We start from the raw sequence: 114,801 nt of genomic DNA on the forward strand, positions 1-114,801 counted from the left end.
CTACTCTCACTCCCCTCTGATGCCCTTGCATCTTACTTCCTCCCATCCTCCTCACATGTGTTCCCAGCATGATCCACCTCCTCCAGCCTCAGAGCACCTCTGGAAGGCCACAACCCGCAGGGCTGGTTCCCTCTGTGGACAGGAACCAGGGCACAGATTTGGAAGGAGACTCACAATTCACTGTTAACTTATTAGCTCTCATTGGAATTTTGAACACATGTGTACATTACTTTAATAACGGTGAAACTTTATTGCATCCTACCTACCATGTGCCAGGCACTGAGCTAAGTAATTCACCTGCGCTATAGAGGCATAAAGAGGGTACATCAACTGCCCAAGATCGTGGAGTTACAGTCAGCAGAGCCAGGACTTGAATGAAGCTGTCTGGTTGCAAAATCCATAGACTTCACCACTGTGCTCTACTGTCTCCTCTTCACAGAAAATGTCTTGAAGGGGTCTCTATATTTGCTGTTGCCACTCATTTTCCATTCACTTTATAACTCAGAGCAGGTTGTCTTCTGCCCTGATTAATCCATGAACTGGGTTCTCCCCAAGGTCACAAATGACCTCCTTCTTATTAAATCTATTGGACACATTTTAGTCCTGTGGTTTGGCTTCTGGACAGCATTAGACTTTGTTAATCCTTTGTCTTACAACATGCTGTGCCTTTGGATTCGTGAAATCACACCTTCCACATCTCCTCCTGTGTCTATCACCTTTGAAAACTCACCCCCCTCCTTTTCCTGCTTCCCATTGTCCTCACAAAGATCTCTCATAGGCCATTTCTCCCTCCAGTTCACACGTCCTGGGCAATCTAATTCATTCTCATGACATCAATCACCCATTACTTCCCAACATTCATCTCCATCCTTAGTCTCACATTGCACATGCTACGGCCTGCCATGTCTCTAGTTGGATGCCCCAGAGACCTCAAAAAGTCTAGAATTACACCCTGTCCACCACCGTTAAAACCTACTTTCCTTCCTTCATGTTCCAACCCAGTAAAACAGACCAGAAAACACAAAGATTAGCTTTTCTGGAGTGAGCTCAGCAGAGGGGTGGGCAGATGAGCAGTTGCAGATACCTCCTGAAGGGGGCAGCCTCCACCCAGCCACAACGCAGACCAACGCCAGGCACAAAGGTGGCCCCTCATTGCCAATGTCCATTTAGAGGAAATTCAGAAACAGCACTGTTACGTGAGATGTCCTGATTTTTAAATGTAGGCTACTAATTCAAATATTTTGAAAGCGTTTGTAGGCCAATTTAAACCTTTTGCTGGCCAGATGCAATATACAGGTGGCCAAGTCACACCTCTACCTGCCCACTCTCCTAGGGTGAGGGTACCCTCTCTCACGGGTGAAAGAACCATTTCTGGGCCAACTCCTATGTCTCCAGCCTGACCTCTCTCTTTGGTTCTAGACCCACGAACTCATCCTCCTCTACAGGCACCTCAAGCTCAACAGGGTCCATACCATGGCACTGAATGACCATATCCCTCTGCAGTTCAAAAAAAGCCAGGAATCTGGATGTGCATGCAAAATCACCAATTTTTAAATTTCACATTAAAATTTTATCAGACAAAAAGTACTTTTTCTTGGGTCAGATTTGACATCATGGCCACCAAGCTGCCACCCTTAGTGCGAGCTGACTGTCCCCCAGGTGTGTGGTGGGTGCCCCATAGACATGTTCTCAACTGATCTTGGCCAAGGTCTGGGGGGAGGGAGGGGTGTGTGTGTTTATATTCCCCTGTGTCAGGAAAGGAGGCAGGTCAGCCAGGTACAGTGACTCTCTGGAAAGTTATATAGCTAGTTGGTGGAGCATATTTTTGAGTCTTAGGTATTTTGGCTCAATTTTCTTTTCCCCCGAGTTTGATGTGCAAAATCTTGCTTCTTCTCTGTCGTTCACTTTAAATATCATCTCCATTTCCAAGCTCTCCTTCTTTCCCACAACAACGCTAAAATTGTTGATAGAAACTCATGGTTACCTTACTCACCAGTATCTGAGCATGATCTATTCTCAAACCTCAGAGCATCTCTGGAAGGCCGCACAAGAACACTTGTGGAGGGCTGAAAGATGCCACTTTTGCTTGAATTGCCATCCTGTCTTTTCATCCTGGGTGGTAGGGACGGATCCTGCCCACCAGCACTTTTATTGCAGATCACCATGCCTAGAGTAATCCTGACTAGAGGAACTGGGACTGAGGTCAGTACGGGTCCCCAGGCCGGCAGGGACCACTGAAGTACATAGCCAAACTCCTGCATCTGCAAGGGCAGAGGGGATGTGCTTGTCCTTACTACTCTTGCTAAGTACAGCTAACAGCCCTGGACATTATATATAAAACAAACGTAAGGAGACTCTGAAAGTTAGAGAGAGAAGGCAGACCAGTCTGAGACCTTCGGACCCAAGAAATGACGTGGTGGTGAGTTCCCTGGGTTTTGTTTTGCCTCATATATTCCAGACTTGAAGCTGAAGAAGCCAGCAACCCAGAAATGCCAGAACAGACAATGCCCAACAAAAGCCCACTCTTTCCAGCCGAAGTACCAGGAGAGGGAAAGCTGAATAAGACAGAAAGCTTTCAGATATTACCCTTTCTACACTAGTCAGCATCATATGGCCCACACCCACATAGGTTGAATGGGAGATTTAGGCTTCTACCTCCACCTGGAAGCAATGAGGCAGCCCTTCCTTTCTGTCCCCCAACTCCAGGCCTGGAGCAGCAGAGGCCAGCTAAAGCAGGAGGTTTAAATAAGATCTGGAGTCCCACAACACAAAAATGTCCAGATTTCAACAGAAAATCACACCTCTTACCAAGAACCAGGGAGATCTAAAATTGAATTAAAAAAATGAATAGATGCCAACAGAAAGAACAGAGATTTTAAAGCAGCCATGATAAAAATGCTTCAATGAGCAATTATGAACATGTTGGAAACTAAGGAAAAATAGGAAGTCTCAGGCAAGGAATAGAAAAGCTAAAGATGACCCAAATGGAAACTTTAGAACTGAAAAATACAACTGAATTGAAAGTTCACTGGATGGGTTCAAAGGCAGAATGATGGGGACAGAGGAAAGAATCAGTAAACTGGATGATAGGACAGTAGAAATTACACAATTTGGACAACAGAGAGAAAATATACTGAGAAAAATTTGAACAAAGCCTCAGGGACCTACGGGACTATAGTGAAAGAACCAATATTCATATCATTAGAGTGCAAAGGGAGAAGGAAAAAGATGGTGGGGCTAAAAAAGTACTTGAAGAAATAATGCCTGAAATGTTCTAGGCTGCTTTTCAAAAGCTATTGCTTTATTTCTTAAGTGAGATCGCAGGCTCTAAGCCTGGTCCTCCCCACACAGTGTGATATTGAGACAGCATCTGGCCAGTTTCGGAAGGACAGTTCTTTTCAACACTGCTATGGTGTAAAGTGTTTTTGTGGAAGAAGGAAGGATACAACGCCTGCTGAGGTCAGTGTGAGCAAGGGACGTGTGACACTTCTTGGGGACATAGGTAGTGTCACTCCTGAGTTTCAGGTGAAAAGATCAACCTAAGTCCAGTGCTCCTTTGTGTACCCTCTCAACCCACATTGCCAGCAGTCCTGGGCAGCTTACAGACCTTCCCCTGGCCTGTGTAGATGCACCGGAGATTTTTTGGGGGGGTTTGGGGGGTCTGACTCCTGGGGCAGGGGAGAGTTGCTGTGGATGGGGGTGGAGGGGGAAGGCCTGCACTAGTCTATCTTTGTCCTACTTCCTGGGGATCTGTGCACCGCCAACACCCCCCCCCCCCCCGCTTTTATTTGTGTGTCTGTGTGTGACTCTGTGTGCGTGTGACATGAGTGTGTCTGCCCTTATGTGGATGACATGTGTGTATGCCTATGTGTGTCTCTGTGTATCTGTGTGGGTTGTTTCTATCTGTCTCTCTGGGTCCATGTTCCCCTCTATGTGTATCTATGTGGGTTTGTGCGTCTCTGCAGAGGTCATGTGTCTTTCCTTGGGTATTGAGTGTGTATGTGTTGTGTGTGTGTGGTGAGTTCTGTGTCTGTATGTGTATAGTGTATACGTTTGTTTATCTGTGGGGAGGTCTGTGTGCATGCATGCGTGAGGTGCATCTGTGTGCATTTGATATGTGTCCCAGTGCACGTTAGTGTGTGTATCTGTGTTTCAGTGTGTTGTCTATGCCTATACTTGTGGTCTCTGTGTGTGGGTCTGTGTGCACCTGCAGGTGTGTTATCTGTGTGTGTGGTGTACTTGTGTCGCTATGTGTGCGGGCCTGTGGGTCCGCCTGGTGTGTATGCCCGCATGGGTGTGGCGTGTCCTCCAGAGTCTCACCTCTGGAGAGTCTAGTTCTGTTCAGGGCCCCGTGACAGTCCCCCCGCGGCTACCCTGGGGCGCCGAAGCCCACGAGGCAGGCGCGAGGAGCGCGTGGCCGAGTCCACGAATGCGCCCCCGCTCCTCCCGGCAGGCAGGCCAGGCACACGTGGGCCCTGGGCGCCGCCTCCCCGCGCGCCTCCCGTCATCTCCCTCGTCCCCACCCACCGCGGGCCGCCCCCACCGCGAGCGGCCCGGGGATAAAGTGGCGGCTCACACGCCGCACCCCGTCGCCCGGAGCTGAGCCACCCAGCCCGCCCGACCCTGGCCCGCGGCAGACTAGGACCCGCAGCGCTCGGGAACGCGACGGCGGCGCTCGAGCCCCGGTAACTGCCTCCTGGTCCCCGCCCAGCCTGCCGGTGCCGTCACCAGGGGTGGGGAACAGCGTCGGGGTCCCTGGCCGGCTGGGCGTGGGCTCCCGCACCCTCCTGAGCGCGCGTGTGTGTGCACCGCTGTGCGCGCGCGTGTCAGTGTGTGCGGGCGCGCGCCCTCCCCGCGCCTCGCACCAGCCCCCAAACCAACTTGTCCGCAGCAACTCCATCTTCCCAGCTCCGCCGACCGCGCCGAGACGCGGGCGCAGTGGCCAGGTTTCCCCGTGGCATTTGCCGTGACAGCTGCCGGGCTCCATTCCCTGGGCTGTCGGAGGCCGGCAGGAAGCAAAGTTTGCCAGGAGCCGCGGGGTGACTTTCCTCGGGGACCCGCATTCGTGCGTGTGCGAGCCGCCTCGGTGTGCGCAGAGCGTCCCCCAGGTTCTCGGGCAGTGGGTGCTGGGCTCCCAGCCCCTCCCTTCCCCAGCCCCATTCGGCGCTTTCTTTAGGAAAAGTGATGACACGAACTAGTAGTGGAGGATCGCCGGCTCCTGCTCCCCGCCCTGGGAAGGGAGGGGAGCCTTGGAGAACTTGTCAGTGAGAGCTGGAAGCAGGCTGCCGCGCTCAGCACCCCGAAAGGCGAAAGGCAGGATTTAGGGGCAGGGCGCGGGGGAGCGGACGGGGCCCCAGCTGCTGGATGCCGCGCTCTGACCTCGGCGATGAGGGAACAGCCCTTATCTGCCCGGCCCTCCTCTGCCCGGCTCTAATTCTCCAGGCTGTCGTGGCGGTGGAATGCCCAAACCAGGACATGATGGAAACAGGTTCGTCCAGCCGGCATCTTTGGAATTTCAGGCAGGAGGAATTAAAGGGAGCGCCATCACCTCCTTACTGTGCCCCCCTTGAAACTTCCTGGGAAATTTGAAGAGGGCTGGGTCTTCCTGCAGCTGGTTCTTTATTCCCACAGAGCTAACTATAATTTCCACTTGATTATAGCTAAAATAGTCTTTAAGACGAAGTTTCCTGAAATGATTTAAAATAAACACAGATGGGAAGGGAGGGGGTGTGGGGGGAGGGAGCTGTAATGAGGCACTTAAAAAATAAGTCAGCTTTTCTTAAGAACAAATGGGGCTTTTCAGTGTTGGAGAGATTGCAAGAGATGTATGGCTTTTTTTTTTTTAAATCTTTGAAATGGAGTTTTTAAAAACTGCTTTTTTAAAAAAAAATGTTACGGACAAGGCTTTTCTCCCCTAGTTCTCTGCTTTTGCCATGTTTCTGACTTTGGAATGTGTCCTCCTTTCTTCCAAGGACTTGGAGATCCTTTCAGAATGCCGGAGGAAAGTTCTCCCAGGCGGACCCCGCAAAACGTTCCGTACCAGGACCTCCCTCATTTGGTCAACGCTGATGGGCAGTACCTCTTCTGTAGGTACTGGAAACCCGCCGGGTCTCCCAAGTAAGTCTTCCCCTGCTGCTCAGATACCTTCATACCTGCCTCTCTCCTCTCGCTTCATGTGGTGTCACCTGTGGGGCCACTCGCTCCATCATCTGCTTCACCTGCCCCTTGAACATTAGGCTCAGCCATGCTAGCAAGGTTGAGATTCATACCTTATGTTCATTGTGACAACGAGGCTAGGGAGTCTACCGTATGGCGGTTTTCAAAAATTCCACTTGACTTTCGTTTTTGTACTGGAGTTGCTTTCCTGTGGTACAGGCATGTCTGTAACATCAAGCCCAACACTTACAGAAAACCACCTCATCAGATAAGAAAATCAAAATTGTATTTATATTTAGTAACCTTTGTTCTCTTTTCCTGTTTGGTTGTGAGCCTTAGAAGGTGTCAGGCCTTTACTTGGAAGGAAGGGTTCCGGGTATTTCCTCTGGTGTCTTGCCAGCTCAGTTGCTTTTATATTTACCCACCCAGGACTGTCTTGCTATGAGAAACAGGACTTGCGACTGTACATAATACGACAGCTGGTCTCCTGCTGCTCTTCTCTTGTATGAAACAGGGACAACCCTTCTTGTTTGTGTTGTGCAGGGAAAGAAATTATCTGTGGTAACCAACTGGCCTAGTGACGAATGAATAGTTTCTGATCCATGGACATTTTACCTGCTTCTTCCTAGGCCTCTTGTCTCCTAGGGGACATGGTGTGGTGTGATTATGTCTCCCTTTGGGTTTCAGTAATCACTTAACCCTAGCACAGCTACACAGTGTCTCCGATATCTTTAACAGGTGTATCTGTAACAGGTAGCTGACATTAAAAAACCCGAGAGACGGACTTTTTAAAGATCTAGCTTAACCTCGTAGCTTCAATGCAGCTGTACAAAGTAGCGGTCGTAGTAGGCTGTTAATAGTTCCTAACAGCTCTGGCAAGGTCTTTCTTAAAGATTCCCTCCAGAGGAGGGAATGCCTGTGTGTCGGTACACGCATACCTGTCAGATGGAGGGAGGGTTGTCAAGCATTATCTTTGTGCTCCATTCTGACTTACTCTCCACTCCGACTTAACTGGCTGTAGAAGTACATATTCTTGGTTGAATTTCTAACAACTTAATGGTAGATGGCGAGTTATTTTTCAATATAAAAAAAGAGGACAAATAAGTAAAAGTAGAAGTTTTTCATGTCCGAACCTCAGACTTTAGGGGCTTTCTCTGTTGAAGTGGGAGGTTGTCCTAGTTTGAGGTCAGTGAAAGAAAGAGGGCCTACAGTCCTCAAATGGGGGCAGGGTGTGGGTGAGCAGGTCACAGTACTCAAATGGGGGCAGGGTGTGGGTGAGCGGGTTGGGAAAGGCTGGCTTCAGTGTCTCACAGTCCCCAGGCTGGTGCTGCATTGTGGGGAGCTCTCTGCTGTTTCGCCTTTGCTCTGGTCAGAGACAGCAACCCAGGAGTTTAATCAGAGCTGTCACTTGGGAGTCAGTGTTTGCATCTTAGCGGATGTGGGTGGAAATAAAGGATGGGGTGGATGGTTGAGGCAAGAGGGCCCTGGGTTTTGGAAGAAAATAGTGGCTGGGAGGTCAGGTGAACGCCAAGGTCACAGAGGCAGCATCTTTAACCCAGGTGGCCTGACCTCAGCTCCAAAGCCCACCTGTAGCCCATTCCCTTAGGGCAGCCGTGGGCAAACTACGGCCCGAGGGCCGGATCCGGCCCGTTTGAAATGAATAAAACTAAAAAAAAAGACCGTACCCTTTTATGTAATGATGTTTCCTTTGAATTTATATTAGTTCACACAAACACTCCATCCATGCTTTTGTTCCGTCCCTCTGGTCCAGTTTAAGAACCCATTGTGGCCCTCGAGTCAAAAAGTTTGCCCACCCCTCCCCTAGGGACTCTGCCTCTACCTGCTGGAGATGGTGCAGATCAATGAACTCCTATTTGGGGTTGAGGGTCCCCCTCTGTCAGGGATCTTTACAACATTCACAACCAGCTCAGACCCCCTTCGATGACACATGTTAACCCTGTGCTTGCTGCATCGTGGGGAAGGCGAGGCAGCACTGGAGGAGGGATCATGGCAGCTAGAGTGGTGGGGAGGCAGTGGGGGCCTCGGGGCAGAGGGTTATGAAAACTGGTACAAAGCATCTCCGTATCTTAGTAACTGAGAGCAGCTGCTGGGTAGGTTGCCCTCTTGCATGGCCTGGGACATCTCTGCTGTTGCATTTCAGCATTGCTGCCTGCTGCTTTTAGGGTCGGAGAGAGGATCATAGGCCACCATTGGCTGCAGCCTGTCCCCTCCAGGGACCCTCCTTCAGGCCTTTCCCCCCAGTTCAGCTCAGGGGTCTCCCTACTCTACCATGCGCGGGGGGGGGGGGGGTGGAGCAGGCAAACACCGCCGTCTCTCCACTTGTTCACTTTGCTCCTTTAAAAAAAATCCTTCTCATAGCGGCCCTTGGGACCTCAGAAGACCCCACGGGCCATCTTACATAGAGGGGTGTGAGCCTGCCTTCCTTAACTGGCACAAGTTTGGGTTGGCTTTCTGGTCAACCCCGCTCCCTGCGCCTGCCCAGGGCTCCTGACCGAACATTCTGCCCTCAGGGGACTTACTGGGCGCCAAGGCCAGCCCCGAAGTTGGCTCAGAGCAACACTGGGTCACAGGTAAAAGCCATAGCTGGGAAACTGGCTTAGCTTGCTTTTGGAAACAAATTATGTCCTCATACCAGGTCCTGAGAAAGAAGCAAGTTTTCCTTAAGATAGTCATTACAATGTGTGTCCAGAACAAAGCTGTTCTAAGTGTAGCAGGCTAGGATTTAGTCATTAGGAACCAGAGATTTTAAACCTACATCTGGCAATACCAAGGCAAATTTATGCTCAACTAGTAGTATTTATTTATGGTAATAACAAATGTTAGACTTAATAGCAGAATTATCTCATATTAATTGGGTATTAAGTATGTTCTGAGGTCTGGACTAGACTCAGTACAGACATATTTTATCTTTGCGTCAACATGTGAGACAAATATTATCATTATTATTCCTATTTTACAGATGAGTAACAGAGGCCCAAATGACCAAGGCAGCAGTCAGCTGTTCTTCTTAAAATTATTTCATAAGTAGCACCTTCTTTATAAATTCTTACATCTTTGTTAGTGAAGCGTAACAGAATAATTCATTCTCCTTACTCATTTGCTCATAATATATGAAAAGTGGGAACTAGACTAAAATTGTGTATTCAATCTGAAACAAAGAAATCTTACGATGCCCTGGGGGACTGGCTGCCCTGTAGAGAATTCTTCAGTACTTTGGATTTTGAAATGCTGGTTCTTCAACAGTTTCACTGGTGGTATCGGCAGAGTAGTGGAGACTGGCTCAGGTGGGGGTGTATTGCTTTGTGGGCTCTTGTGGGTGATATTTAGTTCCTTTAAATTCAGTCTGCCAGTGTCCCTAGTCCATTTAAGGGACAACTTTCAATTAACGCCTGACGATTACTTAGTCATTTTCAGGACACTGAAGGTGTTTCTGCACCAAATGTTGGATGACTAACTGCATAACATTGTTGGTGCGATGCTGGGGGTAGTCTGAAACCACACTCACTTTGATGACTCGATTCCCCAGAAGTCCTGCTTTGATTCTGTCTGACCGGGAAGGCTGAAGAGCACGCTATCATTGTGATTATACAGCTGCAACCCCTGGCACGGCCAGTTCCAGGCGTGGCCCAGATCATGTTCCTCTGTTCATCATGAAGGCCTGGCATGACGGAAATGCATGTTGAATAAACGCTTCGGTGCTCTTCACCTATCTTTAAGGCTAATGCCTCTCTCCTGCCATGTGCACTTTGTATCTGGGTAGCCTTTCAACTCCAAGGAGCTGTTAAGCTTTCCTTTTTGTAGCTTCTGTTTGGGTGAATAGCTGGTGCACTGAGGGAGCTATTTAAATATGCAGTCCCCCCTCTGCTTACAGATGTCCTGATGCAAACCCCTAGGGAGGGGAGCCCTCCTACCCTGCCTGCAGAATCGCAAGTGACTCATCTTTGAAAGTTCCATTTAGCATTTTGTTCCAAGCTCCCCTACATTTTCAGAGATCTTCCAGAACAGAAGCCCGGGACTTTCCTGGCTTCACCTTCTTTTCCTTTCTTGCTTCCAACTTCAGTAACCTGACTTTCCCCTCCAGTAACTCTGCAGCCACACCCTCACCATGGATACCTCTTCTTATCTCCCCAGCTCCACCAATCTGACCTGCTTCCAAAATAGTCTGCTGCTGGCGTGGTTTTCCAGATTTGGAGTTAGGGCTGGGAGTGGCGCATGTGGCTATCAAGAGTAGTGTGGCATTGGTTCTGGTGGTCATTGTCGGTGGATCTAGAATCAGTAAGCCCAGGGCCCTGCTCCCACTGCTCCTGTCCTCATTCCCCCTGACTGGGGCTCAGCGGACATCCCTACCTTTGCCCTGTCTTTTCCTGGGCCACATTGAGCCCTTTCTCCACGAAGCCTTCCCAATCTGTGTCTGGAGTTTGGGGCCATGCCCTCATAGGACACTTCCTCCCACCTATACACATTTACCTGGAGGAACAATTCCCCGAAGCTGGAATATATTTGAAGGCTAAAAAATATTCTCCCTTCCTGCCACCCTTATACTGTCCTCCTCACATCAGCCCCCAGCCACTTGGGGGCGGCACCTGTGGCTCCGGAAGATAAGGGCCCCTCCCAGCCAACTGGATCCAGACCAGGGAGATGCAGAGTCCTCACCATCTGGCTGGGTATCATTTCTATCCCCACTGCCTTCTGGAAGTTTTGTTCTCATAGATCAGATGGGTGTTTCCCTATTCTCCCCTCTCTCCTCGGCTTTCTAATCAGGTGGCAAGTCTGTGAAGTGGCGCCTTTCCTTCCCCCCAGCCTAAGGTTTGGCTCAGTGTTCTCAGCGAATGTGCTGCGGGTTCTGCTCACATCCTTGAGTGTCTGTGCCTCCTGTGCAGCCCCTGCTGACTCCTGTGTGACTCGGTGTGACTGCATCATTTACCTTTGGTTGTTACATCCCCAGGGTCCACGAAATCACATCCCTTATTTATCTCTAAAGGAAGCCATTTTGGTCTCCGTGAGTGTGAGAACAGTTGAATTCCTCCCAAGCCCAGCCCCTTGGCTCTTCCCCCTGATTGGGAGGAGCTAGGATAGCTTTTGGGCTCCCCAGAGCATCTTAACAAGACAGGCTCCTAGGGTTCCCCTCTGCCAATGTCCCTGCTCTTCCCTCCCATTCAACAAGTGAGTTCAGTGAACACTTATTTATGGGAGTCTACACATTCTAGGCATTCTGCTGGGCATCAGGTTGGGGAGAGAGTGTCAAAGACCACTTGCCTGACAAGAGGCAGGAGGGGAGATGAACACATGGGCAATTAACATATGATGTGATAAGTGTCTAGGGATAGGACCACCACTTAACCAGGAAGAGCTTCTGGGAAAATTAGAAAAGGGAGCCCATCTGGGTAGACACAGCCCCGCAGGTGTGTGGCTTGGTGAGCAGAGTGTCAGCTAGATTTCAGCTCCTACTCATCCTTCTAGCCAGTGCCCTTGAACGGTATTTCACCTGTGAGAAGGGCATGGCAGAGAGGGGAGCCAGGGCAGAAAAGCAGGAGCCACAGCAGCATGGCAGCACTGGAAGAAACTGAATGAAGCTAGAGAGGTGGGAGGGGGCCAGGCCTTGGAGTTCCTGCAGGCCGAGCTAGAGACATGGACTTGAACCTTCAGGGGTTGGAGGGAGTGCGAACTTGTTACTTGGACAGTCATTTTCTTGGAGGTGTTTGCAGTAATCCAGAGGACAGGTGAAGAGGGCGGTGTCACAGCACAGAGTGGGCATTGCAGGGTAATAGGGGGAGGGGAGGTGAAAGTTGATTATATTGTGATGACGGGCAGTGGAGGGAGGGAAGGAAAGCTCTCACATGTCTTCGTGAGTGATGGGTGCACGTGGGCCATGGGCTCCTCCTTGCCAGCACACACCTTTAGATTGTCCTCTGCTCCGAAGATGCCAGGGCTGCTCTCTGACAGTGAGTTCAGGTGGGGCACCCAGTGCTGTAGGACACGTCATTGGAGCAGGCCTGGAATACACCAGTAGGAGAGATGGAGGAGAGGGGGCGTGGCCAAGCAACTGAATTACATTTCAGACATCAGCAATAAAATATTAATGGCAAGGGCAAGTTCATTTTAGTGAAGGGGAGAAAGGAATCATGTCTTACGTTGGCTCCCCACAATGAGGAATCAAGACTCAAGTGCCTTGGACTTTAAGTGTTATTTCATGAAATTTGCACCTAACCTCTAAGAAAATGGACCTTACTGTGCATCTTATACCAGTCACAATATTTTTGATCAGATTACCGCCTTCCAGTCATGCCTCAATTTTCTTTTGCCTATTTTAGGAATTTTCAAAAGTTTCTTCTCTTGTATGAAGCTGCTGTTTCTCCCTCTGATGCTTCCGCCTTTGTTGTAGCGCAGCGAGCTGCCTTGTTTTTAAATAGGGCATCTCTTCTGGGCTTTTTAAAACAGATTCTTTGAATAGCAAAGATCTTTTGATGGCAATAGGAAAGGCCGGCTGCTATTCTTGCAGTTGATTTTTCCAACAGCTTCGTTAAGGGATAATTTCTTCCAGTTGCTATAAGAATGTTCTGCAAATACAAATCTGCCTTTGTTTTGCAGTGGAGTCTAAGGAAAAAATAGCAAAATAAGCTGCTTCGTGAATAGCAGCCATTGTCCACTATTGTCTATTTATTGGCACCTTTTAGGTTTGGATCTTAATCCCAGATGCACTTTGTCCGTGAATGCAAACCCAACTACTGATATTGTCGAAACGGAGTAAACGGCCTTTAGTGGTGTGAATTCTTACAGCTGAGATTACAAGACGACCCTTGTCCAGTATTTTAGGGTCATCCAAGGTTCTTGTTGGTAGGAAGGAGGTTCTTTTCATTTCATGCAGCCTTGTTCGTTAGGGGTGGGTGCGGGGATGCTGATGGTGATCAGAGAAATTGCTCTCTATGTATTTGAAAGCCTGCCCTACTCCAGCAGAGGCTGTGCACAGCTAGGAGGGCTGCAGGAGAAGCTGTGCATGCGTTTCACTCCATTTGCAGCTGTCCGGTTTCATATCCATAGCCTTCCCCGAATGGGCCTCTCTCCCGTGCTCTGCTGACCGTTGGCTTCTTCTCTGGGTGCTCAACATACCCTCCTGTGCAGTGACGTTAAGGCTGCCTCCCGTTCTCAGAAAGGTTCCAACACTGATTTTCGTGGGGCCACAGCTCTATCAACGTTCTAGAAGACAGGACAGGAGAGGAGAAGAGAGAGAGGAGAGGAGGAGGAACGGGGAGAGGGAGGGAGGAGGGAGAGGCGAAGGGGGAAGAAAGAGGAGAAGGGAGGAACAGATGAAAAGAAAGAGGGTTTAAAAATATATATCCTGTTAATGTTAGGGTTAGGGAAATTTGACCTTCCTTTCCTTGAACAAGTTTTCAAAAGCAGAAGTATTTAGAAGGTTGCACGGGGCAGAATTAGTTGGTTCTCTTTGTGAAATTACACCTGTGCTACCTGTAAGGTATGTGTGCCTTTGTCATCTCATGTTACTACCTCCAGAGAGCAGGTGCTGGGGATGAACAACCCAGAGAAAGGCTTAGATTACTGAGATGGTAGTGTACTTGTCCCACCGAATTGCACGTTCTCCAGTGTTTTGTCTCTGTGCACATGTTGTGTGCTTGGTCTGGAACAGTGGCCAGCCCTCTGTGGGAGCTTAATAAATGTGTTGCATGAATGAATCTGCTCCAGCAAGAAGAAAGGGGCACGTGAGCATGTTACTGACGGAGTTAGATTGTTTTCTGGAGGAGACACTCAGACTTGAGCACTAAGGTATCCTTAGAATTCACCAACTCTCCCTAACTTTAGGGACTTCCTAAAGTTCCTGGTGGAGAGTTTTAGGGAGTTAGCGTCTGTGGACCTTGTGACATGGGTTTGTGGGTACATGCACTTTTCTGGATCACAGACTCCATGAGCCTCTCAAAGTAGGGGTGCTCCACAACTCCAGTGCTGGGCGCCAAACTTATTTTATAGACGGGAAGACAGGCTCAGAGGGTGAGCATGAGGTCACCTAGGGGCCTGGCGTGGGGCCGGGGCAATCTCCTGACCATGTGTTTCTTCTGCTCCACGCTGTCTCTCAGGAGTTGCTCCCCACATCTTCTTCTTATGGGTTCAAACCCCCACTTAGCCCTTCCTAGCAGGGATTGGAACAAAGGTCCAGTTTGGGGCAGGGATTGGAGGGGTCTTAATGTGCCAGCGCCCTCCCCCTGCCGGAAGCCGTCTGACACATCCCCATTTGGGTGGCTCTGTTTCAGTGGTTAGAAGTGTGTGGGTACTGGGTGATACCCAAGGAGCTGAGTGACGGGTGAATGGGCTTCAGAAAGACAGCAGGAGACTTACTGAGAGGACCACGAGACCGGGTAGGAGGAAGGGGATAAATTGCAGGAGGAAGAGAAGCCCAGTAGGCCTCTAGGAAAACAAGGGAAGAATGCGGCAGAGGAAACAAGGGGTCCCCAAATGAAAAGGTGGGGGGGGGGGGGGAGAAAATAATGGAAAGAGAAAGCTTGAAGTTGAGGAGAAAACGGCTGTTTAACTCTCAGCCAAAGCAGGTCAGTTTCTCCAGGATGTGTACAGCCTCCTGGGTTAGGCCCTGACGAGGAAATGGATGCCTTTAGACATTTAAAAAGTTTTGCTCTGTTTATCCTGTGCAGTTGATCTTGAGGAGACATGTTTTGGATAAAACTGTTCTCTTTGGGAAGCAAAGCAGAACGGTGCTGTGGAGAAACGCCCAGGCCCAGGGGCGGCCATCCAGGACCAGAGCAGGACCAGATGGATCAGGAGTGAGGCTGTGGATACCTTCCCTTTTTTTCCTTTATTGATTAAGGTATTAAATATGTGTCCTTATCCCTCCAATGCCCCCCACCACCACTCATGCCCTCACCCTCCTGGTGTCTGTGCCGCGTGGATACATTCCTTGACCAGTCTTGGCATCAGTTTTCTTATCTGGAGAATGGGGACTAATAGCACCTTTCCCCCAGGGTGATTGTGTAGGTTAGGGTCAGTGCTTGGCACAGTAAATGACATGTGCATGTTGGCTCTTATTACTTAGTGTGGCCTCTTTGGCTACTTCCATGGTATACAGATACTAACCGTATGTCCATATACTGGCAGTGAATAATCTGAGGATGAAATTTAAAAAATTCCATTTACAAGAGCATCAAAGAGAATAAAAAATACTTAGGAATATAATTTTAACAAAAGAAATGCAGAACTAATACTCTGAAAAGTGCAAGGCATTGCTAAGAGAAATTAAAGAAAATCTAGATGAGTGGAAAGACATTCCATGTTCATGGATTAGAAGACTTAATATTGTTAAGAGGGCAATACTCCCTAAATTGATCTACAGATTTAATGCAATCCCTGTCAGCATTCCAAATGGATTCTTTCTAGAAATTGACAGGCTGTGCCTAAAATTCATGTGGAAACTCAAGGGACCCAGAAAAGCCAAAACAATCTTAAAAAAGAAGAACAAAGTTGGAGGATTCACATTTTCTGATTTCAAAACTTACTAAAAAACAACAATAGTCAAGACAGTGTACTATTGTCATAAGAGTGGAAAAGAATTGAGAGTCTAGAAAACCCCATATATCTATGATCAGTTGATTTTGACAAGAATGCCAAGATAATTCAATAGAAAAATAAGAGTATTTTCAAGAAATGGTGCTGGGACAATTGGTTATCTACATGCAAGAAAGTAAATTGGATTTCTTTCTCACACCATATACAAAAGTAAAACTATAACACCTAAATGTAAGAGATAAAAGTAGAAAACTTAGAAAAAAACATAGGAGTAAATCCTCATGACTTTGCATTTGGCAGTGGTTTCTTAGATATGGCACCAATTTCACAAGTAAACAACAAATTGATAAATTGGACTTCATCAGAATTAAAAACTTGTGCTTCAAAGTACATAATGATGAAGAAAGTGAAAGACAATTCACAGAATATGTGCATATCATCTACATGATAAGGGAATAGTATCTAGACTATATAAGGAACACTTACAACTCAGTGATAAAAAGACAACCCATCAAAAAATGGGCAAAAGACTTGAATAGCATTTTTCCAAAGAGAATATATAATGGCCAATGAGTACATGAAAAGATGCTCAATACTGACTGTGTAAGGGAAATGCAAATCAAAACCACAATGAGATACCACTTCACACCCCTTAGGTTGGTTATAATAAAAAAAAAGATAGAGAATAACAAATGAGGACATGAAAAAATGGGAACTCTCATGCACTGCTGGAGGAATTTAAAATGGTACAGCCACTTTGGAAAACAGTCAGATAGTTTTTCAAAGGTTAAACACAGTTGCCATATGACCCAGCAATTCCACTCTTGGGTATAAAATAAGACAATTGAAAACATATGTCCACAGAAAAGCTTGTACATGAATGTTCATAGCAGCATTATTCATAATGGTGAAAAACATGGAAACAATCCAAATATTGATCAACTGATGAATGGATAAATAAAAAGTGCTATATACCTACAATCAAATATTATTTGGCCATAAGAAGGAATGGAGTACTGGTACATGACACAACATGGATGAACCTGAAACCACATGCTCAGTGAAAGAAGCCAGTGAAATATACAGCATAGACAAATCTATTGAGACAGAAAGTAGATTAATGGTTGCCTAGGGCTGGGATGGAGGTTGGGAAGTTGATTTTGGCAAATCATATTTACCAAAATAATCTAATGACACAGAAAGTTGTTTAGATTATAATGGTACATAGAAAACTACAGAATATAAAGCTTTGATCTCAACCACACTAAAAATATAATCATGGATAAAATACTAGAAATGAAAATAGTGGTCATTTCTAGGTTGTGAATTTGTGATGGGCAATTTTGATTTTGTTAGAGTTTTCTGTATTTTCCACATTTTCCTAAAAGAAGTGATTTGGGGGAGGATTGGAGGACTTTATACCTGAGCCAGGCCCTGAAGAGTGATGGGACTGAACAAAAAGGGAAGTACATTCCAGGCAGACAGACTGGGTAGCATCAGAAGGTATGGTGGGGACAGCGCAAATGGCTGGAGTACTGGAGGGTGAATCTGGGAAGGCACCTGGGTGTCTAGCTAGAAAGAACCTTGTGTACCTGTTTGGACTTTGATTGTGGTTAATGGGAGTCCTGTGAGACTCCTTTAGTGGGACTTGGGAGTTAAAACAGAGAGAAGAGACCCCATTGCTGAGATCAGCAGCAGATTTAGCATCAGGAAGTATGTAAAGGAGACCAAAAAATAGTACATGGAGCACTGGGAGAGAATATTGTCACAAAAGGAATGATGGGGCCACCAGAGCCAGGTCCTATAGATAAGGAGCTGCCCTAAGAGTCTCTTCTCTCTGACTTGGGTAGAGTCAGCTACAAAGCAACAGATTGCTGACAGGATAATTCCATCTCATCACTCCTTCCTAAAGTTTTTTTCAAAACAGTTCAGAAGAGAGAAGTGTGTTGGATGTCAATAATCCGTAAGCTTCCAGGTCCCAAGAAGAGAGGTCTGGATGTCCTGCAGCATCTGCAAAGGAAGAGACAAATTTGTAGCTATAACCACCTATCCATCTATCCATCTCCTCACTCATCCCCTCATCCATCCCTCCATCCATACATCAGTCCATCCATCTATCCATCTCCTCACTCATCCCCTCATCCATCCCTCCATCCATGCATCAGTCCATCCATCTATCCATCCATTCATCCACCCATTAGTTTCATTCAACAAATATTTACTGAACACCAACTCTATGCCGATCTTGTGCTAGGCCTTGAGAGGTAGAAAAATCATTGAGACCCAAAGGTCTCTGCCTTCCGGGGGCTCACAGTGCAGAGAGGAAGGCAGGCAGGCAAGCCACTTGTTCATGTGCCAGGGCCAGTGAAATCTGGGGTCTAGACCAGGTACTGTGCCTGGGGAGGCTGGAGAGCTTCACTGAGTGTCTCCTCCTTAGAATCCCATGCTCATACTGTGTCCAACCACTTAGTGCATTCATGCACCAGACCGAAGATGGGCATTGTCAGGGCGCTGTGTCCACTAAGGCACCAGCTGAGAGCTGGGAATGGAGCCTGTCTGATCTCTATGGCTGACCCTCAAAGAACTACAGCAAAGCCAGCTTTCCTTGAATACGTCCTTTTTTTTTCTCAGAAAACATTTAAAAAAAAATTATTTGATGTGCCATTTGCTTCTACATAGAAGTTTTTCAAGCTATTCTGAAGCTTTTGCTTGGTATTTTTAGTATCTGAACATACACACTGCTACTCAGATGGCTGGCTCTAGTGAAATAGATACAGTATTGAGCTCTTTTAAAAATATATATATTTTATTGATTTTTTTAGAGAGAGGAAGGGAGAGGGATAGAGAGTTAGAAACATCATTGAGAGAGAAACATCGATCAGCTGCCTCCTGCACACTCCCTACTGGGGTTGTGCCCGCAACCAAGGTACATGCCCTTGACCAAATCGAACCTGGGACCCTTCAGTCTGCAGGCCGACGCTCTATTCGCTGAGCCAAACCGGTTAGGGCTGAGCTGACTCTTTATGAATTTTCTGTCTGAAAAATGATCTATCCATTGATGTGAGTCGGGTACTAAAAACCCCTACTATTATTGTATTCCTGTGAATTTCTCCCATTATGTTCATTAATAATTGCTTTATATATTTAGGTGCTCCTATGTTGGGTGCATAGATGTTTACAGTTGTTATATATGTTTATGATTGTTACAATATAACAATGACTACATGTGTGTAAGCATGTATTGGAAAGGGGAAGGAACTGATCTTCAGAAGGCTCAAGCCTGAGTCTGGCACCTTGGTAGATATTCTTTGCTTTCCCTCCCTGAATTTCATAGTGCCGTAATGCTATGCTAATAAATGGCAGAGCCAGGATTTGAACCCAAATAGCTTTGCTTCAACTATTCCCTCTCCAACAACCAGTTGTACCTCATGAATACTTACAAAGCTGTTCCTATAACCCAGCTGGCACAGGTGCTATTTAATGCTCACAATAACATGTGGAGGTAGGATGATAACCCCATTTACAGATGACAAGACGAGCTCACAAAGGTACAGTGGCTCTGTGGAGACCCCACCGTAGGATGTCAGGTCTGTGGAGTGAGCCCATGGCCCATCGCCTGTCCAGCCTCCCCAGGTGTCTAACTCCAGCATTCACTCTGATTATGCTGGCCTGGCTGCACCTGCGGTTCAGGTCGTAACACAGCTCAGCGGCTGCACGGTGGCCATAAAATTGTGACTGTTTTCCTTAACTTCGTCACTGTATGATAGTCTCACCTCTCCCGCATTTTCAATAAGTTCCTGATTATTTATTGCCATCCATTTGGCATTTCACCACCCAGAAGAACTTAGAGCCATCTGCAGACTTGTAAAGTTCATGGTGTTCTCCTTTCGGGGAGGGAATAAAAGGCATGTTACATAAGATGGAACCCAGTACATTCTCATAGGAAGGTAAGGGAGCCACTCGTCTTACTAAAGAAAGCCCCTGTTCCCTCCTCCTGTCATTTCCTGTTTCATCCAGGTCAGAATTGCCTTGCAGCTATCTTTTTAAACATTTTCCTTTGCGAAGCCTTTCAGAAGAATCTAAATGTTATCCCCATGTCTACATGGGATTGCCCGCTCTTCAAGGTCTCCTTTGGGTTCTCTGAGGAGAGGTTTCTCCCAGAGAACTCAGGCAGTCTTCCTCGCAACAGTCTGTGTGAGTCACTTTGCCCTCTGGGCAGGCCTGGGGGTCATCTCCGGGGGCTGAGGGTCCCCTGTGAACCCTTGCCCACTTCCTTCTAGCCCCTCTCTGGGTTGCTCTCCTGGCCCAGCTGTTGCCATTTCTTCCATGGCACCGCAGATAGGGAAACTGAGGCACAAAAGAGTTAGACTCATTCATTCCCTGGAGCCAGGGAGTCTGAGCTGAGTGAGCCAAGGTCCCCTATCCTCGGGAAGCCAGAATTCAACAGGCAAGCAAGAAAACGGTTGAGGGATAGGTGACCAGTGGGGGAAGGTGGGACAGGTGGCAAATCAGCAGAGGGGATCAGCTGACTCTGACAAGGTGGCCTGGATGGCTTTGAGCTGAAGGGATGGTCATCTGACCTGGCTCTGGACAGAAAAGTGCTGGCCAGTGACAGAGGCAGGCCTGGAACTCTGTGTCTGCCTGCCACCCATGCTTCCTGGCTTGACACTCGATCTGGTGCTTCCCTCATTGGTAACGAGGCTTTCTGGTTTCTGATAACCCCATGGCCATTTCAGGAGGTTTGCCTCTTAATGGACCACCTCTCATTCAGGTCATTTCTGTCCCAGGCTTCACCCCATCTCTACTCGTAAGTGAGTCTTCAAATGCTTCCCAAGAGCCACAGGGACCAGCCTGATAGTGAGAGAGGGGCCTGGTGACCCTTACCAGTCCAAGTTTCATTGACCCATCACAGGGGAAGACCCACACCTCAGTTGTTCACATGCCATTTGAGTGATTTTCACTACAGCTATTTGAATTTAGTATGATCTCTTCAAGTTTTCTTGACTCAACTCACTTTTTCACTTCAAATCTATTTTAAGAGGAAACATTCTAATTCAAGAAATGGAAAGCCAGTATCAGATGTCATTGATAAAAAGTGGCCACAGGAGAAAACAAAACCATTCTAGCTCTATACTAGGCTTGCCCCAAACCCGAAGCCTGTGACTTCTCTCTCTGTCCTGAACATGGAGATTGGCTAGAGTTGAATAAGTGTGTAAGACAGATCAGCACCAACTGCCCCCCCGCCCCCCTCCCCCCCACACATACATACTCAGAGATGAGAATGGGATGGACTAGAGATTACGGGCTGTGCACTTCAATGTTATTTAATGTTGTGTACGGAACCTCCTTAATTCATCCTGAGCCCCACCAGCATGGGAATCTTACAGGTTGAGAACCTATAAGGTGGGAATTCTGTTCCCCTAGAGCAGGGGTGGGCAAACTTTTTGACTCGAGGGCCACAATGGGTTCTTAAACTGGACCGGAGGGCCGGAACAAAAGCATGGATGGAGTGTTTGTGTGAACTAATATAAATTCAAAGTAAACATCATTACATAAAAGGGTACGGTCTTTTTTTTTTTTTAGTTTTATTCATTTCAAACGGGCCGGATCCGGCCCTCGGGCCATAGTTTGCCCACGGCTGCCCTAGATTTATGTTAGTAAGTGCTGTGGATTTGTACTATCTCTTCGAGAATCTGATGGTCTAGCTCCCCCCTTCCCCAGTAAATATATACACATCTCCACTTAAAAGTCACCCTATAAGTGAGTGTGCCATTATCTTTCCCTATGGAACATGCCAGCACAGCACAAGCATCCAGATGGTGTGAGCTTGCATGCATCCGTAAGGTTGCTGCAAGTCTGGTTGGCACCTGGGAGGGGGCAGGGAAGCAGCCAGAGGCCAGGGCACTCCCCCAGGCACCCCACTGTTGGGAACGAGAGCAAACACAGGCCCTTTTCTGTGCTGTGAAAGAGACTGGGGCTTGGAAGACGGAGCTCTGAGCTCGTTCACACAGAAGCCGAGGCAGCCACACCGACGTCTGGCCCCTCGGCTTTCCGTTTCTGGAATCAGGACAGCTGTGAAATGCTTCATTAATGGGCCATCCTAAAAGTCACGCCATGTGTCTTCCGCAGACCATTAGTGATTTCCCAGAAGGCCAGTTCCAAATATTGATCTGGACAGTGGCCTCTGAGCAGCCCTTGGCGTGAGAACCTTTCCAGAGCTGGCCAGGCCGTGGCTGCCAGAGAGGCCTCGGAAGAGAGTATACATGTTAATGAGAGTTCTGAATCTCTTGGCTTCTTACAACACAGAGCAGCTCTGTGATGAGACATAAATCATTCCTGGAGGTTGCACACCCCCAGTGTGTAAGGAATTATGTTGAGGCTGAATAACTCCATAAAGTGCCTCTTAGTTTATGTAAGGCCGTTGTCCATCTCACTGGAACACACTAGGAGCGCACAGGAGGAAGGGGAAATGTGGGAGAGGCTTCGTGAGCCTACTTAGGGAATCCGGGATGTCACTGTTGCTTATCATTGCATTTTGGGCGATAGAACTTCCAGGCTACTATGTTCATTAGCAGGCCCCCCATATTTGGTCATTTTTGCGTTTTATTGGCAACAGTAAGGCATGCACTTAAGTTGTGAATTCCTCTCTGGTCAGTGCCTTCTCATTGTTGTTTTCCAGTTTTATTTAGATATAATTGATGTGCAGCACTGTATGAAGTTAAGGTCACATCACAGCATAATGATTTGACTTACATATGTTGTGATAAGATTGTCACAGTAAGTTTATTTTCTATCCATCATCTCACATAGATATACAAAAAAGCAGAAGAAAAAGGTTTTTTCTCTTGTAGTGAGAACTCATAAGATGTACTCTCTTTCCTTTATATATACAGTAGTGTTAGCTACAGTCAAACATTACATCCCTATTTATCTTACAACTGAAAGTTTGTACCTTTGACCATTTTCCTCCAATTCCTCCTCTTACCATCTCTTTGATTACAAGTTTGGTTTTTTTCTCTTGTTCCTTACGTTTTTATTCAAGAGTCCACAGATGAGTGAGATTATACAGTATTTGTCTTTGTCTGACTTATTTCACTTAGCATAAGAGCCTCGAGGTCCATCACGATGTCACAGACGGTTGTATTTCCTTCCTTTTATGGCTAAATAATTCCATTGTGTGTACATGTATTACAACTTCTATATCCTTTCATCCATCAAAGGACACTTAGGTTGTGTCCTTGTTTGGGCTATTGTAAATAATGCTGCTATGAACCCAGGGGTGTACATATCTCTTTGACATAGTTTTTTTGTTGTTTGTTTCCTTTGGATATATTCCCAGAAGTGGAATTGCTGGATCACATGATAGATTTTTTTATTTATTATTTGTTTTTATTAATCTCAACCTGTAAGATTCCCATGCTAGTGGGAGGAAATTTTTCCCCCATTGATTTTAGATAGAGTGAAAGGGAGGGTAGGAAGGAGGGAGAGAGGGAGGGGTGAGAAATGAGAGAGAGAGAGAGAGGAGAGAGAGAGAGAGAGAGAGAGAGAGAGAGAGAGAGAGAGAGAGAGAGAGAGGTTTCTTCCCGCACACGCTGGGATTGAACCTGCAACCCAGGAACATGTCCTTCACCGGGAATTGAACCCTCAAACCTTTGGTGCACGGGCTGATGCTCTAACCTCAGAGAAACACCCGCCAGGGCCATGTGGCAGTTTTATTTTTAGAGGAACCACCATCCTGTTTTCAAAGTGACTGTGCCAATTTCTATTCCCACCAACAGTTCATAGGGTTCCCTTTTCCACATCCTCACCAGCACTCATCATCACTTGTCTTTGGATGATAGCCACCTGACAGGTGTGAGGTGGTATCTCACTGTTGTTTGGATTTGCATTTTCCTAATGATTAGTGATATTGAGCATCTTTTCATGTTCCCGTTGGCCATTTGTCTGTCTTGTTTGGAAAAATATCTGACCGAAGTCTTAAAACTAGCATCTCTAGTATGTCTAGTACAGTAAGAAGCAATTCTGTGTTGTGAGGGATGGAGCAAAATACTCTCCTGTCCCCCAACCCTGACTATTTTTCTCCATAGTGCTAAACAAGACCTGGCATATGTTTATTTGCTACATATTCTGATTCTGGCACTAGACTGGAATCTCCATAAGAATAGGGAATTTATCTAATTCAGATGTGTCTGCAGAGCCTAACCTGGTGCCTGGCCCAGACAAAGTGCTCAAAAACTTTGTACTTTGTTAACGAAGAGCTGAAACTCTTTTAATGATGAGCATCAGACAAGTGACATGCAGTCCTGCTGTTCCTTCATAATATATGTTACGAGTGTGATCATAGTCTTCTGGCCTCTTTCATGGAGCTTCATTTTTTTCTGGAAAAAAAGAGAAATATGCATAAAATATAAATATGTATATTTCAAGGAAATAGATGCTTTGGGAGATATTCTAGAACTTTGCACACATCTGAACTTTACTCTGCAGTTCTTACCAGCATACTTGTTAGATATTTTGCATTAAAATGAATGTGAGAACAATAAAATCAGATGTGAGGGATCTTATTAATGCAAGTCTACATTTCTTAAGTTATAGGCTAGACGGAGCATTGTAAAAAAGAGAACTCCAAATTTAGTGGCTTATATAAGATAGAAGTCTATTTCTCTCTTTCTTACCAGTCTAGCCGTGAGAAGTCCAAGTTGGCAGGGCCACTCTGCTCCATGCAGTCATTCAGGGGCCCAGGTTCCTGCCATCTTGTTGCCCCACTACCACTTAGGATGTGGTGCAATGCTGTGTCATTGCCACTTTTATGTTGCAGACAGTGGAAAGAAGAGAGTAAGTGTAAGGCAAACAAATTGTTTCAAGTGGATCTTGTGGAAATCACATACATAACTTCTGCTCATATTCCATTGGCATAATTAGTCATGTGACCACAACTAGCTGCAAGGAAGTCTGGGGAATATGGTCTCTATCTGGGTAGCCATATGTCTAGGTAAAATTCTATTACTATGGAAGAAGGGGAGAATTGAGTTAGGGGTAGTCAATTTGCAGTCTGACATGAAGACCATCTCCTCTTTCATGAATGTTAATATGGTATAGCACATACCATATGATCTCACTTATATGTGGAATCTAATCAATAAAATAAACTAAGGAAAGTGCTATATGTGTTCATTATTATCATGCAGGCATATGGTCATTTATTCATTTAATAAAGAATATTAAGGCTTTCTTTGGTGGGCAGCGCTGTGGTGAGCAATTTGGGGGCTGCCAAGAAGCCCAATTAATTTACTGTCTGCCTGTGACATAGCTGGGAGATGAGACATTGACCATGCAGAAGTACCAAGTAAACAGGGCTGATTCATTATTTCATTTATTCGTTCACTCTCATTTATTTACACATGACTCATTCTAAGAAAGGACTTGAGGTAGTGTAATTATAGTAATATACAGTTGGTAAAGTGCTATTTACACATACAATCTCTTTCATCTTCCCTCCCATCCTGAGAGAGGCAGGGTAGGTGCAGAGAAGTTACATAAGCAACAGAAATTATACAGTTGGTGAGGGCTGGAGCCAGGATTAGGACCTAGATCTCTCAAGTAGTGTAGTGTAACAGGCAAAGCACAGATTCAAGGTCAGGTGGATCCAGAGTCTAGTTCTAACCCTTTTGCTGGTGAACAACGTCCCCTCTTGGAGCCTTAGTTGTCTCATCTGTAAAATTGGTGCTAAGGCTACGTATGTCAAAGAGCTATCAGGAAGAGTCTTTAGCTAAATGGATACTCCCTACATGTATGTTTCTTTTCTTCTGGCTTCCTTGGAGCTTTTGATCATGCATGTTCCATGATATCCCAGGAATGCAATGGAAGAACATTGAGGCCAGAGATTTAGGGAAGTGAGGTAGGCGGCCCTGCCTATTTCTTCAAGTTTTCACTTCCTTGTGGGAAATCTGCTGCTCTCTCGTCCTGACCCTTGTTATTCATGCCCTTCTTCGGTACTCTCCCACCCCTGCCTGTTCCACCCACGATGCTTTCAGTGCTCTCTTGCTTGGTCATGTCATCTGTTGCCTCAGCTCACCATGGACACCCTCACCACCCACACCCACGCCTGGGCCCCAGTGGCTGGAGCACTCTGGGAAGGCCTGAGAGCAGAGCCTCTTACAACAGGAAATTGTGGCACAGGTGAAGAGAATGGGCAGGATGCCTGAGGAAGGTGAAAGGGCCTGAGAATGAGTGAGAGGCAGGAGCCGAGCCGTGGGGGACTCTGGCTGTCAGCACAACGAAAGCAGGGCTGTGTCAGCACAGACTTGAGTGGGAGAGCCTGGAGGCAGGGTGTGGAATAGGAAACTGTTGTCATCATCCAAGTCTGTGTGATACAGGCCAGGGTGGCAATGGGGGAATGGAGAACAAATGCAAGAGGTGGTGGCAGGGGGAAGAGCTGGCTGAAGAGTCAGTCCTGGGACTCTGTCCAGTGGCGAGCTGTGGGAGCGGAAGGCATAGTCACAGAGGTGAGGATGAGGCAGAGTCTAAAACCACCACCAAGGAGCCAGATGAGACCCAGGACTTGGGGCTTAAAGAAAAGCAGAGGTGAAAGCCCAAAGAGGGAGCCCCAAGATGGACTGCCTGTGAAAGCACCCCAAGAATTTACCTGTGTGCTAGCCTGCGGTACACAGAGCTGGTAAGGAGTTCACACCTCTTTTTATCTGAATACAGATCCTCCCCCCACTCCCCATTCTGGACTGCTCTCTGCTGGAAAGAGCTTTTCTCTAAACCCAATGAAATTCATCAATAAACGTAATAAGCAGCCACTCTGTACCAGGTGCTGTTCTGAGCAGCGGAATCAAGGGAAATAAGGGAAACGTGGTTTACTGGCAGCATAACAAGGCAACAGATTTCTCCAGCCCAGGTGATCAGAGGCTGTGACACAGCCAAGCCCCGGGATGTGGAAACCCAGAGGGAAGCATGACTAATTCTGTCTGGGAGAACTGGAAGGACAGTTGGAACTGGGTAGTGCGCAATGGGCAGGAGCTCGCCAGGCAGAGAGGAGAGAAAGGGTACTCAAGCACATGCATGGCTGTGCGGTGCGAGACCGCATCACCTGGAAGGCTCGTAATGTAGCAGGAGGTGCTTAACCTCATTGATAATTAGGGAAATGGGAATGAAAACCACAGTGAGAGTCCATTTCACACCCATTCAATTGGCAAATCTGAAGTCAGGCATTTCCAAGTGTTGTGGAGGATGTGGGCAAAGGGATGTTCATCTGCTATAGGCAGGACTGTAAATTGATCCAGTCGCTTTGGAAACAATCTTTATGCTCTGTCCAGTGACTCTACCAGCAGATCTATATAACAGGGTCACTCTTGCCCATGAGCAGTAGGAGACATACTCAAGAATGTCCACAGCAGCAGGACTTGTGGCACATCAAAACTGGAAACAGTCCCAATGCCCATCCGTAGGAGGGTGGGTGAATATATTATAGAATATTCTCACAGTGGAATACGATACAGGAGTGAAAATGACACTGCTGCTACACGTATCCGTGTGATGAGTCCCCAGCGCCTACTGAATAAAAGAAACAAGACACAGAAGAACTATTAGGGTGGGTCTCTTTACGTGAAAGTTCAAACACAGGCAAAACTAAACAGATCATTGTTTGCCTATATACGTAGGTAGTGAAACCGTGAAGAAAAGCAAGGAAGTGATTAAACCAGGAGTCCTGATGTTCTTTACGTGGCTGTTCACTTTCTGTGATTAACCTGCACAGATACATTCGCAATGAGAGGTCACATTAGCCTTGGGGACCTGGGAACACTGGCCTTGGTGTGGTTGGCTGTAAGGCTGGGATGAGGCTGGAGACAAGGGCTGGGAACACATTGGGAAGGCTCCCCTGGGCTTTATAAAACTTTTGATTTCATGTTGTTTTCTAGTCTGGAATATTTTATACTATTAGTGAAATTCAGAATATTTAAAAATCCTTATTATAGACAAGCACAATCAAAGGATTGTGCTAGCTTCCTCTTTTTGCCCCAGGTTTTTCCTTTCAGAAGCTTTCCAGCTCAGAAAATAGGCTGTGTGCAGGGCAAGACTAAATTGAATCTTGAAAGGACGAGAGGAAACATTATGTAGGAGTCATGCACTCTTGTGCATCTTGGAGACATTTTTCATTGCCTGAAAAAAGTGAGCTGGGAGGAGGCTCAGCTTTGTTCCGCTGTGCCCAGTCTTTTTGGGGACAGCCACATGGAATGGAGGAGGGAACGCAGCCAGCAAAGGAGAGGCTGGCAGAGACCCAGGAAGGAATGTCCAGAAGCTGAGTGGAGAGCAGTCCCGGGACACGTCCTCTGCAGAGAAACAACAAAGACAGTAGGTGGGGGGCAATGTTGGCGTGGTCATGCGGCCCACAGCAACGGGCATGTGTGTGTGGCATGTGCCTGATGGCAGTGTGGCATCACATGCTTCTATCCTGCCAGCCTTGACTGCAGGCACACCATTCGGCCACAGGCTCCCATGAGTCCCTGCAGAGTGGGTCTGACATCGCCTTCCAGAACCTCTGGATATGGCAGGCATCCAGGTGGCCCAGGGGGAATGCAATAAATGCCCAAAGGAAGATGTTAGCATCAAACTGTCTACCCCTTTGTGTCAAGCTGGTTGAGGCTGGATTTGCTTTTGCACATTTATATGGAAATACATCTTTGCTGTGGCTTATAATTTTCTAGTTGAATAACTTCAGGGCAGGCCCACTTAGGAATCTGATTATCCTGACACCGGGCAGGCTTTACTGAGGTTTGGCGCTCAAAGGACGGGATGACTCCAGACATCTTGTGCCCTTACCATGGGGCACCATTGGCTTCAGCACATTGCTGTAGTGAGAGTTGTGTGATAGCAGTTTTTGATGGCACGGGAATCAAGATGGACGGGTCTCAAACTAAATTCTGCCCTGTCACTATTGTGCAGCACGGAGGTCTCTCATCGACTAGATTCCTAACTAAATTTTTTGAAGCCAGACCCTGATTTTGGCCACCTGAATGCACTGTTGCCTCCACAGTGCTCTTTAGTGAAGGCCCAAGCGAAACGAAATGTTAAAGGCCCAACTGCAGATTCATTGCGTGCAAGAAGCTCAATGCCACAAGAAGTGTACGCACTGTCCTATAAGAAAATTGGGAATCACAGCTTCTCAGAAGTAGCCTTTCCAAACCAGGGTCCAGTGCAGGAGTATATGTGGCTGTCGAGAGGGTGGTGCTGGAGAAGGCTCGGAGACCTCCTGGGTTTGGGCAGAACAGGGAGAAGTGATTGATTAGTGATGCCTGCTTCGAGTTCAGGAGTGGGGTGGTGGGCCGCATTTCACCATCGACCCATTTCCTAGACGCGTCCCGGTGCTGGGCCCTGTGCAGACATCCTCCCCATTCACCCGCACAGCAAGTCTGGAAGTAGGTGGCGGTGCTCTTCCCGTGGGAAATGTTCATGGAAAGATGTCAAGGAATCAAAAGCAGGAACCCAAATGAAGCGGAGGGTGTGATTACAATTACAAATTAGAATTATAATTAGAATCATAAGTTGTAATTATAATTTTTAATTAAACTATAAATAATTATAAATAAATTTTAATATATATATATGGAAGGGAAGAACCTGAAGGGAAATATACCATAATGTTTATAATGGTTATCACTGGGTGGTGAGATAATGGATGGATTTCAGTTTTCTTTATGCTCATCTGTATTTTTCCATTTTTCAAAATGACCCACATTCCTTTTTCAAACATACGTAAGTTATGTGTGTGGGCATGGCGGTGTGAATTTTTAAAATATTATGTACGTATGGAGAGTTGGTGGCATGCATTTTTTTACTTCATGAATTCACCAGGAGCATTTATTACTCCTCCTCAGTGTAATTCTTAGTAGCTACTTAGAGCAGTGCTAACCCTTCTGCCTCATCTGGGCTGAAAGATTTGGGCAGGCGCCTTCACAGTCACGGCCCAATTTCGAACACTGGGCAGATCTTGACCTTCTTCAGAAAAGATGAGAAAATTAGATGAAGGATCACTAGAAATCTAAAAGGCTCAGCAGCCCCAAAGCAGGGCATTCCTCTGAGGAGTCATACAACGTCTTCTGCGATAGCATTGCCACAAGATATTTACAAACTTTCCAATAGCTTCCGGCACAGTCCAGGAAGACTTGGCTCCTGTAAAGTAAGAAAGGGCACTTATGAAGAGGGGATAAACTGACATCTGGAGAGATCCCCTGGATCTAGACCTTTTCCAATGGGGAGGATGACGTTGTGCATATAGAGCGTTTAGCCCAGCACCTGGCCCAGAGGAACTCAAAATATGTTGTTAAAATTTAAAAAATAAGATTATATATACGTTATAACCTACGTACACACACATCACCTACTTTCCCAATGTTTTAAAAACTTTGGCTTATTAGGAGTTATGCTCAGTGGGGTTTTGAAACTGTCTGATTTGTGCAATTCTGCCAAACCCGGATCTCTCTCCTCCGTAAGCATGTGGGTTGCAGACTGAGACCCAACTGGGCCACTGAGAGCTGCTGAGCCAGCCGAGGTCCAGGGCAGCTGTCATCCTGCCACACACCTGGCTCCACTCTGCTCGCATGTTTCTCTGCTTGGAGCCGCCTCAGTTACCATGTTGGAGCTGGGAAGAGCTCCATTTGGCTCAGAGCCAGGGGGAGTGGAGCGTTCCTTCAGGCTAGGTAAGCTAGCAATCAAGCTAGCAATCATCATCCCTGCTCCCCGTAAAAATATTTCAAGCCATGACCCCTGGGTGGGATCAGGTCCAGTTCATTTTTGACACAGAACTATCTGCTTTACATGACTCAGATATATAAAAACCCAAATACACAGGCCAGAAGACCAGGAAGTGACCTGCCCTGTAAACAAATGGTTGTGCAAGCATCCTTTGTGTGTGCCCACACGGCTTGACTTATACAATCCTGACATGCACAGAAGGGTACAAAGCATGGCAGGTGTGAGAGTGGACACGGTGAGGATATTGTTGTAAAACACCTCTGCATGGCAGGGGTTACTTTTCCTCTTATACATGTGCCTACCTGAGGCTGTGAGTGACTTTCTCAACTGTCAAAGGTAGAGCTCAGACCCAGGCAGAGCTGATTTTTAAAGCTTGCCCCTTTTCCATTGCTCCAGGTTTTCTCGAACCGCTTTCCACCAAACCTTACAGACACACACGTATGGACTGTGGCCATGTTTCTCTGCTATATTACTGGTTTACGAGATAAAAATAAAGTGAACAGGTTGATTTAACACAACTATCTTTAAGCCAGATAGATCTCCATAGAGAGAGAGAGAGACAGACAGATTTGGACCTGGTGAGTGACTTCCAGGGCCTGGCATCATGCATGCGAAAGGAGAGGGGCCCGTACTCTTCCTTCCCATGTGGACAGAACAAAAGCAAAGAGAGCCTGTTGCAGCATAAAGAATTTCCATAAAAGGTGGGGAAGAAACTCTTGGCCTCAAGAGTTCAGCATTGGATAATTGACCCACCCTGGCATTTGAGTGTCCTGGTCCCGGTCCTGGTCGGGGTCCTGGGTGTGATAATCAAGGAGCTCATTCAATAGCATAACATAGGTAAAGTCCCTAGCTCAACAAATAAGAATTTCTCCCCATTTGCTAAGAAATAAATACAAAATTAACAAAAGGCAACCGTGTAGAATAATCAGGATGTAACATCTGAACTGTGGCTGGGCTGTGGTTTTCCTGGAGGCTGCAGATACTTCTGAGTATTTTAAAATGGGAGCGCTCACAGACAAAAAGGAACAGAAGGGAAGGGAGGGAGAATGGCTCTCTGGTGCCGGGGGCAGATGGGGCGTACAGGATGAGCCTTCAGACTCTTCTAGGACTCTGATCTTTCAAATGATCCGGAAACAAGCTCATAATTTGGGGATGGGGATGGGAATGGGGCATGTGCTTCATCGAAAGGAACAGGAAGTTGGGCCTCACCTGGTGCAGGCCTGCCACACCCTAAGCCTGCACTTTGGGGACGCAGCAGTGCTCTCCAGTGAGGAAGGGAATAAATATCTGGGGTTTGGAGGATCAGGGCCTCACCCTGCTGTGGCCGCTTAAACTCTGCGTCACATCAGAGCAGGGAGCCGTGTTCTCATTCCCACGGTGGGTCCTGGGAGTAAGTGGGGAGTAGTGGAGTACGTAGAGTCCACTACTAGACCAGGGTCTACAGGAAGCGGGCAGGCTGATGGGGGACTGAGTAGGGACACCGAACTAGAAGGACAGGCATTCAGAGGAATGGCAGGAGGCTGTAGGGAGGGGTGGAATGGGAAGTGGTGCTATGGGTTATTTATAGGATCCTTTCATGACCTGACACATAGTAAATCTAGTAAATAATGAATGAGTGACTCAGTATATTTACTTCAGGAATGTAGACTAGAAGCAGACGTTCAATAGGTAATCTCCAGCCAATTTGGGGGTGACTGTGCACCTTATGTAGAAGAACCACTCCCAAACAGAAGCCATGCGCAAACCATCACCCCACCCTCTTGCACCTCTGTGGAACACAAAGAGCTCCCCTATCTCCCTCTCCCAGAGCCCTTCTGAGGCAGAGGAGTCCACGAAAGGCATTCGGTGTACTGGCTAAGGCAAAGGGTCCTCAAACCAATTTTTCAAAGCTTGGCCTGTGTGTGATTCGGGCTAAATATTTAACATTGCTGTGTGCATTTTCTACATTTGTAAAATGGCATGTAATAGTAAATACTAGCTAACATGATAGAATACTCACTGGCTGAGTGTTCCCAATATTGACATAATCCTCAGGACTCCAGCAGGTGCTGCTACTGGTGCCCCATTTCACAGGTTAGGAAACTGAGTCCCTGAGAGGTTGAGTCACCTGTCTGGGCTTGCTGCTAGGAGAGGGTGGACCCAGGATTCCAGTCCAGAGAGTGACTCCAGGGCCCCATAGGGGGCTGCCTCTTAATACGTATCCGTCAGCACTGTTTTTGTTAATCAGGGTGACTGTCATTGTATCTACTTTTAACGATCTTAACTGAATGTCTTATCTTGGCCTAGCCAACGTCTTCTGTTTTATAATGTTCTTTGTGATAATAAAAATATACCATTTGGGGTGGACAGCAGCATTTAAAGGTACTGGACACAAAACTGTTCTGGGTTTTGGTTGTGCACATTCTGAAAGGTGCATTAAATGGAAGAATGCTTTCCCTGTGGCCTTTTAGAAATTATTATAATTTTGTTTTCTCCTTGGAAAATGCCTCTATTGACGATCTGCCTTTTAACAAGAAAACTAAGAGTGGGTTGGGTTTCAGAGATAATTAGTCTAATTTCCATTGTGTTCCTGAATCTTGAATTTTCCTTCCAGCCATAGATGTGTCTTTGCCTGTCACATCCTGGTCCAGAAGCCTTCAGCACCTCCGACCCCCTGGAGGATGTAACCAATCATTTTACGCCTGCATCTGGGGCCTCTTCCCCACTCAGCTGAGCTTTGCTCCCTCACATGTCAAGCCTTTTCCCAGCCACCTCATGAGTCCACATGGCATCTCTCAAACTCCCTCACCTTGACCATCAGTTTCAGAGCCTCCTCACCTGTCCTCATTCTCTTCTTTCTGTGGACCTAATGGCCACCTTCACCTCTCCATTGAAGCATCTGTATCAGTTGCAGACTATAGAAACCTCTCTAGCCAGGCGAAGTGACAGGGGATTTCATGGGAGAGTCAGGTGCCTTCAAAATAGTTGGAGGAGCTGCAGGAGAGGCCTCCAGGCCTCCAGGAATGCTTCCCTGACTGTTCTAGCCCATGGTTGTCTCTGTCTTCTCTGAGCCACATTCGTTCATCCAACATTCATGGAACAAAGGCCATTCCATCTGCTAGGGACAGGGTACCAGGATGGAAAAATAAAACATGGCCCTTGTTCCCAAAGAACTCACGGTCTACTTACACTAGATTTTGATGAGTCCTGATGTGAACAACGTGTTACCAGGCCCATCCGGGAGCAGCTAACTCAGCCTAGAGGCTGGGAAAGACTTCAGCATTCATAGAAAGGGTGGCTGGTACAGGAGGCCAGGGGACATGCTGGTCGGGGCAAGGGGGCTGTGGGACACCACCTGACCACTCACTGTGACATGCCTACATGGTACCTTAATTCCTCTTATTGTGTAAGCACATAGTGGTCAGAGTACAGCCTTGAGAGTCAGCTTAACTGGTTCCAATTCTGCTGGGTTCAAAACCTACTAGCTGTGTGACTGCAGGCAAGCTATTTAGCCTCCCTGGGCCTCACTTCTCTCATCCATAAAATGGGAGAAATAGCAGCACCCACTCAGTGGGGTGGTTGTGAGGGTTAAATGAGTTAGTGTATAACACACTTAGACCGGTATGTGGCCAAAGTAAATATCAGCTGCTAGCATGGGCCATTCAGTAGCGCCTGACTCTGCAGCAAGCATCCTGCTGGGTTCTTTTCCATAAATTCTCTCAATCGGTGCTCACAAAGAGCCTGGGAGATCAGCGTTATTGATCTGTTTTACAAATGAGAACTCTATTTCTAGTTCCCTCTATGAAATGTTAGACCCCTTTAGGAGTTTTGTTCTATTTCTGTCCCTGCCACATGCTACTCGTGCTGTGGGAGCCCTGCCAGAGAGGGCGGAACAGAGTCATCCCGGGACTCTGAACGAGGAGGGGAAACAGTTAAATCTGGATTCCAACAGAGCCTGCCATGCTCTGGCTTTAGTTATGGGAAAGGGGTTCAACTCAGCCTCCTGGTCCCACTCGTGCCCGGTGATTTTTTTTTTTTACCCTGTTAACATTTTAATTAAGGATAACAAACAATAATTAAACAGATGACACGTCAATTCATTTTCCCAACTGTAAATAGCCTAATGGAAATTATTGTTAAATCTGACTGAAATAGTTCTCCTTGAAAAAACCATGACCTCAAACTACCTATCATCAGGAACATCTCCTTTTTATGTATTTTTTTTAAAAAGAAAACCCATCTGGTACCCTCCATAGCTGTTACAATATTGGTGACTGTATTCCTTATGCTGTCCTTTACATCCCCGTGACTGTTCTGTAATTACTGATTTGTGCTTCTGAGTCCCTTCATCTTTTTCACCCAGCCCCCCAGACACCCTTCCATCTGGCTACCGTCAAAATGTTCCCTGTTTCTGTGAGCCTCTTTCTGTTCTTCTTGTTCGTTTGTTTTGTTTTTTAGATTCCATATAGAAGTGAAAGAATATGCCATTTGTCTTTCTCTGTCTGGCATTTCACTCAGCACAGTACCCTATAGGTCCCTCCATGTTGTTGCAGATGACAAGACTTCATTCTTTTTTATGGCCGAGTCATATTCTATTGTACACAGGCACTGCTTCTTTTCTATCCACTCACCTATTGACGGACACTTGGGTTGCTTCCATATCTTGGCTATTGTAAATAATGCTGCAATGTACACAAGGATGCACATATCTTTTCCAATTAGTGTTTTGGATTTCTTTGGATAAATACCCGGAAGTGGAATTGCTGGGTCTTTCTTTGTCTCTTGTTTTAGCCTTTGTTTTAAAGTCTATTTTGTCTGATATAAGTATTGATAGCTCAGCTTTTATTTTCATGAAATCGATTTTTCACCCCTTTACTTTCAGTCTGTGTGTGTCTTTCGATCTGAACTGAGTCTCTTGTAGACAGCATATATAAGGGTCTTGTTTTCTTATCCATTCAGTCACTGCATGTCTTTTGATTGGAGCATTCAATCTATTTGCATTTAAAGTAATTGTTGATAGATATGTATTTATTGCCATTTCATTTTTATTTTTTAAAATATATTTTATTGATTTCAGAGAGGAAGGGAGAGAGAGAGAGAGAGAGAGAGAGAGAGAGAGAGAGAGAGAGAGAGAGAGAAACATCAATGATGAGAATCATTGATCGGCTGCTTCCTGCATGCCCCCCCCCCCAGTCCCCCCCCCCCCCCCCGGGATCAAGCCTGCAACCTGAGCATGTGCCTTTGACTGGAATTGAACCCAGGACCCTTGAGTCCTCAGGCTGATGCTCTATCCACTGAGCTCAGCCAGCTAGGACATTGCCATTTTATTATACATGTTTTTTAATCATTTTTTCCCCTTTGTCTACTTAAAGAAGACTAACATTTCATGTAATGATTTGGTAGTGACTAACTCCTTTAGCTTTTTCTTGTCTAGGAAGCGCTTTACCTGTCCTTCTATTCTAAATGATACCTTTGCTGATAGTCTAATCTTGGTTGTAGGTACTTACTTTTCATCACTTTGAATTTTTCATGCCAATCCCTTCTGGTCTGTAAAGTTTCTGTTGAGAAGTCAGCTGGCCATGTAGGTAGTTCCCTTATAGATAACTAACAGCGTTTTTTTTGTGTGTGTGGTTTTTTTTTGTTTGTTTTTTTTTTGCTGCTTTTAAGATTCTCTGTTTGTCTTTGACATTTAGCATTTAAATTATGATGTGTCTTGGTGTTGGCAACTTTTGGGTTCATCTTGTTTGAGACATTCTGTGCTTGTGTGTCTATTTTCTTTACCAGTTTAGAGAAGTTGTCCATCATTATATTTTAAAATAGGTTTTCACTTCCTTGATCTCTTTCTTTTCCTTCTGACACCTCCATAATGCAGATGTTGTTATGCTTGATGTTGTTCCAGAGGCCCTGAAATTATCCTCTTTTTAAATTATTATTCTTTTTTCTTTTTGTTGTTCTGATTGGGCATTTTTTTCTACCTTATCTTCCAAATCGCTGACTTGATCCTCTGCTTCATCTAATATGCTGTTGACTTCCTGTAAAAGTCTTTATTTCTGACTTTTTAAAAAATGTTTCCCATCTTTATTTTTATGCTTTCCATCTCTTTGTTAAAGTTCTTATTGAGTTCATTTACTCTTAGTTCACTGAGCAAACTTATAACCAGTTTTTTGAATTCTGCATCTGGTAGATTGCTTGTCTCCATTTTGTTTAGTCCTTTTTCTGGATTTTTTTTTTCTGTTTTTTCATTTGGGACATGTTGTCTCTCCATTTTGACTGCTTCCCTGTGTTTGTTTCTATATATTAGGTAGATCTGCTCTATCACCCCATCTTAGTAGAGTGGCCTTCTACAGTAGGTGTCCTTAGGGTTCAGCCTCCCCAGTCAGCCAAGCTGGGTGCTTCAGGGGCATCCCCATGCAGGTTATGTGCACCCTCCTGCTGTAGTTGAGCCTTGACTTCTGTTGGCATGTCAGTGGGAGAGACTGACCCCAAGCCAACCTGCTGTGAGGACCTGCTGTGACTAGACAGGGGGAGCTGCTGTGTAGGGGCAGACATCATGGAGCAAGAATTGCTTTAGGGGATTGCTAGTGCCTGCCACTTGAGCGTGTCACTGCTAGAGATGGCTGGGTGGTACTCTGGCATGGTCCAAAGCTGTCCACTAGGTGCACCGGCTCTTGGGCTTCCCAGGAGGTGAGGACCAAGATCAGCCATCAACTCATCACTGCCTAAGGCTACCTGGTATGAGCTACAAAGCAATCTGCAGATGGCTGCTGCTTGCGCTGGGCGTAGAGGTGCCTGGGAGACCTAAACTACAAACTAAGGCGGCTGCTGCTAGGGATAGATGTGGGGCCACTTAGTAGTACATACAGGGCATGTGGAGGCCAGATCCTGCTTGTCTGGAGGTTGTGAACCTTTGAGAGACTTTAGGAAAGCCCAAAGCATGAACCAAGACAGGTCATTTGTATAGAAAAGCCACTGGAAGCAGTGTGGGACTTGGATGGGCCTGCAAGCTGGGTAGGGCCCGGTTTCAGGGAATCACCATGTGGAGTTGATGGAGACTCAAATATAGTGCCTGCCTGCACCTCTGTCTGGGAGAAAGCCACCCCTCCAGACCTCCTGTATGTCCCTGCTCTTTCAAGCTGCTGCCCAAGCATTGGTGTCAGAGGGAGTAAGTCTATGCACAGGCCCTTTAAGAGGAACTTCCTGGGACTCTAGCAGCCCTCCATCTCACTCAGCCACAATCCCTGCTGGTTTTCACAGCCTGAAGTTATGGGGACTTCTCTTCCCAGCACTAGAACCCTGGTGTGGGGCTTTGACCCTTTGCTCCTCAATGGGGACCTCCACAATTGAAATAATTCTCCTGATTTTAACCACCCCATGTTGGTATGGGACCAGCCCCTTTCACATCTACATCCCTCCTACCAGTCTCAATGTGGCTGCTTTTGTATATCCTTAGATATAGGACTTCTGTTCAGCTAGATTTCAGGTGGTTCTCAATGATGGTTGCTCTGTAGTTTAGTTGTAATTTTGATCTGATTATGGGAGGAGGTGAGTACCACATTTGCCTACTCTGCCATCTTGACTGGAAGCCCTGATGAGTTTAAAGTCATAAAATCTGGCAGTAGGAGTTCAGTGGATGTGGATAATGAGATGGGCCATGCACTGCCTGAGTGGAGTGCCTTGGAAATAACCAAGAGATAACAGCATATACAGTCCTCAGAGGAGGCAGGCAGACTCCCTCCCCCCACCTTCCTTTGAGGACATCATCAAAGTTAGGGGACTGCCTGGGTCAGACGCTCCCACCTTGCCACCTGAGCTGCTGCCTGGGGATAGGAACACAGTGTGTCCCTCTGATCATTTGTTTCCTCCAACAAACCCTGTTTTCCAAACTTTTCCTAGTAAAATGAGCAGAACATTTCTCCAGTTGGGCACCCAGTTCTCCCTTTAATGAAGCCTGGCATTGCTCAGAAAAAGGCAGGCAGGAAGGAGGCTAACATTCTCTACTCAGTGCCCGGCCATGCTAAGTACTCATTTAATTCTCCTGACGGCCTTGTGCGGGAGGCATTGTGATCCCCACTTTATAGATGTGCAGATAGAGTGGGGAGTGGATCCCACCAAAGTCCTGTGGGAAACAGGTGGGGGCCCCTTTAATGGTGGTGAGTTCTTTTTCTCCCAGCACTGGTCTCTGTCTTTCAAGGCACTGGTGGGGCTGCTGGCTGGTTTCCTGCCCACCCTTCCAGCGGACCCTGTACCTTGTGGGTCTATGACTGGGCCTCACCATTAAAGGGGTCAGCAAGGCAGAGCAGGTGACTGGGAGGGCAGAGGCCTCAACCTTGACCTACAGAGTCGTTTAGCGTATTTTTACATAAATTTCTTCATTTCATCCCAAAACTCCAGTGAGTTGGTACCAGGTACACAAACGGAGGCCCATGGAAACCCAGGAACCAGTTCATGGGAGGGCTGGAGCCTAAACCCGGGCCTCCAGACTGCACGTGGACCACCTGTGTCACCAGAGAAAGGGCTTCATAGTGGACAGTGCTTTCTTGATGCCAGGCAAGACCCCGAGTGTTCCGTACACATCTTCTCATTTACTCCTATTGCCCTCTGCGTAGGTGTTCAGATTATCTCCATCTTGCCCTCTGCGGTAGGTGTTCAGAGGGCAAACTGAGACCCAGAAAGGTTTGTCACTTCCACAATAAATAAGTAGTGTAACAAAGGGAGAGTTAACTTTTTGGTTGAAGGGAAATTCCACTTTGTCACACCTGGGCATGAATAAGCAGGCCCCGGCTTATAAACTTGGAGGAATTCTGCAGCGTTTTCATTTAAAGGGTTGCATATGCTTAATGGGAGCTGCCCTGCCTCCCAGGGCTGGATGCCAGGCAGGCCATCTGCTCCTGGGGCCAGGCCTCCCCCTCTGATAGTCACTGCCTTCTCCCAGAGCAACTGGCTCCTAATAGGCTGCAGCCATTAAACATGGCCCTGGAATAAGATCTCCACTAGCCTTTTCTGCAACCTAATTTCTACCACCGTGGGTACTGCCATGTCCGCATAAATGCCCTGCTCATTTTCTGCTGCTGTTGTTGATCGAGGCTGCAGAACGTGAGGGGAGGAACAGTAGGATGCCCTGGCCGTGCAGGTTTCCCGCTCCTCTGTCCACAGCAGCCAGAGGGCCTTCAAAAACTCAGACCAGCTCACTCCCCTGCTCCGCACCAGCATCTGTGCGGAGAACACCCCCTCCCAGCTTCTTGCTGCTTCCAGCGACTTCACCTCTCAGAGGTTGTCTAAGGCACCTCTGCCTCCCAACAGCCTTCCTGACACCACACCCTTTGTTCTGTGCCTGGGATAGGTGCACCTGTATTGCCTTGGGCGGGACCCTAAACCCAGACTGCTCTCATTCCCACCCATAATTGTCTCTCAGCCTTCAGTTCTCAGCTGTAACACTTCAAGGTCTTCCCAGGCCATTCCATCCAGTCCCAGTAAAGCCCCCTGTGGTATCCTCTCTTGTTCATGGCACTTCTCACAATACACACTTCTTCATGTATTCTTTTCTGAGTACCTGTCTTTCCTATGAGACTATCAGCTGTGAGAGGGTAGGGACAATGCTGTTTATCCATTTCTGTGTCCCCAGAACCTGGCATGTGATAAGCTTTGAGTTGGTATTTCTGGACAGTCTCAATCCAAGGACCATTGTCACCGCCATGCTGTTACTGTAGGCTCAGAGCGGCCAGGTGACTTGCTCAGGGCCACGTGGGGTGGTGCTGGGAATCAAACCATCCACCTGGCCTGTGCTCTCTGTTCACGGCCTCCCGGCATCTGTGGTATTATTTACTCCACATCTAAGTTCCTTAGTGCTGCATGTTTTCAGAGCATAAATATAACCATGATGTCTGTGAAACCCTAAGTGGTGGCCAGCATCCAGCGTGAATGTGGAAGTTCCACAGAAAGCCGTGATAGGGGGTTTCCCTTTCCCCAAAGAGACAAGACATAAAGACACAGAGCTCAGGGTGTGGCTGGCTGCGATGGCAACTAGGGGATGAGCTGCGAGGGGCTGGGACTAGGGTGGGCCTGGGGAACTGCTGGTCAGGTTTAGACACAGGATGGGCATAAGCAGATGGTGGCTCCACCTACAGCAGGTATGTGGGGAAAGAGACAGGGAGGTCTGAGAAGGGGAGGAGGTGTCCAGGTCGGTAGGTGGCAAAGCAATGGAAAATCCTGGTGCCACCCTGCTTCCCAAGGCCCCTGCCCCAGGGCATAAGCTCCAACCTGGGAGACTACAGCGGGCAGAGGGGGCCATACAGACACTCAACAAATCCTTACTAAGCTCCTACTATGCGCCAGCATTTTTCCCAACTGAGAATATAGTTGTAAATGAGAGTGATGAGATCTCTGCCCTCACAGAACACAATCTAGGAGGCAAAACAAAACAGCACTGGATAAGTACCTTTAGACCAGTGGTCGCCAAGTGGTCCGCGAATCACTGGTGGTCCATGAGGTCCAAAAGGTTGGCGACCGCTGCTTTAGACAGTGACATGTACTGAAAAGACTGCTTCAACTGAAGTGGTCAGAAGAGGCCTGAGATTCAATGATGGTCAAAGCCAGCATGCAAAGATGGGTTGGGAGTGGTGATCCCCAGCAGAAGCCCCTACAGGTGGGAAAGGGCTCGCCAGCCTGGGCTGGAGCAGCCTTGGACAGGCTTTCAGGAGCCGATGGTGTGCACTACTCAAATCCAGACTCAGTGATGTCACAGTAGTAGCTTGAAATCAGCCATGGTGAGAACATTTACACCATGGAAATGGGCAAACACTACAAATGGGGATCACTTCCTTCCCACATCTTAAATACTTAACACATCCCGATTGCCATATCTGAGCATCAGCAAGGAGCCCAACGCAGGGGAGGAGGATATTGTCATAAAGCAGCAGGCTTTGCTCTGTGGCAGCAGACAGAATGTCTCTGAAGGGTTTCCAGCAGAGAGGTAAATGATTTGATTTTCACTTGGCCAAACAGATTCTACAAAACAAAGCCTCATGTAGATAGGAGGAGGGGAGATTGATTTAACAGAATTGGGGACCAGGAAAGAGATGAATCCAGTAACTGCCCCGTCCCCTCCCCACCCCTTATAGCAGCAGCAGCATAAGACCAGAATGAGGCCAGTGGTCAGAGTGGGTGTCTGGAGATGCCTGACCTGGGTCTGGAGGGGAGAGGGGCCTGAGCCTGCGGGTGCTGCCAGGCCTGTGCAGAGAAGGGAGCTGAAGCATCTGCTCCTGCAGTGGGATGGCCATGTCACTCTCTTTCCAAAGCGATGGCAGCAGCAAGCTCAGGGGCCTCTGCCTCTCTACAGGTGGAACCCGTGGTTTACCCAGCAGGACCCTGAGGGAGATCCGTCGTTTCAAAGTGGCTCTCAGTCTCCATACCAACATGGCTTCATTCTCGCCACTGGCAAGTTCCACGTGGCCTCTGAGCCGCATCGTCACCCAGGTTGCATATGGCGACGAAAGCAGGTGCCTCTCGCCCTGGCCAGTTGGGGTCAGTGCATAGAGCGTCAGCCTGAAGACTGAAGGGTCACAGGGTCCATCCCTGGCCCCAGTTAGGGGCCACACAGGAGGCAACCAACGGATGTGTCTCTCTGTCTCTCTCCCTCCCTTCCACTTCTCTAAAAATCAATGGGAAAATATCCTCAGGTGAGGATTAACAAAAAAACAAACAAAAACAAAACAAAACAAAAAAGAAAAGCAGGTGCTTCTCCACATTGACTGCACATGCTGGGGACCTGACCGGCATGGCTCAGTGGTTGAGCATCGACCTATGAACCAGGAGGTCATGGCCCGATTCCTGGGTTGTGGGCTGGGGGACTTTCCCACCCCAGGCCCATTAAGCCCAGGGGCTCTTCTGACGGTGGGACTCAGCCTCAGCATGCTACAAAGCTCTCTGGGTGATTTCAAGGTGTGGCCCAAGTTGAGAACCACTGGATCAGAAGAATTTCTGTAGAGTAAAAAGCCAAGTATTTTTCCACATCTTGCCTAGGGGGTGGACTCTATGGACAGGCAATTCCTGGCATGCTGTTTCAAAGGACCTGGCATATATGGCATACTGTTCTTAATATGTTTGCTCACCTTCTTGGCACTATGTGTTTTAACCAAGGTCTCTGAGAAAGGTGGTTTCCCCAGGTAGGGATTTTCCCCTGAAGTTAGGGAGGGAATAAAACCTCTTAACTAAGTGCCAGGCGGGTAATTAATCACTTTAACTACGAACAATCATGCTTAAGCTACATAATCTTTACTCCCTGGAATGGAGATAAGAAACGCCCTAACCTTTGTAATAGAGATTGATAGGATTGGAACCAACTGGTATAAATACAGATGTAAGAAGACAGAACGAAGAGAGACAGAACTAAGAAGACAGAACCTACACAGAACCTAGAGACAGAAGAACTTCGATGGAGAGAACATGGCAAAAGATCCTGGACTGAACCTGACTACAGAAATTGGCAAGAGAACCTGACTAGAACCTGGTGACTGAACCTGGCTGGAGAACCTGGACAGAACCTGGCTATAGAACCTGGCTGGAGAACCTGGAGAACCTGGCTGGAGAACCTAGCAAGAGAACATGGACACAGAACCTGGCTGGAGATCCTAACCAGAACTTCTCTGGAGATCCTGAGCAGAACCTCTCTGGAGATCCAGACCAGAACTTGGCTGGAGATCCTGGCTGGAGATCCTGGCTAGGCTGCTGATCAACTGAACGCTGTCTCTGTGTCCTTCCTTCTTCGCTGACTCCGTCTACACCTTTGGGGACCCCTGGACCCGCTGGGGCTGGACCCCGGCACTGGCACAATGACAATGCCTGGTGCTATTCCGTTGCACATTAAGTGAAACCCCGAAGTTCTCTACCACGTTGGACCCTGATGGCATTGAGAGGCTAACTTTTGCATGACTGGCTTAATCACTTGTCCATTTGCATTAACTGTGGGCTCAGCTGTTGCAATTCCCAAAGGATGTTAACGTGCTGAGCCTCCCCTTCAGGAGGTGCAGCCCCTTTTGCAGGTAGGAGATGATAACTAGCTTCCAGCCTGTGCTCTCTGTGCTCTAAGTCGCTGAGAGGATCCCATCAGCCGATCTCAGAAGTGTCAAGGGGGCAGGTGTAACCAGGCGGCTGGGCATCCCATGGAGCAATGAAGAGGGTGTGAAATGTTTCTCTTGTATTTTGGGGGAAAGAGCAGGGAGGACAGATGTCAAAGGAAAATGAGGTTAACTGGTCCGTTGTGCTCTGCGCAAAGAATAAAGCATGTAGCGTGGTGAAACAAAGCCATGCTGTCCTGCCCCTCACACCCTGGCAGAGAGGAGTTGTCGAAAGGACACAGGCTGCCTGGCTGGTGTGGTTGAATGTCGAGGTCATGGTTCGATTTCCAGTCAGGGCACATGCCTGGGCTGTAGACTTGATCCCCAGTGTGGGTCTGCAGGAGGCAGCCGATCAATGATTCTCTCATCTTTGATGTTTCTATCTCTCCCCTTCTCCCTTCCTCTCTGAAGGGAATAAAAATATATTTTTTAAAGAAAGATTACAGGCTTTTGAAAAAAAGGTGTGTATTCACTCAACACATGTTCTCTGGTCCTTGCTCAGTGCCACTCGACTGGAGGACTGTTCTGGGATTTGCCACTTGGGCCTCTTGAGCTGACCTCAGAGTAGAGGCGAGAGCCAGTAAATGGCCACTTGTGCTGTGCAGTGAGGGTCCAGTGCGGGTCAGAGCGGTCCAAGGGAGGGAGGCCCACCCAGGGGGGATGGAGGAGAGGCCTTTCTGAGGTGACGCCTGTCTGAGACCCGAGCATGAGAAGCAGCCCTGGGAGAGCTGGCAGAGGGCACTCCAGGGAGAAGGGTTGGCAAAGCCAAGCCCTGAGCTGGAAAGAACCGGGTGCTGCTGAAGAAAGGCTGGAAGCCCCTCCTGAGGACAGGGAGGTGAGCTGGGGAGGTGGCCAGAGGAGTGGTGAGGCAGGCAAAGGACAAGGTGACTTGTATTGAGCCCACTAACGGCCTGTTGGAGACCTGAAAGCCGGTGCTGACATGCTCCAATCTGCCTTGACCAACTTGCTGTGTAACTTGGGCAATTAACTTCTCTGATTTCCACTCTCAACTGTGAAGAAGATAAAGCATGAGGTGATTTTAAGGATTAGAACTCTTGTCTATGGAGTTAACAGAGGAACTGACACATAGTAAATGCTCAATAAAATGGCAGCTACTGTTCTCCTCCTCCTCCTCCCTCCATCTCATGTGCACAAATTGGATGGGTGTGTATCACAGCAGCCACTCCTTGCTCCAGGGGACTCAAACCCGTCATGGGTTATATGTGAAGAATATATGAGTCTTGACAGTTGTATATTTAAGAATCTAAATCCCCTCTCATTAAACTCCACCTCTGCTGAGCTGACACCAGCCAGTGTAAACACTGGGGTGAACCATGTGCCATGGGCACTGTTGCTTGTGTCCCAGAGTGCTCATGACTCTCTGAAGGCCTTCCTGGGTGACTGAGGCCCCAGCCAAGCTCTGCTTCTAACTCCGAAGGTTTCTACTGCACAGATCTTAGGTGCAAAATATAGCTGTTCATTTTAAAACCTCACTACCTTTGTCATTCATCCATCCATTCAGCATTTGCAGAGTGCCCACCGTGAGCTCAACACTATGCTAGAAACTAAAGGAAAGGAAGGGAAAACGTCCTCAAGAAGGTTGTAACCGGTGGTGGAGGTAGGCAGAAGGCAGCTGTCACCACTCCTGTGACAGAGGGATTACAGAGCCCAGAGCAGAGACTTAAGACAGTCTTTCGGAGGCTGTAAAATCTCTCTCAGAGGGGAACCTTAAGGCTCAGTCTTGAAGGAAGGGGAGGAGTTTGCCAGATGGAGAAAGAGGGAGGAGAATAAAAGGTACACGCATAGTACAAATGCCCGCAGCCTGGGGAAGAATGAATGTGGAAGCACAATCATTCCACACAAAAAGAAAAAGTTGTGTGTCAGGATTCTTCTCATTGCCAGTGACAGACAACCCAGTGACCTCAACAACAGCAAAAGGCAGGATGGGGGAGAATGCTGGCTTCACGTCCAGCTGGATTCAGAGCTCAAATACCATAGGACTTGGTGGCCCTCCTTTACATGCTTCTCTTCTGTTGGGTCAACTCATAGTTCAGCTTGGACCAGATGGTAGGTCCATTCTAGCCCACAGTCCAAGGCTGCAGTGTAGTGGGAAAATGAAAGTGCCCTCTCCTGACCATCTCAGCCAAAGCTCTGGGATCAGCTCTGATTGGACCCAGTCAGCTTGGCTTGAGCCACATGCCTGTGCCTGAGCCAGTCACTGTGGCCTGATCACGGAGCACCCTGCTTGGCTTAGGGCTGGTCCACCTGGGCAGCGTGGCTAGGGAAGAAACCAGCACCAATGGAGGGCCTGCCATGTGCCAGGCTCTGTCACATGTTGACGTAATTTAGCACCTGCAACCCTCACCACCCCTCTGCAGAGGCAGAGGCTGGTATTACTCTTTTATGGTGAAGAAGTGAAGCTTTAAGGATGGGTACTTTGCCTGAGACCTCACAGGATCTGGACTGCATTCTGTGGGACTCTCATCAGCATTCTAAGAGCAATCCCCTCTCACTTATTGATGCATTTAGTCTGCCGTCTGGTCTTTGACTTGTGATGTCATGAAAACTCTGGACTACTTGAGCTGCAGCCTCACAATCTACCGCCTTCTTGACCCAGCTCCCCTCTCTTCCCTGCAGGGGCCTCGTCTTTGTGTCCCATGGAGCCGGGGAGCACTGTGGCCGCTATGATGAACTTGCTCAGATGCTGGTGGGGCTGCAACTGCTGGTGTTCGCCCATGACCATGGTGAGTACCCCCAGGGCCACAGGGCCCAGGGCCTGCGATTCTGGCCAGTGCCTGACAGTTTGGGGGTGTAGAAAGGTCTAGTCCATCTTATCTCTGTCCTTCTTCCTCCCCAACTATTCTCTTCTGATTCTCACAGTGAAACTTGGAAAATACATCCTCCATGGGATGTTTCTAAGTTTTAAAAAAAAAATGTGTGGTATCTAAACAAAAAGCATGTCTGACCAGCAGTTCCTGTTGAGTTTGAAATTGAATGTACGCTACTTAGGAAACTCCGCTGAAAAACCAAAGTGGAAATATGTTTATATAAGAACTTGCCCCAGGCCAAGCAATCCTCTTACATTTATAGAGCGCTTTCTGTACAAAATGAGCCCTGGTTATCTCCCAGGGGACTTCAAATGGATGTGGTGCATCAGTTTCAGTACAGTTTAAACTCTGCTTTAACCACAAGAGCTTTACAAAGCATTTCAAACCAGGAGAATAGTAGGTCTTGAAAGACCATATTGGTCACAAGAAAACCCCAAACACACACACACATATACTTAATATGCACACATACACACATGTCTCCAGGCTGAGTCTTTGCTGCTTTGTCATAACAGAATCCACGATAATCGTCAAAATGTATTGTTCATTGACTAAGTCAGTATGTAGTCCCTTAATTATCTCTCACATTCTCCATGGCTGGGAAGGCTCCCAATATGGATCTTTCTTTGCCTCACAGCCTTTAAAATGAACATTGTCATCCTGCACTCCTGTGCGTTGTCAGCAGCATGCTGCTGGACCCTTCACCCCAGACAGCAAAAGGGCTCAGATGCAAGCATACCTGGGCCCAAGTCCCCACTGGACTGCGATTCCAAGCTGTGCTATCTTGGAGACCTTGTGTAACCATTGCAAGCCTTCAATTTCTCATCCACCAAAATGGGCAAGATAAGGCTATTCCACAGAAAGGGCTGTGGTGCGATAATGCATGTAGAGGGCCCAGCAGAGTGGGGTGCCTTCTTCCCCTTTACTCTGTTCTCTCTGAGATCCCCTCTAGCCACAATGCAGACCAGCTGGTGTTCTGTGTATCCAAATGGGGGACGCCAAGGCTCTTAGCAGGGCCAGCTAAGCTGAGGCGGGGAGTCAGGGGTGCGGCCCAGAGCCAGGTCATCTGTCAGGCCTGCAGTGGCTGCTGTGAATTAGAATGAGGCGATAGATACGGCTACTAACAATGGTTTTGCTGCTGGTTTCTGTAACACAATTTGTAGAAAAGCAGGTTTCTATAAATCTGATGCTAACTGGATTTTAAGTTAAATCTTGTTTAATTAATTTACAGTTTGATTTTATTATTTAGACAGGAGTCTCGAGACACTGTTATTATGTCAGTCTGGCTGTGTTTCTCAGCGTGCCTGGCCGATTGACACAGATTGGTACTCAGTATCTCATTTAACTGTGCTTTCCACTTTCACCTTAGAATTTTACAGGTTGACCTCATGGGCACAAACAGCTTGCCAGAAATGAGAATTGTGATTCCTGACATTTATTGAGTGCCAACTGCACACCAGGCTCTGCTCTATGCATTTTCGCACATTATCTCTGATCTCCCATAACAATGAATATTACAGCCTCATTTTAGAGGTGAGGATTCTGAGGCTGTTTAGTCAGGGGAGCCCATTGTCATTGCACCCAGGCACACACACCAGTCCTGGCAGTTTGATTTTATGCAACGGAAACCTGATGGTAGTCACTTAGCAAATAAGTTTCATGCTACCCGAAGTCTGAGGGCGACGCGAGGCTGCCTCGATGCCGTCAGTGCCCAAGGTTCCATCTGCAATTTTGCTCGGCTGTTCTCAGCTTGTGGCTTTCATGCCCAGGGATGCCATCTCCTGCTTGTGTTCTAAGTGGGAAGGAGACACAGAAGCAACACAGAGGAAGGGGCTGGGCTCATATGAGGAAAGCAAATCTTTCTTGCAGCTCCCTGGCATATTCCAGCTACGTTTCATTTGCCAGCGCTGCACAGCATGGCTACTCCTAAGCTGCAAAGGAGGCAGAGAAATCTAATTTGTTAACTGTGTTGTTTGCAGATCCAAACAAAACAGGGATTCTGTAAGAAAGAAGTAGAAAATGCACGTTGCTAGTAGCCATCTTGTCCTCTGCCACACACTCCAAGTTTATTATGTAAGAGAGCATTTCTCAACCATTTCTACTTTAAATGTTTTCTAGGTGTGACAGTTAACTCACAGAATCATGTTTCTATCTTATCCATCCCCATGTCCTTTCACAATGTTTTGATGTGAAGGCTATTATTAGCATCCTCAGTAAGGAGTGGTTAGAGTTCCTAATTAGCCCTGGGTTAGGTGTTATGCAAAGAGAAATGCAAGGACTCAGTAACTCGTATCCTCATGGTCCAGTGACCAGTCTTCACCAGAAAAATCAAGCAGCCTCTATGAAGTGCTGAGCTTTGTTAGAGTATTTATTACCCCAAGTGATAACTATTCCGTTATGGTGGAGGCAGCAAGCTCCTGGCAGACAAAGACTGTCTTATTGTGTCAGTGTTAGCTTCTCTCTCTACCCCCACAATCTTCTCATCTGCTGCGTAGGACCCAGGACTGAGCAGAGAGTCGAGGCATCACCATTGGTTGTTGAATGAATGAAGGAGTTCATGATCCAAAATAGATCAGACCAGAAATGTCTCAAATATCAGCAGTAAAGTAAGTGTACACATTCGCAGGGCATGATTGAGTCTCATCCTTGTAGAGAGGATCCCACTGGAACTCCGAGTCTGGTGGCCAAGGTTGGGGCAGGGGTAGCAGTCAGGTGGAGCTAGACAGCGATGTGGATGGAGGCTGGAGCAGAGGTGGGGTGCAGCACCTCAGAGCTACAGGGCTTTCCCAATGCCTGGCGGGCTGGCAAGGTGGCTGGGTCTTGTTGGGTGCATAGGAGCTTGCTAGAAGAAGAAAGGGTGGGTGTGGACGGGCACCGGTCATTGAGAGCTGTGGTTCTCACATTGGCTGCCCATTGAAAAACACTGGTGCCTGGGTCCCCTCTCTCCACAGAGATGGATTTCTTGGGTTTTGGGTGTGGCCGGAACATGGAGGCTTTTGAAATCACCCAAGGCTGAGAACCACGATTCTAGGCCGAAGAGGTCCTAGAGTAAAAAGCTGGATATACCAGGTCACATGCTTGTGCCCTATTCAGGTAGAAATCCCCGCAGGAGGGCTAGGCAGACCCTGAGGTTTAGGAGCCGAAACCGAGGGGGAGGCCCTGCTGGCGAAGCTCGGGGCCCTGTAATCAGTCCCTTTGGACGCTTGGAGCTTGTGGAGGAATTTGTGCAGGAGAGATAGGGCGGCTGCTGGAAGCAGCGAGGGCCACCGGGGGTCTTTTGGGACCCTCGGGAGACGGGACCCAGGGCAGGGCCCCACGAGGAAGAGGCATGAAACAGAAGTGGGGTTGCTGCGGTGACATCTGAACAGGTGGAAACCACAGAGCTGGGATTTTCTGTGCTGTTCTAAATATAGCACTGGGTGGTGGCTCTCTCAGCACCCAGTCCCTCAGTCACCACCTGCTCTTGGTGACTCACTGGAAACCCCTCGGCCTTCCTGGCAAGCAGATTCGGCAGTGCGACCCCGAGAGAGGGGCGAAGGAGGCCATGTGGGTGAAGGGGCGGTGGGCGGCAGGCCCCCGGTGACAAGGCTGCTGTCCAGGTCGCCCTCCGGGGAGCAGCCTCTAACTGTGCAGTGGCCCACTTAAAGTGACTTTTGCTGGGACTGGGGATGGTCTGTCTATATTTACAAAGTATAAAAGAGTAATTGTCAACTGATTAACAGTGAATTAATTATTTGCAAATATTTGAGGGAAAGTGTTAAAGGAAGTTTATTTTGGTTTTTGGTTGTTTTTTGATGGCTTAGGCGTATTTTATTGGTTTTCTTTCAGAGATTTTTTTTAAAACTCTGCTGGGGTATGTGAGAAGAGGAATTTCTGAACGAATGTTTGTGGGTGGCAGGTATGCCTGAGTAACCTGGGAGGGGGCCTACCCTGGCCAAAAAGGGTACTCAGGGCATTCTAGGGAGAAAGATGATGTATGTGTTTCCCATGCAGGGGGACAGGTTTGAGTCAAGGTACTTGCTGGGTCTATTCTGAAATAGATTGCCACTAGTTACAGTAATATGTTCTTCTGTTTGAAATGTTTGAAAATTATGTTAAGAATATTTCTTGTCTTAGTAAATATGAGAATGAAAATCATGGAGTGAGTAGCCCTTTGATGCTTCAGAAGGCCCAAGCCCAGGATGGTGGTAGGGGGATGGGGGTGGGGGGTGGAGGCGGGTGAGCTCTCTGCAGGTGCCTCAGGCGTCAGGCCTGGGGTGTGCCTGGATCCCTTTGCGGTCTCTGTGGTTTCCTTCCTCGCCTCCCCATGCCTGCTTTATTCATAGTTAGGCACACCCAAACCTTCCATCTTGGACATGACCCTCTAACATGAGTTTATTTGGTCACTTGCTTCTTTTTTGAATAAAGCAGAGTCTTCCATGAGCTGTAGTTTGATCATCTGTAAAATGAGGATAAAAACAACAACAACAATAATAATAAAATGACATTGTGGTTGTGGGATAAAATGGGAGAAAGAAGGGTTCTCACGGTTCCTGGAAGACTTGTGGAAACCCGCATGGCTGGGCTTCACCCCGGACTGTCGGATACTATTGGGCAAATTCGAAGGAGGAGGCCAGGATCACCACAGGCGTTTCTTGGGTAGACTCTACATGAGGTGTAGTGCAGATGTAGTCCAAACTGGAAATGTACGATTTGCAATAAGCAGACTCAGCATTACATATAGCAGATACTGCATGAGAACCTACTGTGTATAGGGTTGGTACTGGGTGTGGAAATATGGAAATGGTGCAGACCCAGGCACTGCCTCCAAGAACCCAGTACAATGAACGGGACGGACAAGCTTTAAAAGTACAGTGAGCGGAGGAGCTCATTACAGGGCCCCGATGGGATTGTGCAGGGGGTCACCTTGGGGAGTGAGTCTCCCTTGGGGAGTGATCATCCAAAAAATCTTCAGAGGACATGATACTTGTGACCTTGGACAAATCACTGCTCCACACTGAGCCTCAGTTTCCCTACCTGAGTCATAGTATCTACTTGCTGAGGATTGTATGCATGTGGCACCTGCTGGGCACACAGTAGGTGTTCCGTACATACCTGTACTGCCTGCCCCACACACAGACCCACTTCTCTTCGCCATGCATTAGATACGGTCTTTGAGAAGAGAACGCTGTTTTCTGTTTCCCTCAGTTTCCATCTTTTCCACAGCAGGTTGCTCACACTTCCCATTTTATTTAATCTGGTAGTACTTCAGCCCATAGCGGGACCACTCTTGCCCATGTCGCTGTCACAGAAGCGGCCTCTTTGCCAGCATCTTGGGGCTTCCCTCTGATGATGCCTGGAGCAGCCCCTGGCTTTCTACCCACTGTTGATTTCATTTTTGCAAATATTTAGAAATGATTGCTGTGACAATACACCGAGAGTGCCGAGTGACTCACGTGTGACTCAGGCACGTTTGTAGTCTGAGCCCTGTCTCATGAGTTAGTGTTGGGGGCTTTGAAAGCCAAATGGGTGCTCCTGGGAACCCAGTGCTGTCTCTTCTCGTCTCAGTGCTGGAGTTGCCACCCGGTTATCTTTCAAAAGGAATTTACCCTAAGAGCAGATATTCCTTCAAAATTATTCTTGTGGCCCCCAAGCTGGAACTATTTAAGGTTTTCTGGTAAGGAGAAAACAGATGTCACTTTATGCCTCTTGAATAAGCAGTTTCTGAAGTGTTCACGTGAGTTACTTTTAGGAGGATGCATTAAAGTCACATCACTTACATGTGATGCTGTCTTAGAAAGAAAGCCTGAATAATACATCCTAGGGAAGGACATTCTTCTCAGAAGAGGTTGCTGTTTATCGCGCTTCAGGGCCTTGAAAGACCCGGTTAGAGGCAGTTCAACCACTTTCTTGCTGTGGGACACGAGGCAAATTACCTACCTCTCTGAACCTCAGTTTTCTCATCTACAGCAAGAGAAGAATCAGCCTCTCTCTGGCCCATAGGGTCAGTGGTGGGGGGAGTAGGGGGACGGTTCAGTGAGATAGCCCACATAGCGGGACTGGCTCCCCCTAAGTATTCCATAAGTACTGGCTATGATGGAGTGACTTCTTATGGATCTTAGAAACAGCCAAGTTTGACACTAGTTGCAGTTTCCTATTACCTAGTGTGTTTTTCAGATTTGAAAAGTAAATGCAATGTTACTATCTCACGGGGTCTTTATAAAAGTTCTCACATGGTGAGATACTTATCTTTAATTAATATTTATTGTACTCCTGAATGCCCACTCAAATAGATTTTTGAATATTATTTTGCTTGACCCTCATGACAGCCTTGAAGTAGGTACAGTTATTATGACAGACGAGGAGAGCTGGTGAACACCGTGGGACGCCTCTTCTCACCCACAGCGCAGCGCCGTTTCATTTATTCTCCACACAGGTGTACAGTCTAGACCAGTGGTCGGCAAACTCATTAGTCAACAGAGCCAAATATCAACAGTACAACAATTGAAATTTCTTTTGAGAGCCAAATTTTTTAAACTTAAACTATATAGGTAGGTACATTGTTATTAACTTAATTAGGGTACTCCTAAGCTGGCCTTTGCTAAAAATGTCCTCAATGTGATTGAGGTACGTTCGCTGAGGTTGACCCCTTCCAACTCTCCCATCCACACTCGTCTTGTATACTTGTTTATCGTCTATCTTCTTTCGTTCATCCTCTCTATATGTCCAAACCATCTCAACATACCTTTCTCAATCCTCAAAGACACTACATCTTCTTTCACTCCATAACGTTCCCTAAAATTAACTTAATAAACTTTAAAGTTTTAAGTCAACTTCGCACTGTATGTGCACGTCCACACATGGTACTTTGTGGAAGAGCCACACTCAAGGGGCCAAAGACCTGTATGTGGCTCACGAGCCGCGGTTTGCCAACCACTGGTCTAGATCAGTGATGTTCAACCATTTTCATCTCATGGCACACATAAAACAAATCCTGCGGCACACCAAAAAAGATATTATACTTTTGCTGATATGACCAAAAAATAAGAATAAAATTGATTGATTTACACTGGACGGCTATTGTTGTGTTGGCTGTTGTCATTTTTTATTTGACAATCTAAGGGAAAAGAGGTCAGTGCCTGGGTTGATAATCGCTGGTCTAGACGTTTGCATGCCCATTCCCTAGACTGGGAAGCAGAGGAAAGGCACACAGATGGGCCAGCTTGGGTTCTTCCCACTCTGGCTTTGCAGCCCCAGAGCCCCCATGCTCTGCCTCCTGTGAGGGCAATGGAGCTGCTCTCCCTCCTGACGCTTCCTGAAGCCCAGGGCGTCTGCTGCATGGCTAGATGTTCTTAAAGGGAAGGTGCTCTCCCCAGTCCCTCCTCTATCCTGCCTCTCCCTCTTTCCCTCTCCTTTCCTCTCTCTAAATTTTTTTTAAAATATTAAAAAAATAAACAGTATGCACCTGGCTTAGGTAACAATTACCTTGGATTACTATTTTCCATCTGCAAATATTGGATATTTGCCTAAAGATGTTCAAGTCGGGTGGCTCAGGCTTCTGACCCCAGTCACTGTCAGGGACACACAGCATTTCCCAGCACACACTGAGACCCCGGGGAGGAGAATGACCTAGCACAGCTGCCCAGGGTGAGAGGCAGAATCAGGAGCAGCCCCCTGGGTGCAAGCCCAGCTCTTCCACTCACCGCTACAAAGGCAGGGCGAGGACCTGACCCCAGGACCTCTGTTTCCTCCCTGTGAGGTGGAGATGGGGTAATGTACCTGGATGTGGAGTGCCTGTGGCTACCATCCATAAAGCCCTTAGGACAGGACCTGGTCCAAAGGAGCACGCCAGCACGTGTAGCCTATTCTAACACGCATACTCCTAACTGGAGCTAAGATAGGAGCATCATTATGATCACATATTAGTCGCCCCCAAGCAGGAAGGCCTGTCTTCGCACTTTAGGGTGTGGGGGCAGGTGCGGGATTCGAGGTCCCACCAACCATGGCAGGTTTGGGCCAGGACTCCAGGTTCCCAGGGCCGCCTACATGTGGGGCTCCCAGGCTTGGACATTGCTGCTGCTCTTGGTAAATTAACATTTAAAACAACTCTGGCTGCAGATGGACCAGGAAACGGAGCTACTCAAATTTTTGAACAGGTAGAGGCGAGGCTGGCTGCGTTTTAGCGTGTCCCCCGGAGAGTCTGCATGACTGTGGGGCCCACATGGGACGCTTGGGCCTGGAGTGGGGGGAGGCTGCTGGGGGAGGAGCATCCTCTGTTTGTGAACTGGAGCCTTTTCGAAGTCGGAGCTGGAACAGCATGTGATCAGGAAATGTCTGACCCACAGAGAACTAAAAATAAGTGACTGTGGTGCTGCAACGGCCAGGGCAGCAGGAGCGCGGGAGAGGGGCGTGGGGCCTCCTCACACTGGAAAAAGGAACCTCATTATGGCAGACGAGCTGCTTCATAAGCCTCGGGTGGCAATTTTATTTTGTCTTTATTATTGAATTTATTGGGGTGACACTGGTTAACAAAATTATACGGGTTTCAGGTGCACAATTCCACACACATCATCTGTACACTGTCCTTTTATCACCATTTATCCTCCCCCTTTGCCCTCCTCCACCTCCCCCCTGCGCCCCCTCCCCCCCAACCCCCGGCAATCACCACACTGTTATCCGTGTCTATGAGTTTTTCTCTCTTTTGTGTGTCATTTTTGCTCAGCCCCTCCACCCCCAGCCAGCTCCCCAACACCTCCCCACAACTGTCAGCTGCTCTCTGAGTCTGTCACTGTTTTGCTTGTCAGTTTATTTTGTTCATTAGATTCCACATATGAGCGAGGTCATGTGGTGCTTGTCTCTCTCTGGCTGGCTTATTTCACTTAGCATAACACTCTCCAGGTCCATCATGCTGTCACAAAGGGTAAGATTTCCTTTTTTTTTTTTTTTTTTTACAGCTGAGTAGCATTCCATTGTGTAAATGTACCACAGCTTTTTTATCCACTCGTCTACTGATGGGCACTTGGGCTGCTTCTAAACACTGGCTGTTGTAAATAACGCTGGAGTGAACATAGGGTTGCATACAGTCTTTCAGATTAGTGTTTCAGGTCCCTTTGGATAAATTCCCAGAAGTGGAATCGCTGGGTCTTTATGCAGTTCCATTTATAATTTCTTGGGGAAACTCCATACTGTCTTCCACAGTGGCTGCACCAGTCTGCGTTCCCACCAGCAGTGCACGAGGGTTCCCTTTTCTCCACATCCTCACCAGCACTTGTTGTTTGTTGATTTCTTGATGGTAGCCATTCTGACAGGTGTGAGGTGATATCCCATTGTGGTTTTAATCTGCATTTCTCTGATGATGAGTGACATTGAGTATCTTTTCATGTCTGTTGGCTCTACTGGCTGTTGTAAAATGCACATGATACCAACTTGGAAATCATAGATCACCAGCTACCATGCATGACCCCCACCCTTCCATATGGTGTGTTTCCATAGCCTTTATTCATTTCTTTTCCAAAAGTCACTTCCAAGGCAGATAGCATGATGATCGCCTTCATTCCATAGGAGAGAGAGCAAGCCAGGAGTGAAGGGCCAGCATCAGAATTCCACTCACCGCCCTGTGAGCTGCTTTCCCAGGGCCCTGACTTCTATTAGTGGTAAAGGGAAAATCAAAAGGCCGCTCGAGGAACCGACTCCCAGCACAGTGAGATCTCACTGGCAAGGCCCTGAGATGCTGCGTACATTTAGTGTTTACCTGGACATTCAGGAATGAAGACGCTGTGTTTGGAGACTGGGCAGGTCTGAGCTGGGCTGCCACATGCCAAGTTGTGAAGTGAGTGGGCCGGACATGCAGGGACCAAGGCAGCCTGAGTGCTGTGTGCTGGACCCTCAGGGCCTGTTCCTCATCTGCAAACGATGAGACCGATACCTCCATCACCGATGGTTAGAATGAGCAACTTATCATAACATGTGCAGGCAGCACTTGGCATGGGGTGTGAAGGCCGTGTGCAGACTGCTTCAGGCCCTTCCACATGGTGTGGCTGCAGAAGTAGCCCCCTGTGGAGCACTGGGAGGTCCTGCCTCTGTAAGCAGAGGTTGGGCAGCGGGTAGCACTGCCTGCTGGAGATGGAGGAGCCCTGGAAAGGCACCTACTCCCTCACGGCATCTCACCCCTGTCCTGAGCCAAGCCAGCAACCCAGCGCCGTGGCTCTAACAAGACAGCCCGTGGAAAAAGCGGTGTGCCTGGGGAGCTCCAGAAAGCAGGCAGTCTGGACATCAGCTCCCCAGGAAAGCCCTCCCACACCCAGGTCTCTCACAGCACAGTCAGCCACAAAACACCCCCTGACTGTGAGCACCCTCAGAGCAGTGCCCAAGGCAGGCTCATCTCTGCATCTTGCCTGGTACCTAGACACTGAAGCTGCTCAATGGATGTCTGATGAATTATGAGGCATCTGGTAAAGAATGATGGTTTCTCTGGGTTTTCCCTAGTTCAGACTCATGAATCATGTTTATGTGTGTATGAATTTGGACTGGAGGACGGACCCTGTTAAATAAAGTAATGCTTTCCCGCCTGGGAAAATCCATCATTTCTGTGCTAGGAATTATTTCCGCGGATCGCCTCTATTTAATCCTTGCAGCAATGTGACAGGGTGGGGTGGGGAGGGGTGCGGGGGGAGGCACTATTGAGGGCGCAAGCTCAGAGATGCAGAGTGACTTCCCGAAGCTGCACAGCCATCAGATGGCAGAGCTCTATTCAAATCCCCACACCCTCCCACCTCACTAGCATTTTCACTTTTGGAAAACCGCTTTGGGGTGGGGTGCTGCAGGCTGCATCTGACCAGCAATGCCCCTCTGCTGTGTGCCTCTGAACAGCTGGCTTGGAGCATAGACCCCAGGCAGCGGCCCTGGTGTTTCTGCATCATCGAATCGACAGAAGTGCCAGAGCAGCTCCAGGATTTGCTTGGGACATGCAGTCTGTTGGGAGTGCATGCCTGCTCCCCACCACACCTTCTGCCAAGCCTCAGAGATACTCTGCCTCCCCAAGGTGGCACCCGGGCCCAGCGAAGGGACAGACGCAGTGCCACGGCCGGTCCCAGGAGCGGGACACCGTCCTTTACCCAATTCCTCGGCTTCCCCACTGGCAGAGACAGTGCTATGTGTCCCATGCCAACCTCACTGGGGAGCCTCACGGGGATCGGATCCCTGTTGTCAGGTCACCCCCAGCCCGGGGCAGAGGGGCTCGGGCCCCTGGCCTGGTCCACTTTTTCTGGCTGTGTGGCCAGGACTAGTCAGTTTATCCTTGTTAGCCTCCGTTTGCCCATCTGTTGATGGGCCCGAGGCTTCCCCTAGAAACCTTATATCAAAGAACCCAGTAAGCTCTGTGCAATAAACTTAGGCTCCCTCTGCTCTGCTTTTGTTTGAAAGGCTGTGCTCACTTCAAAGAGCCTCTCTCTGTACCACACCACTAGCTTCCTTTCTTCAATGCAGAAAACCAAGTCTGCTAGGCAGGGCCTGCGGGCAAAGGCTGTGAGGCAGGGGCAGCTGTCTTCCCCCAGAGTCGGGAGAAGTGCTGGATCATTTAGCACCACAATAGCAGTTATTTCTTTCCCTGCTTATTGTGCAGATGTCACCCGATTGTAAAATCTCTGAGGGCTTATTCAGTGGAAACTTCTTTTACCAAAAAAGCAGAGGAATCATGCTCAGTACTTCATCTGAAGGCCAAGGCTGCTGGGGGGAATGAGGGAGGAGGTGCTGGGCTCATCTGAGGCAGGCCAGCCCTCCTCCCCCCTTCCTCCCAGCTGACCCACAGACCAAGAGCCCCTGAGGTCCTCAGGCTCTCTGGGCTACAAGCATCTCGATACAATGGCGCCATTTCTATCAACAAAAGCCTCTCCGAGCAGGAAGGTGCCAGGATATGTGAGAACACGCCGGTGGCTCAGATTTCTAAATGACCACAGGTAAACACAGGCGACACTCGATACGGAAAGGTGAGCCTGACCTTCCCTGGACACCTGCTGTGTGCTGGTCACAACGTGGGAGTTTTGTCACACATCCATGTGAGTGACAGGGGCCAAGACACGGGTGACAAAGGTCCGGAGTGGTTGAGACATTGGCCAATCACCCGGTGGCAGAGTGACAGGTGTGAGAGCGGCCGGACCCCATGTGTTTCAGCCACTGCAGTCACAAATAGGGAACTGTTTGAAATAGCTGTTGAGAGCCTCCTAGAAACGTCCTCACCTGCGATGATAACATTCGCAACTTACAGCTCGCACATTTCTGCACATTTTCAAGAACGGTATTTCCACTTCAGCAATAGCTTTTTCATTGGCAGGATAAGTGTTCTGTTCTGTTTTTTTTGTTTGTTTGTTTTGTTTTTTCACAAGATATATCTGATTTTTAAAGGCTTTCTTAAAGAGCAAGAAAGTAAGGGATTTCCCCAATTCTCCTTGCTACACACAGTAGAATTGCTAAGAAAAGAGACCGACACTTTTATACGAGTCACAGGGCACCACCTTTACAACTTTGTCCTGGCCACAGACCATCTGTACCTAATATGTGTTTTTATTAACTGGACTCACTTTTTTTAATGTTGGTATAATTATTAAAGACACTTTCTATCACTACTGTTAATGGAAAACCAGAGTCACTTCCCATAAACGGAGAGTAACTGGCAGAGACTGCTATTTGCCTACCCAATGTCCATTCTCTCCCTTTTTAGTAACTTAGACCTGACTTTATTCAGATCGGCAATGTACCCAAAGCACTCTATCGTCCACCTTCCCTAATAGTTGGGTGTGGCCATGTGACTAAGCTCTAGCCATTAAAATCTAGGAAGTTGGTAGATGGAACTTCCAGAAAGTCTTCTGATCCGTAGTCAGACGCGTTATCCATTGCGCCACTGGCCCGGTCAGAAAGTCTTAATAAGAAGGCAGGCGTCATTTCTGCCTGAAATGTAATTGGGATGTAATGACTGAAACTAGCAGCCCTCTTGGACCACGAGGTGCAGTTGAGGCTGATGCGCTAAGGGAGGCAAAGCACTCCTTCCTCCTCCCACAAACAGCAGTGTTTTAACTTTGGCTGGTTCTTGTTCCAGGTCGTAGTGACTCGTGAAAAGTGGAATGATTTGCGTTAAGGTTTACCTTTTGCTTCTCTCCCTGAGGCTGAGCAGCATGTAAGGGGCCTCCCCAGGTAGATGCCCTGTGTGGACTGACAGCTCTTTCTTTAGCATAATCCCTCCCAGACGACATAGATGGGTGATAACTCAAACCGGGTGCCACTGCCCAAAGGTCTGAGGATGCCAAAAAGCACATATAAAAACAAACAAAAATGTTGCATTTCCCCTACACCATCCCCTCACTTGGGCTCAAGGTGAAGTTTTAAAAACAGAATGCACAGTTGAGGAAATTTTTCCATCTAAAGAGTGTGGGATGTGTGAACATGAGTGTGCACATTTCAAAATGCATCTTAGAAGATGCCTGCCCCCCAAAACCCTTTCATTGTGACATTTCCCCTTTTTCTCCCCAGGCTTGGTTTCCTCAGCTGCTGAGTGGGAGGGAGTGTGGGGAGGCCGGCTGGGAGTCTCCAGGTGGTGGGGGGGTGGGGGAGGGCGGGCTGGGGACGAATCATATGCCTTCCCTGCATCCTAGGCCAAGGCTGGCCCCACTCCAGCCTTCGCAGGACACCGGCCAGCCTCCCCATCCCCAGGCCAGCGCTCCAGGACGCTGGCTCCCCGGGCCTGTAGGGGAACCTGCAGGGATTAAAGGCCTACGGTGGATCCCAGCGCTGCTGGTCAGTTACCCGCTCTGTGCCTCAGTTTCCACCTCGGTAAAATGGAGATCAGTAATGCTATCTACCAGCAGGGCTGTGGTGAGGATTAATCCAGCTAGGTATGTAAAGAATTTGAGACACTGGATGGTTATACAATATTTCTAAGTCTCCCACTACCATTAGCAGGAGGTTTCAAAATTCTCATCTTATGGTTGAGGAGACTGGAGCAGAAGTGAAGTATTTCTTGCGATCTTGGAACATATTGGTGTGGAGCTATATATACATAATTTTCTTTCTCATTTTGCCTTTTATGGTTGTGAGGATGGCAGCAGAACTGCTTCCCTAAAAGAGAGATTCTCTCTGAGTCCAGGCACCTCCTTCTTTCAAGGGAATATAAGGAGCTCAGAGTGAACTGAGTGAGAGTGTGGGCGGCCTAGACTGGCAGGTCACGGGGATTAGAGGTCACTGGGGGGCCTCTTGGCCACAGGCTGTGGGCTGAGCTCATAGAAGGAAGTACCAGCAGGAAAAGGAAGCTCAGAGAAGCAGTGTGAAACCAGGGCCTGGGGAGGTGAGTGAGTGTGGTCTGTGGGAGGTGGGGCCCACAGAAACAAGGAAAATAGCTGGATGTACCAAGGCCCACATCTCCAAGGGCTATGATGTGGCTGGTGGCAGGAAGTGCCATCCCAGGGAAGATAGGGTTCATGCAGTACCGGCTGGTCCAGACTGGCCCACACCGTGTGCCAAGTCAGAGGTGGAGAAGCAGCAGGAGTGGAACAGGAGACCGTCGCCAAGGAAAGGGTGTCAGGGGCCCTGCTGGGAGCGGTGAGACCTGCACATTCCCATGGACCAGGAGCCTTTCCATCTTGTAGCCATGCGACCTTGATTGGCCCATCGGATGGTTCCTGAGCCTCATCGTATTTGCAGAAGGGGCTTTCCTCCCCTTGGGCCCCATGCTGCCCCTGTTATTGCCACCATTTTCAACAAGGAAAGTGAAGGCCAGAGAGGTTAAAGTATTACACATGGTTCTCCAACAGTTTCCCAAACTCAGGCCCAGGAACAATTGATGCTGACTCAGCGGATCAGTGCTGGGGGTGCCCCCAGCTAGTAGCTGCCCTGTGGCCAGTGCTCAGCAAATACCAGTGCTCAGCAAATACCAGGAGAATCGATGGAGTGTGGCTGTGGGAACAAAGAGCCCTGCCACCATGGCTCTGGGCCTTTTTTTGTTGGGCAAACAGCCTCACACCTAAGTGCAAAGAGTGTCCCTGGCTTCTCAGAATGCGAGGGCGAGGGTACAGGGCCTTCAACACCGAGGGCTTTGGGTGTGGGGCAGGCTTCTGAGCACTCAAGGTGAGTTTGCCCCAGGCTTCTTCACTGTTCTCCTTTTTCCTACTTGGGTTTCTTTTCTTCTTACTCCTATGAATATTGCATCTCCCATATTCCTTGTATAGTCTTCTTCCCATAAGAATCTGGTGTTTATTTTATAATGCAACTGTAGAAAAATCTTTCTTTTATTTTGTTCCTCTGGAAGACCATTAAATAAAAATTTAAAAAAATCAACCAATGGCACAACAGTAGTTAGAGGGCAGTTTTCCCTCTCAGAAAATATAGGAGAAACCAAGATGGCGGCATAGGTGAACACCTGAAATTGCTGCCTCACACAACCACTTCAAAAATACAACTAAAAGACAAAACGGACATCATCCAGAACCACAGGAAGGCTGGCTGAGTGGAAATTCTACAACTAGAAGGAAAGAGAAAAGCACACTGAGGCTCAGAGGAGGTGCGGAAGTAAAGTGCAGAGGTACCGAGGCGCACGTGGAAAGGGCTGGCAACTGAGGACGCAGTTGTCTTTTTCAATCGGGAAGGAGACACAAGCTCCCCATTGCTCTGAACTCCAGTTCCGGGCTAGTCTCTGGGGACCCAGACTCATACAGAGAGAAACTGGACTGTCTGGCAGTGGGCGGAACTCGAGGGCGGCCTTCTCTCAGAGGTGCTTGCAGCGATTACCGCGAGACACCGAGACCCAGGGTCTCTTAGGACAGGACTGAGGATCAGCCATAGCTGTTTGCTCCATCCTGTTGATTCCCTGAGACCCCGCCCCGCCCAAGCTGTGTGCAGAGGCTTTTGCATATGAATGACCTGGCCCTTTGCAATCTAAAATTACCTAACAAACTGCAGCTGGGTCAGAGAGACCCAGAACATCCAAAAGAAGGCCCAAGGCCCCACAGCAGCTTGCATTGCTTCACAGCTGGGCCTCATCTGGGCACCTCCAAATCCCAAACAAAGAAGAGGAATCTGCATATCTCTCCTTAGCTCCTGCTGGGTAGCCTCAGGCAGAGGCTAAATTAGCACCTCCTTAGAGATCCAAGAGCCAGTGTACCCAGTGGTCAGAGTGAGACCATCCAGATTACAACTCCTCAGATTCATAAGGGACACACTCAGGGGGCAGACTCAGTGAGCACCAAAGCCCCACTGAAGCAAGTCTTGCCCCATAAGGGTGTCTCCAGCAGAGAAGTTCTCCCACCATAGACACAGCTGATTCTCACAGCCAATTGGCCTGGAGGTCAATTCCTCCCAGTGATACCAACTACAATCAAGGTTTAACTACAACAAGACTGTGCACACAGCCCTGACTGGTTTGGCTCAGTGGATAGAGCATTGGCCTGCGGACTGAAGGGTCCCAGGTTTGATTCCGGTCAAGGGCATGTACTTTGGTTGTGGGCACATCCCCAGTAGGGGGTGTGCAGGAGGCAGCTGATCGGTGTTTCTCTGTCATCAATGTTTTTAACTCTCTATCCCTTTCCCTTCCTCTCTGTAAAAAATCAATAAAATATACTAAAAAAAAATGTGCATACAGCCCACAAAGGGGTGCACCAAGAGTGTCCACCTCAGGTAATTGGGGAGGCTGAGCCACTCGGCTCTATAGGACACCTAGCACAGAAAGTCACCCTATAAACACAGGGAAGCAGCCAAAATGGAGAGACAAAGAAACAAGTCAAAAATGACAGAAATGGAGGAAGGCAAACTACTGGATATAGAGTTCAAAACCATGGTTATAAGGTTTTTCAAGAATTTTTTAGAAACCACCGATAAATTTAGTGATACCCTCAATAAATCTAGTGAGACCTTCGAGGATATGAAAAAGGACCAAATAGAAATTAAGCATACACTGACTGAAATAAAGAATATTATACAGAGATCCAATAGCAGACTAGAAGATCAGAAGAATCAAGTCAAAGATTTCAAATACAAAGAAGTAAAAAACACCCAACCGGAAAAGCAAAAAGAAAAAAGGATCCAAAAATATGAAGATAGTGTAAGGAGCCTCTGGGACAACTTCAAGCAAACCAACATCCGAATTATGGGAGTGCCAGAAGAAGAGAAAGAGAGCAAGATATTGAAAACCTATTTGAAGAAATAATGACAGAAAACTTCCCCTACCTGGTGAAAGAAATAGACTTACAAGTCCAGGAAGTGCAGAGAACCCCAAACAAAAGGAATCCAAAGAGGACCACACCAAAACACATCATAATTAAAATGCCAAGAGCAAAAGACAAAGAGAGAATCTTAAAAGCAGCAAGAGAAAAACAGTTAGTTACCTACAAGGAAGTTCCCATAAGATTGTCAGCTGATTCCTCAGCAGAAACTATGCAGGCCAGAAGGGAGTGGCAAGAATATTCAAAGTGATGAATAGGAAGAACCTACAACCAAGATTACTTTATCCAGCAAAGCTATCATTCAGAATTGAAGGTCAGATAAAAAGCTTCACAGATAAGGAAAAGCTAAAGGAGTTCATCACCACCAAACCAGTATTATATGAAATGCTGAAAGGTATTCTTTAAGAAGAGGAAGAAGAAGAAAAAGGTAAAGATAAAAATTTTGAACAACAAGTACATATCTATCAACAAGTGAATCTAAAAATCAAGTGAATAAAAAATCTGATGAACAGAATAAACTGGTGAATATAATAGAATCAGGGGAATAGAAAGGGAGTGGACTGACTATTCTCGGGGGAGTGGGGGGTGCAGGAAGAGACTAGACAAAAATGGTACACCTATGGATGAGGACAGTGGATGGGGTGATAAGGGCAGAGGGTGGGGTGGGAACCGGGTGGAGGTGAGCTATGGGGGGAAAAAAGAAGAACAACTGTAATAATCAGAACAATAAAGATTTAATTTTAAAAAAAAGAAAATATAGCGACTTTAATGCACATGCTTTTTAGATTAAGGCAGGAAAGAGAAACTCTATCCGCGGAGTCCTGTGCTGTGCACACCTAAGGCTGTGGGGCCCAAGAGAGGAGTGAGGTGACCAGGCAGACTTGGCTCAGCTGGTTTTGCAGGACTGGTCAGTTCACTTGCCTGTGGGTTTTGGAAAGTCTCCTTCTGCCCTGGTCTTCCCTTTAAAATGCTCACTTGACCAGTGATGCCATGTTGCTGTTTCCACCCCAGAGGGACCTGGTATGTGTGCACCTTGTTCTAATGAAACAGCCCACACACCCACAACAGAGAGCTAACCCCTTACTAGTTAAAAAGGAGGGAAAACGGCCATGAGTTGGGCTATGGGAAGTTTTCTAAGATGATTGTCAAGGGGGAAAATAGAGTACTGTTTATGGGAAGCAAAAGAAGACCATTGCACAAAATTATACCGAGGTGGAGACGTGTGAGTGTGAGTGTGTAGAAAAAGACAGGGATGCTCGTCAAAGTGAGAGGGCTGGCGAGCTGAGGGAATGGTGAGACCGTATTCATGTATTTTGTAACGTAAAATAAGGAAATGAGCAGGTAACGCTTGTTGACCAAGTTATTATTTGTGGCTCTTCCCCTGGCACAGGCCAACACTGTGGACTAGGAAACCCCAGGTGTCTCGCAGGAGAACAGCTTTCTCTGCCAAAGTTCAGGGTCTAAAACAGAATTCTCTGGGGCCGGTTTAAAATGAGCCACGGTTTTCTCACCCAGGGGCATTGTCACAGTAACCAGTCAGTCAGTTAGCTATTGCTGTGTAACACACCACCCAAAACTGAGTGGCTTAAGACAGCGATTTATCTAGCTCATGATCCTGTGAGTCAGTGAGTTTAGCTATAGATCAGTAAGACGCTTCTGGTCTGGGGATCATCTGGCTGTTATGCCTAGGCCAGTCCCTGTCATCATTATGTTAGCACAGTTTCCAGAAGCTACGAGACCCATTGGACCTGGGCTCAGACCTGGCCAAACATCACCTTTGCTGCACTGCGTCAGTCAAAGCAAGCCTGAGCCCCAATCCAGCCCTGGCTGGGAGGGGCCGCAGGGGCACATTGCAGTCAGCCTACCACGTGACCGAGATAAGTGTCCAGGTGTATTTCCTAAAGGCATAGGTAGCAGAATCGGATGAAAAGCATTTCCTGGAGTTCTTTCCGAGAATTAATTTTTTCCATCCTAGGAATTGTCTCGTGGCTCTGATGCAGGACAGAAGCCTCATTGCTCCAGTAAAGGGCTCTTCAGATCCATTGCCTTTGCTTTAGAAACATCATAATCACTTTTGTTGTTACAGTGGGCAATGGTTGGACATTCCACAGCCAGTCTCATAAGAAGCTGGGGCCCGTTCAGCCTTCTCCTTCCGTCCTCTCAGGTTGGCTCCCAGGGAGAGCTCCTGTCCGCAGGGGCCCAAGGCAGGGTGTGCTCAGGGTGCTGTGACTCACTGGAAAGCCTTGTTTGGCCTCAGGGGGAAGGACTGTGCATGGAGGACAGACAGACACTGTGCTAGGAACTCTTGGGCCTGGTTTCAAAGCAGGCTTTCTCACTCCTGGGGTCACAGACAGTGGACGAAGGAAGACTAACATTTTCTGGGCATCGACCGTCACCTGCTTCCTCATGTAAACCTTTCAGCAACCTGCCAGCTAAATACAGTTGTCTCTGACGTCAGTTTGTTGGGAAGACCAGGATCATAGTGGTGAAGGAGTTTGCCCAAGCTCACACGGCTGAAAAGTAGCAGCAGAATTTGAGTCTGATGCCGAACCCTGTATGGGGTCTTCCAGAAACTGCCAACCCATGGGTTTATGGTGTGGAGGCGAATGTATTAGTCCAAACATAGTCTCTATAACCTATTTTCTAACAAAAATGCTCATAAGGACTCAGAGAAAGTCATGCGCAGATGAAGTATTCTGTAAAACCCGAGCCAGGTCAGGAATTTGTCTAATTTGGCAAATCGTTGCCCATACCTTTGACATTTTCCCCTTTGTCAGGTTCTAAGTATGGGAAGTGTTTTTTATATGAAGCATTTTCCTGAAGTTTTAAACCCTTATGATTGCTGATCTTGTGGATTTCTGTAATTTGCCTCAAGTGTTATTTACGGAATTTGCAGCGCTTCCTGTTATTTTGTTACCGTTGTTTTATTCCTTGATCTCATCGCATCCTGGAAGGCTCTGATCGTGAATGCCTCTTCCCACCCCACAGCTGCTGCCTGTTTATAAACCCGGGTACTTTCTGTAGTCAGCAGGGAGATCTGAGGCAAAGGTCTAGCCTTGCTGGAGGATTCTGGCTAGCCCAGAATTGCCCAGAGCCCGACCAGGTCATGAGACAAAACAAGTGAACAAACGAACCAAACCGGGAGAAATGTCCCGGGGGGCATGACACCTGGGAAGGTGGCAGCTTATCAGACAGCGTGAACCAGCCTCCCTCAGTTCTCCGAAACCAAGTCGTCAGTCTACAGCGTGATGCAAAAGGAAGCTCATCTTGCTAGACCTAGCCAAGAACCGTCGTTATGACACTTTTTGTCATGCTGTTTCCTCTTATTTATACAGTGGAGAGTAGGATGTTTTCAAATAAACCCTCTAAATTTGAAATCCTGAGAATGCATTATTTCTAAAATGCTGCACCGTTAACAGCCTTTTAGCTGGTTGCATTATAAAGCATATTGTAACAGCTTAAAGGAAAAATCTGAGCTGAAATGTGTTTCCATGGCCCATATGTTGAATTCTGGCATCTTTTTCAAGCTGTTGTCAATTAGTAACGAGATTAAGTTCTGCCTTTATGTCCTCTGTAAGATCGGGTATGTGCTTAGATGCTGCGGAGAGCTACAAAGGGAGATGTTTTTCTTGGGTCAGAGGTGACTGAGAGCAGCGGTAGTTGGGAAGACAAAGATGTGTTGTCCCAAGTGTCCGCGATGGACACCCGGGGCCATCAACAAACAGAGAGAAGGAATGGCTTTTGCTGCGGGAAACAAACCGTTTTCCAGGCCAACAAACTGTGATCTTGGACTTTTTGCCATATGCATGGTTTTTAAAAAGAGAAAGAGCGGTTGAAGCAGCCCTCCTGGTCATAGGCTGTTTCTTGCCCTGAGCCTGGCAGCATGCAGTTCTTGTCTAACCTGGATCAAATCAACCTCTGTAGTCCCTTTACCCCATGGCTTTGAATCTCCCTTTGTTCCCACACTCTCTGCTCCTGGGACCTAACAAAGACATTTTTAGCATTAGTGGGATGTATCAGCTGATGACCCAACATACTTTTGTGTTGGCAGCAAGTGGACATACAGCCTTTTAGCTTAAGAATGCATTTCCATTGCTCTTAACTTGTCATTGGTCTTATTTCCTTACACTGTGGCATAGTGTGCCATTGCTAATGGGATTTCTGCTATTGGATGTCACAGGAGCATGGAAAACAAACCAGACTTACCAGGTTTGATATCTAAATTTTAAGCAGCATAATTACATTGCGGCCTAAAGTAGGAAGGAAACATGGGGATGCTGGCATCCTTGTTCCAATAACGCGTTGAGGTTAAAGACTGGAAGCAGAAAATACATATAATCATGAGGACGCCTGCTGGAACTGGAAGGCATGGCTTGATGTGTAAAGGCCGCTGAGTGGGCTTTCCGTCATATCATTGGGGGGTGCATTTGATAGGGCGCCAGCAGTCACACGGATTCTGCCTGCAATCTTGATTTCCAAGTGAGTCATCCCGAACGGAGTGACTTATACTGTGGTTCTCTCCCTATCAATGGTAGAGAAATATGTTGACCTAAAAAAAGAAAGAAAGAAAGAAAGGAAGGAAGGAAGGAAGAAAGAAAGAAAGAAAGAAAGAAAGAAAGAAAGAAAGAAAGAAAGAAAGAAAGAAAAACATATTACTTGGGCTACATGTTCTTCAGACCAAAACAATGGCTTTCTGTCAGGTTTTTACCTGGAAGCAAGTACCACAATGGGAAGAAGGTGAGTGTGTCACTCCTGTGTAATAAACAAAGACATAACTCCCGAAGCTGACAAGGATGTGCTGAAACTCACATTTCCATACTTTGCTAGGGACAGTGAAGGTTACCAAGTTGAAAAGCATTTTTGGTTCTATGAGTGAAATCTCATTTTGGCAAGTTTATCCTAACAATGTTATATACATCTATAAAAATGTTCATCTTAGTATTATTTATTATAGCAAAAGACTGAAGGCAAGCTCAGTGCCCCACCATAAAAAGTAGTTGAGTGAGTTTTTATTTTATCTCCTGACTGGCTTACATGCAGTCATTATAAATCCCAAATACAACTTATGTAACAATGTGGGGGAAATATTCATGCATTATATGTTAAGTTAAAAATCAACTCTAGGCCCCTGGTACCTTGCCAAGACCTGGCACATAACAGGTATTGAGGACATGTTTGTTCAATGGCAAAGAGCTTTTATCATCTTCTTGCAGCAACCCAGCTAGATAAAGGTCTTATCTAATTGAAGGACTGACGACCTGGCACATAACAGGTATTGAGGACATGTCTGTTCAATGGCAAAGAGCTTTTATCATCCTCTTGCAGCAACCCAGCTAGATAAAGGTCTTATCTAATTGAAGGACTGACGATCTCCCTCACCCCACGCCCAAACATATGCCCCTAGGAACCATGAGATAATGGGGTGTTGACTGAGCAAGAAGTCAAATGACACTCCCTGGCTGGTCTTGCTGGAAGGCATATCCATGACCACCTTCACTTATACCTTCTGCCCCTTTGTAGTCCGTGTGTCATGGGTGCCCTAGTATGAGCCTCAGGCCTGACAAAGGGCAGAGTGATGCATAGCAGGTGGCTTTGTCTGGTCTTGGAAGAGCCTGAGGAGGTCGCACCAGCCTGCCTTGGCCACGCTGAGATAGCTTTCTGAGCCACATGCAAGACAGATGGCCTCCCGGGGCCACAGGAAATAATACGACTTTGTGGGTTTGTTAAAAATGTAAGTGGTGAGCCATGCAGGCGTCATTCCACAATTTGAGTTTTGGGTTTTTTTTCCAATGTTATGTCTTAGAGTTTATCCTGAGTCAGTTCATGTAGAGCATTTTGCCAGGCCATTGAAATAAAACCAAACTTTACTAATACATGTTTCCCCTGCTATCTGGAAATAGAGCATTCCTCTGAAATCTGTTGTAAGCCAAGATGGTGTAAAGTGAAGATACGATTACCATTCATTTATATGGAAAACTTTTTGAGCTTCCCCAGACCCAAATTTCAGCCCATGCACTATGTCTTTAATTCCATTCACCGTGATGGAAGCAATTAATCACGTCCAGTTTCACACTAAGTGGAACACACTCACGAGCTTCCTTAGGCCTTTCTGGTACATTAAGACACATTTGCTAACGGATGCACAGGATAAGTGGAGTTAAAGCACAGATGCTCACACAGGTCAAAAGCTGGATGCTGAGATGCGAAGGATGGTTCCCAGGCGGGGCCACTCTCACTGCTCAGGGTGCCGCTGCCTCTGTAACAGCTGCTACCAAACAGCCCTGAACGCCATTTTTACTTCTCACCGTTTCCATTAAAGTGAAAATCCTCTTTGGGTTTCTCTCAGTTAGTGAAAACAGGAACTGACGTAGGTCTTTTTTGTAAGAGCGAAGTGGGGTAACACGAACTTTTGAAAAGCAGGGATACCAGTTCTTATTTCTGGTTGATGAGGGAGGAATGGTTTGTTACCTTCTTTTTTAAAAAAATGTTCACTTCCACAATTTTTATTTACTTGCCACCTCCTCTCTGTCCAGCCCTGATCTGAGCACTTACCACAGATTCTCTCAGTTAATATTACAAACAATTCAAGGAGGGACTATCACCCCCACTTTGCAGATGAGGAGACTGAGGCACAAAGAAGTTGAAAACCCCGTGTGAGGCCTTCCCACAGGGGAGCTCGAGGCCGCCTAAAGCCCAGAGCCATCCCACCTAACCCCACACTCCGTGGCTGCCTCGATGCTTTCCTGGTTTTTCCCATATACCTACCTTGAACATGTATTACTTCTATAATCAGAAAGAATCAGGGTGCATTATTTCAAAGGCAGGCAAATGGATGCCGGTGTTTCTCCCCATGATGCACAGTGCCTCCTGAACAGAAAGCATGGTCAGCCCTGCCTCACAGGATTTCTGTGGCAATAGGTGGATTCTGCATTGGCCCTGCTCAATATGGCAGCCGCCAGACAAGTTGCCTGCGGTTGCTGAGCCCTTAAAATGTGGCTGGGGAGACTGAGCAACTGAGTTTTCATTTTAATTTATTTAAACTTAATTTTACTGACCCATGGCCCGGTGGCTAGCTATCACACTGAAGGGTGCAATAGCTAGCACCGCCCAGTCACACTGCCCGGTGGCCTACAGGGACTTGGCGCCCTGCTGGCAGAAGTCAGGTCACCTCCCTATCTGTTTGGGCCACTCTCCTGTGCCTACACCTGCAGGGGGTGAGCTGGCAACTGCAGGCCCAGGCTCCATCCCTCGGGGCTGGGAGATAAGCAGCCTGCTCAGATGGTGGGCAGAGAGGGCCAGGTGGCCGTCTCTAACCTCTACGTGAAGGAACAGGTGAGGCAGGGTCAGCAGGCTCGGGGTTGGCTGGTTTGAGTCCCCCCAGCAGGCTCTGGAGTGCGGGGCCGTCCCTAGTTCCTGGTTCTGGTGGATCAGGGCAGGGAAATCCTGGCCCCGAGTGTGAGAGCCCATGGAGGAGGTGGCTGGGGGGGTGGGCTCTGGATTGGTCCCTTTAGATTTGAAAGACAAGTTCTTTCCTGTCTCTAGAAGTTAGTTAATCCTGGGAGGGCAGTTAGGGTCAGCTTTAACCAGACATGAAAGCATCGAAATACAGAGAATAAAAAACATAGTTAGTACATAGCAGAATCAGGGTAAATAAAACGAAAAATACATTGGATTAAGGTCTGTGGCTCAAGGTTCTTTCTTTTCAAAAAATACTAGAAAGAGAAGACTTTAACTGCATACACAGAACTGCTGCTCAGTAGGTCAGCTTCCGTGGTAGGAAAGGAAATGTATCGCCTCGGGTAAAGCTGGAGGGGCGGCGCTGAATGTCTTTGGTGAGTGGCCACTATGAAAGTACGGCCTGCAGTTCATTGCGACAGGCATTTATCAAGCCTCCGCCGGGCCTGTGCACAGAGCCCTGAGGAATGTGCAGATGAAGAAAACACGATCCTGGCTATCAAGGATCACCCGGCAAATATGGGGCACACACGTGCTGAACCTCCTCCCCCAGCCCATCGATGCATCACTACTCACATGGCAGACATCACTAATCGCTCACTGTACTCTCTTCTGCTCAGTCCAGTGGGACCGGCCTTAGAATCCTCCACAGCACAATGCAGGTGTGGGCCTCCACTCTGCAATTAAGACCCTCAGTCCACAGGATCGGTAGGGGTGGTACTCAAAGAGAGAAATGGCTGGGGCGGGGGGTGGGGGGGAGATTCCAATCAATTCACATGTAATAGAGACAAGAAGTGCTTTGGGGGATGGAAGGGGAAAACTTTAACCTGTGTTGAGGGAATTGCCTCCATAGAAGTGATAGGATTTGAGACAGGCCTTAAAAGACTGACTGCTCCTGGCCTGATGCAGGGGTGAGGGCACCACTGCAGAGGGGGGTTCAATGAAAGCCACAGGGCAGGAAAGTGTGGATGTGCTTTGAGAAACAATGGGCAGGTGTGTGAGTGTCTCTCAGACCATGCTTTCTAGCAAGGCAGAGGGACCAGTGGGAGCCTTTGGTGGAGGCCCCAGATGCTGGGCTGGAATGCGTGGACTGAGTTCTGAAACAGTGGGACCGTCTGACACTACCAGATCAGAGCGCTTCAAGCAGAGGATGCCGGACAGTGCAGAGTGGGTTAGAGCAGGGAGAGCTTGGGGCGGACGGGGGACTGGGTAGGAAGCTATCACCAATTCAAAGGCAACGGGCATTTCAGTCCCTGTAACGTAGGAGTGAAAGGAAGGAGATGGATTCAGGAGGCTGTGACCTAGAAATCCAGAAGAATTTTGTGACCAGCTGGACAGAGGGTTAGAACTGAATTCGAAGATGACAGCTCTATTTGGATCCTGAATGATTCTGAAGGGGGATAGGGGTCATTAACCATGATATGGAACCCAAGAGAGAGCCGTTCAGAAGCTGCTTGAGGAACCATGGGGCAGCCAGGGGAATCCTTCTCCCTGGGCTTGACAAGGTGGATTTTTAGCTCTGGAAAGAACCCAGAGCCAGAGACTGGGAGACATCTGCCTTCGGATGAGAGTCCCAGCATGGGAGAGCTTGGAGATGACCAGAGTCTCCTGGCATAGTAGGTAGACAGGCTAGGCCAGGGGCGGGCAAACTTTTTGACTCGAGGGCCACAATGGGTTCTTAAACTGGACCGGAGGGCCGGAACAAAAGCATGGATGGAGTGTTTGTGTGAACTAATATGAATTCAAAGTAAACATCATTACATAAAAGGGTACGGTCTTTTTTTTCAATAGTTTTATTCATTTCAAACGGGCCGGATCCGGCCCGCGGGCCGTAGTTTGCCCCCGGCTGGGCTAGGCGGACACAATCATGCCCAGTGATAAGGGCTGGTTCGTGAATAAGCAGACCAGGGGAACTGAGCAGAAATCCAGAAATAGACTAGAGTGAAAAGGAAACATTCACATATGATAAGGGTGGCATCGCAATTCGGTGAAAGTTCTTAGCAAGTTCTGGCGAGACAATTAAGACCCTTCTGCATTTTGGAACTTGATAGAGGTGTGGTTGAACAACATTGTGGATATACTAAATGCCACTTACTTGGTATGCTTTATAATGGTTAATGTTATGGCATATGAATTTCACCTCAAGTTTTTAAAAAAGAGCCGTAGGGAAAGAGATCCTTCTCTCACACCATATACCAAGATAAACTCCAAATGGATCAAAGATTAACGTGTAAAAAATGAAACTGTATCTTGTGATAGTTGGTGGTGATGGTTGCACAACAATGTGAATGCACTTAATGCCTCTGAACTGGACACTTAAAAATGGTTAGTGTAAGTTGTATGTTGTGTGTATATTATCACACAAAAAAGGAAATGAAAACCATAAAATAATTCACAGAAAATATGGCTGAATTCCTTTATAACCCTGGAGTGGACAAGAAGATGCTCCACATACTCTTTCTCTCCTATTATATGAGCAAAAATCCAAACAGCAACCAAGATGCTTTGTTTGTAAGGCGGAGAGAAACAGGCCCTCTCTCTCGTACCTTGCAGGTCGAGTGAAACAGCAATTGGGAAATTTGAATTTGGACTGAATATTAGATGATATTAGGGAGCTACTGTATCTCCAGGGGGTGTGTGTGTGTGGGGAGAGAGAGAGAGAGAGAGAGAGAGAGAGAGAGAGAGAGAGAGAGAGAGAGAGAGAGAGAGAGAGAGAGAGAGAGAGAGAGAGAGAGGGAGGGAGAGCTGGGCCAGGAGCCACTAGGATTAGGAAGAATCCACTTTGGTAAAGAAGGGAAGCCGTCACAGGAGGGAAGGGTCAGGAAGGCCATGTTGGTTGGTCCATATTTTTTTAAAAAAAGAGTGACAGTGTCTGCTCAGAGTCAGGAGGTAGGTTTACAGGCTTTAGGGTAAGGGAGACATTTGGAGGAGATGCTGAGGCAAATTTGTTTGGTGACTGAGTTTGTGCGAAGAGGCAGTATGTCCTGTTGCCTGGCTCACAGCTCATGCTCACCCAGCCCGCACGGAATAGGCTGGAGAAGGGCTGCTGTGAGCTGAGTCTAGAGCGAAAGATGTTCCAGCTCAGACTCAGAGGGGCCATTCCTCAAAACACTAAACAGAATTACCATATGACCCAGCAATCCCACCTCTGGGTATATACCCCAAAGAATTCAAAGCAATAGCTCAAACAATATTCACACACCCATGTTCATAGCAGCAAGCAGTATCCACAACAGCCAAGAGATGGAAGCAACCTAAGTGTCCATTGACAATTGAGTAGATAAACAAAATGTGGTAGGTATATGCATATAGTGGCATATTATTCAGCCTTTAAAAAAAAGGCGGGGGGGGAAATTCTGGTCCAGTCAGGGTGGCTCAGTGGTTGATCATTGATCTATGAACCAGGCAATCATGGTTCAATTCCCGGTGGGGTCGTGCAGGAGGCAGCCAATCAATGATTTTCTCTCATCGTTGATGTTTATATTTCTCTTTCTTCCCCCTCCCTTCCTCTCTGAAATCACTTAAAAAATATTTTTAAAATAATAGAAAATTTAAAAAGAAGGAAATTCTGACATGTGTTATATAACAAGGATGAATCTTGAAGACATTATGCTAAGTGAAATAAACTGGACACAAAAAGACAAAACTGTAGGATTCACTTGTAGGAGATTCTTAGAGTAGTCCAATTCAAAGAAACATAAAGTAGAAGGGTGAGTGCCGGGGGCTGGAGGGAGTGGAACGGGGAGTATGTGTTCAATGCAGGTATTAGTCAGCTTGAGCTGCCATAACAAAGTACCACAGACCTGGTGGCTTAAACAATAAACATTATCTCCTCACAGTTTCAGAGGCTGGAAGTCAGAGATCAAGGTGTCAGCAGGGTTAGTTTCATTGAGGCCTCTCTCCTTGGCTTGCAGACCATCATCTTCTCCCTTTGTCCTCATGGTCTTTCCTCTGTGTGTGTCTGTGTCCTAATTGCCTCTTCTTATAAGACACCAGTCCTATTTGATTAGGGTCCACTCTAGTGACCTCATTTTAGCTTAATGGCCTCTTTAAAGGTCCTGTCTCCAAGTAGTCTCTGGGGGTTAGAACTTCAACATATGAATTGTTGAGGCGGGGGCGGGGGGGGGGGTGCTTTGCACATAATTCAGCCCTTAACAATGAGTATGGAGTTTTACTTTGGGAAAATAAAAAGTTCTGGTGAAGGATGGTGGTGATGGTTAAGTGTGAATATACCTAATACCACTGAACTATACACTAATACATGGTTACAAGGGTATAAATTTTAGATTATATATATTTTACCACAATACAAAATTAAACTTAATTAAATATAATTAAATTTTAAAAGGGAAAAAATCCTCAGAGAGGCAAGGAAGCTGAGGGTGCTGCTGAAAGGGTGACCGGCCTGGGCCCTGGCCTTCATGCAGGGGGCAGAGAGCAGGTGGGGCAGGGCAGCGGGAGGGTGGGAGTCCATGGGGGAGGGGGACAGGACCTTAGGAAACAGGAGGCTGTGGTCTGACCACACTGAGGTCTGGGCAGCCAGTCCATTTCAGGCGATGCTGAGTCCTCACCCTTCTCGTCTGTGCAACGAGTGTTACAATCGCCACTGTAATAGCTTCCTCGCAGAAGCAGCAGGGAGGGGCTGGGCTGATTCTCCCACTGTGTTGTGTGGCCCTGTCCCCTCCGAGCTCTTCCTTTTCTGTGATTTTCAAGCAATCGCATCAGCTGCTTTCAGCCTGAATGTGGAAGCCGCAGACGATGTGCTGTTTCTATAGAGACTTATGTCCTCCTGAGTGGGGGTGGGGGTGTGTGAACCCAGATACACCCTAAGAAAAGAAGAGGGGGAATGAACAAACAGCCCAGACAGGTGACAGATAAAATCCCAGAGGGATAGAACCTGACCCGGTTTTATTGCTGTTTTGTCGAGAAAATTTCCAGCAAGCACCCTGGACTATTTTGTGTTATGTTTGTCATAGTACCTTCTACAGAGTGAGGTGACACTTTACCTAGTGAAAGGCTAACATGGGAACACAACTGTGAGGGCCCAGGAACTGGGAAAACCCAGGAAAATGTTGAGCCTCATGGGCCTGACTCCTGGCCACTTGACAAAAAAGTGGGCTTGGTGAGTTTCTCCTTGCACAGCCTTTCTTTCTCCCTTGAGAACGGCCACGGGAGACAGCTGGCTGTGTGGAAGGGTTTGAGGCATGGTTCACTGTGTGATGGTGGCAAGTTCCTTGGCCACCCTGTGCCTCAACCTCCTAACTGCACCATTGGGGGAGACTAATCCCCATGCGCGAGAGCAGTCGGGACGGGTTTAGTGAGATGACCCAGTCAGGTCCTCAGTGCAGAGTGTCTGGTAACCCTGGTGAGGAAACCGCTGCCCTTGGGCAGGAGTCAGCCCTCCAGTCACTGCTATTCTCTCGTCTCCCGTTCCCTTCCAGTGGGCCACGGACAGAGCGAAGGGGAGAGGATGGTAGTGTCCGACTTCCACGTTTTCGTCAGGGATGCGTTACAGCACGTGGATGTCATGCAGAAAGACCACCCGGGGCTGCCCGTCTTCCTTCTGGGCCACTCCATGGTAAGTAGACCACAGACGATGCGGTCCAGATCAGGCTGTGGCCTGGGCAGCGTGAGAACACCGGGATGGAGAAGGGGCAGCCCTGACGCCCTACCTCATCCCAGCTCCCCGCCTGGCTGGCACACCCCACTCTGCACTTGGAGTTCCCAGGCAATTCAGTGCTCAGGAAACAGGTCAGGTTCAGAGCCCTGGAGACAGCCCAGAGAGCTCAGAGTGGCCCGTTCCTTCCCACCAGGGCCCCAGGCACCAGGAGGTGGCCCACCAGTCCTTACAGAGGAGCTCGGTGTGGGGCACTGACCTTTGGTTAACCCTGCCTCTACCTCAGTGCTAATTCACAGTGAGGCTCTCAGGGCGCTTCTCCCTGCAGAGCCACTTCTCAGAACGGGGGTGACGCTCCAATCAGCGAGGAGCACAGGGAATGTGCCCACACCCCTGCTGGCTTGAGAGCTGTGCAAATGGAACCAGGGACAAAGGCTCCCCGTGGACCCAATTCCTGAATGGTCATTCACCATCCTTTTAACACTTTAAAGTTATAAAACCCTCTTAAAACTAACCGAGTATAAACCTTTAAATCGAGGGTCCTCAAACTGGCAGATCTTCCTCCCCAAGCCGACGTGTTGGCTGGCGGAGAATTTGAGCTGCTTGATTTTGAATTTGGGGAAACTGTCCTCTCCAGGGCAGAGCTCCCTGCCCCTTCTCACCGCCTGGCTCTGTTCCTGCGTCCCTCTGACCTGCCTGGCCCCTGTAAGCACTTGCAGTTTCAACCCTTGGTTCAAATTACCTGCAGTTTCAGCCAAGAGTCAAGGCCTCAGACCTTTAGCACTGTCCCCATTTACTAAGTACCCAAATTCTGGAACCTTTACTGAACTGGGGGGGTGGGGGGTGGAGGGGGGAGTGTAGCAACCTCTTATTATCATCAGATTAAACAAAAACAACCTTTTATAAGCCTGACAGAATGGATCAGTTGGATGTCTGCCAGCTTTTGGTTTGAGGCAGACAGAGTAGGAATGTATTGTTTAACTTGCAGCCCACAGGCAGGAACCTTATTTGTATCTCTCTGAAATGTTTGCTCCTGGGGAAAAAAATATGTAATAAAATAATTGCAGACCCAGTTTATCCAACATTCGATGGTGTCTGTTCCAAGGGGGACCCCCTCGGGACTGTGACCAGGCTTAGGGGGGCCTCTTCCATGGAGCCCCTTAGAAATCGTGTGCAGGTGGGAGCCGGCACACAGCAACTCTGGCCGTTTGCATTGCAGGGCGGTGCCATCGCCATCCTCACGGCCGCGGAGAGGCCAAGCCACTTCTCTGGCATGGTTCTCATTTCACCTTTGGTTCTGGCCAGTCCTGAGTCCGCAACAACTTTCAAGGTAAATGGATTTCTGTTTCTGTGAAATGTTTGCACTTCCTTGGAAACTCCTGTAGCTGGAGTCGGGGGTAAAGGGCGGAAGTCCATTTGGACAACGATCAAACATGACTGCCACCAGGGTTCTGTAATTTTCATAATCAGGTGCTTCCCACCCCCGATCCCCAAAGACAAAGGGAAAATGACTTCCTATTTATGTGTGTTTTATTAGTGAATGTTGAAAGGAGAAAAGACTACGTGTGTTAGGAATACAGCGAAATAACCTGTGTTGACAAGTCACAAGCCAGGTGTTTGCTGACTTCAGCCGAAAGTGCACAGCAAGTGGACATGCAGGCTATTTGTAACTGCAACATAGGGTGGTGTTCACCTTAGCCCTCCCACATCCAGAGCACCCCCCCCCCCGATTCTAACCCAGCTGTCATGTCATTTTTTCTGGTTATGATGTTACGTAGTGGCACATGGGTACTCCTCTTGGTTCTGGGGCTTTGAGCCTCGAGGCAAACAAGCCAATAAGACTCCTGCCAGAAGCAGAGCAGGTGCCTTCCTCCCTGAGAAAGGAGAGGAGCAGGGCTGCTTAACTGCGACTGTGGGCTGTTGACATGTGATGGACCTGCCCTTGAGGGGCATGAAGTTTGAGAGAGATAATAACCTAACGAGAGTAGAGAACCCCCAACCTGTGTATCTCCAAAGCATGCTCCATCTCACCTCAGTGCTAGGTGGCACTGCTGCCTCCTGATCCAGCTCCTGGGACTCTCAAAGGAGCATGAAGGGTGAGGCGGTGGGTCACAGGGCCAGGGGGAACTGGGCAGCCATTAGCCCCTGTGCTTACCCTACTTTCCCTGGCCTCCCCATCAAATGACAGCAGGATCGTTTAAATCATTGCCTTAGCTCAGATGCCTTTGATGTTCTCCTGAGGACCCCAAACAGAGGAACACAGGACAGGGAGTGAAACCTTGTCAAAATGTTCTCAAACATTTCCTGTAGCCCACAGCCACAGACTTAATCCCTAGACATGGGCTGGCAGGTCCTGTGTACCGGCTTTCAGTTAGGTACCGAAATGTCACCAATTTCAATGAGAATAGGTTGAGCAGATGATAAATCTGGAATCATCTGATACTTTAACCAGAGAACAATTTACTTAATTTGAGGAAGAGGAGAGAGGGCTAGCTCTTTTGAACTTTGCTTGGTTTTAAGGAAATCACCACTGCCTTACTGAAATCAACTGGCAATAGTACATTTTAGTGCTGTGTGGACAGCAGTGGAGGCGCGATCCACGTGTCTGCCATGGAAAAAAACAAGGTCGTCCACAGAATCACAGGTGGCCATCTAAGTGTGCAAAAGGGGACACCATCTCCTGGACTCCTCCCACCGTGACTGTGCAGAACGTGAGCCACATCAGTCAAGTAGAATAAGCAAGACCAGGGTCACAGAGGAGAGGGAAGTTCCCTCTGCCGTCCATGTGCTGGGAGTCAACTGCCTGAGACTTACTCAGCTCAGTGAGTGCCAGGCATGTGCTGAACTTTTACACGCATTATCTCACTTAACTCCCATCATCAGCCCAGGCAGAGGTCACGACCTTCACGTGCTGGATGAGTGACTCTCCAAGATTACACAACTTGTGTGATGGATTCGAATCCAGGGCTGTACTCTCCTCGTCTAGGGTGTTTCCCCATCGGAGAAAGTGGATGTCTTCTACACTGGACGCTTTTCCTTAGAGAAAAGCCAGGGGCTGTGGGGCTTTTCAGATGATGCACACAAAGGTCATGGCAGCTGAGCCCTGAGATGGAGCCGGCAAGGTTTCCTCCCAGAGTCACTGGTGGAGGCGGAATTTCTGGGCAAGGCTACAAGAACGTGACCTTTCAGAGCCCTGTGCTAATAGATCACCTTCTCAGATCAAGGGCCAGCTGTCCCTGGAGGGGTGCAGGTCCTGTTGACAAATAGATTTCCTGTTGCTCTCAGACCTGAGGGCACGTCCTCCCCACCGTGGATTCTGTTGCTGCCTCTGGCTCTTGGGCAGTTTTGACTGATAGAATCTTTGATTCATCTGTCTACCCACCCCAGATGACTTGATCACCCTGCACACATCTGGTCCTGTCTGACAACCTTCCAGAAAGAGTCTCATTGAACCTTCTTTTAAATTTAATTTTTTAAAAAGTTTTGTATAATACATTTACACGAGGGAAGGCTCCCTTCCTAGTTTGAAGGTGGGCAGCCAGAATTACAGAGGGAGTGGATGCATCTTCTGTGGGCACACATACACACTCCATTTGCTCCTGTTTTACACAAATGGAACGTGCTCCCTGCACTTTTTTGTTTCATTGTTCTCTCTTGGTTGACTGATTTGTTTTTGTGAGTTTTGGGTTGAATTTGTCTACTTTGCAGACAAAGTGCTCCTCCCCATCAGAATAGCAAGAGGCCCACTGTGGGGTGAGCTCTGGATTAGGGGAGGCCCTGCTGAGGGGTGAGCCCTGGATTAGGGGAGGCCCTGCTGAGGGGTGAGCCTTGGATTAGGGGAGGCCCTGCTGAGGGGTGAGCCCTGGATTAGGGGAGGCCCTGCTGAGGGGTGAGCTCTGGATTAGGGGAGGCCCTGCTGAGGGGTGGGCTCTGGATTAGGTGAGGCCCTGCTGAGGGGTGAGCCTTGGATTAGGGGAGGCCCTGCTGAGGGGTGAGCCCTGGATTAGGGAGGCCCTGCTGAGGGGTGAGCTCTGGATTAGGGGAGGCCCTGCTGAGGGGTGGGCTCTGGATTAGGGGAGGCCCTGCTGAGGGGTGAGCCTTGGATTAGTTGAAGCCCTACTGTGGGATGGGCTGTGGATTAGGTGGTGCCCCGCTGACCAAACTTTGGGCCATTTATTTGCAGTGGTTTGCTCTTATGGGCCCAAAAGTGGACAGATTGCTGTAGACCATCTCTTGCTTAGAAAACTAAGGCTCAGGGGGACCTTTCTGAGGGTCAGTGGCACTGTCAGGGGCCACAGAATGCAGAGCCTCATGACTCCTCGTGGCCTCATAACTCCTCACCCAGAGCTCAGCTGAGGACTTTTCAAAGGTTTGTTTCATGGCCCAGAGTTCCTGCTATAGAGATTCTTGAAATCATTAAAGCAGGCAGCTTGAGATCTCAGACTTCTCAGTACAGAGGGTCATGTGAAAGGTGGCATAAGACTGTTGACATAAGAAATGTCTAAACCTGAAGAGAATTTCTATGAATTTATTGGAACCAAATTGATGACATATGCTGGGGCACAAAATGTCAAATGCTCCGGAGAATAGCAGTTTTGCCGTTTCTTTTATGCATTTGAAATTAAAGAAGGAACCTAAGGAATATTATATGGAGGTCGGAGAAAGCAAGGCGGGGATCAGATTACAGGATCAGATTTGCTGTCTTGGTGGTTTATCTGAGAAGGAGAGATGTGAAAGGGGGCATTTCAAAGGTGTGTTAACCTAGATGCACAGAAACAATGGACAAGGACTTGCTTAAAGCAAAGCCTTTTAGTGAAGAAGGTATATTCCTGGGGAGTGACTACCCACCATGATCTGTCCAGTTAGGAATTTATAAGATCACCGTGCGAGGCTACTCTCCATAGAACGCCTTTTTTGTCACATCCCCTACTCTGAAATGTGAGAATCCCAGCTATCTCTTCCCCCCTCCCCTACCCCCGACCAATCCTGCACACAGCTGGTTTTTACCCCCATGCTCTGTTTTCAACAGGCTGGGTTGAGCAGAGGCTTCTGGTCTCCAAACACTGTGTTAAGAATGTGGTTGCACAAGAGAAATGAGAGCAGGAGAAATTTAGAAACAAAAATTCAGTGCATTAGACCAAGTCTCGGCTGTTTATGCGGCCATTTCATGAGGATTATGCCCTGGGGAAGGCAGGGCTGGAGTAAAACCAGAAATAGAGGGGAAACCTTTGGCTGCCCAGATAGGAGGATGTCAAACTCTGAGCTAAACTGGGGTCTCCTCACCTGACCTAGCCCAGGAGGACACCCAGGAATGTGCAGCAGGCTGTAGCACATCTCCTTTCTCTGAGAGTCCCTGGGGTCAGGGACGAATTGCCCTGGGCAGAACTGGGGTCAGGATGGGGCTCAGCCTGCTGGGAGGCTAGTCTTCAAAATGACCTTCCTGACTATTGCCTGGAGGTTTTCTCCTGGGGTCCAGGGTCAGATGCAGGAGCCAGCCTAGTGTTTCCAGATGCTTCCACTCCCCACCAACCAGGGCACCTGGCCAACTAGGGAGAAGTGAGTGGCCACTATAAACCTAGCACACCTTGGTTGACGTCCTCTCCATTCATCCTAAAAGGAGGGAAACTTATTCTCAATTTAGACAAGGAAATGAGGCCCATTGTCTTGCACAAGGTCAACTTGAGCACCAGCTCAGCTAGCGATTGTGGCAGGATGCTCCCTTTCACCCCAAAGCCTGCCCAAATCAGGTCTCCTTAACTTTAGCCCACTTCCCAAGTGAATGTCACTCATCTGTTTTTAATCACCATCATCCAGAGGCCATCGGAGCAGTGGGGGTGGAGGGGTAAGGTGGGGTGTTGGGGACTTGCTCTTTCAGACTTCAAGTACAGTTAGATCCAGGAGTTAGGGACCTAGCTGTGCTCATGAATTTGGCAGCAGCAATGCCCCATGAGGCATTGTTACCTCTGTCATACAGGCACCTGCTCTCTAATAGCTGGGGGTTCAAACGTCTAGACACTTAGGACTTGGGGAAGGAGTTATGGCTCCAACACATCCTTGGGGAGCCCCGGCAGTCAGCAAGTGTTTAGTCCTTCCCCGGGGCTCACCAGAAATGGCATGCAGGGCTTTCTATTCTCCGTCTGCTGAGGGTGCACTTTCCCTCCTGAGACAGCCGGGCGATCCTCTGACCCTGCACGATGCCACCCCCACAGAGGGCGTGGAGTTCTAGCCTCCAGCATAGGGCAACCTGCTGGAGCCACTTTAAAAGGTAATGATTGTAATTACCTCCCTCGTGTCAAGTCTCATGAGCAGAAGCTTTAAAATGATCTTAAGGGGCCATTAAAACCTTCATATCAATAAAGGCATTTGTGCAAGTCACTAGTATTTAAAGTGATAAAGTGATGAGCCTGCAGTTAACCCCAGAAGGCCACAAAGGCATGTCAAGGACATAAGACACATTCCAGGCTCTTACTCCCCAGGAGGAGAACCTCGTTTCTGGGGAGTTGTCCTCTTGTGAGTGAAATAATTTGGGGTTTTAGCTCTGATGTAACATTTATTGCAAAGCTGCAGGTCACATACTTTTCCTACAGTCTCCACTCTGAATAATGCCGGCATGTGCTCACTCCTTCATCAACCACTGCCAATTTCTTGAGCTTCTCTTGGGGCCAGAAGCCCAAAGGTCAGTTAGGGACTAGCTCTGTGGGAATCAGGTCTCGGGTCACCTTCCCAGCAACCCTTCAGGTTCGTTTTATTATCCCCATTTTAGAGATGAAGAAACTGAGGATCATAGACTTGCTTGGGGATGCAGAACCAGAGGTCTGGTGCAGTTCTGCCTGGCTCCCAGTCTGAGTCTGATTCCTCCACTTCAACACCTCCCTCTTCTGGGCTTGTATCCAGCGACTGTGTGTCCATTTGTTGTGGGTCTCAGCTTCCAAATTACCCTGAAGCAATGAGACCGGGGTCCCTGTTGAGTTGGTGTCACTGAGATCTCTGTGGTTGCACAACCCTGACTTAGCCTATTGGGGACATGATGATGGCGGCGGTCTCTCACGTCAAGGGCAGCCCATTCGGTGTCATCCTCTGCTGAGCTGGATCTGAGGCTCTCTCCACACTCCCGCAGGGTCATCTGAAGATTTTGGTAGAAATGGTATAAACAAAGCTGAAAAGGGCAGCAGGGAGAGGGATTGTCTTTGGCAACTATTCAATGCATCCTTGCTCCTGCGTCCTTCTTGGATCCTTTGTGGGGAAGAGTCTAAGCACCTATTTTTTTTAAGCTGTGACATTATTGTCATCAAGAGGTTTGCCTCTAACCAATTAAGTCCTGTTAGAAATGCCGTTTGGAACTTACTATGCAGATTTAGAGAAAGAGCTGAGAGTCAGGGCCATCCAAACATCTCTCATGGTGGTACCTTCAATAGGGCAGTTGTCCCTCCCAAGACATCTGTGCCCCTCCCCTCCCACCAGGGCAGGTCAGGAACACTCTACTCTGGCTGCACTTTGGAATCACCTAGAGAGCTTAAAAAACACTGATTCCAGCGCCCCGGCCCACTCAGAATCTCTCAGTGGGACCTGGGAAGAGGCCTTTGTGATGCCCCCTGAGAATCCTCGTGGTGGGAGGCGCACAGCTGCACACATCCACTCAGCATGATGTCCTCGCCATGTCTCCTCCTGCTTGTGCTCCGGGCAGTAGGCCATTGGCAGCTACAGGAGTCCTCACCAGGACTCGGCTTCTTGTACTTGGAAAGGGGGGCGGGGTAAGGTGGCCAACTCATCTGCCATTAATTGTTGCCTCGAGGGACCAAACCCTTGCACTGATCATTTTGTGTAAAGCAAATGCTTCTCCAGAAATGCTCCTCCTTTTTTCATATGAAGCTCTTCGTAAAAGCATCATTTAGCTGCAGAAAGTTCCCTGTTAAGAGAAAGAAAAGACGGCTGGCTCAAGGAAAGGGCAGAATAGGTGTCTCCCTGTAATTGTCTCCCGGAGGCAGTCCTTCCTAGCTTTCAAGTCCCCTCACCACCCCCGAGAAACCAGAGCAGAGATGGTCCAGCCACAGCATGGCCTTTTCTGATTCTTTTGAGCCTAAACTGTCAGCATCTTCCCCTGGAAACAGAGGCCTTGGCACTTTGGGATGTACATGTGGTGGTTTAAGAAGTTCAGGAACACGGATTCAAAGGTGAAGGTCAATCTGCCTCTTCACAAATGGCCGGCTCTTGTGAGCCCAGGTCCACGCAGAAGTAGGTGATGAGCAACAAAACATAAATTGTTGGCAAATGAGAAATCTCCTGGTGGGCTTCAGAGAAATGGGATGAAGAACTGCGCGGTGTCTCCCCTCAGTCCTGTTGCAGGCTGAGGACCGAGTGCTATGTCCCTGCGTCTTTTTCTGGCCGAGCTGATCTGGAGGTGGGTAGGTAGGAGGCGGACTTGCAGGAAACAGCCGTGTCCTTGAGAAGGCCATGCCGAAACAAGCAGGCAGGCAGGCCAAGCGGGGCAGCAGGGTCTGGAGACTGACGTTTGCATAAGGTCCTAGCAAACACAGTCACCCCTCAATTCCTGGGCGTGGCAGGGTCACATGTAGAGTCAACCGTCAGCACTTGTGTCCTCTCAGGAAGCTGTGGGCAAGAGTCATTGAGAACAGCAGGATGTGTAGAAGTCAGGATACATTAAGTTTTTCCTAATAGTGTTGCCCTTGGTGGAGGAGATAATCCCTAAATGTCCACCCTCCTTACACCATCGGGGCCCAGTGCAGGCTGCACCGCTGTTGCCGCTGCCTCTCTGTGCACCCGCAGTGCACTTCTTATCTGTTGTGTTTTCTCTTTAGTAGAAATGTTTAACTTCTGAAAACACAGATACCAACTTCTGAATTTAGATTCCCAGAGGAGCCCCTGGCTCCTGGAGGTCACAGACATGTGATCTGTGTTTAGAAACACTCGGGCCCTTGCCTTTTGTAAAGCTCCCAGAATCCTGAGTCCTTCTGGTTCCATACTTGTTCACAACCCCACCTTGGCTCTTGAACCTGCCCAATAGACCATGTCCATTCCACGAAGCTTCAGACTGTGTGAACTGACTCGAGTGCTAACCTAGTGTTCCAAGTTGGATTGCCTTACATTTCTATGCTAGACTAGCACAGCTCAGCTCAGAGCCTGGCAGTAGCACCTAGCACATTGATGGCAGCAAGTCGACAGGCATGGGGTTTACTTGCCTGGACACCAGGCTTGGGGTGCAATGACCTACAAGAGTCTTAGAGGCAGGAGACCGCCATCCTTGCCCTGAAAAATGGAGAGTTGCCACGTGAATTTCAGAACAGAGGTGTGCATGTGTGTTCTTTTAGGAGCAAAGCCCTGCTTGTTCCCTGGCAGTGCGAGGCTGTATCATGCGTGTGCAGCCTGAGGAATGGGACGTGTTATAGCTCGAAGTGTGAAGGGAGATGGGGCAGCACAGCAGTTGTGTCACCATGGAGAGTGTCAGTGCCTGCTGTTCTAGATAATCCATAGGAAAGGTTGGTTTCTTGGTTGCATTCATTGGGGGGGAGAGAGAACATAATGAAGGCTGGTGGCATAAAAGGAAAGAGTGGCCTCGCCCAGACCCTTGCCCCCTTTCCAGCTGAGCTCCTGGTGTGGTACTGAGCCTCTGTTTTCATGTCTGTTAAATCAGGATAAACCCTTGCCTCACAGCATCTGTGTCGAGATTAAAAGACTGGGCATCTATGACTGTGCCCGATGCACCAAAAGATTGTCACTCAGTAGATGCCAGTGCCCCCGCTCCCTACCAAGGGTACTGAGGAGACATCACTTAGCTCCAGGACATTCGCTCTCAACATGTGCTGAGAATTCACCGTTTGCCACCTTCCATGTGATTCTAATTTCAGCATTTCACAGCTCACTTTTGAAATAGCATCTTTCATCCCTGCGTGTCTGTGCACAGTGCAGAAATGAGAACAGTCCCCTCCACAGGCAGAAGCGTGAGATCCAGGTTCATGCTTTTCCTGGGTAAACACAAGACCCAGCCTGAGAAATGGGGTGGGGCAGGAAGGCCTGTACCTGCATCAGGGTCAAGTTCAAGGAGCATGTATGAAGCACCTACTGTGTGTCTGATGCTTTTGCACCCAGTGGTTCTCCTTGGCAGCTAAGGAAACAGAGGCTCAGTGATGGTCAGCTCTGTGTCCACAAGCATGAGGCAGCACAGCCAGGAATCAAGTCAGGTCTCGCTCCCTCTGCCACACATCTGATCAGGCTTGGTGACCATTTCTGTTCCCCTCCAAGAGAGACCATGACAGTCGGCAGATTCTTTCTGATCAGAGCAGGCTCCTTTGGCTACACTCACGGGTGGCTTAGGTGATTCTGCCCCTGCTGTGTGTTTTTTAGAATCTTCTGAGAAGTGGCTGGTGCAGAAGAGCTCATCCAGGCAGCTCCTGCAAGTAATTCAGAATCACCACTGATGAGTGATTGCGGGGAGGGCTACCACACAGAATCGGGAGCAGCAAAAATAGACGTGGCATTCCCTCCGACAGCCCAGTGACCACCTCTCGCCCACTCCCACAGGATCTGAATCAGCCTAACTCAAGGCTGTCTGAGTCAGAGTAGAGAGAGTCCTAGTGCACGCAGCCTTGGGAAACAACCCTGGCTGGTGTTCAGTTTGGGTGTCACTTTCCTTAATTTGCTGTAAACTGTCCTGTGGGCAGAGCTGGGCATGGATCCCACTGCACTCACACCCTTGTTTTCCTCCCTGGCTAGGTCCTTGCTGCGAAGGTTCTCAACTTTGTCCTACCAAACATGTCCCTGGGCCCGATCGACTCCAACGTGCTCTCTCGGAATAAGACAGAGGTGAGAATCTTTCTGAAAACCAGGGGGTAGCTGGGGCTGGCGAGGGTGTGAAGGCAGTAGCCCCAGAGGGAAATCTAAGTGTTTGCTCTGTCTGTGGCATGGTGCTGCTCTGTGGCCGAGGCCCTGAAGGAAGTGATGGGGACATGAAGGTGCGGGGGATGCCGTCTGGCTTCAGGATTGGGAGGGAAGGGATACTCGGTCGTGATGCCTGAGCTGTGCCCTAAACGTCAAAGAAGCTAACCAGGTAAAGTTGTGTGCATATCAGCCAGGTCTCTTTGGGTTGTAAGTGACAGAAACTTAACTCAAAATGCGTTAAGCACATTTAAAAGTGAAATTAAGCAAAAGTGAAATGTATTGGTGAATATACTAAAGGCCTCGGGCATGGGTGAATCTGGGGGCTCAAAAGTCTTGTTCACCATCCATTCTCCCAGGTCTCATATCCCCTACTTTGGCTTCATTCCCGACCGAACTTTGCCCAAGTGGAGGCAGAGATGGTGCTGGCAGCTGTACATGAGCCACCCCAGTGGAAAGGTAGCTCTTCCCAAGAATAGTCCCAGGGCTGATTCTTATTGGCTGATTGTCCACGCCTGGGTTACTTGTCCAGGAAAGGGGTCAGTGTCAACCCCGCCCAACTTCAAGGACCTAGTGAATGGGAGGGGGGTGAAATTGGGATAGAGTTTCAGAGGACAGAAGAATGGATTCAGGCCAGGCCAAGTGCCCTGTGGGCTGTGGGAGTGGTGCAGGGCTAACAGGGAATCAGAGGGAAAGGTTCAGGTGGAGGAGGCACACCTAATGAGCCCTGGTGTGGAGAGAGGACAGCCCCTTTGCAGAACAGCCAGTAGTTTGGTTCAACCACATGTAGGGCAGCAGGTGAGAGTCGAGGACTAAAATGAAGTCAGATTATGAGGTTATCCAGGAACCCCATCTTCCAGGGGCCACTGCCCTGCCAGGAGTATGTTGTAGCCCCCTGAGCAGTGTGGCCTTCTATGAAAGCAAAACCAGAAAAAGGAAGAGAGGGGAGGGAAGGGGAGGGGAGGGGACAAGTGGGGAGGGGAGGGGAGGGAAGGGGAGGGGAGGGGACAGGTGGGGAGGGGAGGGGAGGGGCAAAGAAAGAAAAAGAAGATAAAAGCAAAGCCAACTGAGAGAAGCTTAGAAAGAAGAGGCAAAGTGGCTTTGGAGAGATAAGCTGGGAGGCTGTGCCATCAGTGTCATTGCCTATGGGACCAGGCAGGAAGGTCAGCATGGACAAAAGGTCAAGATCAACAATGTGGGCTCTGGCCAGTGGTAGAGCATCGGCCTGCACACTGAAGGGTCACAGGTTCCATTCTGATCAGGGGCACATACCTGGGTTACAGGTTCATTCCCAGGCTGGCCGGGCCCATGGAGGAGGAAACCAATCCATGTGTCTCTCTCATCTGCCTCTCTCTCTCTCTCTCTCTCTCTCTCTCTCTCTCTCTCTCTCTCTCTCTCTCTCTCCCTCCCTCCCTCCCCCTCACCCCTCCTTTCTCGTTCTCCCCCCTCTTCTCACTTCCTCCCTCCTCTTCCCTCCCTCCTTCTACTCTCTCTAAAAAGCAATAGAAAAAATATCCTTGGATGAGGTTTAACAAAACAAAACAAAAAAGATCAACAGTGTGCCCGAGACACTGGGTCTGAGCAGAGTTCAAACCCCCAGAAATTGGGGTTCATCTATTAAGACACCGCTCAGTGAACCAACCCACCTCCCAAAGTTTAGTGCAAGGCCAGCACCTGTCCTGCCTTTGATTGGGCCTCAGTGCTCCATACACAGGTGGGTGCATGTGCTTACCCACCAACGCAGCCCCAGATGGCAGACTGAGGCTCTGCAAGAATGGAGGACTTGCCGGGTCATCCACTGGTGGGGTTAGCCTGAGAGCTTAGGTGGGTGTGGTCCCCAGCCCTGCCCTGTCTGTGGGACAACAGCCCCCTGCAGACTTACAGCCAGTGGACAGGCAGCAACCTGGGCCTCTGGAAGACACTGGAATTATCTTCAGGATTAAGCAATTCATTTTGCCACCTTCTGCCTCAGCTTCCCATTTGCCTTAGGGATTTGAAATCATGGAAGCGGTGGCTTCCTAAGGACGCTGTAAAACGGAATGGGCATTCTAGCTTCCCCAGGTTTCCTTGGGATTTGAGCAGTTGGAGTTCAACTTTATTATAAAATTGGACCTCCTGGGCCTCCGAGAGTCACTTAGGGAGCGGGCAACTAAATTCTAATCGTCCCCAATGTGTATAAAGGGGACATTCTTTTTTTTTAACTTTTAAAAATATATTTTTCTTTATTGATTTCAGAGAGGAAAGGAGAGGGAGAGAGAGACAGAAACATCAATGATGAGAGAGAATCATTGATTGTCTGCCTCCTGCACGTCCCACAATGGGGCTCGAGCCTACAACCCAGGCATGTGCCCTGATCAGGAATTGACCCTCCTGGTTCATAGGTCGACGCCCAGCCACTGAGCCACGCCAGTCAGGCTAAAGGAGACATTCTTGATCTGGTTAAAACTCCCAGGCCTCCAGGGCCAGGAGGTCCTTATGAATTAGGCTGGTGTGAGGCTCAGAGTGGTGGGGCCTGTGGGGAGCTAGAGGCTATCAGATCCACCTAAGTCATCCGCAGTCAATTTTAATTTAATCTAAGTTTTAAAACCCACAGTGCCTCCCAAACCCACGTCTTGGGACCAAAATTGACCAGGGTCAAAGAATATGTGAATAAAGGGGAAGAATGTGTAACTCCAGAAGGCAGTTCTGTATGTTGAAAAGGCACAACTTTAGGACCCAGAAAAACCAAAGGCAAGCATATGCTGTTTGATTTAATCCTGACATGAATTCGACCAACATTAACCTCATTTCACAGAGTGGAAACTGAGGCTCAGAGCTTAAATAACTTGTCTCTGATTGCACAGTCGGGGCAGAGCTGGGATTTGAACCCATTTGATTCAAAAGTCCATGTTTGGGTGCCTCTTTCCAACTAGTATTTACAATAATTATGCTCTTTTTTCTGTTTTTTATTTTCTTTTTTTTTTTAATTTATTGATTTTAGAGAGAGGAAGAGGGGGGGGGGGAGGCTGCCTCCTTCATGTGCCTCAACTGGGGAATGGAACCCAAAACCTGGGTATGTGCCCCAACCAGAGAATCAAACTTGTCACCTTTTGGTGTACAGGACGGTGGACGCTCCACAGGGCTCTTTTTCCTGTTTTATAATTACTGGTCCACACAGCCTGTGGCTGGAGGCCATTGCTCTGTGTGCAGATTCGCTTTGTTTGTTTTTTTGTTTTTTAAATATATTTTATTGATTTTTTACAGAGAGGAAGGGAGAGGGATAGAGAGTTAGAAACATCAATGAGAGAGAAACATTGATCAGCTGCCTCCTGCACACCCCCAACTGTGGATGTGCCCACAACCAAGGTACATGCCCTTGACCAGAATCGAACCTGGGACCCTTCAGTCCGCAGGCTGACGCTCTATCCACTGAGCCAAACTGGCCAGGGCCAGATTTGCTTTGTGATGGGGTTCCCCACCTGCCGGCATCCTCCATAATGGCCCCGGCTTGAATGTGCAATCTCTAGTAAAACCAATTATTTTTGCTGCAGCTGTGCTAGGACAACAGTGGGTTAAGAGAGAGGGCCCTCCCTCTGAGATCTTTGAGAGGAAACATCCAGGTGCAAATCTAGTTCTCACCACCTGAAAGAACTTGAGCATAAAGGAAGTGGGGGGGGGGGGGAGATAATGAAATTATTCCAAACCCTCTTTGTTTAAAATTTGCAACTCCCAGGGCTTTTATCTCATTTTTGAAATAGTGGAAAATTCCATTGAAGGCCTTAAACACACAGAAGAGTCGGGTGTGAATATACAGTACAGGGTCTCCCCTGGGATCTTGGGTTGCATGCCCTTATGTATCAGGTTTCTGACTGATCAGGTAAATGGAGTGATTCTTTAGAAACACTAATGGTCTGGCTCATTGAATAGAACGTTGGCCTGCGGACTGAAGGGTCCCAGGTTTGATTCCGGTCAAGGGGCACACGCCTGGGTTTTGGGCTCAATCCCCAGTAGGGGTTGTGGGAGCGTGCAGGAGGCAGTCAGTCAATGATTCTCATCATTGATGTTTCTCTCTCTCTCTCTCCCTCTCCCTTCCTCTCTGAAATCAATAAAAAATATATTTTTTTAAAAAAAGGAAAGAAACACTAATAAATGTCCCTGCTATGAAGACTTAGAGGAGGGAGGTGGTTGGTGGCTGGTCAGCAAAAAGCTGAACTCCTGTTGGAATGAATAGGAGCAAGCATTTCCATTCTCGGCAGAGAGAATTCGCCTCTCACATGTCCAACTCTGAGTCTCCCTTTCAACCTTGTGCTGAGCTTTAAAAATAGCAACGCCCAGAGGGGAATGCGCTCAGAAAAGGCACCGCCTGGGATCTAACATCGGGGCGTCTTACGGCACAGCTTTCGCTAAGATATTTCCCATGGAGCCCTGCAGTGATAAAAGCCTCAGAAGGGAAGAAACGTTTGCCTAACGAGCTTACGGAAGCAGGCCCTCGGAGGGCAGAGGACGGGTGCAGGCCAGGGGGTGGCGGGCGGACGGCACTTGGGAAGGCTGTCTCTGGGGAAACAGGCTGCTTCTGCCACTCGAATGTCAAAAGCAGGGTGTTTGTTTGGGGTTTGCTGTGGCACGTATCCTCACAACGCGCCCAGGACTATTAGCACGATGCCCTTCACCAGCATCATCAGCATCGCTTCACGCTGCCAGCCCTCAGATGCACCTTCTCCTGGCCAGCATGGCCTCCGGGAGCAATGCAGAAAGTGCGTGGATTGTCTCAGCCTAACCTGTGCTCGGTGGCTGCACCCTTCTTCTCTGTCAGACTAACCCTTTGGTCTCCAGCAGCTCCAAGAAGACAGTCTCATCACCAGCATTTGCATTTGTGAAAGCTTGGGCCCAGACAGGGCAAGTCACTTCCCTGTGGTCACACAGCTACTAACTAAGGATTTGAACCTAAACCTCTCTGCTCCCAGCCAAGTGCTCTTGGCACCAAAATGCTGGGAACAAAGAAGTTGCTACTCAGACATTTTTTTTGTTTGTCTACACATTTAGAGTCCCTGATCAGAACACTGGAATGCTGACATATTAATCATTTCGTCCTCGGAATGTGCTGAATCCCTCCCACTCTGAAAAGCCTTGAATGCTCCTAATACTTGTCAGGCCAAGGATGTGGGTGGCAGTGTGTGTGTGTGTGTCGGGGGTGGGGGGGCGGTAAAAAGGGGAGTTGCTCAGAGTCTCCACCTGCCCTCACACCACACCATGGCTGACCATGCAGTTATGAACAGAATGAAATGCATTGCTTTCTTTCCGAGCTTCATCCTTTGGCCTGGGGACTGGGTGGAAGCCGGGAGGAAGAGATGCTGTGATTCTGAGTACCCCCTTCCACTGGGGACAATACACTGTTTCCATATTGAGGTACTTGGTCTTCTAGAGCCAAGTCTCTGTTCTCTATAAATACTCTGGGATGCCCACCAGGAGTACCCTAGCTTGTTTATGTCACGCTGGCAGGCCATATGGGGAGAGCTGTGAGGAGTGGCCACCTCCACTTCATTTCATTTCTATAAGTGGGTGCCACTCCAGACCCCACCCAGTGTTTGAGATGTGCCAGGGTTAAGGATTCAGCCCCCGCTTCCCTGCAGCCTGCAGGTCTCCCACCCACGTGCCAGTAGCTCTTGCCCATGACTCTTGAAGGCTCCTGCCAAGTCTTGGAAAGCTGGGTCACACTGAAGCTTTTAACTAATTATAACCACAGCTAAAGATAGGCCCAGCTTCCTTTCCATCCCTGGGACCTGGCCTCCTAACAGAAGTCCCCTCTGAGAACTGGTTATTAACTGTCCAATATCCCCAGCTTGGTTAGCCAATTTTATCTCACTACTCTCCCTCAATCATACTGTTACCAAATCATCTCCCAGTATTGGGGCTTGTGTACCTGATGTACTTGTAAACTACAACATTGCGACACCAGCGGTTGGAGATGGAGAAAGGTTTGTTCAACTTGGCCAAAGCCAAAGGACAGGAGAGCAAGATCTTTCCATCTGTCTCCCTCTCAAAAAGCAAAAGTAGGGAGTTTTTATGCAGCGAGGGAGCCTGGAAGGGGGAGTTCCCGGGAACAGAGAGAGAAGTCTGTGCTTCTTTAGTCACAGATAACATTCTGTGCAGCCAGACTTCTGGGCGGCGGCAGCTGGTCGCGGCTACCTTGGAGACATTCTTTCCTTCTGCAAAACAAACTCATAAATTCTCCTTGTGGCCCTGGAATTATTTCCTCCTACTTGACAAAGAAGCTGTACATCAGCAACACAAAATTACATTGTGAGAACAAGGGGTGCTGGGTGGAAGAACCAAGATTCTGCAAAAGATCGCATAATTGTGCTTCAGTCACGTTAGCTGTAAAGCAGAAACTAGACATCGTGTGACTGTTGCCACTGTTGAAGCTATTCTTGTTTTGTGCTTACCTAACTATATTGTTCTATTATCTCAAGCAAAGTCTACTTTTTTTTTAAGCACCTTTCCTGGAACTTGCTTTACAGGCGGCCCTTCAGAACATGGCTAACACTGCCTTAATCTTTGTACGTTATGTGACAGCCGAAGCCATTGAAACATTAGTGAAAGCCTGTGCCCATCTATCTAGATTATATGATCTAGTACCTAAGCATGTTTACTGTTGGAGGTCGGTCTCAATACTTCATATTCCCCACTGGAGACTTGTCCATTTGAGGCAGCCATCACTTACTAAAGCCTTAAATAAAAAGTAACGAGCCATTAGAATGTTTCTGCAAGTGCACAGCTCCATGTGGGGACAGCTGACAAATGGCTCTGCCTTGGTCTTGTGCCCTGAAAAGTGGGAGCTGTTGATCTTTCTGTCCCCTTACTCAGATGTTTCCTGCTCCCAGCGCTCCTCCTGCTGACTCTGGAAGAAGCAGCTCGGAGCACGTGAGAGACAGATTCCTGAAGTCAGTGACTAATAGCAGCAGCAAAGCCAGCGACTCTCTAGAGAGACTGTCAGGGTTCACATGGGAACACAGCCTGGGCAAAGCTCTCTCAAAGGTGCCAATGGATTAAACCCCCATTTACATGAGAATCCAATGCAACTGACTGGCCAAGGCTTGAATAAGTGGCTACGCCAGACCCAAGCCCCAAATGGGCCTCTGACCACAGGATCTGCCTGCCACAAGCCTGCCCAAGGGCTGTATGGCTCCTCCTGGCAAAGGGAATCATAGTAAAGAATGAGAAAACATTGTGGGGAAAGGCGAGGTCAAAGCCAGCCTTTTCCTCCAATTTAATTATGGAGATTTTCAATCTATAGAGAAGTTGATATGGTAGTACAGTGCACACCCATATGCTCCTCCCCAGGATGCACCCATTGGGAATATGCTGCCATACTCCCTTTATCTATGATTAAAAATTAAAATATAAATACAGATACAGATTTTAAATCTTTTAAAATGTATTGCGGTAAGATATACAAAACACAAAATTTGCCATCTTACCCATTTTTAGGAGTACAGTTCAGTGGCCTTAAGTACATTCACATTATTGTGAAACCCTCACCACCATCCACCTCCAGAACTTTTTATCTTCCCAAACTGCAACTCTATGCCCATTAAACACAGACTCCCTACCTCCCCTCCCCCAGCCCCTGGCAACTACCATTTTGCTTTCTGTTTCTATGAATTCAACTATTCTAGATGCCTCATATAAGTGGAATCATATAGTATTTGTCCTTTTTTTATCTTTTAAGGATAATATCCTCTAGATGTATCCATGTGGTAGCATGTGTCAGAATTTCATTCCTTTTTAAGACTGAATAGTATTCCATTGCATGACTGGACCACATTTTGTTTACCCATTAATCCTGTTGATGAACACTTGCCATGCTTCCACCTCTTGGCAATTATGAACAATGCTTCCATGAACTTGAATGTGCAAATATCTCTACGAGACCCGGCTTTCAATTCCTTTAGGTTTATATGCAGAAGTGGGATTGCCTGATCATTTTGATTTGTATTTTCCTAATGATTATTGATGTTGAGCATCTTTTCACATGCTTGTTGGCCATGTATAAAACTTCTTTGGAGAAATGTCTATCAAGTACTTTGTCCACTTTTTAATCAGGTTGTTTGATTTTGTTGTTGTTGTTGAGCTGTGGGAGTTCTTTTTGTAAAAATATTTTTTTAAGCCCGGCCGGTGTGGCTCAGTGGTTGAACACCAACCTATGAACTAGGTTTGATTCCCTGACAGGACACACGCCCAGATTGTGGGCTCTATCCCCAGTAGTGGGTGTGCAGGAGGCAACTGATCAATGATATGCTCTCACATCGATGTTCCTCTCCTCTTTCCCTCTCTCTCTGAAATCAATAAAAATTAATTTTAATATCCCATCATTATTCTCTATTTAGTCCATGTTCTGATTTCCTTAGTTGTCATCAACCTTGAAGACTTGAGACCATATGATCTTGCTGTTTGTGACCAGCAGTTATGCAAGTGGTCCTGCAAGATGCCAGTCATTCTTTCTTGTTTCTCTTATTATTTATTCAATCCCTGGGCCTGTGAAAAGGTAGCCATAGCTGGTGAGGTTGGATAGAGAACATGACAGCTGCTTTCTTCTTCCCTCAGTGACCACTCAGGAGCTATGTCTGGGCCCAGGGTTGTACTTCAGAAGCCTCCATCCCAAGGAAGCAAGTGAGGTTGACTTTCAGCCTCTCTTCTTGTTGTGAAGACCCTCAGCCCCTGAGAAGGAGGCCCAGAGCCCTGTGGCGGGTGTGTGCAAACTGCCTGTGCCCACGTGTCCAGGGCTGTGACCCACCAGGATGCCCAGGAGTTCAAGCTTTAGTAGTAAAAAGTAATCTTAGGGAAAATGTTCAGTGATTCACATACCCTTGATTACGTGGCAATTCATGTATATAAGGTAAACCTGATGAATCTTCTTTATATCCAAAATGGAACTGCATCATCCTTATTTCTGATGATCCTTGTCTGGCTCAGGAATTTTTGCCACCCGAGTTGGGCGCATGCTCTGGCAATCATAGGGGGAACTCGGGCCTCTTGGTACGTGGAACTTGCTTTGCTCCAGCGAACCAAGGAGACTTTCTGTCAAGTCAGGCAGGGCCCTATCTCCCCTTTGCCAACCTGCAGGCAGCGTGCCAAGTCAACAGACTTGGGCCAGGCCCCAAGATGGAGGCAGAGACACCAGATAAGTCACCCTGTCTTCCGAGGTCACAGTCGGAGGGGAGAAAGGCACATCAACACCTCACAGAGGACAAAGAGGCAGAGGGCTTTGTGGGAAGAGCAAAAAGGCCCTTCCGGACCCAGCTCTCCAGCTCTGTCTCTTGGTGCCACAGTGTGACCTTGGAAACCACACTCATGTCACTGATGCTCAGTTCCCTTGGGGATCTAGGGTGCAGCCTGGCACAGCATCAACCCTGGGCAGATGGGGGCTGTTGTTAACAGCCGTTTGTAAAGAGGTGTCCGCAAAGCCACGGGGTCCTGGGGAGCCAGGAGCCACTTTCACTGCTGGTGTGGGCACCTGTCATGGGCGGAAACACCTGAACTGCACCTTGAAGGGAGATGGGGATTTGCTGACAGACAGGAGGTAGGGCATGGGAGAGGGCATGCTGCAAACTGGAAACAGCAGGGACAGCCCCCAGTCTTCAGGTACAGAAGCTGAGCATGTGAGAGGAGCGGAGCCGGGATGGCTCACACAGTGCCCCTGGGGAAGGCCAGGGCTTCCTGGAGGAAGGGGCAGCTGAGCTAAGTGTCAGAAGAGAGGAGAAACTCCAAGGGGAGCCAAGGCAGAGGGGACAGCCGTGTGAGGGCGCAGGTGCAAGGGTGGCGGGAGTGTTGAGGAAGGAGGCCAAGCGGCGGCTGGAGCCCGTCACGTGTGGCCTTGCAAGCCGCAGGGAGAGTATGGACCTGACCCTGCAGTGTGTGGGCAGCCCAGCAGGGTTCCCAGGTCCAGGGGAATCTGGGTGCAATGTTTAGGAAGTGGCCAGCTGGGGGGAGAATTGGTCAGACCCAAGAGGAGGGGACACATGAAGAGAGGAGCAGGCACTGGCCACACAGCAGGCAAGGCTGCTTCCAGTGCTCAGCATGTTTCCTATTCAAGCCGATTTCTATGCTAAATTATTATTTGCATTTAGAATACTCCACAGGCTTGACATTCAGGAGAACACAGCCCAGTGAGCCACAGGGAACAATACCTAACGGCTCCAAAGAACTTACCTTCGGGGGTGTGTCCTCTTTCGTGCCTAATTAGTCTTTGTTGAATGAACTAATGAGGGGCCTTTTCTTCTAAGGCCCATGGATATCATCCCCATGTGAAGAGCCCCTTTGCCAGCTGTTGGCCAGGGAGCCCGGTTCAGAGGTTCCCAGATGCATCTGATCTGTGCCAGGCTCCCAGGGCCCGGAGGTGTTTCTTGTTGGGCTGGGATAGAGGAAGGTTGGCTCATTCATTCGGCCGGTATTTACTGAGGGCCTCCTACATGAGGACACAGCAAAAGTAGGACAGAGCCCTGCCCCAGGGGCCAACCCTCCAGTGAGGGGTGAGTAGAAGGCTTGAGAAGGGCTGTTAGCCAGGAGAACTTGGAGAGTCAAAAAGGCATCCCTGCAGGTGTGAAGTCTGAGCTAAGGACTGAAAGAGGAACACATGTTAATTAAGTTAAGAGCAAAGGGCTGGAACAGCCACTTGTGATGGGCAATGGAAACCACAGTACATAGGAGAGGATTTTCTATCATCCAAGTCTTTCCACAACAACTTGCCATTCAGAACAAAGGTAGGAAATGAAGAGATTGCCTCTGCAAAGACGATCAGTGTCGGGTTCTTCCGGGTCTCTAGGTTTTAGAGCTCGCTTGGGTAGAATCGTTGTGCACTCTCTCCAGGTTGCCAGAGCAGGCTCTCTGGTTTCTCTGTGGTAAGAATATGTGGATTAAGAAAGATCTAAACAATGGAGGAAGGAGATGGGAGTCCTGGGATGGGCTCCAAAGCACAGGTGGAAGGGTGAGCTTCCATAGGAAAAGGGAGGGTGTCAGAGGGAAGGAGGGTCAGGAAAACCCAGCTGTAGACACATGTAGGTCCCTGAAGGGAAACTGTCGGAGATCAGACCTGCTGGGCTGTATTTCTCTGTGAAGTGGTAAACAGTCTCATGTGAGGAGGGCGCATGCCTGTCGTGCCTAGTAGGGCACTCCTGCCCTCTGTGAAGGGTGACAACTGTGGTACCCACCACGTCTTTCACTGTCAGGCCTCGATACTTATGGTTCTCACCAGGGACCCACTGCTTTCTTTCCTTTTCTTTTTTTAATATACTTTATGTATTTTTTACAGAGAAGAAGGGAGAGGGATAGTGAGAAACATCGATCAGCTGCCTCCTGCACACCCCCTACTGGGGATGTGCCCGCAACCACGGTACATGCCCTTGACCGGGATCAAACCCGGGACCCTTCAGTCCGTAGGCTGACGCTCTGTCCACTGAGCCAAACCAGTTAGGGCTGCTTTCTTTTCTGAGGTGCCACCTCCACCGCTCCTGGCTGTCCTGCGAGTCCACAGGACTCACCTCCACTTTCTCTTCTCTAGATGGGTAGCATAGCATGGTGAGTGGCTATGAATGATGATGGTGCAGCCCAACTGCCTAGGCTCTTATCCTGGCTCTGCCCCTTACTTGCTGTGTAATCCTGGGCGGGTCATCTAGCCCCAGAGAGCCTCTCTTCTCACGTATGAAATGGTGAAAATAACAATAGTCCCTACACTGGTTTCCTGTGAAGAGTCAATGAGCAAGTGCAAGTAAAATGCTCAACACAGCACCTGGTACATAATTAAGGGCTAAGTGCGTTCGTTATTTTAAATATCATTTTAATTAAAAATGTAATTTTGCATTCCATCATGGAACAGATTTTTTAAAAATAGGTCAAGGGATTTGACTGTAGGGGTGGTGCCTAGATGTTGCTCAACCAACTTGAAGACAACTCCCAGCTGTAGATTGTAACTATATTTACTGTGCTCTAGGGCAAAGTCTCTTCCCCACAGAGAGACAGTGTTCAAAAGTCAGCAGCCCCAGTTGGCACGTTCCTGGCTGGCAAGTTCAACCTTGCCGAGAGCTCTCAGAGCCCCAGAAAACAGTGAAGGTACTGGGGATCGCTAAAATACGCGAAGGAGGCCAGGAAAATATTCACAACCTGTGAAACTTAAATCCCAAGAGGAACCTTCGAGGTTCCCTCAGCAGGAAAGCGGAGACCTGGAAGGAGGAAGACTTCACCTAAGGTTATGTGGCTCGAATTCTCTGAGGCAGAGAGACCTTCCTTTCCTTGTTCCCAGGGTCAGAGCCAGATGCACCCACACATCACTAGCCTCGCTATGGGGCCAGACCCTGGGCTGGCACTGTGTCTGCATCAGCTCATTGAATCTCCCTAGAGTCCTCTGAGGCATTTCCACTATCACCCCCATTTCACAAATCAGGAATGAGTCTAGGAGAGAAGAGCCTTGCCCAGATCACGGCTGGGAACTATCAGGGCTGGGTGCTCCTCACTCCTCTGGCCTCCCTTGTATTGTCAGTTACATGCCCCGCCCCCCCCACCCCCCCACCCCCAAGAAAAAAAGACTTCAAGTCTCAGCCAGTGGCAGCACCCCCAGAGGTCAATCATCTGAAACAAAGATGTGCTCACTTGGACCTGGACCCATAGCCTCCAGCCGACATGTCCCCAATGGACACGTTCTCAGCTAGCAGGAACAGTTGTGAGAAAAAGAAAAAAGAAAAAGAAAAAAAGAAAGAAATGGGGGGAGGGGTGTGAGAGATAGTGCCAAAGACTGGGTCTTTGTAATACGTTTTTTTAATTAAACTTTTTGTTTTGATGTAAAAGTGATTCACATGTAGTTGTGAGAAATAATGGAGAGGAATCCCATGGGCCCTTACCCAGTTCTCCTCGATGTTGACATCTTACAAAACTATAAGACAACATGACTACCAGGAAGTTGGCATTAGCACATCAGACCACAGAACATCCTATAACCACAAAGATGCCGCATGTTACCCTGGTGTAGCACACCCACTTCCCCTACCCCACCCTGGCAACCACGTTTCTATTCTGCGTTTCTCAATTTTGTCATTTCAAGACTGCCGTAGAAATGGAATCCTATAAGAAGTCATCTTTTGGGACTGACGTTTTCATCTTTGACTTTGAATGGGTTTCTTCTGTTGACCAGTGCTCTGGGGTTGGGTCTGGTCCAGGAGAGATAGCCCTATCCACCTCTTTCCTGGGGGTAACAGGACATAGTCTCACCTCACAAGTAGAACTTTTGGTGATTTTAGATCTTAAGCTCTTAAAAAAAAAAATAAAGGCCAGCCCGGCTGGCATGGCTCAGTGGTTGAGCATCAGATGTGCCCGGGTTGCTCAATCCCCAGTAGGGGGTGTGTAGGAAGCAGCCAATTAGTGATTCTCTCTCATCATTGATGTTTCTATCTCTCTCTCCATCTCCCTTCCTCTCTGAAATCAATAAAAATATATTTAAAATAAAAATAAATAAATAAATAAATAAATAAATAAATAAATAAATAAATAAATAAATAAAACAAAGGCCATCGTGATTGGGCCAGAATGGTTACTTGAGGGGAGGGTTTGGGCCCTCTGAGCTTCAGTTTCCCCATGAAGTTTGTCCCTCCTTTTTGCTCCAAACTCCGCTTTCCCTCTGTCCCTCTTGCCTTCTGCCCCAGCTGTGGCTCCCACCAAGGGCCTGCCCTTTCCCCGACACATCTGGCAGCTCCTTCCCCAGGCCCATATACAGCCATTGTGTAAACAAGGTTTACGTGACCAAAACATGGAAAATGAAGCCAAGAGCAGGAAGCCACTTGGGCCGTCAGAGCAATTAGTCCCGAGAACAAACTCCCCAAGGGGCCTCATGTGGCCAGGATGTCTTGGATCCACAGAGCAAGGGGACAGGCCATTTCAGGAAGGTGGTGGCCTAGCGGGCTCTGGCCCTGTGCGCTCATGAGGACACATCCCCTGCAACCAGGGTCCAGCGACACTGAATGGAGTGCTCTTAGCAGGGCTGCCAGCCCGCGGAGACCCAGACGGCAACAATGGGGGATTAAACAGGAGAGAAGCTTATTGACTTCTCAGTGTCACCAGCTCCATGTGCTCCAATGCATCTTGTTGCTTTTCGTTTCTGGGGTGTGGCTGTCATCCCTGGGGCCCCAGCTCCCTCCTTACTCTGCTTGTGTTCTGGTAGGTGGGAGGAGGGAAATAGGGCAAGCCTTGACAGGAGGATCACACCGCATACTTCTCACTTCCCATTGGCCAGAATGTGGTCACATGACCAGACCTAACTGCAAAGAAGGCTGGGGGATGTAGTCTTTATTCTGGGTCCTTGTATTCCAAATGAAACATTCAGGGTTCTATAGGGGAGAACAGGAGCTGAGTAATGAATAATAGGCAGGTTCCTCCTCCCAAAATAAGGATAACGAGAGCCATTCTTCAGACAGAGTGCTTGTTAAGGTTAATCGGGCTAAACATGTAGTGTAGTGCACACACATGGAAAGAAAGAGCTCAGAAGTGTTAGCCATTCTTCTTTTCACTGACTGAGGTCTTGCACATGATGCCAGACACGGCGCTGGGTACGTGTCTGCTCAGTGGTGCCACAGTTGCCATTGCTCTCATTGTTAGCCTCCGTTCTCGACAGACTGCAAGCCCAGGGCTCTCCTTCCAAACAGGGCTCCTTGCAGACCCTGGACAAGCAACCACTCTGGCCATGCACCGCCCCTGCCAGGCTCTTGTCCTCTCAGTCCCCAAACAAGTGGCCTTAGCCCTGCAGGATTTACGCCAGCTCCGCTGCAGGAGGTGCTAATCCGCCTCATGTGGCTCTCCACAAAGAGCTGCTTTCCCTGCTCTGTCCCCAGCAGGGGAGGAATCAGGGATGGCAGGGATGACCCAGAATTGCCTCTCCCGCCTCGGCATGGATCTGAGTTCCAGCTGAGGCCTGTAGGGGTGGGAGCAGAGGAGAGGTGTAGCCCCGCATTGCAGATCAGATTGGAACACAGTGGGCACTCTGGCAGCCTCACAGGGCAGCTGGAGGCACATTTCCTTCCATGGCCCCTCTGCTCCCCTACCCAATACCAATACCAGGTGGCATTTCTCCAGCCAGCCAAGAACCCACTGGCAAGGATGAGGGAAATGAGATAGGGGATGTTGTGGCCTCACACCTACCCATATACCCTGAGAGAGTTCTAGAGACTTCTCACCCAGATTTTGTGGGGGCAGTGCCCCACCTGGGGCCACAGTGAGTAGGCGACTCACTGTTCCCTTAGAGGCAGGAGGCGTGAAGCCAGGGAAAACAAGGAGAGGGTGTCAGGGTAGCCTCATGAAAGGCTGGGTCGGATTCTGAGCCATAAGCAGGGGCGGTGTTAGATTTAGGTCCTGGGAAACCTGATGATGGAGGAGGGAGGACCCAGCCTCTGGGCATGTCCCCTGGAGAGGCAGTAGACATCCCTGCCTGGGTAGCAGGCAGCCTTCTGCAGCCCAGAGGACATGGAGACTGGAGCCCACCACAGCCCAGACCTGCCCTGGAATTGGTTCCTCCGGAAGCCCATGGGGTGGTGACTCGCCCCTGCGTGTTGTGTGTGCCCTCATCCACTTCTACCAGGTGGACACTAAGTAAGGGAAGACAGGCTTAGAGAAAGCAAAATCCACACGACTAACACCAAAATACCTTCAGAGCTGTTCCTGAGCAAAATCTGTAAGCAATACGATGGTGCCTACATAAAAATATACTCCTTAGCACTGGGAACGTGTGGAGGCACGAGTATGAATGTGGGTTGCATAGAACAAAGCCTGTGAAGAGAGGCATCAAAACAGTGCAGGTCTGGGTCATGGAAGGGCTGGCCAGGCGCCTGCGCCCCATCCCGAGCTGACTGATGGAATCAGCTCTTCAGGCCAAAGCAGAAGGAAGATCTAACAGACAATTGGGAAGTCCCCCACCCCTGAACTAATGATAGAAACCTCTCTTTTTTTTCTTCAGGTCGACGTTTATAACACGGACCCCCTCATCTGCCGGGCAGGGATGAAAGTGTGCTTCGGCATGCAGCTGCTCAGTGCTGTCTCCAGAGTGGAGCGGGCCCTCCCCAAGCTGACCTTGCCCTTCCTGCTGCTCCAGGGCTCTGCTGACCGCCTGTGCGACAGCAAAGGGGCCTACTTGCTCATGGAGTCCGCCAAGAGCCAGGACAAGACACTCAAGGTGAGCACCCGACCTCCCCACTTCCCCAAGGTGGGGAAGGTGGCATCCCTTGGGGCACATCTGCCCAGAACCCCAAGGCTACCCCCGGGGGGGTCATCTTGAGAGGCGGCCAGCCTGGCCCCACTGGAAAATAAATACCAGAAATACAAGGTGGCTATTAATTCTAAGCAAGAACACAAGCCATTAGCCAACTGTTCATGGGGAGAATACTCAGAAGATGTCTGGGTCAAGGAAAAAACCCAAACTGGGCACTGGGCAAAGAACTGTCTCCAAGAGCATATCTCCTGCTTCTCCATGTCCCAGATCCAAAGGCGTGTGGCTGCCCGGCCTCTCTGCAGGTTGGTTTTCTGCAGCAGCTTGGGACCAGCCACCCCTGCTAGGGGCTCTGGGGGTACCAGCGCAGTGGGCATGGCAGGGCCTGGACTTCAAGGGCATATGCAAGAGAGGATGGGACCTGCGGCTTAGCCACATGGCCTGTCAGACACACAGACCACAATGAACTAACTTGGAGGGCCTTCGAGATGGAAAATGTTGTTTGGAGAGTCCAGACATCTCTGTTTTTTGTTCGTCTAATTGAACTGGGAAGAGCCCCAGTTGGGGGGTTGGGGAGGAGGAGAAGCACCTACTGTGTGCCTGTCAAGTGACCGTTGACCACAGCCCCAGGATACCGATGATGGACATGTGTCCCCAAACTATGCCACGACAGCCTGTGCAGTAGTCACGTGGAGGCCGAGTCCAGGACCATTTCCTGCTAAGCTATAAAGAGAACAGGCAACTAACTCACTACAGATCCCACACTTACTGAGCGATGGGGTTAGAATGCGAACTCACTCCCACTGACCCTCTCCATTCATATGGCACTGACAGGCACTCATGGCTTTGCAAACTGTCAAGTGCCCCCCTCACACCATTATGCACTGCAGACCCTGGCCCACACCAGCTGCCAGATATAGACTCATGGGTGAACAGAAAGCAGGAGAAAAAGGAAAACCGGCTCTTATAACGCTGGAGAACATATAAAAGGCCGTGGCCACTTCGCATTGGGTGAAGGCGCCTTACAGATCGCACCCTTTGCCGGAATGGAACCTTGGCGACCCCACAAAGGGAGGCCATGTAGAATGCTCACTTGTTCATTCACTCTCCATTCATTCGTTTCTTCTTTAACCCAAGTGTTCAGTGGGCATTGACCTTGTGCCAGGCCCAGAGAGCAAGATAGGCAAAGTCTCAACCCTCTCACACAGTCTATCCTAGTGGATGGGCAACAAACAACCAACCAGACAGGATGACGGTGATGAAGAGGGTCAGGGTCCTGAAGGAAATCAAGCAGAGAGTGGGACAGAGAAACTAGAGAAGAGGTAAAGCACCCACCCAGATGGGCAGGCAGGCCTAGGAGCTGACAGTGCCCAGAGCGGTGGTAGAGCATTCCAGAACAAGGGAGGGGCAACTGCAAAGACCCAAGTTGCAAAAATATTGGTGTATGCAAGCACTCAGGAGACTAGTGTGGTAGAGTGTGCCGAGCAGGGTGAGGGGGACCTGGCAGCAGAGGAGGGGTCCCAACTCTTAGTGCGATGAAGCCAACAGCGTGTTCTGAGCTGGACAGCAACAGGCTTTTGCTGCGGTTCTCAAAGCATCCCTCAGCTGCCCTGCGGAGGCAAGAGTGGAGGTAGAGGCACTGGGTGGGAAGATGGTGGTGTCGCCCAGGCCAAGAGGATGAGCTTGGCCTGAGGCGGTGGTAGTGAAGGCAGGGGACAGCCTGGCAGGACCTGGAGAGAGAGTGACTGTAGTGATCAAGTGACTCAGTGACCCCTACCCTGAGATGGGTGATACAGGGAGCTCCATTTTGAGATGCCTATTGAAGAGGCGATTGTGAATTTGGGGAAAGACTTGAAAGAAACTACAAGAGGAAAGTACTTCTAGAAGGTTAACAGCTTCCGAATGATGCTAAGAAGACACTATGAGAGCAAGTGTTCCCTGGCTACAACAACTAAAGGTCATTGTAGCCCATGCCAATGACAGTCGCTGTGGGTTGGTGGGAGTGAAAGTAGACTGGGACCAGCTGAGGTCCAGGCAGAAGGCGAGTAAGTGAAGACAAGGAATGGAAATCAGGGTTTTAAGATAGAGGCACAGACCAGGTCACAGCTGGAGAGAGAAGTGGATAAAGGAAAGGTGTGTGTTGGTTTAAGAAAGGAAGTGCTAGATCATGTTGGCACATTTTAATTCATCTGATCAAAAGGTACTGGCACCATAAGGATGGAGTCCTGGGGGCGTGGGGAGTGTCTGGGGGACTCTGGCTGCCACCTGTGGCCTCCCTCCCCGCACCTGTAGCTTCCTGTAGCCCTGACTTTCTGTCTTTCCCAATTGCAGATTTACGAAGGTGCCTACCACGTTCTCCACAAAGAGCTTCCTGAAGTAACCAACTCCGTCTTCCATGAAATAAAGATGTGGGTATCTCAAAGGACAGCGGCGGCGAGAACAGGGTCCCCACCCTGAGCGCACGTCCAGGCCCCCGGCCCACAGCTGGGGAAGTGGGCAGAGGAAGGGCAGAAGCTGACCTCTCAGATGTGACTTAAAAAAAAATTACGAATTGGAGGAATCCCTAGCATAATTCACTAAAGAAAAAAGGCACTCTTGTCCTATGTTAGGTTGTCCTGTCCCTGGATCTACCTGAAGGGGTAGACACTTTATGCAAAAACAGAGAAGGGTCGTGAAGGCAGTTTTCCAGAGACGGAATGTGCTGGAATATCCTTAAAACACAGCACAGCCTCTGCCCTGCCTCTCCTAGCTCCCGCAGGGTTCCCAGGAATTCCTGGTGTTCCGGGATACCTGACTGCAATAATTGGAGGAGTCCTTCTCCTGCTCACCCCTCCAGCCACCTCCCACCCCCACGGCCTCAGGCTGGCCTCTCTCTGGCCATGGTGGTTGGCCCCAGCTTCCCAGGCAGACTCACATGCCCCCTGAGGCCCAGAAAATGCCTCACGCTTCCTCAGAATGCGTCGCCCCCCATGCCCCCTGTCAGCTCCCGGTCAGCAGGAGCTGGGCGTAGGGGTGGCATGAAACATGGCTGGAGACCCTGCTCTCCTTCCTTCCCTTCAGGGAGCCTGAGGCTGCCCACCGAGAGCTGGGTGTTCAGGGCCTGCCTTTCCTTCCATGACTTGTACTTGACACTGAGATGATTGTATTGAAGAGGAAAGCATATTCTAAAGCAGAGACGATGTGGTAGACGGGTGGTGGGACCAAGGGGGCTCGTGCACGGGAGTGGGGACAAGCTAGCCTGGGGACCCTGTGCTAAAGGCATCCAGGCACAACCCCGGCGGCAGGCCCCGGGCGCCCGCAGTGGCAGTGGCAGTGGCAGGCTTGTCCCTGGCCCCCACTGCTGGGGCTCACAGCAGCCCCGGAAGCTCAGTGCTGGCAGCACAGCTACCTCTGGTGGCAGGAGGAGGGAGTCCCAACTCGGTGGCCCTGCAGCCAGCTGGGCGGTGGGCAGGCGAGGCTGGCTAACAGGGCCAACCTTTCCTAGCCGAGGCCCGCACCTGACCGGCCTTTCTCAGGTGCCAACCCCCGCCCGCAGCCCTCACTTAGTGCCAGCAATAAAGGGGATCACTGCCCACTGCAGGAATACCTTCCCTCTCAGTCAGCCTGGCTGTGACCTCAGGAGGCCCCTTAGTGTAATGATGACTGTGTGGGGGCCGGGGCACTGGAGGGCAGTTGCTGGGAGTTGAACCCCATGGAAGGTGCAGGCAGGAGCCTTAGGCTGCAGAGGCGCAGATTCCCTACCAGGGCCTCTGACTCTGGGAGTTGGGTCTCCCACCCTCTTCCTCTAGCAGCAGAACTGCCCCTCGCCCATACCCTATTCTAGGGCTTTCTCCAGACCTCCAAGAGGGGAGCCCCTCTGCCCTCCTTCCAGGGACCTGCCCACGCCATGGCGAGGCTAGAATTGGTCCCCTTCCAGTGGGCAGCCCGGTCCTGCTTGCTTGCCCGGGCCCAGGTTTGTGTTCTCCTGCCCCTGCCCCTCGGGAGAGGTGAAGTGCCCAGGCCCCCACCCCCTGGGGGCAGAGCCCAGGGCCCCACAGAGCGGGGCTCCCCTTGCCCCATCATGTTTCTCTGGATTCCCTTTGCGGGGGGAAATGTAAGAAATGCACTAAGAGAGAAAGTCAGTGCCTGTTGAGTTGGGCAGCTGTGTGAATGTCTGTGCTCCGCAGCTAAGGAAAAGCAGAAACTACATTGCAAACTACCAAACGCACAAGACCCCCCTGAGCCCAGACCTGGAATTCTCACCTGAGCTGTGATAGCTCAGGTCACAGAGTCCCCATACCTCCCACCCACCCTACCCCTGCCCCATCTCTCCTGAAAGCAGTGACTGCAATACCATCTCCCCAATTAAATATTAGGCATGAATTTATTTATATGAAAGTTTTTACAGAGACAGATTCAATCGCATTTACATATCTGGTTAAAGGATCACCTATATTAAAAAAGAAAACAATTATTTGAACTGGGACTGAGTCCAAATCGAGGAGGGGAGGCGGTACCATGCCAGGCCCACCTCTGAATGAGCGCACACCTGCTGCGTCTGGAGCATCATCTGAAGTGCTCCAGGCGAGTCTCCAGTTGAGTTCGTTCTCAATGTTGACAGCTGCGAGCTGACACCTGGAGCTTCAGAGTCGTGCCTTGGCTGTGGCGCAGAGGGGCTGGGTTTGGAAGGGAAGCTAGGTCTCCCACACAGCCTGGCCTTGAAAAGGTGAGAGGAGGGCAAAGGCGGCCAGGGAGGAGACCCCAGCGATGCAGCCGATCCAAACCCACCTGGAGGGATGGACACATCGGGATGCTAAGCCCGCGCACTGACGTGGACACAGCGCCTCTCCCTGCCACCCCGAGGCCATGCTGGTCCATACAGAAATGGTTTCAGACCCGAAAATATTTCTAGGCAAAAATGTCACTTGCAGCCAGTGGGGGCTCCCAACCCCAAAGGGCCCCATTCCTCTACAGGGATCGGGGTGTGTGGATGGGCAGCCTTCCTTCCACCCACTGGCAACCCCAGCTTCCCCCTCAGCTTCTGGGGGGCACTGGGGCTCACAGCAAGAGCACAAAAGGGTGCTTTGAACACCCACCTGGCTCTGCTCAGCACCCTGTAGCAAGGCTCTGAGCTACCTTTTCTTTCTCTCGCTGTTGCTAAGAAAAACCCATTAGGATCACAATGATTTTCTAAGCAATTCACCTGTTTGCTATTGTCACTGCAGCTCAACACCCCCTATGTGTATGCTGTTAGTGGGGACACATGTATCAGTTTAAAACTATTAAAGGAACCAATATGCCACAGCTAATCATAATAAACCGATGTTTTCTGAATGGTGTTTTCTGTCTGTCTGCCTGATCCTAGACTACAACAGCCCCTACAGAGAGCGCAGCACTGAGAGCCTGGGCTGAGCCAGTCATCTGATGCAAACCTACGTATGTGGGCCTGATTTTCTGTCCTCCACACTTGGGGACGTTTGCCCTGAAGCAGAGTGAGCATGTGTTCTGTTACGTGGTAGACTCAGCCACCTGCATACAGAGGAGCTGGGCCACCAGCTCTGGACTACACTTCCTCCGCAGCGCCACCCGGATGCCTCACACCTCAGAAACAAGCTCTAATCTTAGCCACTCCGGCTCCGCCCAGGCCTCATTCATCTCAGCACAGGGTACCCCAGCTCTACTGCTGCTCAGCCAAAGCTTCGAAGAGCATCCTCCACTCCTCTCAGTCCCACACTTGCACCTGACCCAGCAGTAAATCTTGTCACTTCTGCCTCCGTTTCCCTCTGGCCCCACAGCTGACCACCCTGCCTTTGCCCTTTCTCCCATGTCCACTGTCCCCAACATGACTCCTTGCTCCCTGCTGGCCACCTTCTCCATGAAGCCTTTCCCGACCACCCTACGGTCTCCCCATCACCCCAGGTCCTGCCCTGCCTTCTCCTCCTCTGATTGGCACCTGTTCTGCTTGTCTACTCAGTAGCTCTCTGTCCTCACCACCCGAACAAGCTGCAGGAGGCTGTGTCCTTGCGTTAGATCTCCATCTGATTTCCGGGGGACCCCTGATGAGATACCTGTCCAGGGAGGGAGGGACGGTGAGAGGGCTGCAGGCCCTTCTGGAACAGCACGCAGCCTGGCACTGAGGGTCGATTTCACGTATGTGCAACCTGTGCGGTCAGTCCCTGCAGCCCACACTTAGAAGGGCCCCGTGTCTTGTTTATTGCTCTGCTGTTGCTGTCTTGAAATTCTCAGTCATTTCTGGACAAGGGCCCCACATATTTCTTCCCTACTGAGCTCCACACACATGAAGCATGTCCTGTGGGTGTGGCAGGAGCTGGCCCTGCCTCTGTGCAGAGGTCCCTCCGACAGGCAAACCTGAAGGACAGAGGCCGCTCCCCCCAGGCGCTCCCTTTCTGTTCACCCCTAACCAAATTCTGCTCTGAGCCAGAGTCAAACCTGGCCTTGCCTGCCTCCGGTGAGTATTCGGGGCTATCAGGAGCTCCCCACAGAGCACTCGTGATGTGCCTGCCAGACACCGTGCCTGGCCCTGGGGCTGCCCCACAGGATGAAGACAGCGTGACACAAACCTGCTTTGGAGAGCGCCCACGGCGTTTGGACAGGTTCTAGCCTCAGACTAATGAGAGGGCACAGTCCTCTCATGACAAAGTCCCAGCTTGGAGGGCAAAGCCCTCCCAGCACAATTATAGCCAAAGGCTATAGCTGTAAGCGTGACCTTATGGTCCGAACCTGTGATCCCACGTGGCTGAGTGATGTGGGCTTGATAGAGTTCAGGCGCATGTAATTGAGTAGATTCGAAACCCATGAGAATGTTGTAACCACGCCCTTACTTTGCCTCGTGGAATCTGACTATATGGTGCTGTCTCTCCATCAGAGGGCAGCGTCCCACTCAGCCTCAGCTTTATTCTCGTCTATCTTTTCTAAATCCTTCACCGCCCCCTCTCAGGCTTACCCATGGCCGTGCCGGCTCTGCACAACCTGCCACTGCAGCACTGAAGAGCGGAGGGTCAAGAAATGAGACAGAGCATGTAGGGGCGCGGCCCAGCAGGCCAGTGTTCCCTCCGGGAAGGCCCTGTGGGAGAGCAGGGAGATACGTGGGTGTGGGCGCTCATGGGGGCTCAAGGGAAGACTTGGTGGTAGCGGTTGGACCCAGACCTGAGACTTTCAGGATGGCTGGGGGAAACCTAGGGCCCCCTCCCCAGCACCCAAACAAGGACAGTGTGGTGAAGGGAACCCCTGGGGTAGGTGCAGCGCTGGGCCAGCCACAGGAGGGCCGACAGCTGTGGCTGGAGAGGGTGTCACTGGAGCAGCACTACTCAGCCTGTGGCTTCAGGTAGAGAACACAACCAGACCAGGATGGAGGCTCTCGGGAGGAGGCAGCAGGAGTCTCTCTCCTCCCCCTTTCCCTCTCCTGAACCTGCAGTCTGGAGCAGGCAGCTTCCAGCCCGCAGTCCAGAATGGCTGCTCCAGCTCCTGCCCCCGCATCCTGGTTCCAGCCAACCAGAGGGGAAGGAGGAAAGGGACAGGCCTGTGCCTTTCAAGGAACAAAGCAGAGCTCACATCTAGTACTTCAGTTCACATCTAGAACTGGGGCAAGGAAGGCTGGGAAATAAGCCAAGTGCCCCCGAAAAGGGGCTCAGAACCAGGGAGAGCCAGCAGGCTATGCCCAGGAACGAAGCGTGCACACCAAGGCCTTCAAGGAGGGGACCCAGGCTCAGAATCTGCCTGGGAGATGCCAACAGGGCTGTGAGAATGGGTTGCTGGTGAGGCAGGGGCCTGTGGCAATAGGGACAGAAGGGGATACTGAGGAAACAGCTCTTAAAGAGGTAAAACCAACAAGGTTTGGTGACCAAGTTTGAGGGTCTGCGAGGCCCAAAAGGTTGGCAGCCGCTGCTCTAAAGCACGCCCATGCCTTCCTTTCTCCCTTATGTGTGTTATCTCCTAAACTCTAAGGGTCCCCATGAGACTTGTAACCAGAGGAGGATTGAGCAGTGGCAGCTCGTCCTGGGCTTACCCCTGAACCTGTCTCCAAGGCCCCCTTTTTCTCTGACTTTCCAATGAGCTAACCATAGCCCCACCTTGGCTCACTTTTCACTGTGACTTTTCTCAATGAGCCAAAGCTCATTTCTCTCCTATAGCATTTCCAGAGACCCAAAGCAGCCCCGCCTGCACGCTCTCCTGTTGCTTCTGCTGTCCTACGCCCTTGCTTTGACTCCCTGTCACCAGCTTTAATAAATGCACTCTCAAAATCACCTGGATTTGCATTGGGAAATCTTTCCTGCACTAAGTCAAGAACTCACAAGCTATAGGGCGGCCGGAGGCAGACCTGCTCAAGGCCCAGGTCCTGTCCAGGAACAATGTCCCCATTTAATTTTCACACCAGCTTTGCGTAATTGGTGCTGTTGTTCCCGTTTAGACTAAGTAAACTGAGGCTCTCAGGGACTCAGTGATTTGCTCAAAGCCATACACTGAGTCCCAGCCCAAGTCTCCAGACTTAGGCACCCTGCTGCCTCCCAGAGGAGGAGGGTGGGTGGCAAAGCCCCAGGTGTAGTGCCACTGTGCAACTCTTTGTATCTTTTTTTAAAAAAAATATTTATTGCTGAAAGTATTACCTATGTCCTTCCCCCCCCCCTCCCCCCATGGACCTCTTCTAGCCCCACCCCAGGCCTTCACCACCCTATTGTCTGTGTCCAGGGGTTATGTATCTCAAACCTTCTTCAGGCAGTAACTCCCTAAGGCTTGTGGGCCCCAGGGCCTCTTCCTTCAGAAGTACCTGGCTCTGAGTTCTCTGGTACAGTTTTCCCCAAAGTGGAAAAATGTTATACCTTCAAATGTCTGCTCGGGGGACTAAGGCTGCCCTAAGTCCTAGCAAGAACACTCCTGACTTTGCGATGCCAGTGGCCAGGTGGCAACCTCACCCTGCCTTGGGTTTCTCAGTCTGCTGCAGTGAGAGGGGGCAGTGAAGGCTATGTAGTTTTCCAGGCAGAGGAAAGAAGATATGATGCAAAATTTCATTCTTTGTTTTTTCCTTCAGGTGGAGAGGATATTAGAGAATGGGTGGGGGGAAAAATGCTTTATTTTTTCATTGTAGACTTACCTCCTGTAACAACTATTTGGGTCAGGGCCAAAAGGGTTGTGGGGCACACTCAAGGTGGATTGAACGAGCCCGTGTTTCCCTTGGGGAAACAGAAGCTGCACTGACATCTTTGCAGCCACATCTATTCCATAATTTCCTTCCATGATTACAACTCAGAGGCTATTTGCTTGTTTCCTGTTTATTTGTAACTAGAGGCCAATGCACGAAATTCGTGCAAGAGTAGGCCTTCCTTCCCCAGGCTGCTGGCACCGGCACCGGCTTCCCTCTGGCACCCAGGACCCAGGCTTCCCTCGCAGCCCCGGCTTTGTCCGGAAGGTCGTCTGGAAGGACGTCCAGAATGATGTCAGGTCTAAGTAGCCTATTATGCTTTTATTATTATAGATACCATAATAGGCACCTTTGCACTCACCTAGACACAAAATGTAATGGGGCACCAATAATCTTAGTAATCAAGACAATACTGTAATTTTTAAAATCAAAATTAATGCAAAAGAATGATAAACCAAATAATATTTTAAACAGTTAGAATCTGGCTTTTCTTTTTGCATCCAATTTTAGTATGACTCAGCACAGCACTGCTACTGATCTTGTCTCCACCCTGCCCCACCATCACTCCTTCTCTCTGCTCAGGGGCATAAATAAACCATCCCCCTACATTACATTATGTGTATAAGCAGTGTTTCTTTTCCATTGTTGTTTGTCAGTGTTTGTTGATTTATTTTCCCCAGTGAAAAATATGTGGATACCTTGAATTAGGACAGAATACATATATTACCCAATTAAGTTTATGAAAATTTATATTTTTTATTCAGCCGTTTTGCACTTATCAGGAATTAATTAAAATGAAGTGAGGGATAGATGTGCTTTCCCATTCTTAACGTAGTACAGCTACACACTACATATTCTAAAAGTATGGAAAACTACACACAAGTGCCCTGGTAGGTGTGGCTCAGTTGGTTGGTGTCATCCAGGCACCGACAGGTTGCTGGTTTGATTCCCCATCAGGGCACATGCCTGGATTGTGGGCTCGATCCCGGATAGGGGGTGTGCAAGAGGCAGCTGATCGATGTTTCTCTCTCCCTCTCCCTTCTTCTCTCTCTAAATGTCAATAAAAACATTTTTAAAAAGAAAGAAAACTACACACAAGTCAGATGAACCCCCAACTCCCACTCAGCACTCCTCCTCCATTCCTTTTTGGGACATCACGTCCTGTGTTTAGAAGCTGGGGTTGTGGGGCACACCCAAGTAAACTTTCAAATATGCAAGTCAGTGCCCGCCCGCCCCCCCCCCCCCCCCCCCCCCCCGTCCTACTCACACCTCCTCTCTAGGCTCAGCACTTACAACCAGTGCTGCACTGAGCCCTTCCCAGGTAGTAACTCAACGCCCCAAGCGAGGAATTACTATAAAAATGACTTCCCATTTATAGAGAGGCAAACAGGCACAGCACAGCGACCAGGCAGTGAGAGAGCCAGGGTGGGAACTCCTGGCCTCTGGCCATGCGGACCCCTCGTCTCACGTCAGGCTCCTTCAGGCTCCCAGGACCTTGCATAAACCCTGCCCTCCACCAGCAGGACCACCCCTATCAGCTTGGAGAGCTCCCCCTCCTCACCACTCCTCCCAGCCTACCTGCTACCTTGTTCAACTGATCGCTCATCCTGTCATTCAGCCCTCACAGCTTCCCCTACTGGACCAACACAGATGAAACGCACTGGAGAGGGAAGGGAAAAGGTTCCCCCAAGTTCTGGAAAACAACAAGAGTAACAAGGTGTGAAGTGACATGAAACCACTGCAGGGAGGGCCACCATGCCCAGCATCCAGCCGGTGGGAGAACAGTGAGCTGACTCTCCCCCGGGCTCCGGGCACCACTCGGGTTTCAGCCTGCTGTTCCCAAGGCAGACGCGAGAGGCCTTGGGGTGCAGCTCTGTTGCTGATGGACGATGGACGTGGGTCCTTGCGGTGTTGAGAAAAAAATCATTT

The 114,801-nt window shown here is 48.8% G+C and overlaps 1 protein-coding gene across 3 annotated transcripts; it reads left to right on the forward strand.

The window, feature by feature from the left end:
• Nucleotides 1-4,529: 4,529 nt before the first annotated feature.
• On the forward strand, nt 4,530-109,049 carry MGLL (monoglyceride lipase). 3 transcript variants are annotated; one of them, XM_036321424.1, is made up of 8 exons: nt 4,530-4,685; nt 5,973-6,117; nt 46,188-46,294; nt 76,455-76,591; nt 77,850-77,960; nt 87,359-87,448; nt 103,488-103,703; nt 106,068-109,049. In XM_036321424.1, the coding sequence occupies exons 2-8, from the start codon at nt 5,993-5,995 to the stop codon at nt 106,191-106,193; spliced, it is 912 nt and encodes a 303-aa protein (XP_036177317.1). In that variant the 5' UTR covers nt 4,530-4,685; nt 5,973-5,992; the 3' UTR covers nt 106,194-109,049. The 3 variants fall into 3 exon arrangements, with proteins under 3 accessions (XP_036177317.1, XP_036177316.1, XP_036177315.1); XM_036321422.1 differs by lacking the exon at nt 4,530-4,685 and adding an exon at nt 4,825-5,488; XM_036321423.1 differs by lacking the exons at nt 4,530-4,685; nt 87,359-87,448 and adding an exon at nt 4,807-5,488.
• Nucleotides 109,050-114,801: the final 5,752 nt, after the last annotated feature.

This window comes from Myotis myotis, unplaced genomic scaffold, assembly GCF_014108235.1.
Source record: "Myotis myotis isolate mMyoMyo1 unplaced genomic scaffold, mMyoMyo1.p scaffold_m19_p_9, whole genome shotgun sequence".
Taxonomy (NCBI): Eukaryota; Metazoa; Chordata; class Mammalia; order Chiroptera; family Vespertilionidae; genus Myotis; species Myotis myotis.

Bases quoted from the DNA above. Each gene is read 5' to 3' on its own strand.
- MGLL (XM_036321422.1), top strand. From the start codon at position 5,365: ATGCCGCGCTCTGACCTCGGCGATGAGGGAACAGCCCTTATCTGCCCG. The intron at 77,961-87,358 runs GTAAATGGATTT...CTCCCTGGCTAG, and splicing joins AGTCCGCAACAACTTTCAAG to GTCCTTGCTGCGAAGGTTCT. The intron at 87,449-103,487 runs GTGAGAATCTTT...TTTTTTCTTCAG, and splicing joins TCTCTCGGAATAAGACAGAG to GTCGACGTTTATAACACGGA.